Source organism: Euprymna scolopes, chromosome 44, assembly GCF_053919585.1.
Source record: "Euprymna scolopes isolate OS-2025 chromosome 44, ASM5391958v1, whole genome shotgun sequence".
Classification (NCBI taxonomy): Eukaryota; Metazoa; Mollusca; class Cephalopoda; order Sepiida; family Sepiolidae; genus Euprymna; species Euprymna scolopes.
The window spans coordinates 51,687,703-51,830,857 of NC_136525.1; the positions used below are offsets into that span (position 1 = coordinate 51,687,703).

Genomic DNA, 143,155 nt, shown 5'->3' on the forward strand with positions numbered 1-143,155 from the left:
GGTGCCCACAAAGTCTGACTACATAATCTAAAGGGTGCCCACAAAGTCTGACTGCATAATCTAAAGGGTGCCCACAAAGTCTGACTGCATAATCTAAAGGGTGCCCACAAAGTCTGACTGCATAATCTAAAGGGTGCCCACAAAGTCTGACTGCATAATCTAAAGGGTGCCCACAAAGTCTGACTGCATAATCTAAAGGGTGCCCACAAAGTCTGACTGCATAATCTAAAGGGTGCCCACAAAGTCTGACTGCATAATCTAAAGGGTGCCCACAAAGTCTGACTGCATAATCTAAAGGGTGCCCACAAAGTCTGGATACATAATCTACAGGGTGTCCACAAAGTCTGGCTACATTAAGTAGGCAGACTTTGTGGACATCCTGTATATATAAACTTCAGTTCCTTCAGCTATAATCAAAACCGAAACCAAAACTTATGAAGAATTCTTGATAAAATTACTTATAAAAAAATAGATTACTAAGGTGCCATCAGCTAAAATTGAAACCAAAACCAAGACTAATAAAGAATTCTTGATAAAATTATTTTTAAAAAATAGATTATTTAAGTGTCATTAATTGAAATCAAAACTTATGAAGAATTCTTAGTAAAATTATTTATTACAAGAAATGGAAGTACATAACAATTAAACGAGCCAGATGTAAGCGTGACACAGAAAATAACACGCACACTATCGTATTAATATATAGATACTAGATAAATAGTCTATATCTGGAGGGTGTACTTTTAATAACAATTAATTTCTTTTATTTTTAGCATGACAATTAAATAAAAAAAAAAATTTAATACGTAAATAAAATAAATAAATTAGCAACACCATGGACTGTCAGAGACCCGCAGAATAAGAGGAAATGGTTCACAAGAGGAAAAGTTATCAAAAGTATAAATGCCATGACCAGCTTTATAAACAAACGATTCCATTGTTGACGTGTCTAAGAACGATCACCAAAGACATGGGTGTAAAAGTTTATTCTGATATGTCATCTGCGAAAACTAAAACATGGAAAAAATTTTCTCTCCAATATGCACTTTTTTTTTTCTTTAATAAACTAATGCAAATAAAAAAAAGTTACCTGTGAATCCCATGTTCCAAAGAATTTCTGCTTGTAGAGCATACGCGATCTAAAGAAAAAAAAAAAAAAAAAAAAAAAAATTAGAAATTTTTTTTTTTTTTTTTCATAGAATGAAACTAATATTACAATTTATTAAAAACTAATATTAAATAGCCAGGCTTGCAGAGTCTAAGGTTTTGAAATCAGTTAGAATCAGACTTATAACATATATAGAGTTAGCTTGCAACAATTTTCAGTTTGCAGCTCGGGCAAAGCTTTAGCAGATGAGATGAACTGATCAACTGACCAATAACAGAAAGCGTTCAACGGGGGAGGGGGGGGGGTCTTTATCACATGCACGCACAGCACAACTGATCTAAACACATCTTTCCCGTGATCATTCTCATTCTCTTTTTTTTTTTTTTTTTTCCAACTAACGTCATTTCGCATACGTTTGTATGCGAAATGACGTTAGTGGGGAAGAAAAAAAAGAGAGTGATCATGGGAGAGATGTGGATAACGTTTGCAATCATGTGTGAGACGTGAATGATGTTTGAGAAGACGATCACGTGAAAATGAAAAAATGAGGAAATAAATATCGTCGTACAAAACAAAATGCGAGTTGAAAACATTCCAGACCGACGAGTCAAATGCTTTGAGATTTAATTTTCTTTCAACAGGTGCCAGATGATAGTTAAGGGGCTAGAAGTGTCAGCTATCATCTAAACCAGGGTCCACATGGACACTAGGGGTCCATAGGCAAAACATAAAATCATCATTATAGTTGTTGTAGAATACTTTATTTGCATTAAATTAGTTTTCATTTAAAAATAAAGCTTAATTATATGATATTCCTTTGATTATTAAAACCTCAAAATTTTTTTTTTTTTTTTTTTTCCGATTTTTTAAATTTTAATATTGAAGCAGGGTTATTTAAGCCATTTTTCACGTAACGTTCGTTTTTCTGTTTCGCGTTTGCCTTACGTTAGTTTTTTTTACTTCGCTTATTCTTAGGTTTTCATTAATACCCCCCACCGACCACACACACCCAAAAACACCTGGGTACCCCCCCCCCCCCGCTTTTTCGAGTTTTTAAATGTTAATATTGAAACAAGGTTATTTAAGCCATTTTTCACGTTTTTTTTTTTTTTGGGGGGGGGGGTATTTTGCAGATTTTTAAAAGAAGTTTTAACGTTCGTTTTTCTGTTTTCTTTTTCCGATTTTTACATTTAACATCGTTCGTTTGCCTTACGTTAGTTTTTTTGGGGGTTTTTTTTTCGATTTTTTTTTAAGTTTTAACTTTTTTTTTTAAATAATATTTAATTTTTATTTAATATTTTAAAATATTTACTTTGCTTATTCTTAGGTTTTCACAAGATCTGTATGGTTTTGTAGCTCAACCCTTCGGATGACAAATATTGAAAAATTGGCTATAAACATTAATTCCTTCACCCTCAACTGGGACACTTTTTTACAGGGAGGGGTCGCTTTTTTCGACGATATTTTCATAGCGTCATCCCCTTTTTTCGATTGACTAGCCTTAATTTAAACCTTCGTCACTTCCGGTTCGGCGATGGACGCAACGGCAAAGACATCACATTTTTTTTTTTTTCCCCCCCCACTTCTTTTCCTCCTTCGCAGTACAAGTTTAGATTCTGGTTCAAGCCAATTGTTTGTCTAGCCGCACTGAAGAACTGCGGTACAGAAAATAACAGTCAGCCTGTGAATGGCATACATGTATACATACAAAACACATTCCACCTCCTCAAACCTCCGAAGTTTCCGTTTATTACCTGTTTCGGAGCCGCTCTCATAAGTCGCCTCGTTTTCAAATTGTGCTTCGAATACCACATGGCGGCACCCTGCAAAAACAAAATAAATAAATAAATGAAAATAAAAACAAAGACAATCTTTCAGAAACGGGTGCTTCTGCAGTTTACAGACCACGCTATTTTTTTAAATAGGATTACATGTTAAATTCAATTTTTACAGTATTTTCTGTTTATTAAACCGTGACTTTTTTAAATTATCAAGGCCCAAAGACCACTCAAGGATAAGGATTAAGTGTCAGCTAGGTGGTGAGACGAGATCTGTCACAACGGAACTTGGCTACAGCTAGATTATCTAAATGGATGACGTCAATAGGAATTTATTTACATTAGACTTGAATACGACCGTGTTATAGTCGGTCGGGAACCAGACAAACGGTATTGCATTACATAAACGTAACACTATTGACAGATCTTATATTTTCAGAGATTTTTTTTAAGGAAATTAATTCAACTCATATATTTAAAAATGCATACAATAACTGACACATTCGTGAGAATAAGATAGTGTGTTAAAAACTAAATAAATAAAAATATGTAGTTGTATTATTTTTTTGTACTTGGGAGTCAATACTTATCAAGGCACTAAGGCAACTCGAGGATAAGGGATAATGAATGTAAGGTGGTAGTGTTGTAATCTTTAATAGTGTAAATGGGATAGAATTTAATTATTTATGGGGACAGCTTAAGATTATGTTTACTTTGGATTTGAAGGCTACCATGTTGCATTCAATCAGGAAGCAGGCCAGAAGAACAGTGTTCCACAGGCAAACAGTTCTGGGAAAGAAGCTTTGTTCATGGAATCTGCGTTTAGATTTAGGTAGATAGAGAGTGGGGGAAATCGTATATAGTGGTTGTAGCTAGTCGAATATTTTTTGTGAATGTTTGGCAAGGAGGAGGACCATTATGAAAACTGATAAGAAATAAATTAAGATGTCTGGTAAAATATATATACTATTATATAAAAGAAACTTTGTGTGTGTGAGAGTTTGTTCCCTATGGACTCCTAAACAGCTGGACAATTTTTTATGAAATTTCATACAAATGTATTTTATGTACCTGGCAGTGTTCTTAGATAGATCTTGTATCGGAATGTCTTTGATAAGTATCAATAATTGAAACATTCCGATGAAGGTGATCCTGACTATAGTTAACGCCTTATGCAGCCTGATGTCACATGTGGATTTGAGAAGTTTTATTACTGCACAAATAGAAAGGCCCAGCATCTAAAATCAACAGTAGGTTCTTTGATATAATAAGGGCACATTCAAAATGAATGTTTCTGTGTAGAGCACAATAGAATCATGATACTTGACTTTTGCATCTTAAACGTTAATTCATATAACATTATCAAAATAAGTATTAAACAAAACAAAAAAGATAATTAAGCTGTCTGGTAATACATATATACAGCTTTTGAGACGCCACAGTCGATTGAAAATTTCTTGGGGCAACTAAAAGTCGTAAATCACTCGCCCGCCAGTCGATAAAATTTCTTTATTTAAAGAAACGGGGGGGGGGGGGAATTCATTTATTTTACGACCCTCAAATATGAAGTGACTTAGAATGACCTATGTCTCATCATTTGTGAATTCTTTCATCTCTAGCTCAGAGACCGTTGGAATATCGTATTGAAAAAAGAGTGGTAATGCTAAAGGTCAACAAGAGGTCAAATTTACATATTCGGTGTGTAGTCAAAATATCGCCTTCATTTAGCTCTCTGATTTTGAAATTTATTTAGAAAAAAAATTCTTCGACGCTACAACTACATACACTTCATGCTTACAAAAGTAAAGACGAACATTTGAAAAAGGAAAAAAACGCATCATTCCGTCAAGCATCCGGAGAAATGATTCTTATTTCTATGGAACAATAATATGAATGATGCTATATAAAGAAACTAGTGTTATATTTTAACGTTTTGTTGAATATTTACTGAAATGTTTGTAGTAATAAAATAGTTGATTTACAAGAGTTAAACAAATATTTTCTTGTTAGATTATACACACAGTAATTTTTGAATTGTTGTAAAATTATTTACTATTATTGACTGAAACAAAGAGAAAGTCTGTCAAGCAAAAATATTTGGGGGGGGGAGTAAATTTTCCCTCACACTCGACCAGCGGTCGAGTGATTTTTTTTTTTTTCAAATCTCAAAGGCTGTATATATATATATATTATATATATATATATATATATATATATACACTAGCAGTTTAGCCCGGCTTTGCTTGGGCCCTATGTACTGTTCATAACTTTTATGCATATGTATATATATATATATATATTAAAAAGTTTGACTCGTGTCCAGGTAACTTACATCTAAAATTAAAATGTTTAGACCCAAAATTGACGGAGGAGTTTGGTAGAGTCTGTAAAAGGTCAACTCTTTCAACTTTGACCTCTTGGCAGCCAAATTTTTGCCTAAAAATGATTAAAAAGCTTGCCCGTCAGTTCGATACATTCACAATTTTGTAAAGTTTGTTTTTATATATATAGCCGCATCACATATCCACCCAACAACTGATTAGAGTTACAAAAAAAAAAAAATAAAAAATAGTAATAATTTGGATAGAAAAAAGAAAAGTAAAAATTATGCAAAAAAACAAAAAAAATTAAAAAAAAAAAAAGAATAGCAATAATTTGGATAGAAATAAGAAAAGTAAAATTATGCAAAAAAAAAAACATAACTGTTAAAATAAGGATAAATAATTGCTTAGCAAAAATTACAATCTACAAACCACAACATATTGACATTAAAACCTTAACGAAATATATTGCACAGGAATTACTATAGCAGACTGAAAGAAATTCTATCGACATGAAAACCTAAACTTAATGCATTTGAATTCCCACATACGTAAAGGAGTCAAGGACGAAAAGAAAGGGAAAGCGAATGTGTTCACTGAAACTGGATATTGTTCATACATTTAAGGAGTGTTAGCTTTTGCGCCCCTTGTTTAAGGAAAGGAAGACGAAGAGAAAACAGCGGGGGATGAAGAAAGAAAAACAAAAAAAAGAGACAATGATTTCTGAAACCGTGACAATTACTATGCTACTGTCCCTGCTGAAAGAAATTATACATACATAGATTTGTCCACAGCTAATAGAAAAGAAATAAGACCATCTCACTTACCGATAATCCTCGCTGATTGAGCGTGCGAGACGAATGATAACTGGGTGACCAAAAAGGACCTGCCGTCGTGAAGTTGCATCGTTTTGTCTTTGCTAAAAACAAAAACATAAAACTGAATCAAAGAGAAAAATACAAAAACAAAAGATTCAGTTTTTTTTGTTTTTTTTGACATAGGCATCACCACATTATCAAGGCCAAGAGGCCACTCAAGGATAAGGGTTAAAGAGTGTACAGTAGAAATTGGACAATATAGTAATCATTAATAATGAAAATTTGGTAAATTTGATAACTTATATGGAACGGCTCATCAAGAACTTATTTACGTTAGACTTGAACACAACCATATTGTAGTCAGCCGGAAAGCAGGAAAATGGAAGACAATTCCACAGGCGTGCAGTTCTAAGAAAGAAGCTTTGTTCATGGAATCTACGTTTAGGTTTAGGCACAGATAAAGAGTGGGGGGAATTATTGATAGTGTTTACAGCTAGACGAGTGTTTCTTGTGAAAGTTTGGCGAGGGGGGACCATAGATTGAAGCTCAGTCAAACACTTTCCATGAAAATAACGATACATCAGAGACAAACTCGCAACATCTCTTCTGTGAGATAGAGGTTGCAAGGAAGAGAAAAGGACATCTCCTACGAGGCTACGAAGTCTATTTTAGTTTACGTTTGAAATGCTACTTACAGAAAAGTTCCAAATGGCATTTAAGTCCTGGTGTTGGGTTAGGGTTAGGGTTAGGTTGCAAGGAAGAGAAAAGGACATCTCCTACGAGGCTATGAAGTCTATTTTAGTTTACGTTTGAAATGCTACTTACAGAAAAGTTCCAAATGGCATTTAAGTCCTGGTGTTGGGTTAGGATTAGCAAGAGACACACAAGTATTTACTCATTTTCAGGAAGGTTGTCTTTTTATTGTTAACACTTTTGCGTACTATTGTTTCAGCCTTTGGTGTTAACATATATGAATATAACCGTTCATCAAGTTATTATTTACACAAACATGGGCTTCATCAGCACGTAGTAAAAAGGCAAAATTATAAAAGTTTACAGACCACGAACATGATTTCTCCATTTAATGTAGCCGGTATTTATTTTTTTTATTGACAGCATATATATATAGTTTCAAGACGGTTTTATTTGCATATTAAGATTAAATACACTTGCCTTGCCATGCAATAATCCTTGTAGTAGTTAATAGCGTGTTTGTTTTGGCATTTAAGTCCTGGTGTTGCTCCTTGCTAATCTTTCAGAAATCCATTGAAAAATTGAGCTGATCTAAAAGTTGTTCCATTGTGTATTGGGATACGAAATGGCTACTTTACAAGGAGGAACGAGAAAACTGTTGTCCTAGAAAAGGCGACATGATTCTATTTCTACCACTGAAACCACTGTCAATAATTTTCCCCACTCTTTATCTGTGCCTAAATCAAAACGTAGATTCCATGAACAAACCTTCTTTCTTAGAATTGCACACTTGTGGAACTCTCTTCCGTTTGCATGTTTCCCACCTGACTACAACTTGGATGTCTTCAAGTCCAACATAAACAAATTCCCGATGAACCGCCCTCTTAAGTAAGACACTTCATCAAATCTCCAATACTAATGATTACTACAATACTATCTCATTGATTACTGTACACACAATAACCCTTATCCCCGAGTGACTTCCGGGTGACCACCATGTACAAAAAAAAAAAAAAAAAAAAATTTCTACTAGTTGGCCCGTTGTGTATCAATCCCAAGAGCGATCATGTTTGAAAGGGACACAAGGTCCAATGAGCGAGATTGAAGATACGCTACTTTACAACTCTTTACCTTTCCAAGTTACGACAACAGGACCATTACCAGCACCCTCAAAATGCATTGCTGGATTGCCACGAATAACAGGGACGTTCCCAGAGTGATGAAAACAAAGTTTCCGGCCATGTTCATGGTCTTTGATGTGGTTTCAAGTGAGGGCCACATCTTCGAAGTCGGCTTGTGTACCTGGATTTGATGAGGAGTGTAGTGATCCCCGGGTGCAATCAAGTGGCCACTGGCAGACCCCTGGGTGTGGCAGTAGGACTCAGTATTGACCCACAAGTCCAAAGAGGCTCCGGCTTGGCTTCAGAAGGAGTGCTACGTGTCGCCTGGGATTGAAGGAGATTGATGGAAATATGTATTAACAAAATTTCTGCCTTTGCTCGGGATTGAATGAGATAGGGGCAAATATATACTAGCAGAATAATCAGCGTCGCTCTGGATTAAATGAGGGTGGCAGATATAATATACCCCCTAGATCATAATATATACGATTTGCCAAGGGACGCTGTGTCTGTGTCTAGATTTATTTTTATTGATTTTGATAAAATCCACGCTATTTCGCAGTGTCACATGTTTGTTTGGCTTTTTAGTATAAATAAAGTGAAACTAAATTGAAACGGTATGTGTTCTCGGCAAATCAGCTTTGATCAATGCGGTGAAAACCGTCATATCAGACAGTTGCTTTCATTTGGACACCCTCATTTTTATGGGGAGCTGCCCCCCCCCAACCCCCAACCCCCAACCCAACACAAAACCAAAACAACTGCCTCGCAGCCAGACTTAACTGCGGAATTGATGTTTGACCTCATTAAATCTGTCAATTCACTTTTTAGTTAAGTCATCACGCTTTTTTTTCCCCTTTTGCCTCAAGGATTCGTGTTCGAGCCTACCTCCCTCCCCCAATTTTTTTTTTTTTTTTTTTCAAACACCCGGGCAATGCCGAATCATTCATATTGCATCACGTTCGTTTCTTTTAATTGTTTCTTTTTTTCATCATGTTTGCTGTTTTTTTTTAATTGTTTTTCTTTTTCATTTTGCCATTTTTTTAAGAAATTTTAACATTGTGTTTTTTTTTATAATATTTAAACAGGATTATTACTTCGCTCTGTTTTGATTTTAACCCCCCCCCACACACACACACACCTCTAAACACCCAGGCAATGCTGGGTACCCCCACAAGTAAATAAATAAAATTACTCATCTGAAAGGGATTCCAATAATAAAAATAATACGTGCAGAAATATATGTTCTCTGCAAATGTTGCTAGTCTCAGTCTTTTTTTTATAATGGTATATGTTCTTCAGAATAGCCTGATCTATTTCCTGCTTCCTTTCTTCCAGCTTATTTGACTCGTTGCTCTAGTGGTCTCCATCAATTCACTGCTTTAATACCCCATTGTAATTCAGGTTACAATTCCAGTAGCTTCCTTCCAAGAACCACTATAAGTAGGCAAAAATTAAAATTGCCTCAGCATACATAGTTTTCCCTCCATTAACCGAGGACAAATTAAGTTTAGTTCAGCATTAGAACAGTTACTACACTACTTGGATCAATCATCAGAGCATCTGTGGACGAAGTAGGAACTTAACCACCACATCAGACAACAGGCAGCCAGCCAACGTATTAAAGGTATTGCCACATAGACTTAGGGTCATGCACGTTTTGTGTGCTCTGAGCATCAGAGCTATAATTTCAAGTAACCAGTGAGTAATGAAGTAAAATTGTAAGCAATGGGACTTAGGGTTAATACATATCTTGCCCGTGTGCCTATATGCGACCTGCCCACAGAGGGATTGCATTTATGGTTATGTGACGCAGGATCTTGCATAACTCCCCCTCTCCATCTCTTCATTACACTTCCAAATGCCCACGATAGACCTTCGGAACCTCCAAATGCCCACGATAGACCTTCGGAACCTCCAAATGCCCACGATAGACCTTCGGAACCTCCAAATGCCCACGATAGACCTTCGGAACTTCCAAATGCCCACAATTTACCTTCGGAACTTTCAATAGACCTTCTGAACTTCTAAATGCTCACGATAGATCTTTGGGATCTCCAAATGGTCAAGTGTGACAATGTAGGAGAATGAAATCTGGCCAGTGAGGGTTGAAGACATGCGTTGCAAGTGATAAATGTATATACATATGTGATAGAAGAGTTGAAGTAATAGCAGGTTCAATTCACAGGAGAAGGCCAAGGAAAACATGGAAGGAACTGATAAAAATGGACTTGAGAGAACGAGGGATAAATAAGGACCTGGCCAGAGATAGGTTAGTGAGAGATGTAATAAAGTTTCCCTGATGAAAAGCGTTGGATTCCAAAGGATGATTTACTTACTTTTAATGAATTTTAACGAACGAGTCACCATTTTGTGCGGCGTGACCCGCTTCACAACAGGGTGATTTTCGAGAGCTTCAATACCGTTTCGATTCTTGTCGTTGATCTACAAAGAAATAAAAAAAAAAGATGTAAAACAAAAAGTTACAGCAATAAAATGATGTTGAAGTTCAATGTCAAAAATCGTATAATCTCAATTTATTTTAGGTTGCAAATTAAGTACTGTTCAACGGAACAACAAACAAGACCCACAAAAAGCTAAAGTTCTAGGAAAATCTTGACGAAAGGAAGCAACATCGCTTAACAGGAACCTTTTACTGACTATTCAGTACTTACGCAAGAAAGAACATGTTATAAACGAAAAATTTGTTACCTGCTATTATGATAGTCAAATAATTGCATGAAAGAAATAGGCTATAGTCAACTGTTAACTGAGAGCATAGTCATAGCTGCTGCGAAGAAAGTGGGCTCTCTCTACCATGCTAGAAAGCTACTTATGCCTCAAAGTATCCTGTACCTCTATAAAGCCACCATTCGCCCATGTATGAAGTACTGTTGTCAGATTTGGATTGGTGTATCTGCTACTAGTCTCTCACTTCTAGACAGGGTTCAAAAGAGAGTCGCCAACCTGATAGGTCCTGAACTGTCATCTAAGCCCCATCGACAAAATATTGTATCCCTCTGCCTGTTCTACAAGTATTTTAATGGTGATATATATATATATATATATAATATATATATACATACAGAGAGAGAGAGAGAGAGAGAGAATAAAAAACAAAAAGTTAACTTCCAAAATTCATGATGTTGACCTTCTTATAATTTATTCCTTTAATTCAGTTGACTTATACAATTCTTGACAGTATCTGTTTCGTAGCGCAAGATCAAACACTTAATTATTATATCAATCAGTGAATCTATTATGCCCCTAACTCATCAGAAGAAATAGCAACAATCAACCCGTCAAAAGGAATTGAAGTGTGATTTGACGTGATTAAAATCCGAAAATTTTTAGAGAAGCTGCAAATACCTTTTTATTTTTCCATTACACCATATTGAATAAAAGGAATAAATTATAAGATGGTCAACATCATGAATTTTGGAATATAACTTTTTGTCATTTATTCTCTATATTGCTCTGTAATTACATTGAGCTTCTTAAATAAGGATTGGTATATATATTATAAGAATATATATATTATTTATTTTATTTTATATGAACTGAAATACATAAGGTCCAGGGTTCGAGTCCTAATAACAGTCAAGCTACGCTGAAGAGGGGTAGCGCCCCGAAATATGCAAGTACGTAGATTACTGTTTTAAAAATAAATAAATATTTGTTTACATCCAAAATAAAAAAAATGGGCAATTTCTAAAAAAAAAAAAATATATATATATATATATATATATATATATATATACACACACATACACACGCACACACACACACACTAGCAGGCCTATGTCGATTGAAATGTGTCTCGATTGAGTCTCTCGGTTTCCAAGGTTCATATTCCATATTTCATTCAAATTGTTGAAGGTCATTCTACAGGTTAATTATTTCATATTTCGTATTATTTGGAACTCTACAATTTGCACAGAATTTCGAACAAAACCGTTTTTTTGTTTTTAATCAACAGGGGTAGCATGCTTTCTTTTCATCAGCCATGACTGGATAGAAGTTCTACCCTCTTCTAGAGGTTGAAGCATCAATCCTCAATGCAGGTAATTCTCGAAAACACAATTGCAAATTAATTAAGACTTCTATCCAGTTGCGGCTGACAGAACAAAAACATGCTACTCCCATGGATGAAATAAAAATTCCATGCAGAGTACAGAGCTCAACAGAAAGATTTTTTTTTTTTAAATGAGATCAAATTTTATGACCAGCGAGACCGTAAAGCCATCATGTTTTTTTTTTAAATTTAAGGGTGAACAACTTAATTCGACTACCGAGATTGACGAACCATGCTATATTTATCAAAAAATTATTTATTGTTAAAAATAGTAAAATTTGATTTTCTTAAAAAGAAAAAAAAAAATTAAGAAAACAAGTGAAGCATGTATGGTCCCCCGTGAGTGCACAATGAACGAGGCATAAAAAAATGACTAAGTTCAGCATTTGCCCCCCTCCCCACCTCCATTTAGCCCCATAAGTCCCAGGGGACATCAAATCCTAGTGAAAATGAACACTGCAATTTTAGGCCTTAAAATATGTAAATTTGAGTTCTGCACCATGCAAAAAAAGAAATGACTAAGTCTATCATTCCCCCCCCCCCATTTAGCTCAAAAAGTCCCCAAGGCCTTAACATAATTAAATTTGAGTTCCGCACCATGCAAAACTGCTAAATAGACACACACAGAAAATTTTGGACAAATATGGTAAAATAGTCCCAAAAATGGAGTGTTTTTAGTAGCCCTAAAATAACCCCTGGGGCACACCCAAGAGTTATCGCGAAGTATAGACAAACAAAATTATATAGAAATCAGTTAGTTACAACTTTTCAGAAAGTTTTATAAAAATCCAAGGCATCAATTTTTTTTTTAAGAAGCACAAAAGTGTCAATTTTAGTCATTTTAACCCGAAAGGCAACCCCCAGCGGGAGGGGCAACCGGAGTTTTCCCAGAAAATCCGTTCTCTTATTTTTTTTTTTTACTCATATCATGTTTAATGTTTGTGCAAAATTTAAAAATGTTCCAAGCTGTAGTTAGCGAGAAAAGTACGGATGGACGAACAGACAAGGGTGAATTTACAGTTCCACCTTCCTTTTGTCGGGAGGGGGGGGGCAAAAATTGCTTGATTAATTGATGTGAGTTTTGGAATATGACATTTTCGTTCCATGACAAGTACGAACATCAGAAAGCTTGTTTAAATGTAATTCTTGATAAACAGCAAAGCTTTTACTTATAATGAAAAAAAAAAAAAAAAAAAAAAAATTATATAAACAAATCGTCTCACTGGCCGTCACGACGTAATGTTGTTTCTATTGAATCTGCTTTTAATAGAAGTTGTTCTTATAACCTTTGTTCGATTTCTCTTTTGTTGTTCACTTCATTCTTAACGACAGATGTTACCAACGCGCAGCCGAGCAAATGGACCTCACACTTGTTCTCGTCTTCATCCTCGCATAAGGATTCACGCCGAACGCTAACATTTTACACCAAGGCACACCTGTAGTTTCAGATCACAAACATGCAGTGCCACACAAAAGTATTTGTTTTAAATGTGTATCGATGCCTCTGTTCAGTCTCGAAAGACAAAGGATAGTGGGGGTACCCGGCGTTGCCCAGATGTTTGGAGGTGTGTGTGTGTGTGTGTGTGAGGGGAAAGGGGGATAACTCAAAACAAAACGGAAAATAAAGAATAAGCAAAGTAATAACGCTGTTTAAATATTATTAAAAAAAAAAAAAATGTTAAAACTTTTAAAAAATTGGAAAAACAAAAAAAAACAAAAAAAAAAAGTGAACGTGATGGAAAAAAAAACGAAAAAAAACAACGAACGTGATGCAAAACAAACGAGGTTAAAACTTCTTTAAAAAAAAAAAAAAAAAAAATTAACATGGAGGGGGAAAAAAAGAAAAAATGGCATAAGCCTGTTTCAATATTAAAACTTCAAAAAAAAAAAAATAAATAAATAAATAAATCTTACATCTTAGTTCAAACGTGCAATCTTAAGATAACGACGCTGCTCCTTAACCGACTGAGCTATGAGCGTGCCAGCTGCACGTGTTATTGTGAGGCAAGGGTTGTGCAATCCCCAACCACACCTCTCCTAAACTGGCATTGCTTGAGTCTAGTGGCAAAGAGAAGTTCAAGACGACTGAAAACAATGCCAAGATAAGCGGAGAACACATACAACACTTGGAAGTCCCAAATGATCACTCATTTAGTACTGACCAGGTACAACATTACTTAACTTCGGTGATTCAGCAGGAACCAGTGTGTCAATGTGATTATGCTGTCATATATATATATATATATATATATATATACACACACATACATACATACATACATACACACCATAAAAGACAAGGCCGCTTTTTACTGTTTTTGACAAACATTACTTTTTTTTAACTTTTACAGCATGATCCAATATTACTCCCTAAAAAAAATATTACTCCTTGGCATTGGTCATTTTATTTCAGTCAAAGTTCTCAGAAATCAAGGGGCCCCCGTACCTGGGGCTAACACTTGAACTCTATATGAGATACATAGATATTCGAATGTTCTATTAAATTTCTTTATTTCTCAAACACTGAGTTAGTAAAGAAATTGAGAACATAATTTTCCGCCCTAATGAAACAACAAGTGAAAGATCTTACTTGATAACAAAAAGTGGAGCAGAGGGAATATGGTGAAGGAAAAGGTGATTACACGTGAATGTATAGTCTGGTGAAAGGTAAATAATCCAATGACGGTAAAATCCAAAAATATAACTTGGAAACTCAATTAACTTTCTGGGAGTTATATTTTTGGATTATACCGTCACTGGATTATTTATCTTCCACCAGACTATCCATTCACGTGTAATCACCTTTTTCTTCACCATATACCCTCTGCTCCACTTTTTGTTATCAAGTAAGACCTTTGACTTGTTGTTTCAGCAAATACTTTTATATGCAAAATCCGATCCCGCATTTTGCTAATTCCTACCCTCTGATGAGAAGGAAAGTATTTCTTCGAAACTCTGCGGATTAAGGACTATCCACTTATCAAGTGTTTCCTTTTCAGATTAAATATGTTTTTAACTCTTTTTCAAAGTGTTTTTTTAACATGTTTTATTAACTGTTTGCTCCTATATATATATATATATATATATATATATATATATATATATAAAGTTTCAGCTCTTTTCTTGCTCTGACATTTATATTAAAAACCTACGTTCTCTATTAATATTTATTTGCTATTAATCGTTGCCAAATCCACAACGTGTTTTCAGTATTTTGTCCAACGCCTGTACATGTTGCACGCGAGACGTGACGCAAAAGGAAGAAACACTCACCTTAACCACATCGAAGTCACTGGGATATTCATGGGCTGGGTTGTCATGAGGGAAGATCTTCCAAGAGATGACTCCAGAATCACGTAAGGCTGCACCGATGAAACGTTTCCGAGCCAAAGCTTTGTAATATCCATTGAAAGAAACTATGAATTCTGTGGGGAAAAAAACAAAAAAAAAAAACATTTCATTAAAATTTATTGATTACAATTTGTAACATAATATGTAATGTAGCCAAGAGATGTCCGAGGAGGCTACGATTGACAGAGTTGGGACATTCGTTGGTCGGTTGTTTTTGTTTTACCACATATCAACATTTTTCAGGTTAGGGTTAGGTTATTTAATGCCGAATCCAGTTATTTTAAAGAAAAATTTTTTTTAATAGAATATACTTGTTTTTTTCAAGTCGGTTTCTATTTAACTCATAGTTGAGACCCTAACAGGTACTACCACTCCGGGTCAGAGTGGACCTTGGAGCAATAGCAATTAAAGGGTGGCTCCACACTCCCCACAAGCTGGGGCCTCACCATCGGATATAGTTTAAGGTCATATCCAGGACCAACATTTGTTAGAGAAATGGGGGTTTTATGTAGATGTTAAATATTGAAGCTATATATATTTATATTAGTTTTTTAATTTTATTTTCATATTATTTTGCATTCCTGCACGTCACCAACAGAAAACGAATAAAGAAAAGTTATAAGATTTTATACTTTTCATATATATATATATATATATATATATATATATATATACAGTATAACTCCTATAATTTGAACATCCGCTTCGTTCAAATTAGAGGATGCTGTTCAAGTTTCATGATAAAACCTTTGCTGCAGTTAACTTTAATTTATCCAAGAATTAAGAAATAGGAAATGAAATTCATTGCTATATTGATACTTCAAGTATATATTAAGTTGAGTTTACGATATATTGCAAGTAAGAATTGTTAAATATTATTACCAGGAACAAAAAACATTGAAAATAAATTAAATCTACTCTTACTTGTTAGATATTCATTACCTAAGTTATCATCTACAGAAATCATACATTTATGTAAAATAGTTTTTTTTTATTTATTCATTGAATGAGTCTCATTGCAGTTCCTATTTTCATCGATTGAGCTCTTGGGCGCTGCCATTGTATTCCGTAAGCGATCACGAAATGTATTAGTGTTGGGGCGATTAATCGGAATAGAAATCGGGAATCAAAAAAAATTGGAGCTTTTGTGGGTATAGGAATCGGTATCGGAAAATTTGCGCCTATTTCTCGATGCCAAGACCGATTCCTTTAATTATCCTTTTTATTCGATTTTGGTTTAAAAACATCTTCCACTGCTTATAGTAATAATAAAATAGTTCAAATTAAAGGAGTTTTACTGTGTGTGTATATATATACATATATATATATATATATATATATATAGTAGAAATGGTAATTAATAAAAACTGAAGTGCTCAATACTGTTGTAGAGCAAATATGCGTTTTATTTTTTATTACCGTATCTTTCTGTTAAGTTACATTATTGTTTCAGCTACTCGGCCGTTTGTTTGGCCATCTGTAGCTTCCTCAGACTTTTACAGAAAATATATATATATATATAAGCAAAGTGTTAATAAAACATGTTAAAAAAACATTTTAAGAAGAGTTAAAAGCATATTCAATTTCCAAAAAGGAGACACAAAAGAAGTGGATTGTCTTTAATATTTATAATATATTTTAAGTTTACAATTTTGGATTATCTTTGTAAACTTGATTGTAATTCTTTTTTCATTATTTATATATATCTTTGTGTAAACAAATTGAGCTTAGGTACTTTGGACAATGTCAAAACATTGTTAATTCACTGCCTGCATAGCACCAGCCATATAGCGCGATGGTTAGAAGCTCCGACTGTCGTTTGGGCGATCGGGTTTCGATCCTGGCTTGAGGTACTTGCGTGCCTAGCCGCACTGATGAGCTGTGAAACAGCAAAACTGTACTGCATGTGGATAACATACATACATACATATATATATATATATATGTATAATCGAGCCAGACATGTCTCGTGTTGCGGGGTTCGAATCGTTCGGCTGGTGTTAATCGTGACACCCTGCACTGAAGAATCCCGAAAGGATGAAACACTAGTGTCTGTAGGTATTTAATTATTATAGTAAAACATAATTATGACAGCCCCTTTAAGAAATTCATTTCTTATCGTTGAGCACTTTCAGTTGAATTAAAGTCGGTTAATTTAGCTATCATGCATAGATCATCGTATAACGATTAGATCACTGTCTGACTGACGTAAATGAACGTTTAAAATTAAAATGTTTAAATTCAACGCTATTTCACGCGGTTAATGGTAGCCGAATGGATATGGTCTCCGCTAATCGAGCCAGAGATGTCTCGTGTTGCGGGTTCGAATCGTTCGGCTGGTGTTAATCGTGACACCCTGCACTGAAGAATCCCAAAAGGATGAAACACTAGTGTCTGTAGATATTTAATTATTATAGTAAAAAATTTTATATATATATATATATATATATATATATATATATATATATATATATAGAGAGAGAGAGAGAGAGAGAGAGAGAGAGAGAGAAAAATGATTCATAATTTTTTAATTGAAAAATCAGTTTCAAAAGATAGTATCAATCAAGATAAAAATGAAATGTAATAAGTCCCCAGACGTACCTCTTCATCGTACAGTATATCGATACACTAAGGCTGACTGGGATAGCTTCCGTACATTTATATCTGATCTACCTCTGCATTCCATGTTTAAAAAGGATGTGTCCTCTATAGTATTAGACCTAACTGAATGGTTAATTGTGGGTCTTGACCATTTCATACCCTCTAAAAAGTTTCAGCAAAAACCTAACAGCCAGCCATGGTTCTCTCCAGAATGTGCTGCTGCCATTGCACACAGAAATCACTTTTTCCACTGCTTCAAACGTAATAGATGTATGGAAACTAAAGCCGCTTTCAGGACTGCCAGCAACCATTGTAAGAAAGTAATAAGGAACGCAAGAGTGTTGTATGCTCAATCTGTTAAGTCCAAAGTAGCTGAGCAGCGGCTTGGTTCCCACCAGTTTTGGCAAATAGCAAACAGAATCCTGAACAGAAGCGTGTGCTCCATCCCAACTATTATCAATGGACCTGAGGTAATGTCGTCAGCATCAGACAAAGCCAAACTCTTTGTCAAGAACTTTGCAGCTAATTCTACCCTTTGCGACCAAGACCGCCAACCCCCAATATTTTCCTCCTGTATCAGAAAACACGCTATGTGATATACGTATATCTGTATGTGATGTTGCGAAGCTAATCAAAAACCCTGATTCGAGTAAAGCAACTGGCCCTGACGGTATTCCAATTATAGTACTCAAAAAACTTCAACCTGAATTAGCGCCCATACTTACAAAACTGTTTAAACGTTGTCTTAAGGAGAATAGTTTCCCATCTCCCTGGAAAATCTCATCAGTATGCCCTGTATTTTAGAATTCAGGTGATCGCTCATCCCCCTCTCAGTACAGGCCAATAAGTCTCCTGTGCGTCATGAGTAAGTTGTTAGAATCTGTGTTAAATACAGAAGTAATCAAACATCTCAACAAAAATAACCTTCTTAGTGACACTCAATATGGTTTCCGTTCTGCTAGATCTACAGCAGATGTCCTTACAGTTATATCGCATAGGATTAGCAAATCTCTCGACGGTGGCAATCTTTCTAGGGCAATTGCTCTTGACATATCTAAAGCCTTTGATAGGGTATGGCATAAAGGTTTACTTCATAAGATCGCTAGCTATGGTATAGCTGGAAAAGTCTTCTCAATTATTAAATCATTTCTTTCTGATAGGTTCATAAGAGTAGTAGTTGAGGGGCAAAAATCAGAAGCTCACAGTATTAATGCCGGTGTCCCTCAGGGATCCATCCTGGGCCCAACTCTTTTCCTGATCTACATTAATGATCTTCCAAATCATATCCTTACATCATTTGTAGACATTTATGCTGACGACACTACCATTTATGGTACCACATCTAAGACAGTAAACGACCAAGTTCTCTCCAATTCTCTCTCCTCTGATCTTGAGCACGTAGTACAATGGGGAAAGGAGTGGCTGGTTACTTTTAATGCATCTAAAACCAAGCTTCTCTCTTTACATCATCAACATTCTAATTCACATTTGTCATCAATTGAAATGAATGGCTCTCGTCTTCAGGAGGCCTCAAGTTTTGACAAGCTTCTGGGCTTGACCATTACTCCTGATCTTAAATGGAACACGTATATAAAATCTGTTGCCAAGGCCGCTGGAAAAATGGTGGGATCTTTCTATCGATCCAGTAGATATCTCACTGCTGATGCTATTCTCTACCTATATAAGAGCCAGGTACGTCCAAGGATGGAATACTGTTGCCACATCTGGGCAGGAGCTGCTAGAAAGGACTTGTCCTGCCTTGATAGAGTTCAAAATAGACTTCGTAGCCTCGTAGGAGATGTCCTTTTCTCCTCCTTGCAACCTCTATCTCACAGAAGAGATGTTGCGAGTTTGTCTCTGATGTATCGTTATTTTCATGGAAAGTGTTCAACTGAGCTTCAATCTATGGTCCCCCCTCGCCAAACTTTCACAAGAAACACTCGTCTAGCTGTAAACACTATCAATAATTTCCCCCACTCTTTATCTGTGCCTAAACCTAAACGTAGATTCCATGAACAAAGCTTCTTTCTTAGAACTGCACGCCTGTGGAATTGTCTTCCGTTTTCCTGCTTTCCGGCTGACTACAATATGGTTGTGTTCAAGTCTAAAGTAAATAAGTTCTTGATGAGCCGTTCCATATAAGTTATTAAATTTACCAAATTTTCATTACTAATGATTACTATATTGACCAATTTCTACTGTACACTCTTTAACCCTTATCCTTGAGTGGCCTCTGGGCCTTGATAATGTGGTGACACCTTTGTAAAAAAAAAAACAAAAAAAAAAAACAAACAAGCCATAAGAAATTTCCAGGTTGTTATATGGAGGTGCACTAATTCACTGGGAGAGATGTACCCCTAGTCATAGTTAAGATATGCACCTTGGTTGGTTGGTTGTTTTACGGCATATCAACCTTTTTCAGGTTATTTAATGGCGAATCTGGTTATTTTGAAAAACAAACAAAATCCTTTTGAAACTGATTTTCAATTCAAAAATTATGAATCGTTTTACTCAATATTAAAATGGCTCTAGGATATCTATACCTATTGAGCTTATTATATATCTACATTACAACGAGCACTGTTTTTTCTTTTAATAGTATTAGTACATTAAACTAGTACATTAAAATACACTCTGCTCTTTAGACTTTAGGTCTAATTCCCCCAAAATTATGAGATATTGTTGCATGGCCTTCTTCCAGTTGAGTGGTAGGATCAGGTTGGTTGGTTGTTTTTGTTTTACGGCATATCAACCTTTTTCAGGTTATTCAATGCCGAATCTAGTTATTTTGAGGAACGATTTTTAATGGAGTATATTTTTTTTTAAGTCAGATTCTATTTAACCCATAGTTGGGACTAACAGGTACTACCACTCTGGGTCAGAGTGGACCTGGGAGCAATGACAATTAAAGAGTGGCTCTACACTTCCCAAGGCTCGCAAGGTGGGGCCTCACCATCGGATATAGTTTTAGGTCATATCCAGGACCGGGAGGATCAGGTGAAGTGTTTCAGTCGCAACATAGTAAATAAAACTGACAGTTTGAGCACTGTGTGACGGGCAAATGCTAATTTAATAGGTATTTGAGGAGAAATATTTACAGGCACTGATTCTTGGTCCAACGGTTAAAGCTGCCGACTGCCAACACGAATGACCTTGTAACAATGTATGTAACCCACTTTCCGGTTTACGACATCCGGTTGCACATGCACGCATGATCTGCGCACTGAAATATTAACGTTATTATTTCAAAATTATTATTTAACATGGGAAGAGTGGGGTTTAAAATAACTTAAACGTAATACAGAAATGAACGATGTAAAAAAAAAAAAAAAGCAAAAAAAAAAAAAAAAAAAGCAGATATATCAAAATTTGAATTTAACTATAATAAGTATTATGTTCAGTGCACATTTACCTATAAGTATGGCCAACCACTTATAATTCAGTAACTGTAAATTTTTTTTTTCCAAAATAATCAATTATAATAAACAGAACGACTCATAGAAATCTATCTATATTCTTTTTTCATTTTAATATACTTTGATAGAAATGTTTCTGTTATGTCAAAAAAAAACTATTTTCTTTACGTTACAAGTGTCATGCTCATACATGAATTCCATAGCTAATATAACATACTGACCCAATGGGTCACAGGTAGCCTAGTATATATATATATATATATATATATATATATATATATTAGTGATTAGTTTTTTTTGGAAAAAGAATTCCAGCAGAGTGCTCAATTAAAAGGAAAATCCAAATTGTAAGAGCGTATTTATATTTTGTGTACAGAAAGTTGTTAGTTGAGACAGATCATTGGTACCGTCGGTTTCAAGCCCGATAATAAGGCCCGTTTAAGGTATCCTTATCAAGCTCTCGTCAGCCAATATTCATCTATATATATATATTAGTGTTCGGACAATTAATCGGAAAAATCAGAACTTTTTGGAGTATCAAAATCAGTATCAGAAAAATTTGTGCTTATTTTCCAATGCCAAATCTTCCTCTGGGGTAAGTCTTTCTTTTTAAGACTCATATCACACATCCACTGTATCATTCTCGTATCATTTCTCTCGGGCATTAAATCAATGATGATAACAATGACAACAATGACTACTCCTAAATAAAAAAAAAATTAACAAAGAATGTTATACTGAGAGTTAAAATGCTTAAAAAGGTTATTTAAAAGGAAATAAAAAACTTTAAAAAAGATATATATATATATATATGAGACTTTTTTTCTAATGGATTTTTAAAGATTTTTTTTTCCAGGGATTGTTTTGTGTAGCAAATAAATTTCTACTTTTTGACATTCGACAACAGCAACGGTCACAGCTGTTGAAAAAATCCCGAAAGAGAAAGGCCGCCAAAACAAGTGACGCCAAATATTGGTGACATATGTCCAAAAAATAAAAATAAATAAAAACAAGTATGATGTTATCCGAGGTTCCGTCTGACCTACTTGTTTTTGGTTCTGAATAAACCGGAAAACAGTGGGTAATCTATTATTTAGAAAAGCATTTGGAGGACCTTAATAACTCCACTCCTCCTCTACCAATGAATTTGTATATAAATATATTGAATACTAGCGGTGGAGGGGGTGCCCGGCTTTGCCCTGTTGCAAAATGTCATTTATGCAGAATTTTGTATTTGTTATTACAGAGCCAATGCTCTTTTGAATATATATCAGGACTCTATGGACAAACTTATGTTTAGTTGACCTTTGACAACTAAATATTTTCATTTACTAGCCAAATAGAAAAGTTACTAGCCAAACCCACATGATTTTTGGAATATGACATCTTAGTTCTGTGACGAGTATGTACATTATAAAGATTTTCCTGTATTTTTTTTTTTAATAGGTGTAATTCTAAATATGCAACAAATTTTATGTTGATACTTGAAGGTATAAACATTCTAATTTCTGTAGATATTCTTTTTTAAACAGCCTTAGTAAAAAAAAAAAAATATAGTATATTGTTCTATTAAACTTTTATTGTTTAAATAATTTAACTTTCTTTGTTATATATATATATATATATATATATATATATATATATATATATATATAAAAAGTTGAAAAGATATTTTTCACTTAGTAGTGAGTTTTGGAAAGATTGTCAGTGAAAGAAATACAATCACCAAAAGATAAGCGTCTCATTATTTCTAGTCGCCACTTTGGAAAAAAAAAAAAATTTACTCGCAAATGCGACCGTTTCACTCATATATGTATGTGTGTGAGGTGGCCGACCTGTAACAATGTGGGGATGGAATTTCTTTTCCCAAACAAAAGCATCAGGTTTATCATGTACAAAATTAACTTTTTGTTGGTAACATCGAATGGAAATCACATCTGACGAATTGGTGAGAAAGGAGATTTTTATGAACACATAAAATCATAAAATTGCCATCCCATTAACGAAACGGCTGTAATGGAGAGATCCAAGATGAAATAAACAAGAGTTATGAAAAAAAAAAAAAAAAATGTAAGTTTTTGAATTTCAACAAAGTTTTGTATATATATATATATATATATATATATATATATATACGAGGGTAAATCAAAAGGTTTTAAGACAAGTGATATAAATTCAATCGAAATGAAAATAGAGCAACAAAACAAGGTTTAATTGCACTACTGATTACTTAACAAATTTGACAAGTTACAGCATTCTATATCTTTTATTCTTTTTTTTTCAGATAATATTTTATAATATTAACTTTTTGACAGTCCAAAATGAGCCAATTTGAAGTTCGTGCAAACATTAAATTTCTAACAAAACTAGAATGGAAACCGACGGAAATCATTAAAGCTCTACACAATGTTTATGGAGACTCGTCACCTTCTAGAGCTGTTGTTTATCGTTGGATCAGACGATTCAAGGATGGTAGGAATGATCTTCAAGATGACCAAAGAGAAGGTAGGCCTTCAACATAAAAAAAATGCTCAAACATCGAGCTTGTCAGGAATCTTGTTGAAGAAGATCGGAGAATAACAGTGAATGAGATTGCTAAGGAGCTTGACATTTCATTTGGGTCAACCTTTTCAATTCTAAAAGAAGATCTTGGTCTGAGTAAGCTTTCTGCTCGTTGGGTGCCTAAAGCGTTGCAGCAGAATCAGTTGAATCTGAGATCAGATCTTTCATTGACCCTTCTGACTAGAATTGAAGCAAATGAGGCAAACTTTTTTGAACGGGTCATAACCGGTGATGAAACATGGATTTACCTGTACGATCCTGAAAGCAAAGTTCAGTCTAAACAATGGTTACCAAGAGGATCAGCAGGCCATATCAAGTTCAAAGCAGAAAGGTCAGCTCAAAAAATAATGGCAACTGTTTTTTTGGGATAAAGATGGAATCGTTTTATTAGGTTTTCTTGAAGGACAGAAAACTATCACCGCAAGCTATTACGAAGGAGTTTTGAGAAAGCTGAAGACTTCATTGGCTAAGAAACGACGAGGAAAGCTCCATCGTCAAATTCTGTTCCATCATGACAATGCTCCAGCGCACACGGCCAAGACTGTAAGAACAATTTTACGCGAGTTTCGCTGGGAAATCCTTTCACACCCTCCCTATATTCCTGATTTAGCGCCTAGTGATTTCTTCCTATTTTCAAAACTGAAGGAACATTTGAAAGGAATAAGATTTCAATACATAAATGAAGCAAAGAAAGAGGTTGTGACCTGGTTCACTAGACAAGTTCCAGAATTTTATGAAGAAGGAATTTATCGATGGAAACATCGCTTACAGAAGTGTATTGAGTTAGGCGGATCGTACGTAGAAAAATAAAGTTTTCAACTTCCAGAAATAAAGTTTTTCTTACATTTGTCTCAGAACTTTTTGATTTACCCTCGTATATATATATATATATATAAGCTTTGCGCCTATACAATAGATACATTAAGTTTTACTCAAAATTAACGGTGATTCAGTTTTTATCATAACAGTCTCAACTCGTTAAACGAAAACGGTATACATTGAAATTAACAATATTTCTAAATTAAACATTTATAAAAAAAAAAAATATATATATATATATATATATAGGGTTTAACGATAAAATTTTTGTCCTAGAAAAGATGACATGATTCCATTTTCCTTTGATGAAAAGCCGGTTTTCTTTTTTTAGTTGCAGCCCATCTTCTAGTTGGTGAATTGTATACAAATCAAAAGAACAATAGGAGCCTTCTATCATGTCTGAAATTTACACAATGTTTAACGAGCGAGATTAGAGATGTGCCGCTGTACAACTCCTGCTCTCTACCAATCCAAGTTATGACAACAGGACCATTGCCAGCATCCTCAAAATGCATCGCTGGATTGCCATGAATAACAGTGACATGCCCAGAGAGATGAAAACAAAGTTTCTGGCCACGGTTTTGGTCTTTGGTGTGGTTTCAAGTGAGGACCACATCATGCCACCTCACATCTTCAAAGTCAGCTTGAAAGTCAACACCAAAGTCTACCTGGATATGCTGAAGAGTGTGGTGATCCCCTGGTCAATCAGGTGGCTGCTGGCAGACCCTGGGTATGGCAGCAGAACTCGGCACCAGCCCACAAGTCTTAGCTTCAGAAGGCGTGCTATGACTTTGTACCCTTCTCTCACTGGCCTTCTCCCCCCCCCCTCTACATGACTTGCTGAACTATTTTGTTTAGTCATGCGTCAACAACATCACCAACATGACCTCCCACAACACCAAACCCAATCTGATCGCCACCATCAGCCGAGCATTTGCTGAGCTCCCGTCGGCGCTTGTGGAAAAGGCATGCTCCCAGTTCCAGACCCGTATCAAGGTTGTGATTGAGGCTGAAAGCGGCTTTTTTTCACCGATTTTTTTCGAAAATCATCCCCTCTTTTCAATTGACTAGCCTTAATTTAAACCTACGTCACTTCTGGTTTGGCGATGGGCACAACAGCTAATGTGTCACTTTTTTTTTCACTTTCTTTTCCTCCTTCGCGGTACGGGTTCGAGCCTGCCTACCTACTACCACTTTATTTTTCTTTTGCGCTCAACCAACATCTTTACAGACACCTCCACTTTCTTTTCCGCCTTCGTGTCACAGGTTTGAGCCTGCCTGCCTACTACAACTTTTTTTGTTGTTGTTGCTCAACACAAACCTGCAACGCCGGGCACCGAGGCTAGTCTTACTTTCCTTGATCCATCTTCCTTGGCCTTTTGGTCAAGATCAAAGTGTAGTATCTGATCTTCAGATGCTGCACTTCTATTTCTTGTTCTCTTTCAGTGGAGGAGAAATCCTTCACGACTGAGACAATTTTTATACCTTTTCTCCACGTTAAAAAAACGACCCTGGTGTCTAACTCTGTCCCGTGGGGAGGCATAGTAAATAGGTACTTTCCTTGATCCAAAATTCAAATTTAAATTTCCAAAGAACGTCATGGAAAACACTATTAAGAATTGGATTCTACATCTACTTTCTACTGATGATTAGGAATCACAATCAGCAGGACAGACTTCTTCAAGCTCTGTTGAGGGTCAAGAAAATCAAAGTGAAAGTAAAACTGTATCTCTTTAAAGCCTGTTTGATGAATTAGCTTCGAATAAGCCTACAGTAACAAGTAAAAACTTAGCATATGAAGAGACCAAGTTAAACCTGAAGACTGCAACTACAACAGAAATACAAGAATCACAACCTAAACTCCAAAGGAGTAAATCCCTTTTGCTTACGTGCACAAAAGAACTTGAACATTATGTAGCTTTACCACTGCTCGCAAGAAGTGATGATCCATTTCAGTGGTGGAAGAAGACACCGGAGACTTTACCACCGCTGAGTAAACTTGCTTCAAAATATTTAATCGCACTACTTTCATCTGTGGAGAGTGAGAGGCCCTTTAGTACAGGTAGTAATGTGTATGAACCTACGAGGAACAAGCTGTGTCCTGAGAATCGAGAAACTCTAATGTTTTTATACTACAATTTAAAAGTATTCAACTTTAAATAGTGAGGAAACTATGAGAGAAGAGGAAGTAGAGCAGCAGCAGGTGCAGAACTTTAAGTGAATAACTTTATAGTTATTCACTTAAAGAATTACAATTTGTACTTTGTAGTTGGTTTGTAATTTTTCTTTTTTCTTATCTAATTGTTTAATGATATTCATTTAAGAATTGAAAATTGTATTTTGTAATTTTAGTTACTGAAGACAAAAAGCTATACCAGTGGCCAGACACTTAATTAAATGTTAAATTAGCAGTTACAATGTTAATGTGCCAAAGCTATGTGATGAGTCACTTTGCAGTGATGAAAGGATTTAAATTTAATAGGAAAGAGAAAAGTAATTTTTTTTTTTTTTTTTACATAGGCATCATCACTTATCAAGGTCAAAGGTCCACTCGAGAATAAGGGTTAAAGAGTGTACAACTGGACAATATAGTAATCATTAGTCATGGAAATTCAGTAAATTTGTTAACTTAAGTGAAACGGCTAATCAAGAATTTGTTTACGCTGGACTTGAAGACAACCATATTGTAGTCAGCTGGAAAGCAGGAAAACGGAAGACAGTTCCACAGATGTGCAGTTCTAAGAAAGAAACTTTGTTCATGGAATCTACGTTTAGGTTTAGGCACAGATAAAGAGTGGGGGGAATTATTGATAGTGTTTTCAGCTAGACGAGTGTTTCTTGTGAAAGTTTGGCGAGGGAGGACCATAGATTGAAGCTCAGTCGAAGACTTTCCATGAAAATAACGATAAAGCAAAGACAAACTCACAACATCTCTTCTGTGAGAAAGAGGTTGCAGGGAAGAGAAAAGGTCATCTCCTACTAGGCTACAAAGTCTATTTTGAACTCTATCAAGGCAGGATGTCTTTTCTAACAGCTCCTGCCCAGATGTGGCAACAGTACTCTTCCTTGGACGTACTTGGCTCTTGTATAGGTAGAGAATTGCATCAGCAGTGAGATATCTACTGGATCGATAGAAGGACCCCACCATTTTCCCAGCAGCCTTGGCAACAGATTTAATGTACGTGTTCCATTTCAGATCAGGAGTAAAGGTCAAATTACTGATTAATTGGCAAAGTTATCAATTAGGCCGATTACCTGCCAATTAATAGGTACACCCCTATTGACAATGTAATGCTGGGACGTGTTTGGCAAGAATTGAACTATCGGCTTTAGGTGTGTCACGTGAGCAATGCTGCTCACATTGAACATTTCATGAAAAACTTGAGAAGTTCACGAGATATTCAATGTCAAAATGTGCCCAAGACTTTTGGAACAACATATATATATATATATATATATATATAAAATTCTAGTCATTCAATAAATTTAAAATTTATGACGTGAAATGGTTTAATTTCAAATCAAAATATTTTTATTATTCAATGTAAGACAAAGAATACATTTGAAATATTATAACTTCTCATCCTATAGGATTTCGATGTCTACCATCTCTTCAGAGGAGAAAATATTAGAAAATAGTTATAATGGTTTACACCTTATTTGCTAAAGTCAGTGAGACATGGAAAATCACAATTAAAAGTTGTTTAAGTATTTAAATGTCATAGAGTAAAGGAAGTTAATGAAAAGGATATAAAAATCCAATTCCAAATTGCATGGTAAAATCCGAAGTGATTTATTTGCTCAATCTTGTATATTGAGCAATTTTTATTTAGATGGGATTGTCCTTATATAATATTACTGCCAATAATATTTTGTAAGACCTATAATCACAGGTTTCCATATCAGTTGATTTGTTGGATAACTTTATTCTGAGATTATATATATACTAGCAAACGTACTCGTCATTGACTGGGTTCAAAAACAGCCTACAGAAAATGGACTCTGATTTATGAAAGTATGATAGGTTATGAAAAGGAAGGGTTGTAAAGAGATAGCTTCGAATTTTGGGGTATCAAAACCAGAGCAAAATATGATGAAAGTAAAAATAAAATAGATAAACGCCATAATTTATTATACCATACCTGTTCACACTGAAACACTTATCACAATATTCTGTGGATCTATATAAAAAAAAAACCTTGTTAAACTTTGACATATTTCCATTCTATGGAGGTCAGGTGCGAACGAACACCCCATAATTTTATTATACCATATTTCTTCAAACTGAAACATAATTATCAAAGTATACTTACGTAGATAGATATGGAAAGTCTTTATTAAAGTTTGTGCCTATTTCCATTCTATGGAGGCCAGGCGCAAACGCAGACCCCACAATTTTATTATACCATCCCTATTTAAGTTAAAACATACTTATCAAAGTATTCTTACGTACATCTATATCAAAAACACTTGTAAACGTTTTTATTTAATTTTTAAATTTTTTGTTTCCATACTTTGTGGACCAGGCGCGAACGCAGACCCCACAATTTTAATGAACCACCGTTCTGCCAGATCAAAAATACCCATTCCTGTGTCTCGATACATCTATTATTATATGTAATCAGTTTTTTAAAATAGTCAACCATATAGGAGCCTATTCGTGATCAGACACACACAGAAATTCAGCTTTATATTATAAGATTTTATTTATATATATATATATATATATATATTTTGTGTACAGAAAGTTGTTAGTTGAGACAGGTCATTGGTACCGTCGGTTTCAAGCCCGATAATAAGGCCCGTTTAAGGTATCCTTATCAAGCTCTCTTCAGCCAATACTGTACGCATATAATCTTTCTCTATCGCATTTCTAAACTATTGTCCTCACACCAGGTCTTTTGTCGATTGATAAACCTGGTTCTTTCTCCTCTGTATGATGAGAAGCATTTGACTTTGAAATGCCATGGCCTAAAGAGGTTCTTTTTCCTCATTTCTTATTGATCTGATGATTTAATAAAGTTTTATTTAACTTTGGATTCTCATCTTTTATATATATATACTAGCAGTTCAGCCCAGCTTTACTCGGGCCCTATGTACTGTTCATAACTTTATGTGTGTGTGTATATATATATATATATATATATATATATATATTAAAAAGTTTGACCCATGTCCAGGTAACCTACATCTAAAATTCCAAGTGTTAGGAGTTTGGTAGAGTCTGCAAAGGTCAATTCTTTCAACTTTGATCTCTTGCCAGCCAAATTTTCGCCCAAAAACTGATTAAAAGGCTTGCTGCATGTCTGAATACCCTTTATATAAAATTTCAAATGCTTAGACCCAAAATTCGTTGAATAGTTTGCTAGAGACTGCAACGGTCAAATCTTTTGAACTTTGACCCCTTGGTAGCCAAATTTTCAACCAAAAACTGATTAAAAGGCTTGCCCTATGTCTGAATACATTTTATGTAAAATTTGAGATGTTTAGACCAAAAGTTGGCTAAAAGGTCAAGTTTTTTGTAAATTGACCCCAATTTTGACCCCTTAATATTTGTGTTGGGCTCAAATAAAGCTAAAATTTCAAGTGTTTAGACCAAAAATTGGCGAAAGAGTTTGGTAGAGTTTTCAAAGGTCAAATCATGAACTTTGACCACATGACAGCCAAATTTCTGTCCGAAAACCGATTAAAAAGATTTTCCCAAATCTTAATACTCCTTATGTCAAATTCCAAGTCTGTATACCGAAAATTGACAGAGTAGTTTGGTAAGGAAATGTACAAACACAGACAGAGACAATTTCACTTTTATAGATACATAGATATTACTTGCTCCACAGAGACATGTAGAGCTTTCACCCCTTTTCTCTCTATATATCTATAAAAGTGAGAATGTGTGTGTGAGAAGACAACTCTCAACCTATATACAAATTTTTTATCTACATTCATGAAACAGTTGACAAACAGATAAAAATCTGATAACCCCCCACCACCACATTCCAATTTTTGCAATTTTGACCCCCTTAGCAGCCATTTTTTCCAGATGAAAACCAATTAAAAGTGTTCTCCATGTGTGAATACCCTACATACCGTATTTCAAGTCTTGTAGATCAAAAATTTGTTGAGTATTTAGGTTGAGAAATGTCCTCACACACACATTCTCCCTTTTATGGATACACTAGCAGTCCGTTACCCAGTTGTAAAATACGTATAAATATTATATTTTAATTAATGCAGAACTCTTATTTATTAGACACAAAAATACCGCAGATATTAAATGTAATGTTAAATTCTTTTAATCTATATATATATAAAAGGCAAAATGTGTGTGACCATTTTGTGTATGTCTCAAAAAGGCTTCTTTCGCACACGCTCCCGGGTTCGTTACGATCGCTTACAACTGTTTATATAGGTCCTAGATAATAATATTTAGGGTTTAGGAAAACGCGTAGCGTATAGATTTATTTACATGGACTTTTACAAAATTATTGCTATTTTGGCTTCTCACGTGTTGATTGGGCTTTTTCGTATAAAAAGCGAAACTAATTCAAAGTTAACCACGAACAACGTTCTCAGCATCGTGTCGGGAAACGTCCAGAAGCAATCAGCTTTGATCAATGTGGGGACAAAGTTCTCTTATATAAGACAGTTGCTAATCAGTCTGAAAAATGGGGAGCTGGTTTCCCCCTCCCCAACATCTGTTGGGGAAAAAACCAGTCAAAATTGGGTAAACAAACCCAAGTTAAATGTTCTATTTGACTTCAATAATTAGGTCAAATAGAAGCAGTAGAGTTAACTTTTATTGCTGCCACCTGTCAATAGTTAAATAAATAAATTCGAACGTGTTCGTTTGTATGTCGCGGTGGCCTAGTGGTTAGCGTCGCACGTTTTTTATTTTTAACACTTTAATTTCCAACTTTGCCTCAAGGGTTCGATCCTCATACTCACCTACCAAAACTTTTTTTTTATTTTAACCCCCCCCCCCCCCGGGGGAGGTTTGGATTTACCCAAAACCATACACACCTCAAAACACCCGGGCATCGCTACCCCCCCTCCCCGCTAGTAATGAAGAAAAAAAAAATGGAATGCTTTCACGACAAACACATAAAATTAATTTTTGTACGAAATTCCCTGTTTCTACACAAGCATATCCTCCGTACCGTATCAGTACAGTTGAACGCTCTCAGGATAGTCAAACAGAAAATAACAATGAGCTGACATACAAAACAGCTCTAATATACGAAAACGTACTCACCATTTTGCAATGTAAAAAAAAAAAAGAATAAATAAAAGAGGAGTCGGAGGGAGTCATAGAAATAATTAGAGAACATAATAATATGAACACCGACGAATCGCTGGGAAACGAGCCGGTACGGCTAGTATTACATATTCTAGCCCCATGGGGATTGGCTGGAATTTCACAAAATAGATCTCTCCTGGTTGACAGATAAGAACGAAGAGAAAGATCAGACAAGCTTACTTGCCATATCTCACTTGAGATTTCCTGTAATGTTACTTCTTTTAAATACATTTGTTTTAATTTCTTGTAAAAATTTCTTCTTTCTACATCACTAGTAAGTACACCCCACACCATATCAATACACTCAAATACGTCTAAAGACAGTTAAACAGATAATAACAATTAACTTTTTTTATTTTTATTTGTGAGTTACCACATATCAAAGCCCAAAGGCCACTCAAGGATAAGGGTTAATGAATGTAAAGTGGTGGTGTAGTAATCGTTAATGGTGTAAATTAGCCCAACAAGAACTGGGTTAACTGGATTTGAAGGCTACCCTGTTGTATTCAACCGGGAAGCAAGCCAGTAGAACAGTGTTTCACAGGCGGACACTTCTGGAAAAGTAGCTTTGTTCATAGAATCTGCGTTTAGATTAAGGTACAGAAAGAGAGTGGAGGAAATCGTATACAGTGATTGTAACTAGTTGAGTGTTTTTTGTGAAAGTTTTGCAGGGGGGGGGCGATACACTGGAGTTTAGTTGAGAATTTGCCATGAAAATAATGATAAAGCAGAGACAGGCTCGCAATGTATTTTCTGAGGGAAAGAGATTGCAGGGAAGAGAAAAGGACATAACCTACTAGATTTCAAAGTCGGTTTTGAACTCTATCAAGCCTGGATAGGGCACTCCTTTATCTGTACCTAAACCTAAACGTAGATTCCATGAGCAAAGCTTCTTTATTAGAACTGCACGCCTATGGAATTGTCTTCCGTTTTCCTGCTTTCCAGCTGACTACAATATGGTTGTCTTCAAGTCTAACGTAAACAAGTTTTTGATGAGCCGTTTCATATAAGTTAACAAATTCACCAAATTTCCATTACTAATGATTACTATATTGTCCAATTTCTACTGTACACTCTTTAACCCTTATCCTCGCGTGGCCTTAAGGCCTTGAAAAGTAGTGATGCCCATGTATATATATATATATATATATATATATATAAAAAAAAAAAATGTGGCAACAGTACTCCACTTTAGGACGTACCTGGCTTTTATACATGTAGAGGATTGCATTGGCAGTGAGATACTTACTAGAACAGTAGAGTAATCCAACCATTTTTCCAGCGATCTTATCTACAGATTTTTTTTTTTTTTTTTTTTTTTTTTTTTACGAAGGAGTTACCACTTATCAAGGCCCGAGGGTCACTCGAGGATAAAGGTTAATGAGTAGACAGTGGTCAAGGGGAACATGTCAGTCATTGATAGTAGTGGAAATTTGATAAATTGGAGTATTTAAGGGGATGGCTCATCAAGAATTTGTTTACGTTGGACTTGAAGACAACCATATTGTAGTCAATTGGAAAGCAGGAAAACGGAAGAGAGTTCCACAGGCGTGCAGTTCTAAGAACAAAACTTTGTTCATGGAATCTACGTTTAGGTTTAAGCACAGATAAAGAGTGGGGAAAATTATTGATGGTGGTTTCAGCTAGCCAAGTGTTTTTCATGAAAGTCAGGCCAGAGGGACCATAGATTGGAGCTCAGACAAGCACTTGCCATGAAAATAACGATAAAGCAGAGACAGGCTTGCGACATCTCTTCAGTGGGAAAGTGGTTCCAGGGAAGAGAAAAGGCCATCCCTCACTAGGCTACGAAGTCTATTTTGAACTCGGTCAAGGCAGGATAAGTTGCTCCTATCAGCTCCTGCCCAGATGTTATAACATTACTCCGTCCTTGGACGCACCTGGCTCTTATTCATGTAGAGAATTGGTAAAAATAAAATAAAAATACCAGCGGTGGTTGACGTTATGTTGTTTGAGAAAGAAAAACCGAAGAATTTATAAAATGGTGATCAAAATTTCGCCCCTATTGCAGGGGACATCATCAGGATTTCAAAAGGAAAAATGCAGAAGAAAAAAAAAACAAAAAAAAAAACATCATATGTGAGTGAAAAGGAAACAGTATTAAAATCCTACCCATTCTGGGAAGAAACTATAAATGTGCGTGTGGGAAGGTGGAATTATTCAATAAATATATACTTTTAAAAATGTTATTTAAATACATATGTACAAGCACTTTTTTTTTCTCCCTTATCTTATTCATTTTGTTTAAATTATTTAAGGAGAGATGGTTTACAGGTAGAGAATTGCATCAGTAGTGAGATATTTACTGGAACAGTAGAACAATCCCACCATTTTTCCAGCAGCCTTGACAAAAGATTTGATGTACGTGTTCCATCTCAGATCAAGAGTAAAGGTCAAGCCCAGAGTTTGTGTTTCGCTGCCACATCTGGGCAGGAGCTGCTAAAAACAGCCTATCCTACCTTGACAGAGTACAAAATAGACTTCGTGGTTTAGTGGGTGATGCCTTTTTCTCTTCCCTGCAACCTCTCTCCCACAGAAGAGACATTGCGAGCCTGTCTCTGTTTTATCGTTATTTCCATGGCAGGTGCTCGTCTGAGCTCTAATCCCTCGTCTCCCCTCGCCAATCTTTCACGAGAAACACCCGTCTGGCTGAAACTACTGTCAAGAATTTTCCCCACTCTTTATCTGTGCCTAAATCCAAACGTAGATTCCATGAGAAAAGCTTCTTTCTTAGAACTGCACGCCAGTGGAACTCTCTGCCGCTTGCCTGTTTCCAACCTGACTACAACTTGGACGTCTTCAAGCCCAACATAAACAAACTCCTGACAAACCGCCCCCTTAAGTAAGACACTCTATCAAAACCCCCAATACTAATGATTAGTACAATACTATCTCATTGATTACTGTACACGCAATAACCCTTATCCCTGAGTGGCTTTCGGGCCTTGATAAGCGGTGACCCGCATGTAAAAAAAAAAAAAGATTAAGAGTAAAGGTCAAGCCCAGAAGTTTGTGTTTCATTTCAGATCAGGAGTGAAGGTCAGCCTCAGAAGCTTGTCATGAAATGGATCTTCCTAAAGATGAGAGTCATTTATTTCAATTGGGGCATGATGGAGGTCAAAGGTTGGTTGGTTGGTTTACAACATATCAACCCTTTTTGGGTTATTTAATGCCGAATCCAAAGATTTTTAAGAAAAATTTTTTAATAGAATATATTTGTTGTTTTCAAGTCAGTTTCTATTTAACCCATAGTTGGGACCCGAACAGGTACTACAACTCCGGGTCAGAGTGGACCTGGGAGCAATGGTAATTAAAGGGTGGCTCCACACTCCCCAAAGCCCACAAGCTGGGACCTCACCACTCGATTAGTTTAAGGTCATATCCAGGACCCCCATTGAGGGACTTTTACCCTCTGCAGGGGGGGGGGAGCAGTCGGCGTATTCTAATGCCCCACCGACAGGGCCTATGATGAAAGGAGAGAAATTTGGTTAAAAACCCAAATTTAATACATGAAAATTTACTCACCATTTTCCAACGTCGATGTACTAAAGTCCATTTTGAGCCGATGGTGGTTGGAGTTATCTGACATATTACAGTGGATGTGAGGGAATGCTTTATCTTTGACGTCTTCAGCAGGTTCGCCAGACGAGGGTTGCAATGTCTGGTACACTAAGAGAACGAGAAATGATACAAGTATCTGGAAGGAGAGACGCTTCCGTTGGGCAGAGAAAGGTATCAGCTGCGATGTAATCAGCCATCGTCCTGTTGCCATGGTGAGCGACTACGAGAACGATGAAGATAAACACGTACACCTGTACAAAGATAGGGGAGATGATTAGGGGTTTGATATCGGAAGTGGTAACGAAGGGTGAAAAAGCACCTGATTTTATGAACGTTGCAAGATTGGACGAGTAGAGTTTCGTATTAAATAGACGTAGTTGTTTGCGATGAGAAGTCGTTGATGATAGGCTAGGATGATTGTGTATGGGGAAGGGTTTTGATGGTGATGATATTAAAAGACGAATAATTAAGGGTTGGTTTTTGGAGCAGGTCTGGAAGGGAGGCGATGAATCGCAATCGGCAATGAACAGTGGGTGAGTAGATGCGCTAAAAGAAGGGTCCCAAAAGACAATTTGGAAACAGAACCCCATTCAGTGTCCGGGGGGGTAGTCACCAACAACGTGCAGGGGAACCAGCCTTGCGCACACTGTTTAAAAAAGGGTCTTTGCATTTATCCATTTCGAAAACTTCCAATCGTATGTCCCTCCTGTCACCTAACCCGCATCGAATACTTCCATCCTGAAAAAAAAAAAAAAAAAAAAAAAAAGATTTTAAACATTAAAAAAATAAAACTGGAAAGAGCCGAGATATATTCATCTGAATTTAAAAGTTAAAAACTGCAATAACTTTCTTGTCCGTTAGTACAGATTTTCAATTGCAATTTTTCAAGGAATTTTCAAAGTTTTTCAAGGCCTTCTACAGACAAATTTCAAGTTTTTAAAACAAAGTTTGGGGTTTGTTTTACAATTGACAGCGATTCGAAAAAGTGGTAAAAAAGAGGAATTTGTCATTGGAAAGTCCCATCCACAGAAGGAAAGCTTTTTTCTTTTTAGGTGGGAGGGGGTCATTCTTATTTATGGCAGCCACCACTATCCCTACCCCATTCAAAAAAATTAAATTATAAATGAAAGCAAAACAATAGAGGGAGATTTAAACATTCCCCTCTCCCAAAAAAAAAACGTGAAAAAAAAAAAAATTTGTGATGATTTAAAACTGAGTCAACCAGATTGAAAAAATGAAGTTACATCCCATTATCACAAAACTACCTGAGATAGTTTTGTGATAAAAGGGACATAAATCTTGTATCCACAATACCATGCCATTTCAGAATAATGCATTTCGATTTTATTTTCAATGTCTTAAAAAAATATTTTAACAAGTAAAAAGTATGTTTATTAATACTTAAAATAAATAATTTAATAGCATTTATTTCAATTTTATTTTTAATATTTTGACAAATTTTTACTGGACATAAAGAATACGATTTTCAAGACCTTTTCATAGTTTCAAGAATTTTTCACGTTAATAGAAATAAGGCCTTTTTAAGGCAAAAGTCAAAATTCTAGGACTTTTCAAGTCTGTGCGAACCCTGTAACATTACGTGGTGTTAGACTTTACTTTAGTAATTCATAAAAATAAAACTGAAAATAAATAAAAATCCGGGTTGGCGTTTTTTGGGTTTTTTTTTAAAGTGGTGCAAAAGGCTTTTATTATCGTTACTTTCCAAACAATGCCTGCTTCTTGTTTTTCTAACTGTTCATTTCGTCTGCCGTGAGATTAACAAAACTGCCATCTCAACACCAGCTTAAAAGTCTCTCTCTCTCTCTCTCTCTCTGCAGGGCCACATGTCCACCTCACCTGTGCCGTGTTTTTCTTTCTACTCCAACACACACCGGCCATAAACAGTCATTTCTCACTTTCGACTTTATACGTCCATCTTTTTCGATCACACCCACGTGGTGCCGTTTTCTCTTTTACTTGTCGCACACTCTTCCTAATTTGCATATGTACTTTTTTTCTGCTACTGCTGCTAATACCATCGCAAGCCAGCTATCATAAGCTTCTGCTGATATTTTCACACACATTCATACGCACGCTGCTATATCAATAGGAACAATAAACTTTTGAAAAATAAGTAAATTTATGTGTCGATCAACATAATCCCCAAAATACACACAATACAATGAATTTTACAATTTTTAAACACGTATAAAAATTGAAAAACAATACCAAAATTTTGGTTTCATTTTTTTTTAACGTTAATTTATTGATGAAATTTATTTATTTTTTTTTTTTTTATTTCAGACAGTGCATATTTGTAAGAAAAATTAAAATGACAAATCTATCAGATTTGTAAAGAAGGCAGATTTCTGGTGCCCGGACGACAGGTGCTTTTGCAACGAAAGAAGCTGTGATGGTGGCCATATCAAGAAACTCTTTCAAAGGTCATCATAGCCGATGAAAAGGAAAGGAAAACATCCTTTTCTAAACAAAATTGTGTAAGAAAGCCGACGTTGTCTGAAAGAGATCGTAGAAGCCTTGTATTCAATGAAACGTGCAGGATATACTACATAAGCATTTGAATAAAATGCTATGAAAGCGAAATAAATGTATCTTCTGGTTTAGGAACAGGCACCAACAAGGCATATATATTTACATACATACACATTATATATATATATATATATATGTGTGTGTGTGTGTGTGAGCAAACAGTTACTGAAATATGTTAAAAAACACTTTGAAAGGAGTTAAAAACATATTTAATCTGAAAAGGAAACACTAGATAAGTGGATAGTCCTTAATCCGCGGAGTTTCAAAGAAATACTTTCCTTCTCATCAGAGGGTAGGAATTAGCAAAATGCGGGGATCGGATTTTGCATGCAAAAGTATTTGATGAAACAACAAGTAAGTCAAAGATCTTACTTGAAAACAAAATAAGTTCAGCAGAGGGAATATGGTAAAGAAAAAGGTGATTACACATGAATGGATAGTCTGGTGGAAGATAAAAAATCCAGTGACAGTAAAATCCAAATGTAAAACTTCAAGAAAGTTAAAAGAATTTATATATGTAATATATAGTAATGATTAAAAAAGTATTTTTAAAAAAACTTATGTGCCACCACCGAGAATTGAAATCAAAACGTTGACTTTATGATTTACTTTTTCCTTTGACGTTAATGCCTGAGCTATGAAGACATGCTTGCTGCAAGGCTAAAAATTAAAACATGAACTAATAGCTATTACATTACCCATGCATATTCGTAATGCCGTCATTCGACCTTCACCTGGCAAATTACATTTTTTAAGTTTCACACTTTTGCACAGATTTTCCCTCGGTTAAAACCCAAATATAAAGTTTTGCATGGGTTAGAATATCCTATATATTAAGTTTCATGTTGGTAGACAAAATCTGTTAAACATATATATATGTATATATATATATATATATATATATATAGAAAGAGGTTTGTGTTTACTATAAGCTTTTTACGCAAATATTACACAAGTATAATCTGTGTAGAATATCTGCATGAATATAATTACACGTAATAGTTAACTAAAGATGATCATACCATGAGAAAACCCGAAAAAACTAATAGTGAATTAATCAAAATGAATGTTTAAAAGAATATGCAAATTAGCTAGATCTTTTGCCGATGAATGCAATTCCACGAGACCCATATATAACAAAGTTGTATTTTCTGTTTAAATAAATAGAAAAAAGGGCTATCAATACACAAAAAAAAACAACACATTTATAGGAGTATCGATACGACATAATCATGTTGATACATCGGTTCCCACTAGATCACTGAAGTTAAGCAACGTTGAGTCTAGTCAGTACTAAAATGGGTGACCATTTGGGAATACCAGGCGCTGTATGTGCTCTCCACTTATGAACCGAATAAAAAGATGAATGTACAAAATGTATAACGATTTTTTTTCACTTTTGACCCCTTTTTGACCCCTTAAAAACTATGTTACCTGGTTACAGACCCAAGAACAGTCCATAAAAGTCCAATCATTTGAGGCCATTAACGCCACTCTACAACTTTTAGTTTCGAAAGAGGTAGAGTTTGAAAATGTTAAGGCAGACAGACAGAGTGAGTTTTATAAATCAGATTTTTAAGGTTTTCTCTTCTTTTTATTAACACCGTCTTTTTTTCTGCAAGGATGACAATTTAAAATTTAATGCAAACCAGCAAGAAAACTATGCATTGCCTAATCGGCTTGCTTGTTGAACGGTGTTCAAATTGGTCAGGTTGGGTAAGGGACAAACAAGGCAATGCTGCATTGTATCGTACTCTTTTCCACATTCGCAGATGGATAGGTCAGTTTTGTTGCCCTATTTAGTCAAAGAAACTTCTGATCGCCCCTACCTCATTCTCAAATGGTCGAGCACTTTCCACTGGATTCAGGGTACTTAGTGTAACAGAGTCGCTAATGCATGTTAACAGCAGCAGCCATATGACACGTATGCAAATGACCAAGCCGGAGTGGGACGTGATGTAACAATGGTGGCATCAAAGGGAAAGAAAAAGTGGAGAGAAAAAAGACACAAAACAGTGAGAGTGCCAGCACGAGATGGACGTGTGGTCACGTGGTGACATGAAAGATTTAAGCACGTGTCAACACTGTAGTGCTTTGTGAACAACATGGTGAACTAAGAGACTTTTACAACGTTTCAGCTGATGTAACCTCCAACTTTATCCAGGTGTATTTTGTTGAACTTGAGATTGTTTCTGTCGAACTTGGGAATTCGGACATAATTTCGAACAGAACCCTTTATCTACTTCTCAAGAGTAGCGTCCTCTTGTTTCACCAATCATGACTAGATAGAAGTCCTAAGTAATTCGTAATCGTATTTTTCGATCGCCCACACCGAGAATTGAACTTTCAGGAGAATATCACTTTTACAATTAATTTTTCCAAAGACAAATGTATATGCACAATCGCGCGCGCACCCACACACACAGATATTTCCCCAAACATTCTGGTCTTGATGGAGGAGACTAAAACTTACTGTTATGGCTTGAAATGATCTACAATAACAGCAAAGGGAGACGTGATTCCAAATATTTCTCATATGTTATATCTCTCCTCTTTTGGAAATAGAGTACGATTATGAATATCTCCAGTATCAAATAAGCCTTATACACCGTGTGGAGCCACCCTTTAACTGCCATTGCTCCCAGGTCCACTCTGACCCGGAGTGGTAGTACCTGTAAGGGTCCCAACTATGGGTTAAATAGAATCCGACTTAAACAACAAATATACTCCATTAAAAATCGTTCCTCAAAATAACTAGATTCGGCATTAAATAACCCGAAAAAGGTTGATATGCCGTAAAACAAAAACCGACCAACCAAACATCTATGCGACGAAACTACATGAAAATTTGCAGGCTCTTTGGAGATTATAATACTATTCTAGGGTTAAAATTTTATGAGAATTGGTAAAAAAAGAACCCACATTTTCGAACTAATAAAATATGCCCAAATTTGCTTACACTTGTATATATATAGTGTCCTGGCAGGCTAGCTTCAGTTTTGCTACTTTGGGATGAATTTTGCTTAAGATTTTTTTGCTTGGTAGTTTCTTCTGTGGTCTTACCAGACCACTAATACATACTTTTTTTAAAAAGGATTTATGAAAAAAGTCTTGGATATGAAAATTTAATCGTCCAATGGATATATGTGCAATGAATAGTAAATGATGTGGTGTGCGAGGGCCCAAAAAACAAAAAAAAAAGATAAAACAAAGAACCAAACAAAATACTTATTCAAAAATATGCACATGCTTGTGCATACACAAATGGCCACCACTGATAACATAAGGAATTACATTGCTTAATATCCGGAAAACTACTTGTTTGTGGCAAATATAAATGCATTATTCGTTTTCAGCATACTTGAAAACCTATGAAAGTCGTCATTGTATAAAAGTGATTATTAAGGTGGAAAAATCGTTTAATATCCAGAAAACTACTTGTTTGCAGCAAATATAAATGCGATATTCGTTTTCAGCATACCCGAAACCCTGTAAAAGTCGTCATTTTTAAAAAGATGATTGTTAAGGTGGAAATCAAGTAAAAATTTACGAAAAAAAAAAAAAAAAAAAACTTTCAGGTCGACCAAACACCAAAAAAACAAAAAAAATTATCACTAGGTGGCCAGAAAGTGGGTGCTCATTTTATATTAAATTTATATAGAAAAGTGATCCTCACTTTTTGAGAAAGTAACTTCTTCATATCGTGGAAACTATTTCTCTGCACCACATTTGAATGTTATATTCAGGCGGACCTGAACGAGCTTTCCCCCTGCCGTAAAATTGTTAACGATAACAGATTTAACTTTCATATTAGCAGAAAAAAAATTTGGTGCTAGTGCACTTATTGATCTGCGCTATTTTTTTAAATTGTATTTTCAAGTTTAATTAAAATTTCATGGGTGAAAGTGCACTGGGGGACTAGCAGCGTCAGAATCTTTGGGAAAAAAAAAAAAAAAAAATCACCATTGCAAATTTGACACCCCTAAGACAAAACTGTGAATAAAATATAAAAAACTTGTAATTTCTGTTTTTAAAATGGGTTGTTTATTTTCTTTATGGAATATACTTCCAAAATAAACTATTTAATTTGTTTCAAACATAATAAAAATATTATTTCTTATTTGTTAAAAAAACCGTGTTGACAAAATATCCGCTCGCGGTGATTGAATACGCGGACATTTTGTCTACACGGTCTTTTAACAAATAAAAAATAATATTTTTATTATGTTTGAAACAAATTAAATAGTTTATTTTGGAAGTATATTCCATAAAGAAAATAAACAACCCACTTTAAAAATAGAAATTACGAGTTTTTTATATTTTATTCGCAGTTTTTTTGTTGGGGGGGGTGGAAAATTCCGCCAAAATTCTGACACTGCTACTGGGGGACCAATCGAAGACGGTCAATGTCCACTGGTTGTCTAACCTGCAAAAGTTTTGGCACTTCTGCATGGCAGTGACAAGAGGCGAATGTATGTATTTTAGTTTCAAGAACGCCCGACAGCGGGCGTGTGTCAGTCGAACAAGGGTTGATAACTCATACTTTTGTAAAAGTTTGTGCAAAGACAATTTGCTTTGAGATGTTTCAAACAAATAAGGGAATTCTATCCCCTGTAACTGTGCAAAAAGAGGGGCTTTTTTACAACCTGTCCCAGTGTAGTATAAACACCCCCAACCACCCCATGTTAAGAACGGCTTTCGGAATAAACACCCTCCCAACCTCCACATGTTAAGAACAGCTTTCGAGGTTGGGGGTGTTTATTCTGAAAGCGGTTCTTAATATGGAGAGGTTGGGGTGTTTATAATATGCTGGGGCATGTCATAAAAATTTACCCAAAAACACTATATTCCAAAAAGGTTTCAATAAAAATCACTCATACTAAAAAAATTTGGTAAATTTTTACGACAGACCCTAGCGTATTATAAATATTCCAACCTCTCCATGTTAAGAACGGCTTTCGGAATAAACACCCCCACACACAACCTCAAAAGCCGTTCTTAATATGGGGGGGGATATTCTGAAAGCCGTTCTTAACATGGGGTGGTTGGGGGCAGGTCGTAAAAAAATATCAAAAATTTCTATAAATTTTTATAAGTAAAAACTTCAATATTAAAATTATATTTTGCTACATTGACAAACAAAAATTATATTTTTATATGTTTATACAATCTAACTGTAAACAAAAAAATAATTCATAAACCTCTATAAACGTTTCAGGTTTTTAAAATTCTATTTTGCTACATCGACAAACAAAATTATATTCTGATACATTAAAAAAAAATCTATAGTACATTAAAATAAAATTTTGATACATTTTTTTTATTCAATAAATGTTTCTATTTTCATATTTTTTTGTATTATTTATTTGGTTATATAATTTTTGCGTTAAACACTTGTTTATATTTGAGGTTCACATAATAGATAGTAGATGTCATTTCCCTTTCTCTGTTGCTAATATGTCACTGTCATGCAGAAGTGCCGGCATTTTCTTATTTTCAACCTACCCGTAATTAACTTCTTAGAGTCATCGGGTGGTCCCCCACTCCCCCAGTGCACTTTCACCGTTTTATGATGTTTTTATTATTTAAAATAAGGTTAAAGTACAGAATAGTTACAAAACAACCTCCCCCTCATGTTGAGAATGGCTTTCTAAATATTATTTCAGCATGGATCGATAAGTGCACTTGTACCAAAAAAAAATTTTTTTTTCAAGTTTATTTAATGACTTTTAACGTGGGGGGGGGTCACTTAAATCATAATGTTGGGTTTGTATTAAACCCTTTTTTTTATTATTTTATTCAAGGTTTATATCTTTGGTACTCGTAACGTGCTGAAATAACTTTATTATTTAGAAAGCCATTCTTAACATGGGGAGGGTGTTTTGTACTTTTTTCTGTGGCTTATAAATTTAATGGTGCTAATGCACTTACTGATCCGCGCTATTTTTTTTTTAATAGTCTTTTTAAGTTTAATTAAAGTTTTATGATACCTGTTCTTATTCAATTGTTAGGTGAAAGTACAGAATAGGTACATAACACCCTCCCGTCCCCATGTTAAGAACGGCTTTCTAAATAATAACATTATTTCAGAAAAAGAGATATCATAAAACTTTAATTAAACTTGAAAATACTATTTTGAAAAAATAGCGCGGATCAATAAGTGCATTAGCGCCATATCTTTTTTATTATTATTAAATAGTTAGGTGAAAGTACAGAATAGTTAACAAAAACACCCTCTCTGCCTATGTTAAGAATGGCTTTCCTAATAATAGCCTTCTTATTTTATCACGGTACAATAAGTGCAGAAGTGTCGTTTTGGGGGAGGGATAATAAAGTTTCTTAATAAATAAATCAGTTTTTCTTATTTATTTGGGGAGCAAAAAAATAAATAAATAAATAAAATAATATAAAAACCGATCCCTCACTTTGGGATCAACCAAAAAAATAAATCTCCATGGTCTTAGTTGATTTTTGGGGGGTGTTGGGTTTTGTTTGTTTGTTTGTTTTGTTTTTTTAAAATAACCACGTTAAGATCTTACAAGCAGAATGAAACCAAAGTTAAAAGAAATTAAACAGAAAAATAATAATTTTCGGTCAAAATACCCGAGAGAATGAGGCAAAATATCAAAATGTTATGATTTGCTGGGTTCGCCTTTTAAAACAAAAACACATTCGCTTCGTAAACAGAACGAGGGTGAAAAGAAATAGTTATGAACGATTTGAAGGGGAAATAATGTCGCCTGCTTGAAAAGGGATGATCCGTGCAGTTGGTTCGTTAATAAAACGGGGAGTTAAACTCATCAAATATAAGTAAAATGACTTACATATTTGGGTTTTAAGGAGAAACGTTCGGTTAGGAGACATTACAGTCGCCATGAGCGGCTTTACAGAGGAACGATTACATTCCGCGATTTTGATTGGACGATTCTTCAGTTCGAAGAAAGCTTCGTTCTGATTGGTCAATAATTTGTCTCTCTGTCTATCTCTATCTATCTATAGCTTTATCTAGCTATCTAGCTAGCTAGCTAGCTAGCAGCTAGCTATTTATCTATCTCAGTTTCTTTCTATCTATCTATCTATCTATCTATCTATCTATCTAGATAGATAGATAGATAGATAGATAGATAGATAGAGACTAGGCGCAGAGGGTGTTTTTGGCCTGCGGGCCAGGAGCGGAAAAGGAAGTAATCAGTTCTGGTCAATGTGGGGGCAACCCTTCATATCGGACAATTGCTAACTTTGGACCCTGCCAGAGTGCCCCCTTGGCGGAGCTGGTTTTTCCTCCCCACACTAAAAAACGGCCTTGTGCCTAATTTGCTCAGTGGGGAAGCAAATAACTAAATAGCTAGCTATTATCTCTTCTATTTATTTCTATCTCTATCTTCTTTTATTTTATTTTTTTTATTATTTATTGTCATTTTCACCCCAAACGAGGCACAGAGCCACTTAGTCGTGAGGAGCTACTATTTGGGACCAGATTTGCAGAGATACTATTTAGGGAGTTGGGCAGTGAGATGTCTGTTCATATTACACTTGAATTTCTGCATGTCAGTACAGTCAGAGAATCAGGGGCCAGGGAGGGAATTTCAAATTGCAGCAGTCCAAGGGAAAAAGCTATTTGAATGAAGCTTTACGGCATCTATAAGGCCACCATTCGCCCATGTATGGAGTATTGTTGTCATATTTGGGCCGGTGCATCTACTACTAGTCTCTCACTCATAGACAAGGTTCAAAAGAGAGTCGCCAATCTGATAGGTCCTGAACTGTCATCTAAGCTTCAGCCTCTGTCCCATCGACGAAATGTAGCATCCCTCTGCCTGTTCTACAAGTACTTTAACGGTGAATGCTTCGACGAACTGCAAGCACTTGTACCCCCCTCGACGTAAATACCCCCGACAAACCCGACAAGCAGCAAAATCCCACCTCTTCATAGTTGAGATTCCTAGATGTAAGAGAGCCTTCTACTCCAGTAGTTTCTCCACCAGAACCGCTGGATTTTGAAATTCCTTTCCGAGTTCCTGCTTCCTCAACTGTACTGACATGCAGAAGTTCAAGTGTAACGTGCACCGACATCTTGCTGCCCAACTCCCCACATAGTACCCCTGTAGCTTATGTCCCTGATAGTAGCCCCCTACATCAAAGTGGCAATGTGCCTTGTTTGGGGTGAAATTGTGATAAAAAAAATAAAAAAATCTAGGGATCTCTACAGTGTAAGGGTGGGATTTTGCTGCCTGCCGAGTTTGTCGAGGGTATTGTCTTCAAGGGGGTGCTAGTGATAGAGGGTATTGTCTTCAAGGGGGTGCTAGTGATAGAGGGTATTGTCTTCAAGGGGGTGCTAGTGATAGAGGGTATTTTCTTCAAGGGGATGCTAGTGATAGAGGGTATTGTCTTCAAGGGGGTGCTAGTGATAGAGGGTATTGTCTTCAAGGGGGTGCTAGTGATAGAGGGTATTGTCTTCAAGGGGGTGCTAGTGATAGAGGGTATTGTCTTCAAGGGGATGCTAGTGATAGAGGGTATTGTCTTCAAGGGGGTGCTAGTGATAGAGGGTATTGTCTTCAAGGGGATGCTAGTGATAGAGGGTATTGTCTTCAAGGGGATGCTAGTGATAGAGGGTATTGTCTTCAAGGGGGTGCTAGTGATAGAGGGTATTGTCTTCAAGGGGGTGCTAGTGATAGAGGGTATTGTCTTCAAGGGGGTGCTAGTGATAGAGGGTATTGTCTTCAAGGGGGTGCTAGTGCTTGAAGTCAGTCAGAGCACTTGCCATTGAAATACTTGTAAAACAGTCACAAGGATACCACGTTTTGGTGATGGGACAGAGGTTGGAGTTTAGTCGATAGTTCAGCACCTATGACGTTAGCGATTTTTTTTTAACCCTGTCTAGGAGCGAGAGGTTAGTGGTAGATGCACCAGCGCAGATGTGGCGACAATACACCATGCATGGGCGAACCATGCCCTTGTAGAGATACAGGATACTCTCAGGTGTGAGTTGGCAACTGGCTCAATGTATTTGTTCCAATTCATGTTGTCTATGAATGTTAACCCTGTGAGTATTTTAAGGCATTAGCCATATCAGTCAGTGGTTGAGAAGTTTTCTTGTAATTATTAAAGAAAATAAGGGGTTTGTTTTACTATACACATGAATTCGAAAAAGTTGTCAAAAAAACAAATATATAACAAATAAATGTTATCAAAGGCAAGATAAGTTACTTTGCTACCTAACTGGATAAGTTTTTAGTGTTTTTATTTAATGTAAAATGTTTATTCGGTTCAAAAATCATTCAGTGTTTACCGATATATTTGAAAAAGACAAATGGTGGCGTTTGGTAAAATGAGTTAAAACTAAAAAAAATTATACAAAATACTGCCAGAAATTCACCCAATATATGTTACTGTGACCTAGGCTGATATATATTGAGTGAATTTCTAACATTATTTTGTATAATTTTTTAGTTTGAACTCATTTTCCCAAACTTAACATAGTCAACATGTATATGTGTGTGTACGTATGCATAGGCATATGTATGTATGTGCATATTTGTGTGCCTCTACGTGATTATGGTTGCATGTGTGTGCACATGCAAGCATATGTTGGCGTACATCTGTATGTACGCATGTGTTTATTGTCATGTGTATGTGGGGTGAAGAGGGCTCCCGTAAGCCGCGGTGAAGGCAACCCCTCTAGAAGAAGCAAATCTTAGATTTAAAAAAAAACAAAAACAAAGATAAAGCGGGAGACTAGTACCAGCATTAAGCTGGTCTGCAGTTTGACTTGTTGCTTGCTATCTTGCTCTTGCTTATTGCTGGATCTCAACATTTTGAACCGAGAGAGAGATTTAGCTGTCGTACAAAGCTAAAACTCTTTAACATCATCTGTGTATAGATACTTCCTCAGCCATGGAAAAGTTGTGACGTGTGTAGGCCTGAAATGCTGGAAGCATGTAATAATTGATCTGCCATCATTATACGTATATATGTATGTATAGGTGTATGTATGTTCAGTTACAGGTGTATGTATATGTGTGTATATCTATATGTATATGTATATATGTATGTATATATGTATGTGTGTGTATGTATATATGTATATATATTGTTTGTATGTATGTGTATATATGCATGTGTGTGTATGTGCATATATGCATGTGTGTGTGTATATGTATATATGCATGTGCGTATGTATGTATATGTATGCATGCATATGTGTCTGTACGTATGTGCATGTTTGTATATGAGTGCATATTCATGTACGTGTATGTGTATGTAGGTAAGTGTATGTATATATATAAATGTGCATAAGTGTACATATGTGTATATGTATGTATATGTGTGTATGTATTTGTATATGTGTGTGTGTATTTATATGTATGTACATGTGTATGTATGCGGGTGTATGTATATGTATGTATGTGTATTATGCATTGTGCATGTATATGTGGGCATGTTTACAGATATGTATGTGTGTATGTGTATATATGTATATTTGCATTTATATATATATATATATATATATATGTATGTATGTATGTATGTATGTATGCCATTGACCGTCTTGTGTATGTTTATGTATGTATATGTATGTGTATTATGTATTGTGTATGTATGTATGCATATATGTGTGTTATATGTATGTGTGTATGTGTATGTATGTGTATATATGTATGTATGTGTGCATGTATATATATGTATGTATACTAATGACCGTCTTCAGTGTCATGTCTGTTTGAGCGTGTGAATTTTGATGGCAGGCCTAAAGTCATTTTCGGCTCATGGACTTTCAGTGCGTGAGGGAGTGGGATTCGTCTGACAAGATGTTGCAATCATCAATCATCATCATATATATATAAATGTAGTTGTTAAATTTAAATTCTGAAAATCAAAATATAGACACATATATTCGAGTTAAGAATTTATTGTTTGATAAAAGAAATATATAGAAGGGGTTATTTTAATTTCCTTAATCCATGGATTTTCAATATACCAAAACGCATTCAACACACCAACGAATATGGCCGCCCCGTATACCTTTCAGAATATCAATAAGGAGTAACCACGCATTTTGTTATATGGGATTACTGCCTTTTCCCTTGGACCAATATTCTGCCTACTTGGAAATTACCCCGGAGGACATTATACTCCTTCTGATAATGGACTGCCCAGGTTGTATGAAATTACCTTTTCCAATAATTATTTTCATATAACTATCATTCACCACCCAAAAAACTATTTTCAATATTTGCGCTGAAAAGCAAAATAAGTGCCTTTTCACAGCTGAACATTTTGCTAACCGCATTTCATTTCCTCTGATGATATGAGCCATTATTGAAAATCCATGGATTAAAGAAAATTAACATAACCCCTTCTATATATTCCTTTTGTCAAATAATAAATTCTTAACTCGAATATATGTGTCTATATTTTGATTTTCAGAATTTAAATTTAACAACTAAATTTATATATTGTTCTATTCTTAAACATTGAGCTTTTTCTTTTTGGCTAGGATCACCCTGAAAGTGTTACCTCTAGTAATATCTATAAGGATTTTCCTCGGATTTTAATCTGTGTCTTCTCACTTTTATATATATATATATATATATATATATATATATATATATATATATATATATATATATATATATATATATATGTATATATATATATATAAGAAATAAAAATTACAATAAGTTTATCAAGGTAATCAAAATGGTAAACTTAAACTTTTTTATTTACTTATTCACTTTTTTTACTCTTCTTAATATAATAGACGCTCCATTTCATAAACTTAGCCATTTACCTGTTTCACTGACTCGTGTTTCTTAATTTCATTCTGGAACTTTCACGTGCGTAAATACGTTGACCTAATTATTAACGCTAAATTTCACGCTTTTTGTCTGGGTCATTTGGCCTTGCTTTTTCAAATTTAAACTTTCACCGTTTTTCCGGTTTTCTTTTGTTTTTTTTTTTAAACCTTAATTTACTTGATTCTTCCGGCCTTGGCAGACGTGTTTTAAATATTCTCTCCAGTGCTTTTTCTGTGCACATTTGAACTTTTCTTTTAATGATTTTGAACTCATTCCATTTGTGATTTTTTTCCAAGGAATTCTGCCTTTTGGATCATTTTGGACCATCTTCCAGTTATGCGATTCCTTTGGAACTTATCTGTTGGATTTGAAGTTTTTAATTCGACCGTGTTCGGATTTTACCATTCTTGAATTTTTTAGCCTTCACCGGACTATCCATTCATGTGAAATCTTTTTATCATTTTTTCTTTTACATTTTATTCCCCTTACCTCACCCTTTTTTTAACCAAGTAAGATCTGTGACTTACTTGTGGTTTCATTAAATACTTTTACATGCAAAATCCGATCCAGCATTTTGCTAATTCCTGCCCTCTGATGAGAAGGAGAGTATTTCTTCGAAACTCCGCGGATTAAGGACTATCCGCTTATCTTGTGCTTCCTTTTTAAAATTAAATATGTTTTTAACTCTTTTTCAAGATGTTTTTTTAACATGTTTTATCAATCATTTGTTCATATATATATATATATATATATATATATATATATATATATATATATATATATATATATATCCGATTTTAATGATATAAGTATATGACAACATTTCATTTCCATCTGATTACATTAGGATGCCAAATGAGAAGAGGGATGCAGAAACAACAAAAAAAGTAATACAGTGTTATGAGCATATTGAAAAAGTAAATAGCAATGATCTTCATTCAATCCGAGCAACGTCGGGTTAACCTGCTAGTTGCATAAAGTAACAATTCAATTTTATATTTATGAAATTGATGATGATGGCGACCCTCTGTCTAATGAGACAATTGCGTTCTGTATCTAGTTTGGTGCACTGCAATGGCTGCTATGGCTATAAAGTCGAAGCTGGAGTTGCCTCTCTAGATGCAGTCATGGGCGGGTAGTAAGGAGACCTAAGTTTGCCCAGTTACCAAGGTCTCCTTCTCAAAGTCCAACAGACAGTCAAGCCAATATGGCCAGAGCCAGCGCAGCTACAGAAGTTGTCGGAAAGGTGTTGAAGTGTTTTATCATCCGCTTGGTATATCTACACCTACATATTAGTGACCTGGGAAGGCAACAGAGCAGACAACCAAGCAAAAAAAAAAAAATGAAGGGAGACTTGATTCCAAATATTTCTCATATGTTATATCTCCCCTCTTTGGTTTTAATGCATAAAGTTCATTCCACAGTGTATAAGGCTTCTTTTTTTTATATGAGTGTAGATATATCCATATATATATTACATAGATAGAAAAATGCAAGCATGAAAAGTAATATGGTTAAGATTAAGCTTAGAAAAGTAAAAGGCCGTTTATAAGTTCCAAATCTCAGCGACTATTGATCAGAATTTAACAAATGAAGGCTTGTTAGAAAGGTAATGACTTGAATTGTGTAGTGGTCTATGTGACATTTGCTCTAAAGCTTGCACATTAAGAGGATCATCCATCGTCCAGAGCCTTTTTGGTGCACTTTTTTACAGCCATAAAATGTTTCAATCATAGTCATTTGTTTTTGTAAATCCAAATGAATTGTTTTGGACTAAATAGAGAAAGATAATTTGCTTGAAGCATTGCTGGTAAATCGATATTGAAAAGTATAAGAAGGCTATAGCAATGATGGGAACTGGATATTATATTGACGTGACGTATGAACAAAAATGGACAAACGAAAGAAGGTCTTATAGAATAAGAGACAACGTAATGGAGTTTCATTTTGAGAGCTGGCTTGTGATTGGACAAGCCAGGGAAAAAATGGATTTCAAATCTTGAGCCATGAGAATTAGCTCCTGCCTGTGATTGTAGCAAGTTTCGGCTGCTACAGTCTTATGTTTTGTTATTTTCTATATCCATTTATTTTTTTTAAGATAATCACAATACAAATTAGTAAATATGAACTTACTGTTTGATATAATCGGGATGGGATGGATATTTCAATGTTTTTCTTTTCTTAAGGACATTCTTTGGTCCCTTTTCTTTTGATAAAGAGATGATATTCTTCGAATATTAAGACCTCTACCAGTAAAATTGCTCTAAATATTATATACATCTGCCGTGTTCCTTCTCAAAAAAGCTGTCACCATATTTTAGGGTCATAACTTATCCATAGAATCATCACTGCATTCTCACATGTGAGAATTGAACATTTTTTTCAGGGTAAAATTAGTTCCAAAGACCCATCACAGAACAAAGATGGCATATTCCAGAATCATGTAAAATTAGTCAAATTTTTGTTTTTTAACAAAGAAAATCAAATTTTATGACAAAGGTAGACGGTATGTGTTGATCCTCCACGTTTTATAAATAAGGGGAAGACAACTCAATTCGAATTATCAAGATCAAAATCATTCTTATAATAGCTAAAATTTCCTATTAAAAGCGCTAAAAATCGTAAAAAGTGATTTTCGATATTAAAAAAAAAAGGTAAATTTTTACTTGGTTTCCACCTTAATATTTTCCTTTAAAATGACGACTCATAATAATTTTCGGGTATGCTGAAAACGAATATCGTATTTAAAAATTTCCATAAATAAGAAGCTTTCTGGATATTAAGCAATGTTATTCCTTGTGTTATAAGTGGTGGCCATTGTTGTACGCACAATGCCAATAATATGTGCACGCTTGTAAAAATTTGTCTAAAAAAAAAATACAATCAATTCATGTGAGTTTTGGAATGTGGCATTTTTGTTCCATGATGTGTACGTACATCAGAAAGATATTTCTGAGATTCAATTTCTAATTAAAGCACGTAAATAATTTACGCGACTGAAGTAGGAACCATCCCTGCAATTGTTAAAGAATTATGATGATTAAAGAAAATTGTTCTCTGTCTTTAACTGGAAAATTATGAACCTGAGTTATCTTCCCTTGTTTTTAGCGAAGCTTCGTTTTGATTGGTCGATACATTAACCGAGCGAGGAATTCTGGGAACGATTCAAAATGGCGGAAAGTTGAACTTTTTCTCCCTTTGCGGACAAAATTATAGAAATTATGGCCGTGTTTTTGGTTTGATTACCAGACAAATCCGGAAAATTTATACGTCCAAAAGAAAGGTAAGGAACTCATTTTTCGTTCTACCCCCTTCTTGGTTGAATAAGGTAAATATTTCGATTATTTATGACCATTCAACCGGAAGCAAAGCGAAAACTATAGTTTCATGATTTCCACCGTAAAAGATAATAAATTAAAAAAATATTATTTTTTTTTTAAATAACAATTAATAAAACAATTATATTTATTGAATTCGACTTATAAATATTTCTCGTTGTGTATTTTTTTTTTTAAAATGTATTGTCACTTTGAAAAAAAAAAGAAGCCCTTTCTATTATTCGGTTCTAGTTTATTTCTCCGACTACTAGTGTTTTCATTAATAATAATATCCCATAACGTTTCGGCCGATGTAACCTCCGACTTTCTTCAGCTACATTTTTAAGAACAATGCTGGAACCTTCTTCTCGAATTTCGCAACTCCCATCCGGAGTTGGACCTAAAAGATCTAGTACTTGTGCAGTTTACGGACCAAGCTGAAATATTTAGAAAGCCATTCTTAACATGGAGAAGAAGGCTTCGTATTTTTCAATAGAGACGACAAAACGAAAAAGTGATTAAAAACAAATATATATAAAAGATGTTACCAAAGAGAAGTTAATAGCACGATAACAATTATTGGGTGGCTACTCGTATTTGGTTAATTTTTAAGCGATTATCGAGACTCCTCAGATGACCATCTCATGTCAGCCATTTTTTCTTGTTCTAAGTTACAATTCGACACTTGTGCTTCAAATTTAGTAAACGCTTTTAAATAAATTTAAAAAACAAACAAAAACTTACCCAGGTAAAAGACTTTTGCCTTTGGTAACATTTTTTGGTATTATTATACAAACACCGTGACAGCGTTAGGGTTAGGATTAGGGTTAGGGTTTAGGGTTAGGGTTGGGGTTAGTGTTAATTCGCTGTCACGGTGTTTGTATAGTTTTACCCATTTTTTTTTGTTTGTTTGTTTGTTGTTTTTTTTAACACTTTTTCTTTTGTTACCGTTACTGCAAAATGCTCAGGAGACCTTTTCCCCCCTGTAACCATAGTGTACTTTCACCGAACAATTTAATAAACAAAATAATACTTATGCACTTATGATACCGTGCTATATATTTAAAAAAAAAAATAGTATTTTCAAGTTAAATTGAAGTTTTACGATATCTTTTTTTTTAATTGTTAGATGAAAGTACAGAATAAGTACAAAACACGCTCCCCCATGTTAAGAACGGCTTTCTAAATAACGTTATTTCAACACGGTAACATAAGTGCATATAAGTACCAACAAAAATGATGAAAAACTGATGCTTATTATTTAGAAGGCCATTCTTAATATGGGGAGGATGTCTTGTAATTATCCTGTATTTTCACCTAATAATTTAATAAAAAGATAGGTAAATTTTCAGATTAGAAGGTCCGTCCACCTCCACAATTTTCTTTTAAATGACAACTTTGTAGGTTTTCGACTATGCTGAATACGAAAATCGCATGGAAATTTTGCAAAAATAAGTAGTTATCGAGATATAAAAAGTTGTGTTATGCATTGTATTCTTTGGCGGCCATCTTTTTTACTCGCGTGCAGTAGTGTCGGTCATAGATGAGTAGATTTGTTTATGGCACGCGCGTAAATAAGATGTCCGCCAAAGAATACAATGCATAATACAACTTTTTATATCTCGATAACTACTTATTTCTGCAAAATTTCAATGCGATTTTCGTATTCAGCATAGTCGAAAACCTTTAAAAGAAAATTGTGGAGGTTGACCTAATCTGAAAAAAAAAAAAAAAAAAAAGATATTGTAAAACTTAAATTAATCTCTAAAAAATACGTTAAAAAAAGCACGATGACACAAGTGCATAAGCACCTTTTCTTTTCTTTTTTTGATTATTAAATTTATACTGTTAAAGACAGAGAGTGCACCTTAAGTGCCACTGAAAAACTTTCCTTAACAGATTTTTGGCCTTGGAGACACATCACCGATGTAGAAAGTCGATGGGAAATGCTGAAGAATCGCATCAAGGAAGTGATAGAAGAGAACCTCCCTCTAAAACTTAAGAAAAGGCACAAGAAATGGACAACAAAAGAAATGGCACAAGAAATGGATAACAAAAGAAATGGCACAAGAAATGGACAACAAAAGAAATGGCACAAGAAATGGACAACAAAAGAAATGGCACAAGAAATGGATAACAAAAGAAATGGCACAAGAAATGGATAACAAAAGAAATGGCACAAGAAATGGACAACAAAAGAAATGGCACAAGAAATGGACAACAAAAGAAATGGCACAAGAAATGGATAACAAAAGAAATGGCACAAGAAATGGATAACAAAAGAAATGGCACAAGAAATGGACAACAAAAGAAATGGCACAAGAAATGGACAACAAAAGAAATGGCACAAGAAATGGACAACAAAAGAAATGGCACAAGAAATGGATAACAAAAGAAACCCTGGGTTTGTTTTACTGTACACACAGACTCGAAAAAGTTGTCAAAAAACAAATATATAACAAATAAATGTTATCAAAGGCAAGATAAGTTACTTTTCCACCCAACTGAATATGTTTTTAGTGCTTTTATTTAATGTAACATGTTTATTCAGCTCGAAAAACATACAGTGTTTACCGATGTATTGGAAAATTCAAACTGGCAGCCGACTCTCTCTCGGAGATGGTAAGTTTGGGAAAAGGAGTTATAAATAAAAAAACAGCCCAAATAATGTTAAAAATACGCCGATTATATATCAACCCATGTCACGGTAACATTGAGTGAGTTTCTAACAGTATTGTCTGTTTTTTTTTTTTTTTTAACTCATTTTCCCAAACTTACCGCCTCAAAGAGAGAGTCGGCTGCCATTTTGAATTTTCCAATACATCGGTAAACACTGTATGTCTTAAATAAAATAGGCAGAAGTTTCTCGAGCTCTTTCGGCTGTCATCTCATCAGGAGAAAATCGCTAGCATAAAAAATATTATGTTGAAATTTTAAAGAGTTCTAATGGGGAACTATTGAAGGTGCCAAAAGTCCGGGGACAACTAAAATTAAGTTTATTAACGTTTAAAAACGATTAAAATATTGGCACGAGGGGGGGGAGAAAAGATTCAAAGTTCCCCAAAGAGAAACAATGCGTTTACTGTTTCCTTTTGCCGGCACGCGGAAGGTTTACGCACCGCAATAAAGACAGACTCCAAAATCTTTAAATGGTTTCTGGAGTTCGCTCTATGTACCACCTCTAAGGTAAACGCATATTTCAATGGGGAGTCCGTTGTCCCCCAACTTTAGCGGATATTTTTGTCGGATACTATGAATCCGTTCTGTTCAACTCTATAACAAAACCCACTACATATTTCAGATATGTTGACGATACTTTTGCTATTTTTCCATCGCAAGGAGAAGTGTCGATATTTTTTGATAGGTTGAATTCTTTGCATGAGGCTTTAAACTTCACTATGGAAAGTGAGAAGGACAATTCGCTTCCCTTCTTGGATGTTCTTGTTGAACGTTCAGGGAGGGGGGGGCTTTTTCACTACAATTTATAGAAAGCCGACATTTACTGGCCTATATGTGAACTGGTTGTCCTTTGTACCAAAATCACGTACGGTCGGCTTAATTAATACTTTGGTACATAGAGCCCTCATGATTTGTTCACCTAACAGATTAGACACCGAACTCAATAAGATCAGAGAAATATTCTTCAATAATGGTTATCCTGTTGACCTTATTGATGACTGCATTTTCAAAAAGGTTTCGGATTTTAAATCCCCTAAAAGTTTGAACCTTTGAAATGCCCGGTTTATTTAAAATTACCGTGGATTGGGGAAAAGAGTAACAGACTTTCCAAACAGATTCGCAGAAGTATTTATGACTGCTTTTATTCTGTGTCCTTGCGTTTGGTATATACTACGAGACCTGCTTTTCCTTCTTTTCGCAAGGATAGTTTGCCTTACATCCAAAATAGTAATATTGTGTATCAATTCAAATGCCAGTGTGATGCTGGTTATGTTGGGCAACATCCTTTGACTCGTATAAACCAGCATGTTCCATCAAAGATCAGACAAGGGAGGATGGGGTCTGGTAGTCTCTCTCCTTCTGCAGCCTTGGACTCTGCTATTGGTCAGCATTTGGTTGACAACCCGTGCTGTGCCGATAGATATAAAATAGAATGGTCCGAGGTGCTACATAGAGCAGACTCCAGAAACCATTTAAAGATTTTGGAGTCTGTCTCTATTGTTGTGCGTAAACCTTCCGCGTGCCGGCAAAAGGAAACAGTAAACGCATTGTTTCTATTTGGGGAACTTTGAATCTTTTCTCCCGTTTTTTTTTTTCTCCCTCATTGTGCCAATATTTTAATCGCTTTTAAACGTTAATACACTTAATTTTAGTTGTCCCCGTACTTTTGGCACATTCAATAGTTCCCCATTTGAACTCTTTAAAGTTTTGACATATTATTTTTTACGCTATCAATTTTCTCCTGATGAGATGATAGCCGAAAGAGCTCTTGAGAAACTTCCGCCTATTTTATTTAAAATTCACTCAACACTTCTAACGGATATACACAAAAAATAACCACCCAGATTTTCAAAATACGCGACCACGCGTCACCTATCCGGCTTCACAAAAACCCCGCAGTTAACAACATCACGTGGACTCTTCATCGAACTATCTCCCACTACATCATGTCGTGGAAGAAGAGAAAAAAAAAAAAAAAAGATTGATAAAGGAGTCTTACTCCGAAATATATTTCTTTAAAAATAAACATCCGTTTATTTTATAAAAAGAAAAAAAATTTGTGTTGCAGTTTTGGCTTCAAATGTATTTATACATGTTTTATTCTTCAAATTTCACTCAACACTTCTAACGGATATACACAAAAATAACCACCCAGATTTTCAAATATATATATATATATATATATGTACATATTCAAACATAGTTAGGGTTATGGTTGTAGCAGTTTTAATCATATATATATATATATATATATAATCTTTTATTTGGTGACACCTAATTCAGAATACTCTGAACATATGTATGGTCTGTTCAATTATACGGTTGTGAGTGTTGATCAATCACCAACAGTACAAGGAAGAGACTAGAGTTAACTGGAACTTGGTTCATGAGAAGAATTTTAAAGATATCCTGAACAGAAAAGAAAACAAACCAAGATGTATTAAAAATGGCAAACAGAAAGGTTTCTAATAAGAACATTATGAAAAAGACAAATGAGATTTATGGGCCATGTCTACAGAAAAAGCAGAAAAGAACAGATTAGTTTGACGGGGAAGATAATGGGTAGAATAAGCAGAGGACGACAGCGAGAAACATACGTTGGAGGAAACATGAATTGGAATAGATACATCGTGATCATTGCCAAGGCCGCTGCAAAGAGAGTGGGCTCCCTGTACCATGCTAGAAAGTTACTTATGCCTGAAAGTATCCTGTACCTCTACAAAGCCGCCATTTGCCCATGTATGGGGTACTACTGTAGGTGTATCAGAATTTTAGGGGAATTTTTGGCACCCCTAACACGAAACTGTGAATAAAATATAAAAAAAACTCGTAATTTCTGTTTTAAAAGTGGGTTGTTTATTTTCTTTATGGATTATACTTGCAAAATAAACTATTAAAGTTGTTTTAAAAGTAATAGAAATATTATTTTTTATTTTTTAAAAAACATTTTTTTAATGTAATGAAATCAATTGAATTTTATGAGTTAAATATTTTTCAATTTTTAAACTTAAAAAAATCTATCAAAATTTTTCTATTGATTCAATTTTTACGATATTTTCAGGGTCAATGTGAAATTTTTTGCTCTTTCCAATAAACCGAATATAATATTGTAGAAAAACGTTTTTTTTTTTTAATTCACGCCCCCCCCCCATTTTTAAATGTCTATTAAAAAGTAAATAATTAATTTATTCACCAAAGTTTTATATATCACAAATTGAAGATAAAAGATCAATAAATAATATATTCAAATTTAAAACAAAAAAAAAAGTGTTTTTTTAGAAATTTACCTGTAAAGTCCGAAGTTTAAAACTTTTTTTTTTTTTTTAATGAAACCTTGGTCCTTGCTCCTTTAATTGAAAGAAAATTAGGGTTTGAATTACATTTTTCGAGTAGTTATAAGCTTGGAAAGACTGGGGGTCGAATTATTCAATATTTTTTCACGCCTTCGTTAAGGTCAGTTTCTGACACACCTAGTACTGCTGTCACATTTGGGCTGATGCATCTGCTAATCGTCTCTCATTCCTGGACAGAGTCCAAAATAGTCGCCAAACTGTCATCTCAGCTTCAGCTCCTGTCCAATCGACGAAATGTTGCATCCCTCTGTCTGTTTTACAAGTATTTTAATGGTGGATGCTCTGACGAACTATAAGCCCTTGTACCCACTCGACGAAAATACCCCTGACAAACTAGACAAGCAGCGAAGTCCCACCCCTACACAGTAGAGATCCCTAGATATAGGAATGCTTTTTACTCTTCTTCCTCAGAACTGCTAGACTTTGGAATTCTCTCCCAGTTTCCTGCTTCCTCAACTGTACAATATGAACAAATATCGCAGTTAAATTTGTCGCCAGCAATTTTTATGATATCACAACCTTCATTTTATGTTTTACCTAATAATTTTAAGTGTCCGCCATTTTATTTTTTATTTTTTTGTTACATACAGGGCTCTACATTGCGAGTTAAACAGTCGCATTTGCGAGTGATTTTTCAAAGTGACGACTAGAAATAATGAAACGATGATTTTTTTGGCGATTGCATTTCTCTCACTGACAATCTTCCAAAACTCACTACTGATGGAAAAATATCTTTTCAACTTTTTTTTTTAAATAAAACAAAGTAAAATTATTTTAAACAAAAGTTTAATAGAGCAATATTTGGAGAAATTAAAATGTTTATACGTTCAAGTATCAACATAAAATTTGTATTAATTTATTGTACACTTTTCTTCTCATCTTTATTAGTTGTTTCGCAACGTTTCGGCCAACTATTCCTCTGGCCTTCGTCAGATGGTAACCACGACGGATAGGAACTTCGAATCTCTTAACTGCCTTCTCAGCAATCGCTGCCATCTATAATTGTTATTGTCTCACCGCGTTTTTGAGACGACAATGACTACGTGGTGAGACGACAACAACTACGGATGGCAGTGATTGCTGAGAATGCAGTTAGGAGATTCGAAGTTCTTGTCCGTCACGGTTACGACCTGACGAAGGCCAGAGGAATAGTTGGCTGAAACGTTGTGAAACAACAACAAATAAAGATGAGAATAATAGTCCGCAATAAATAAAAATAATATAAATAATACTCATCTCAAAAATGAATTCCAATTAAAATAATATTAAAATAATATATATAAAATTTGTTGTATATTTAGAATTACTTATTTTAAAAAAAAAAACACACAGAAAAATGTTTATGAGGTACATACTCATCACGGAACGAAGATGTCATATTCTAAAAATCATGTGGGTTTAGCTAGTAACTTTTCTATTTGGCTAGTAAATGAAAATATTTAGATGTCAAAAGTCAACTAAAGATAAATTTGTCCATAGAGCCCTGTACACAAGCAATACAAAAAAAAACAAAAAAACCTTCCTCTTCATGTTAAGAATGGTGACCAGTGAAAACAATACATTGACCACCAAACTTATATATATATACATATAAGTTTCGTGGTTAAATTTTAAATTCTGAAAAAAAAAACATATAGAGACATATATTCGATTTAAGAATTTGTTTGACAAAAGGAATATAAAGAAGGCGTTATTTTAATTTCCTTAATCCATGGATTTTCAACAATGGCTCATTTCATCAGAGGAAATGAAATGCGGTTAGCAAAATGTTCAGCTGCGAATGGACGCTATTTTGCTTTTCAGCACAATTATTGAAAATAGTTTTTTGAGTGGTTGTGGATAATTATATGGAGAAAATTATACGAAAAGAGAAGTTGATACAACCTGGGTAATCCATTATCGGAAAGAGTCCAATGTCATTCGGGGTTATAAATCTAGGTGGGCAGAAAATAGGCCCATGGGAGAAAGTGATATTCCATATAGCGAAAGCGTACTGCTCCTTATTGATTTTTCGAAAAGTATACCGGGCAGCCTTATTCGTTGTTGCGTTGATTGTGTGTTGGTTGCTGTAGTCCAAATGCTTTCTCGATGTTGACAAAGTATATCCGAAATTGGGTGGATATACCATCCATTGTAATTATCCCCGTGGGTAATAGAAATTGAGCATTGTGTTAAGTGTGCAATGGACCTCGAAATCAATAGTATAATTATCAAAATAGCAAAGATAGCAAAATAATCCTGGAGATGATATTCAGAAAGGTGCATTGGAACGGCTTGCTTGAGGTGTGAGCCCTGTAGAAAGATAGTTCGTTTTATTGTTTATAGTGGGTGAGGGAAGCCTTTTAGATGGAGGAAAGAGGAGAGTGGGGTGAAGTAGAGAGGGTAAAGAGAGAGGGGGAGGGTTAAAGTCGGCGAGCATACAGGTTCTTAATGGAATTTTTTCAGTGTCTCTGTTTTTTTTTTTTTTTTTTTTTTTTTTTTCAGAATTTAAAATTTAACTACGAAACTTATATATTGCTCAATTCTTAAATATTGAGGTTTTCCTTTTTGGCTAGGGTCTCCTTGAAAGTATTACTTCAAGTAATATCTATCAGGATTTTTCATCTGAATTTTATCAGTGTCTTATCTCGCTTATATATATATATATATATATATTAAGGTTAATATCTCCGCCTCGGAGATCCGGTGTTTTTCTTAGAAAGTCACCCACTTTTATTTGGACGTATTTTTAATTTATTAATTTTCAAAAACAGTAATCTGTGGACATGCGTGTTTCGAAGCCCTGCCCCTCTTTAGCGTAGCTTGACTGTTGTTGGGATTCCACTTTCTATGAAAAACACCGGATCTCAGTGGCGGAAACGTTAACCTTAATATCGTTTAAAAAATGAACAACAAAAACTATGTAAACAGATAAACGTTAAAAAACTAAACAGTAAATTGTCTATGGCATCATAGCGTAATGGGTTAGAGTGCTGGACTGAAATACATTAGGTCCGAGGTTCGAATCCCCACAACAGTCAAGAAGCTATGCTGAAGAGGAGTAGGGCTCTGAAACACGCGTGTCTGTAGATTACTGTTTTTCAAAATAATAAATATATAATGTATATATTATACAAATATTATTGGTTATATGTGCATACATGCTTCAGTGGAATCTCAATTTAGAGAGACCCACTCAAAGAAAGTAAGAACACTTTTTTTTTTTTTTTTTTTCAGTCTGATGAGATGGGTTTTTTACACAGTGGTCACCACTTATCAAGGCCCGGAAGCCACTCAGGGATAAGGGTTATTGCAAGTACATTACGTTAGTCTGGAGATTTGATGAAGCGTTTACTTAAGGGGGCGGTTCATTAGGAATTTGTTAACGTTGGACTTGAACACATCCAAGTTGTAGTCAGGTGGGAAGCAGGCATACGGAACAGAGTTCCACAGGCGTGCAGTTCTAAGAAAGAAGCTCTGTTCATGGAATCCATGCTTTGATTTAGGCACAGATAAAGTGTTGGGGGAAAATTTTTCACAGTGGATTCAGCTAGATGGGTGTTTTTTGTGAAAGATTGGCGAGGGGGGACCAGAGATTGGAGTTCAGGCGAGCACCTGCCATGGAAATAACGATAAAACAAGGATAGGCTCGCAACGTCTCTTCTGTTAGAGAGAGGTTGCAGAGTAGAGAAAAGGGCATCCCCCACTAAGCCACGAAGTCTATTTTGTACTCTGTCAAGGCAGGATAGGCTGTTTTTAGCAGCTCCTGCCCAGATATGGCAGCAGTATTCCATCCTCTAAATTGAGATTCCACTGAAACATGTATGCACATGTTAAGAATGGCTATTGGAATAGACACTCCATTTTGTTTTGGGGCGGGGAAGGGAATGTCCAAATATTTGCCCCAAATTTAACCTTGATAATCGTCGGCAGGATACCCACTAAAATACTAAATACTATAAAGCAACAAAAAAAATTGGGGGTGGCAATGTAAGTTGGATAGAATTAGATTCGTTACTTTGTGCATGCGTACAAATCTAGCAGCCACTGATTTAAAGTGTATAATACCGCTCTTTATATCTTGAAAACTACTTGTAGCTGCTAAAGATAAATGAGATTTTCGGAATCGGCATAGTCGAAACCTTTAAAAGTCATCTATAAATAGAAAAGCGAAAATGTATGTTTTTGTTTTTTTTTTCTTCCTTTGAAGATTGTAATGCCGGGTATGGGGCAGTCAAACCAGCTGCCAACATTGCCCCGCTTTTTTATTGAAACCAACCGAGAGCTCTTTTTAGTATCCTCGCTGTTCCCTTAAGTGCAATTGTCTGAATCTCTTTTGCACTTGGTTCACCAGGAATATGTATGTATATGTGTGTGTTCGCTTTTTCTGTGTGTCTACAAAAGGCTTCTTTCAGAGAAGCGGTCGCTCAGTTCACAACTTTTTAAAACTTTTTATATCACATACAAATCGTAATATCTCACAGTTAACAACGAAGCTCGCCTGTCTATTTAATTTGCTTGATTTCGGGAAGATAAATATTCAATATTTGTCGCTCGCCGCATGTGGGTTAGTCTTTTTCCTATAACATCTTGGGGATGCGGGAAAAAAAAGCGTTCAGCAGTAAATGAATACTATTCCGCAGTCAAACTTGACCTCATTAACTCATTAAAACGGGCACCTGCTAAATCCAACTAATTAAATAAATTCAAATGTGTTTCCGTAAGCATGTTGCGGTGGGGCAATGGTTAACATCGCACATTTTTTTTTTTTTTTTTCACACTTTAATTTACAACTTTGCCTCAAGGGTTTGGGTTCGATCCTCATACTTACTTTTTTTTTTTAACCCCCCCCCCCAACCCCCGGGCAACGCCGGGTACCCCTCGCTAGTTTTAATGAAAGTGTGGAGGTGGAGCTACGGTAAAAATTTACCTATTAAAAAATAATGTAAACAAAGGTAATATATGTGCAGTGTTGGGCCCAACTCTCTTCCTGATTTACATTAATGATCGTCCAAATCACATCCTTACATCATTCGTTGACATTTATGCTGATGATACTATCATCTATGGAAGCACATCTAAGACCGTAAACGATTTTCTCTTTGATCTTGAGCACGTGGTACAATGGGGAAAGGAGTAGCTGGTTACTTTTAATGCATTTAAAACCAAGCTTCTATATTTTACATCATCAACGCTCTGAACCCCATCTGGCATCAATTGAAATGAATGGCTCTCATCTTGGGAAGGCCTCATGTTTTGACAAGCTTCTGGGCTTGACCTTTACTCCTGATCTGAAATGGAACAAGTACATCAAATCTGTTGCTAAAGCCGCTGAAAAATGGTGGGATCCTTCGATCGATCCAGTAGATATCTCACTGCTGATGTAATTCTCTATCTATATAAGAGCCAAGTTTGTCCAAGGATGGAGTACTGTTGCCACATCTGGACAAGAGCTGCTAGAAAGGACTTATCCTGCCTTGATAGAGTTCAAAATAGATTTTTCGTAGCCTCGTAGGAGATGTCCATTTTTCTTCCCTGCAACCGCTTTCTCACAGAAGAGATGTAGTGAGTTTGTCTTTACTTTATCGTTATTTTTATGGCAAATGCTCGACTGAGCTTCAATCTATGGTCCCCCCTCGCCAAACTTTCACAAGAAACACTTGACTAGCTGCAAACACTATAAATAATTCCCCCCACTCTTTATCTGTGCCTAAACCAAAACGTAGATTCCATGAACAAAGCTTCATTCTTAGAATTGCACACCCGTGGAACTGTCTTCCTGTTTCCTGCTTTCCAGCTGACTACAATATGGTTGACTTCAAGTTCAATGTAAACAAGTTCTTGATAAGCCGTTCCCCTTAAGTTAACAAATTTACTGAATTTCCATTACTGACAATTACTATATTGTATAATTGACTACTGTACACTCTTTAACCCTTATCTTCGAGTGGCCCCTGGGCCTTGATAAGTGGTGATGCCTATAAAAAAAAAAAAAAGTGTCGATAATGAGTCTGGAAAAGAGAAGTAAACAAAATATTGCACAGGAAGTCTAAAATCAAACATATAACAAAAAAAGTGGTTTCGTAGGCAAAGTAATTTAGTTTATAATCTACCTGAATAAAATATTGGGGCATCGACTTAATTTTAAGCAGTTATTGAGTTATAAAAACAAAATGCGGACAAGATAAGTAACATAATTGAAATCTAATTACAGGAGAAGAATTAAATAATTTGAATCGGCCACATTAAAAGTAAATGTTAAAAAAAGATAATAAAAAAAATGCCCCATTTATAAAACAAGGTAAAAGAAAGCAAAAAAAAAATAGCATCATATAAGGTTTGCTAAGCTGCTCCAAAATCGAAGAATAAACGATGGTACCAGTACATATTTTTTTTTGGGGGGGGGTATAGTGGCGTGTCATGTTACTGTGTGCATAGGTATGTGTAAGGTTATCAGAATTTAATTTTCTGTTCATGAGCGGTTATTATGTTTCTATTTGTTTTTTTTTTTGTTTGTTTGCTTTTAAACGATTGCCTCTTGTAGAGAGTGCTGCTACATTTGAAAAGTTCTGGAGTGTTCGTTTATGTATGAGGATGTAGATTCCGGAATAATCAGCCAATGAGAATGGGCGGAATTTGAGAAGGGTGAATTTATGATTTTTGAATCCGGGAAATGGGAAGATTATGTTATGTCTATGAGTTTATGATCCAGTTACGAAGGGTGCAAGGGTGTAGAATGTGTATATTTCCTCCCAGTCTTGACTAGAAGCGGTAGGAGGACTTAATATTTAGGGGGAAAAATAGGAACTACTTCCTCTAAATATGGTCCAATTGTGATAGTGTTGCTTTTAGAATGAAATGTAGGGATTTATTATAATGACTAAATGTGTCTATAGTGTCGTTCTAAAGTTACATAAGATATTTTTATGTGGCATATGTGGTTGCAAACCTACGGTACTTTGGTCCAGAGGGAAATTTCTGCAATCATTTTACTATATATGAAAATAAAAGTGAGAATGTGTGTGTGTGTGAAGACACTTCTCAACCTATATACTTAACGAATTTTTGATCTACAGACTTGAAATTTCGTATATAGGGTATTTAGGCATGTGGAGTACTTTTTAATCAGTTTTCATCCGGAAAAAGAGCTGCTAGGCGGTCAAAATTGAAAAATTGGTATGGGGTGGGGTGGGGGGTCATCAAATTATGTTTGTCAACTGTTTCATGAATGCGCATGCATGAATTTTTCATTTGACAACTTCCTTATGTTATGAATAAGTACGTTTGAAAACACTATTTAAAGATTGTGGCAAGCTGGCCTAATGGTTATTGTACTTGACTCGCTGTCTTTAGGCTTTTGTTTCGATCTCAGCTCGAGTACTTTTTTTTTTTTTTTTTTTTTTACTTAGAAGTGAACTGTTTAGAAAAAAACAAGGCTCACATGCACGTCTCAGTTTCTGTATGAATTAAAATGTAGTATTTATGCATATTTTGTGACCAGGCAACGCTGGGTGACTTGAGCAGAAAGAGATAGCGACTGACTACAGCGAGGTCAACGGCTCCCTGGACAAACCAAATAAAGCAATAAAAATTCAACATACCAATGTATAATAAACAAACTTCAAACTAACTACGAAAATCGCCATTTTTACACATTTGAAAATAATTTCTGACGAGGACGGATCACAGACCGTCTGAAACGCGCGTAAACGATTTCAATGACTTAAAAACATTATTACAATGATCCAAACATAATTCTCAATGAAAGACCAAGACACGGAATAATAAAATAATGTTAAAAAATACACATTGTTGGTGACTACCCTCTTATATATATATATATATATATATATATATATATATATATATATATATATATATATGATTACTTAATTTAATCATAATTAATATACGAAGATATAAATTTATGCGTAAATTTTCAGTAGGCACCGCCAAAACTGGGGGGGCAGGTCAGTACTTTTTGACGGACCGTCTTTTTAAAAATCTACCAAAAATCAGATAATTATCCAATCAATACGAAATTTTCAGCGATTATTAGGAGAAGAATGAACTTTATAACAGTGTACTTATTTTTCATAAACGATATTTATATATATTTTTTTTTTTGCTTACAAAACCCCCCCTTGTTTTGAAGTGGGAACAAATATGCTTAAAATAATCATCTGAAACTGAACAAAACATATTGTGTTGTTGTAAGGGACAGAATTATAGATTAAAAAAAAAAAAAAAAAACAAATTGTTTGCATACCTTATTTTGACGTCTGAATATCAGAACTTCGATTGTGTTTAATTATCCCGCTTTTGAGTTTTGAAATGTGAAATTCGGTGAATATGTTAAGTAAAATAATTAATTTAAGTTAAGCAAAACAAAAAAAAATTTTTTTTTATATTTATACGAAAAAAGCCATTTTAAAATTTTTGATAAATAAATTAACAATTTTTTTTTAGCGAGCCGAATAATGCATGACCATTATTAAACAGAGCATGCTTTGAATAATCGATACAAAAAAAAAAAATTCGATAAATATTGTGCCCTTTGTGTTAAAAATAGCATCATTTTTTTCGATCTCGTTTGAAAACGTTTGCCGCCTTTAGACTACGGTGGACCAAACGCGCTGAAATAATTTTTTTTTATTCTGCTTTAAATTGCCCCCTCCCCCCATTTTGGGGAGCCTGGCCCCCACACACATACACATTAAAAACCAAACTCATACAAATGGTCACCCATCTGGTACTGGCCAGCCTCAGCTTAATAATACATTGAAATTTTCGTCACTGAAAAATAATTTTTTTTGGCCTGTTTAGTCTTCCATAGTTTTCGTCTCATCGAAAGAAAACGTAAACAGAGTCGATCTGAACTCTTCGGCGACGCGAAATATCTGGTTACATATATGAATAAGTGGAATTATTTGAAATTCAGGTACTTATATTATAATATTTTTGCATATTCTCTTAGAAAATCATCCTAAATCTTAGTTAGACAATAAATGAATAAATAAATTATTTCAAAAACCCTTTTTTTTAAATATTTAAGTACGTTTTTTGTGCAAGACAAAAAATAACAATTGTTAACTTTTTGGGAAAATTTAACATTTAAAATTGAATTAAAAATAGAAGAAAAAGTTTTACATTATTCTGTTTTCTATATGATAAAATTCAGGGTTTTATCTTTCTGGAAAAAAAAAAGTTACTCAGAAATAATGGATTTTAATAAATGTAATTTAGTTTTAAAAAACAACAACAACTTGATTTTGCGGCCATTTTTGGCGGTGCCTAATTTTCAGTATTTACTTCAACAGTGCTCAATACATAGGTAGAACTAGGTAGTAAGTTATGAAAATATATATGGCAATTAAGCTACATAGGATATTCCGCGTTTTATTCTTGTGAGAATTCGTCAGGATAAGCCTGACGAATCCTCACGAGAATGAAACGCGGAATATTTTGTGTAGCTTAATTGCTATATATATTTTAATAACTTACCATATATATATATATACACACACACGAAAAAAATTACTATTTGATCTACGCGTTTAACAATGTTTTTTTGTTTGTTTTTCATAAATAATGTTTATAATAAAAAAAAAAAAATACGGTTCTTTGGTGTGATAGAGACGCCGTAGAAAATTCGTATTTCAAAAGATGTCTTTCTATTCAACAATTTACAGGTTTCAAAATTGCCTTCGCATTTTTTTTTTTTTTTTTTTAAATTCTTTCGAAGCGTCACCCTTTCCTCCGCTGTGAAGACAAAATTAAGTTAGGGTTATTACTAAACCCACCCACCCCCGAAAATAGGGGATATGTAATCTTTTGGAAACAAAGATTAAAATTTTCGTCCTCTCTCTTTAGAACAAAACAGATACTACACCCCATCAATCGTCGATTATTTTAATCTAATTTTAAGATATAGAAAAAAAATGGCTAACACCTGTTCTAAACTGTGATTTCCCGAAATACTGAAATTGATTTGGAGGCATTTAAACTGTCGATTGGAAAAGTCATTTTAGAGTCCTTATGCAGAATATGAACTGGACTTTTTTATTTATTAAAAAATTTTTAATAAGATTTTCGAATTCAATTTTTACAGTATTTTTGTTGATTGAATTGTTAGGTGAAAGTCCAGAATTGTAACAATACGCCTTTCCCATCCCACGTTAAGAATAGATTTCTAAATAATAACGTTATTTCAGCACGGTCCGTATTCTACATAAGTGTCAATTTTGGTTCTTTTTTAGAATAGTGACTCCGGAGATATATACTGGTTTTCTTTTACTCCAATAACCAAATCAAGGCACCAAAATATCGCCATAATTCTATCCAGAAAAAATATTTTCGAAATGACATGTTGAAGGCGTCAAAATCGCTTTCGGTAACTTTATAAATTCACTCTTCCTGTCTTCAATCGGGTTAGGGTTTTTTCGAACCGGTTGGAAGACGAGTGATTATTCTATTCTATAAAAAGTAATCCGCTTTTCTTATATATATATATATATATATATATATATATATATATATATATATATATATATATATATATATATATATATATATATATATATATATAGCGCTATTACACTATTACGACGACATTTTGTAATCGATAAATAGTTTTCAGATAAAAAAAAGAATAGTTTCTACTGATTTTTTTTTTGTCAATTCTAATAAATTACAATGGTAGCTTCCAAATTATGCAGTCGAAATTACCTGAATATTACTGAATTATTTTAAAAAAAAAAAAAAAAAAAAAAACTTTCATCGTGTTAGCAAGTGAAAAATTGCAGCCATCTTGTTTAAATCAAAACGGAAAATTACCTCCCTTTTGAATTCTCCTGTGCCTTATACGATCGTTTTCAACAAATTCCAACGGAAAGAAATTGTAATAATTCAAGCTGAAATAATTTATAAAAGAAAACTTTATAAGGAACAACAACGACCGCAAAGTGAGGTATCAATTTAACAGAGCGTTATAATTGAAAAGTGATCCCCCACGGTAAAAAAAAAAAAGCCTTTCAATAAACTTAATTTTTTTCCCCCTGCTATTATAAAAGTTAAGTCTGTTATCGACCATAACCCGAAAAAAAAAATTAAATAAGAAAACGTGAAAAGGAATTAATTTTACGGCATGCGGAGGAGGGAGCTCGTTCAGGTCCGCTAAACTTTCAAAGATAAGTATCGCAATTTATTTATTTATGCTTCTAAACGAAAGGAAAATAATCGTAGAAATGTTGGGCAGCGCCCCTATTGTGCGAAAGAGCTGAAATTTTAATTGTAATTTTCTTTTTTCAATCACCTGACGACACAAGCAATAAAATAATCAGGAACGATAACTCTGGCAAAGCTAAACTAAAGCAGTTCAATCGTACTATAGGCACCATTTGAATATCTCACTTATTTCGATACATTTTTTAAAAAATTTTGCCCACATCTCTGTTTATGAAATTTAATTGCCTCCCCACAAGGATCAAGTTAGGCATGAGGTGTTTTTTTTTTGGGGGGGGGGGTATCAACGGGTTTTAAGTGTTTCTCCAGATGAGACGGAATCATGAAAAAAAAAAAAAAAAAAAAACTGACACTGGACAGAACAGATACTACATTGGGGATGTTTATGCGCAAATAAAAATCTATTTCATTTACAAATTAGGTGCTAGGCCATCAAAAAGAATCGTGTATTGGGAAGGGTTTTGGCCACCGTGTGTCTATCCTGCTCTTAACTAGACTTAACTTTCACCAAACACTTCTTTTGAATTATCTTTTGTTCACCATGTTTGTTTCTGCAATCGCCAAAATACCACATTTACTCTGTGGACTATCTCGCTTAAAATAACCACAACGTACCATTTTTATATTTCTATTAAGCTGCCTACATTTCTATATTAATCTTTACTTTATTTTTTTTACTTGAGTCATCACTTATCAAGGCCCGAAGGCCACTCGAGGATAAGGGTTAATGTAAGGTGGTAGTGTAGTAATGGTTAATTGTGTAAATTGGGTAGAATTTGATTATTTATGGGGACGGCTCAACAAGAACTTGTTTACGTTGTTGTATTCAACCAGGAAGCAGACAAGTGGAACAGTGTTCCACAGATGGGCAGTTCTAGGAAAGAAGCTGTGTTCATGGAATCTGCATTTAGATTTAGGCTTATATATAAAAGGCACTTTGTGTGTGTGTAAGACTATCACTTAGAATTGATTATCACTTAGCACTTTTATCCGTTGTGCAGCAAATTATACATCCTCATTTTGTTGCACAGGGTGATCGCTAATCTCTATGTAACCCTCAGCTCAGCTATTGTAATTGAATCCTGATCATTGTCACGGGCATCTCTATCTTTACTTGTATATAAAAGGTACTTTATCTTGTGCGTGTGTGTATGTTTGTTCCCTATGGACTCTGAAACGGCTGGGCAGATTTTTTTTTTTCCTTTTTTTCTTTTCCTTTTTTTCTTTTCCTTTTTTTCTTTTCCTTTTTTTCTTTTCCTTTTTTTCTTTTCCTTTTTTTCTTTTCCTTTTTTTCTTTTCCTTTTTTTCTTTTCCTTTTTTTCTTTTCCTTTTTTTCTTTTCCTTTTTTCTTTTCCTTTTTTCTTTTCCTTTTTTCTTTTCTTTTTTTTTCTTTTCCTTTTTTTTCTTTTCCTTTTTTTTCTTTTCCTTTTTTTTCTTTTCCTTTTTTTTCTTTTCCTTTTTTTTCTTTTCCTTTTTTTTCTTTTCCTTTTTTTTCTTTTCCTTTTTTTCTTTTCCTTTTTTTTCTTTTCCTTTTTTTCTTTTCCTTTTTTTCTTTTCCTTTTTTTCTTTTCCTTTTTTTTTCCTTTCCTTTTCTTTTCTTTTCTTTTCTTTTCCTTTTCTTTTCCTTTTTTTTTTTTCCTTTTTTTTTCCTTTTTTTTCTTTTTTTTCCTTTTCTTTCTTTTCCTTTTCTTTCTTTCCTTTTCTTTTCTTTTCCTTTTCTTTTCTTTTCCTTTTTTTTCTTTTCCTTTTCTTTTCCTTTTCTTTTCCTTTTTTTTCTTTTCCTTTTTTTTCTTTTCCTTTTTTTTCTTTTCCTTTTTTTTCTTTTCCTTTTTTTTCTTTTCCTTTTTTTTCTTTTCCTTTTTTTTCTTTTCCTTTTTTTTCTTTTCCTTTTTTTTCTTTAAATTTCACACAGATGAGTCCGTCAGTTGTCTTAAGTTTTGTATTAGAATGCCTCTGGTAAGTATCAGAAACCAATAACTGAAAAAAAAAATACGATCAAAGGCAGAACAGTCTGATTTTGACCAAAGTTAACACTTTTACACAACCTAACATCACAAATGCATTTGAGAAGATTTATTACCACATCAGCTGAAAGCCCCGACATATAAAATCAACAGTAGGTTCTTTGATATGACAGGGGCGTGTTCGAAATGAATGTTTCTGTTTAAAGCACAATTTCACAATGATACTTGACTTTTTCATTTTAAACTTAAATTTAATCCGTTATATATATAAAAAAAAATTATATAATCAATAGTAGATTCTCTACAGTGCAATATCGACTACAATGTATTGTGGACTGAATCACGGCAAATGAGGGTCCTCAACTAGAGCAAGCAAGCAATCGATTTGATTGAAAAATGGTCCGTTTACTTGCTTTCCAGCTGATGACAATATGGTTATCTTCTAGTCCAACGAAAACAAGTTCTTGATGAGCCGTTCCCCTTAATCCAATTTACCAAATTTACACTACTAGCGATTCCTATGATATTGTTCCATTGACTACTGTGCACATTTTAACCCTTATCCTTGAGTGACCTCTGTACCTTGATAAGTGGTGACCCCTTGTGGGGGGGGGGACCTTGTCAGTAGGAGAAAAGCAGAATTGTTTATCGTGCATGTACAAACCTGACAGCCAGTGAATTGCAATACATAATACAGGTCTTTATATCTCTAAGTACTTGTCTCCGCAAAATTTGAATGAGATTTTCGTAATCAGCATAGTCGAAAACCTATAGAAATCGTCATTCTAAAGAAAATTGTGACGGTAGACCTAATTGAGCTCTATAAAATAATCACTTTTATCGCAGAAGGAGGAAGTGCTTTTAATAGAATATCTACAAGGGGTATTCTAAAAGTAACGCCTCCTATTTTTTCATTCTGCCCGAATGGATCAGAGGAGATTTCAAATTGTATTGTTATAATGATTGAACTTATGCATTCATGACCTGAAAGTTTCATCTCTCTGTTGCAGATATTGACAGTGTGAGACTCTAAGAAAGTAGCCCCTTCATGGACATGCGTCAGAAGTAAAGAAGCATTATTGATTTTCTGGCAAAAGTGCATTGACAATGGTGAAGACTATGTAAAAAAAATATTAGTTTTTTTTTTTTTTTTTTTTACAAGGAGGTCACCACTTATCAAGGCCCGGAAGCCACTCAGGGATAAGAGTTATTGCATGTACAGTACGTTGTACGTTAGTGTTGAGAAGGGGGCAGTTCATCAGGAATTTGTTTATGTTGGATTTGAAGACATCCAAGTTGTAGTAAGGTGGGAAACAGGCAGACGGAACAGAGTTCCACTGGCGTGCTGTTCTAAGAAAGAAGCTGTGTTCATGGAATCTACATTTTGATTTAGGCACAGATAGAGAGTGGGGAAAATTTTTGACAGTGGCTTCAGCTAGACGGGTGTTTTTCGTAATAAAAATACTTGAGCTGAGATCGAAACCAAAACCTAAAGACAGTAAGTCAAGTATGATAACCATTAGGCCAGCTTGCCATGATCTTTAAAAAGGGTTTTCAAACCTACTCATTCTTAAGATAACATGGCATAATTGCGTTGACACACCAGTTCTTGCCAGATCAACAAAGTTAAGCAACGTTGAGCCTGGTTAGTACCAGATGGGTGACCATTTGGGAATTCTAGGTGCTGTATGTGCTCTCCGCTTATCTCGGCATTTGTTTCCAGTCGTCTTGTACATACACTTCACTTAGCACTGGTATTTAACAATGTCGATTCAGGAGAGGTGTGGTTGGAGACTGTGCACCTCCTACCACAAAAATTTCACATGCAGGCACCCCTTTGTGGGTATCCATAGTCTGTTAAAGACTGAAGGAGCCCTTATTCTTAACATAAGTAATTTGTCATGTAAACGATTCGCGCATGCGCAGTCGTGAAACAGTTGACAAACAGATAAAATCCGATGCACCCCAAACTGGTGCAAAAATGTTTTTATCAAATATATATATACACGTCAAAAAGTGACAATTTTGCACCAACCTAATAAATTTTGGAGCACAAAAGGTTGCTCGTTTTAATGGTAGGATTCTAGTCTTCATAGCGCTTGAACCTTTTGATAAAAACATAAAAATAAGAAGCTTTACTTTTGGAACGACTCTAGTAAGTTGGCCTCTTTTCCGAAGCACCACCATCTATCCTGACCTCAACCCCAAGCCCAGTACTTGTAGTGAATCTCCTATTCGGACACACCCGTCTCACTTGTTTCTTCTCTGATTTCTTCATCTCTTGCAGCAGAAGGAAAATAGATTTGCCAGCAATAAGAAGAATTGGTTTTAATCCGTCTGAAATATTCTTTAACCAGACATTAATTATTTATAGACGCAAATATAAGGCCACGCCCGGAATAATGTAAATGTATGGCGACAGCCTACCCCTCTCACATACACACACAAAAGCTTCTTTTTTTTTTTCCTTTTTTGCCTTTGTTGTTTTCCTTTTGTCTTTTTTCTTTTTTTTTTTTTCCTTAGATTTATTTTCTCTTCTAACCCAATGATTCTTTTCTATCTTGTGACATCTGCTATATATATGTACTAGCATGGCTACCCAGAGTTGCCAGGGTCGACATAATGTTTGGTTTGGCCACACCTGCTATACTAAGGATATTGAGTAGTTTTTCATTATCATATGTCAACTCCATCGTTACCCCAACAAAAATTTAAAAAATAAAAGAACTAATAAAAACACAAAAATGTACCCCCCCCCCACAAAAAAAAAGAAAGAAGTATGTGACAAACTCTCCACCAGATATTTCGGCAGGAGGGATATATAAAGAGAAGCTATTCTCCGGATATTGAGCACCTTTTTATGACTACATACCAGTTTAAGTGAATTTCTTTAGTGCTGCCTCAGTCTAGAATGATTTGTTATTACGGTCTATTGCAACGAAAACAGATTAAATAATTCAGTTTCAAAAATACCAAAGTAGAATTTGTGTTAACCGAAATACACGTTTTTATGTTATAAAAATGACGAGTTTTGACTTATTGTTATTAAAAGAAAAAAAATTAGCCGTTACGATGTCAAAAAAATGTGAAGAAAAAAAACGGGTAAAAAAATGTAATTGAAAGTTTTTTGTTTTTGTTTTAAATAAAAAAATCGTAGTTGAATTGTTTGTTTTTTAAAATAAAAATTCACTGAACCACAGCGTTAATTGCAAAATCACGGAAATTATTTTATTTAAACTAATTCCAAAAATAATGCTTGAAACTTGTGTGAATTATTTTTAGTTTGATTATCTGCCGAAAAAGAAAACGAAACCAAAAAAAAAAATAAATAAAACAAAGTTGGTGCCCAGGGGAAATAACTCAAATCAGTTTATAAAGAATCGATGTCAGTAAAAATAAATAAAATTAAATATGTTATCAATATAAATCAAATTTAAATAACAAACTTAAATAGAACACTTCAAACAATTCTCTCACTATAAACAACTAGCATTTCAGCCCTGTGTTGCCTGGGTGTTTAGAGGTGTATGTTGAGCAAAAAATGAAAAAAAAGCAATCAATTTTTTTCATTTTTACCCCTACTATGACTCCTTAACATTTATTGTTTTGGGCTCAAATCATATTATTAAGTTAGATCCATGTCCAAGAAACTTATATCTAAAAGTTCAAGTGTTTAGACCCAAAATTGGCAGAGGAGTTTGATAGAGTTCTCAAAGGTTAAATTGTTGAACTTTGACCCCTTAACAGCCAAATTTCTGTCCGAAAACTGATCAAAGATTTTCCCAAATCTCAGTACCTTGTATATCAAATTTCGAGTCTGTAGACTTAAAATTGACAGAATTATTGCTTAGGAAAATGTACACAGACACGTTCGCTTTTATAGATGTATAGATAACTAATATACCGCTATTTAATAAAATCGATTTTCCTTAATGTGATATGCATATATTTTGCAAGAATCCTACTATATATAGGAATGAATGAAATAAAGTGATTGGCCTTTTTTATTTTTTAATCAAATTGTGAACAAACAAACAAACAGATAGGGATACAAATTTATATATATAGATATATATATATATATATATATATATATATATATATAAATTAAATCCCAAGAATGTAATGTTTACCAGATATACGCAATGGTAAACTTCAATCTAATATAAATACCAGTATTTATATATAGATAATTTAATTCCAACCGAATAAAAAAAGCTGAATTTTTTGCATATCCAACATTTTTTCACTTGTTTTATTTGGCAATTTATGACTACAATAAATTGCGGTTTCACTTAATACCATAACCAGCAAATTCTAGCATTGCTACAAATATAATTTGCTGAGTTCTTTATGTCTTCTAATGAGAAGGATAGCAAGAATAGCATTCTTTGAAATTCTGCGGAATAAGGAATTTGTAAATTAGTTTTTTTTTTGTTTTTTTTTTGTTTTTTGAGTATTCAAGTCGAACAATAAATTTTGATTGTAAATTTCATCTTACAGTTTTAATTTTCTTTCTCTTATATATATATATATATATATATATATATATATATATATATATATACCAGTTGTATCAATTGGTTTCTAAGATGTAAATCCAATGAAACTCGTGTGATTATTAAAGAGTGCTCAATGTAGGACAGAGCTGGTATATAGTTTGTTCATTATACAAACATTATTGGCTACATATGTGCATACATGTTTCAGTGGAATCCCAATTCATCAGATCAAAAAAAAGGATTGATATTCTGTCTATATATTGAATATCAATTCTTTTTGGTCTGATGAAGTGTTGTCCCTGAATTGGAACTTCACTGAAACATGTATGCACATGTGTAACCAATAATGTTTGTACAACTTGAACAACTATATACCAGCTCTGTCCTGCATTGAGCACTCTTTAATGTTTGTATAATAAGCAGATTATATATATATGCATGCAGGCGCACATGTGTGCATATATTTACATGCCAGGGCGGTGATGTATGTGTACATGTGACCGTTTCTTTGAAGTATATATGTGTGTATGTGCACATGTGTGTACCCGCGACCGCTAACTAACCCCCTCCAAACAATTAATAACAAAATAAAAACTAAAACTAAATAAACCGAATCATAGCCCCCCCCCCCCCCCCGCCAACAGGTCAAGACATACTTACCAAGAAATCATCTCACCAACGAGACGCCAAAAACTTTAACATTAAGGCTCGAATTTTAAAGTAACCCCCCTCCTCCCACCCCCACATATTCCCCTTCCCCTCCATGTATCCCTTGCCCTCAGCCACACCAGAAATAAACTTCCCAGCCCCTCCCCCACAAGTTCCTTAAACCCCAAAACTAAAACATTGACATACCAAGCGCCCCCCACCTTACCCCCTTGTTCCCTTCCTCTATTTCTTCCGCCCTCCTCGCACCCCCCCCCACCCCCGACCTCATTCACTCTTTCACTCTCTCATCCCAAAATAGCAAACATTTCTGTAAAAGTCTGAGGATGGCCAAAAAAACAGTCAAGTAGCTGAAACAATAATGTAACTTAACAGAAAGATACGGTAATCTATATATATATATATATATAAAAGGCAAAATGTGTCCATGTGACCATTTCGTGTATGTCTCGCAAAGGCTTCTTTTACACACGCTCCCGGGGGGGGGGGGGTTACTATTGCTTAGAACTGTTTATATACCACCTAGATAATAATATCTACGATTTGGGAAAGTGCGTTGCGTCTAGATTTATTTACATCGATTTTTACAAAATTATTGCTATTTTGGCTTCTCACGTGTTGATTCGGCTTTTTCGTATAAGAAGCGAAACTAATTCAAAGCTAAGCGAGTGTTCTCGGCATCGCGCTGGGAAACGTCCAGAAGCAATCAGCTTTGATCAATCTTGTATATCAGACAGTTGCTATTGAATCTGGACAATTGGGAGCTGCTTTCACCCTCCCCAACATCTGTTGGGGGGAAAAAACAGTCAAATTTGGGTAAACAAACTCAAACGCTGCGTGACTTCTATTTGACCTTCGTAATTAGGTAAAATGGAAGCAGCGGAGTTAACTTTTATTGCGCACGCCTGTTTTTATAGTTAAATAAATAAATTCAAACACGTCTACGCTGTATGTCGCGGTGGCCCAATGGTTAACGTCCCACGTTTTTTTTGTTTTCTTTTTCACACATTAATTTCCAACTCGGGGGTACGGGTTCGATCCTCATACTCACCTACCAAAACATTTTTTTTATTATTTTACCCCCCCCCCACCATTTCCACTATATATATATATAGAGAGAGAGAGAATCTTTATTTGATGTTTCTGAATTTTTGAGATGAGGATTGTTTATTTGTATTATTATTCATCAGACCCCTGTTCTTATCTTGAGCATGATTTTTCACAACGTTTCAGTCAATGTAACCTCTGACCTTCTCCAGGTGTATCTTTTCGAACTTTGGAATTTGAACGGAATTTCAAACAGAACCCTTTATTTACTTCACGAGGGTAGCGTGCTCTTGTTCCGTCAGCCATGACTGGATAGAGGTTCTAAGTAATTCGCAAATGTATTTTTTATTTGGTCGCTCACAACCACTGCACCACAGGTCCTGGGTTCCGTGGCGCAAGGGTTAGAGGACTGGGTAAAAATCAATTGTAAAAGTGACCTTCTCCTGAAGGTTGAAGGTTCAATCCTCAGTGTAGGCAATCTATATATATAAAAGCGAAAATGTATGTTCGCTTTATGTGTATGTCTAAGAAAGGCTTTTTTCAGAGAAGCAGTCGGTCGCCTAACAGCTTTTTAAAACTTTTTATATCACATGTAAATCGTAATATCTCAGATTTAACAACGGAGCTCGCCTGTCTATTTAATTTGCTCGACTTCGGGAAGATAAATATTCCATAGTTTTCGCTTGCCGCATGTAGGTTAGGCCTTTTCCTATAATGTTTCCCCCTACCTCCAACGTCTTGGGGGGGGGACATTCCCGCACTAAATGAAATGCTACCCTGCAATCAAAAGTTGACCTCATTAAGTCATTAAAACGTGCACCTGCCAAATCCAAGTAATTAAATATATTCAAACGTCTTTCCGTTAGCATCTCGCGGTGGCCCAATGGTTAAAACCATCGCACTCTTTTTTTTTTTTTTCACACTTTAATTTACAACTTTGCCTCAACGGTTCGGGGTCGATCCTCATACTTACCTACCAAAACATTTTTTTTTTTAACCCCCCCCCTCTCCGGAGTTTTGATTTACCCAAAACCACACACACCTCCAAACAAACTATTTAGTCATGGCTAACAGAACAAGAGTACGCTACCCCTGTAAAGTAAATAAAGAGTTTTGTTTGAAATTCCATCCAAATTCCTACTTTACGATGATCATATATATATATATATATATATATAAACGGCAAAAGTGGCGTGCGCGTTTTTGTATGTTCAAGAAAGGCTTTTTTTGGGAGCGGATAGGGGAGGGTCTCGAAAGAGTTACTCTTTTTTTTTTTTTCTTTTTTTTTTAGAACTTTTTATATGCTCCCTAGATCATAATATTTACGAACGGACGTCATATCTACATTTATTTTTAATTTAAAAAAAAAAAAAAAATACGAGGCTTTACTTTTGGAAGGACGCTCGTATATTAGTTCATTTTTAAAATTTGATTTTGATTTTGTGAAAAAGATAATCTGTTTTGAAACTAAAATAACTCCTTTTTTCTTTTTTTCTCTCCAGATTAGCCACTTGATGGTTTGATGTGATGTACACGACCAGCTTTTACAAGGATGGACAACGGTGTGCCGTGTGGCTCCCCAACCGACGCGGGCATAAGAATAGGCAGCAGTAGCAGCAGTGGCGATAGTTGTCTGGGTGAAACAGAGGCTCCGAGCAGTAATGACGACACTGGTGGCCAGGAGCGCTTCTGCTCTCGTCTTTGGAATAAACAAGAAAAACAACTTTCAGACGACTGCCTTGTCAATCCAGATGCCGACCAATGCTGCGAGTCACGGCAAAACAACAACACTGCTATGTTGATCGCTAAGGAGAAAATAGGGGGCAATGGTTGTTGGTTAGTAAGAGAGAATTCTCTTTCTGTACCGGAGAATTTCCTGGTTCCTCAAGCAAGTTCTTTAGGCGTCCAAAGTGCCGATGGCAGTTGCTGCAACAGTGGATCTAATAGTTCTACAAACAGAACATCATCAACAGAGTTCTCTCCCCTTGCGAGTGGTAGTAGATTCGACGATGCCGAGATCGACAGTGTCGGTTGTGCCGGGGATAGCAAATCGTCATCCCCAAAGATCATGCATGCATGCAGTCTGCAGCCGACAAACTCTCAGGTCAATTTCATCGGCGCTGCGTTAACAAAGAACGGCAGCTGTCGAAATTGCCGCACGACGGGTAAAGGGGAGAAAAACAATTTACTAGTGGCTCGGCCGAAAGAAAAATCCAGGGATGATCTGGTTTCCAACAACATTAGCCATCAGCATCCGCAGCATTGTGACCAGTGGCGCCACCGTCATCACTACAGTCAACCCCATCAAGTAAACATACCGATCGAGGGTCATCACTCGGTGCTGGGTGATAGCAACCAGAATGCCGCTAAGCGTCAACCAAGGTACCAGGCCTCAACGTCAGAGAATGAGAATGTGACTCCGTGCCACTCGCTGAAATCTGTAGCGGCAACAGATCCCCAGTCCCAATCGTCAGACCCAAGATCAACAGCGATGCCTTATAACAACAACTGTTTACCGTTCAAGCAAGGTCAACTGGTTCATGGCTACTGGCCGCTGAATGGTAGCACAGTTTGCACACCCAAGTGTTGCATGGTCCGTAGCCCTAACGGACTTGTGATAGCGCCTGATTTTAAATCGATAGATGTTAACAAAATGACGCAGCAGGCGAGCAGCCACCTCCACCACCACCACCACCATAACAATAACAACCACCTCCACCATAAGAAGAAGCATGCGTCAGTTGCGGAGTTGGTCAATTATAAGAACGGTCATGAAGCTGCGGCAACTCTTTCAGGAGCTTCCGCTAGCACCACGAAAACGGTCCTCCTGTTACAGTCGAACCTGAACAGCCCCCAGTCACTGCCACAGCAGCGTCACCATGCATGTAAATGCGAGCAGATCGCGACTAACTCTCAAGCAAACAGTTCTGTGCCGATATCCTCGTCTTCTCAGCTGCCGATTGGCAACCCTCCTACGATCTGCGCCAATTGTAACGCAGCTGTTAACGGTATAAATAATGGGAATATGGGTCGTGGATCATCGGGGCCTAATGCGACTAACGGTAATCTCGTTAGCAAAAAGTGCAAAGCGCTGCATAATTTGCAATGCAAGTTCCAAAAAAACCGGTTCATCTCTTCTTTTCAGGATTGTTGCCGAGCGTGCAACAGTTATGACGGCTGTCGGGGCTCCACTGAGTCCCTGGAGCTAGAAGCCGGACTCTTGTGTCCGAGCTACTCCTACTGTGATTCCGAGAATGTGACATCTATGCATAACAGCAACGATAACCATAATTACAAAAACCAGTTGGCGTCGTTGGTCAACGAGGGTAGTGGTGGCTCAACCCCAGCCCTTCCCCTAAGAAAAAGCAACAATTGTTTATCCACTTCGGCCTGCCAGGCTTTCCCATACAATCTTCAGACAAATAATTTTGGTTCCGAATCTCCAAGTTACCCAGGTGGCGCCATAGCAGCCGGCCACTACGTTCGCGAAGAGGATATCGGTGATTTTATTGATGCAGATTTCCCTCCTGCTCCCAATTCAGGGCGTCTTATGTCCAGTTCGACAGATTCAACAGAGTCTGGGTCTTCTTTGGCCAGCAGTGACATGCATGATGCAAGCAGCCCTAACCAACAGGCCACTGTCACCCCCATGAATAATATTGCAACTCCTATTTCCGAGCGGACGCCTAGCCATGGAGGGGTCGTCTCTTTATGTAGTACTTTCTTTAAGAATTGTGATTTTAAGAAAAATAACGAAACCTCTTCCGCGATGCGGACCACTCAGTCGGCAGCTTCTTATTCCTCTCCCTCTGTAACTGGTGCTAACCCTTCTCTAAAAAAATGCTCTAAAGCAACTTCATCCTCTTCCTCTCGCTCTCCTCTTCCGGCTGCCTGCTCCGCCAAACTTGTTGAGGGTAATAGCGGGAAGCTGGAACAAGCTAGCTCTGTGATAAAATGTTCTGAGGTATCCAAACTCTCTTCATTGTTGTCGTCATCGTCCCTTTCCGCGAAGTCGCCCATCTCATCTCCTTCTTCCTCGTCATCTTCCCCGTCGTCCGCTTCTTTTCCGACCTGCTCATTTTTGTGTTCCGGTGATCGGCATTCCCATGCCAAACATAAAGTTGACAAAACGACTTCCAGTGATAGCGGTTCGCGCCCGACGGCTGATACGAGCAGCAACTCACGAAGTAGTGGCAATTCTTGCCTGAAAAAGACGCCATCTCCTTTACCCCTTGCAAGTGTCTCTGCTGCTGCTGGTGCCCAAGTTGGGCCAACAAACTCCTCCGCACCTTCCCTTGTGTCCCCAGAAGTAGATTTTCTAGATTTTGATCTTATGGAGTGCGAACCAAATGTTAACAGCGCGGGCAGCTCCAATGGTACAGCAGCGTTTGATTTCTCTCTTTACGAAATACCATATGCCGATGATGTAGATTCAGCCTGCCAGAGTCCGATTGAGGAACTCTCCCCTAGCATGGTGATCGGGGCTGCCGGCGGTTCCCTGACCTCGCACCCAGTGCTGGCCAACTGCGCTACGAATGACCTGAGTGCTTCTAGCAGCAATTCAAACTTATCCAGCCGAAGCACTTTAGAAGACGCCACGCTCCCACTCGGTCATTCCAATTTTGAAACGGTGCGAACTCGCGTACAGAACGCTTTCTCTAACCTGTATCTTGACTATCGCGACGACATATCGGTTGATTCTGAAGACACTGGTTCGCATGATAGCAACGAAATCAGCGAGGGAGACGATCAGTTAGCCAATCATCACAGACGACACCATTGCAGTTTGACGCTGGCCACGCCGAACAGCTCCTTCAATAACAACCTACTGGTCTCAACTGACTCCATGATGGCAACTCGAGATATTGATCTGCGGTAAGATATAAAAATATTGTATTTAATCTTTTGAGGATGTTGTGGTTTGCATGAAGCATTATCTGTAGTGTGAAAGAAGTTGCGTTTAAAGGCTCTGTCAATGCAGTTCATAGGAAATACTGTGGACTCAAGTTAGTATGTAAACAGTAAGATAAAAAAAATATTGATAGTAATATAAATATAAACCCATTTCTTTGGTCCATTTTCTTTTGAAAAAGAGATTTTATCTCGAAATATTAAGATGTTTGATAACTTGTGTGAAGCTCCTTGAGAGCAATAATAGTTGTAATAATAATAAAAAATCGACAAATAATTAAAAAAATAAATTAAACAAATGAATGGAATCCACAATAAATAGAGAAGTAGTCAACCACCTCAGCAGAAATAATATTCTTAGCGACACGCAATATGGTTTCCGTTCTGCTAGATCTACAGCAGATGTGCTAACGGTTATATCTCATAGGATTAGCGAATCTCTCGACAAAGGCTTCATTTCTAGGGCAATTGCTCTTGACATATCAAAGGCCTTTGATAACGTTTGGCATAAAGGCCTACTACACAAGATTTCCAGCTACGGTATAACTGGAAATGTTTTCTCGATCATTAAATCATTTCTCTCAGATAGGCTCATAAGAGTAGTGGTTGATGGGCAGAAATCAGAGGCCCACAGTATTAATGCTGGAGTCCCTCAGGGGTCCATCCTGGGCCCAACTCTCTTCCTGATCTACATCAATGATCTCCCAAAACACATACTAAAATCTTTCGTTGACATCTATGCTGATGACACGACCATCTAATGGCTGTAAATGATTCTCTCTCCTCTGATCTTGAGCGCGTGGTACAGTAGGGAAAGAGGTGACTGGTTACCTTTTAATGCATCTAAGACCAAGCTCCTATCTCTACATCATAAACGCTCTGATCCCCATCTGGCATCAATTGAAATGGATGGCTCTCGTCTAGGGGAGGCCCCATGTTTTGATAAGCTTCTGGGTTTGATCTTTACTTCTGATCTTAAATGGAACACATACATCAAGTCTGTGGCCAGGTCGCTGGGAAAATGGTGGGATCCTTCTACCGCTCCAGAAGATATCTCACTGCTGATGCAATTCTCTATCTATATAAGAGCCAAGTACATCCAAAGATGGAGTACTGCTGCCACATCTGGGTGGGAGCTGCTAAAAATAGCCTGTCCTGCCTTGACAAAATAGACTTTGTGGCTTAGTGGGGGATGCCCTTTTCTCTACCCTGCAACCTCTTTCCCACAAAAGAGACGAAGCGAGCCTGTCGTTGTTCTATCGTTATTTCCATGGCAAGTGCTCGTCTGAGCTCCATTCTCTGGTCTCCCCTCGCCAATTTTTTTCAAAAAACACCCGACTAGCTGAAACCACCGTCAATAATTTTCCCCGCTCCTTATCTGTGCCTAAATCAAAACGTAGATTCCATGAACAAAGCTTCTTTCCTAGAACTGCACGCCTGTGGAACTCTGTTCCGCTTGCCTGTTTCCCTCCAGACTTCAACCTGGATGTCTTCAAGTCCAACACAAACAAATTCCTGATGAACCGCCCCCCCCCCCAAGTAATGACACCTTATCAGTTCTCCAATACTATTGCTACACTATCCCATTGATTACTGCACACACAATAACCCTTATCCCCGAGTGGCCATTGGGCCTTGATAAGTGGTGAACTCCATGTAAAAAAAAAAAAAAATAAAAAAATAAGTAAATAAAAAATGAAAGTGTTTATCGTAAATATATATATAACCCTTTTCTGCTTTACAGTTGTCCCGTTTTCACATCCATTTCTGCCTTACGATATTTCAATGTTTTTCCTCTTTTAGGGACATTCTTTGGTCCTTTTTCTTTTGAAAAAGAGATTTTATCTCGAAATATTAAGACCTCCACCATCCCAGTTACATCAAACAGTTGATATTTACTGATTTATATTGTGATTATTTTTAAAAATGAATGGATATACAAAGTTAAATAAAATCACAAAACGAATATGACCGTCTTTCGTTTGTCCATTTTAGTTCATCCGTCACGTCAATACAACAGCCGGTTGTCTGCATTCCTATAGCCTTCTTATACTCTTCCATATCTATTTACCAGCAATGCTTCAAGCAAACTACCTTTCTCTGTTAAAAAAAATTGTATTAAATCCTTTGAGAAGGATGCTGTAGTTAGTTGGGTCAATTAAAATGTAATGACACTTTAAAAAAAAAAAGGGTGTACAACATTGCAATTCTAAGTCAACAGAAATATTGTATGGACTTTTTCTGTAAGGTGTAGTGAATTAAGTATTATGGTATCTATTCTATGCAGAGGTCCTGGATATGACCTTAAACTATATCCAGTGGTGAAGCCCCAGCCTGCGGGCTTTGGGGAGTGTGAAGCCACCCTTTAATTGCTATTGCTCCCAGGTCCACTCTGACCCGGAGTGGTAGTACCTGTTAGGGTCCCAACTATGAGTTAAATAGAAACCGACTTGAAAACAACAAATATATTCTATTAAAAAAATTTTTTCTTAAAAATAACTGGATTTGGCATTAAATAACCTGACCCTAACCTAAAAAGTGTTGATATGTGGTAAAACAACCGACCAACTATTCCATGCAGAGTTAGAATTTTATTATAAATACTCCTAAGTCAACAGGCTTTAACTTTTGCCCGTTTTAAACAAGCTAAAAAGTTTAGTGTACATGTTCAATACAAAGTTAGGGATTAATAAGGTTGAAGGTTCAATTCTCAGTGAGGGCGGCCGAAAAATACAATTGCAAATTATTTAGCACCTCTATTCAGCCATGGCTGATGAAACGAGAGCATGCTCGGAAATTTGGACGGAAGTTCGAACGGAGCCCTTTATTTACTTCAGGTGGGTAGCATGCTCTTGTTCAGTCGGCCAAACTGAGAATTGAACCGCTAACCTTCAGAAGAATATTATTTTTACAAATGATTTTTTTCAAGTACCCTAACCATTGCACAATGGGCCTTTGTGTGAAGTAAATAAACGGCTCCGTTTGAAATGGCTTGTATTAAGGTTTAAAATGCAAAAGTCAAGTATCGTGATTCAGTTGTGCTCTAAACAGAAACATTAATTTCAAATGAACCCCCATCAAAAAACCTAATGTTGATTTCATACACCGGGCTCTTTTGCTTCTGCAGTAATAAAAAAATCTATTTTTGCATTCATTTATGATTTGAGAGGGGGGGGGGGGGGGTTAGTGGCTGTTGCCATAAATAAAAAATGGCCCCTCTCCTAAAAAAAAAAAAAACTTTCCTTGTGCAGACAGGATTCTGCAATGGTGAATTCTCCCCCCCCCCCACCAGTTATTTTGATTATCAATACTTATCAAAGGCATTTTGACACAAACCCTATCTAAGAACACTACCAGGCACATAAAGTACTTTTGTGTGAAATTTTGTAAAAAATCAACTCGACCGTTTGTGTGTATCTGTGTTTGTATGTCCGCTAAAAACTTTTGTCATCCATATCATACAGGCATAAATGCGGTATCGTTAGAAAGAGCAATCTCTCAAACCCATATTAAAAAATTAGGAAATAAAATCATCAATTATTTTGTGTAGAAATATCGTTTTGTTTGAATAGGGAGGAGATCAGATAAAAAAAACTTGCTTTCAACGTGGTTTGCAAACCACGCATGCGCAAACTGGCGTTACTTCCGTTAATAATGCATTCACTTACTAACTACAACTAACTGGATGTCTTCAAGTCCAACGCAAACAAATTCCTGAGGAACCGCCCCCTTAAGTAAGACACTTTATCAAATCTCCAATACTAACGATTACTACGATACTATCCCATTGATTACTGTACACACAATAACCCTTATCCTCGAGTGGCTTCCGGGCCTTGATAAGTGATGATCTCCATGTAAAAAAAGTCCTGGATATGGCCTTAAACTATATCCGATGGTGAGGCCCCAGCTTGCGGGTTTTGGGGAGTGTGGAGCCACCCTTTAATTGCCATTGCTCCCAGGTCCACTCTGATCCAGAGTGGTAGTACCTGTTAGGGTCCCAACTATGGGTTAAATAGAATCCGACTTAAAAAACAAATATACTCCATTAAAAATCGTTCCTCAAAATAACTAGATTCGGCATTAAATAACCTGAAAAAGGTTGATATGCCGTAAAACAAAAACAACCAACCAACCTGATCCTACCACTCAACTTTAAGAAGGCCATGCAACAATATCTCATAATTTTGGGGGAATTAGACCTAAAGTCTAAAGAGCAGAGTGTATTTTAATGTACTAGTTAATGTACTAATACTATTAAAAGAAAAAACAGTGCTCGTTGTAATGTAGATATATAATAAGCTCAATAGCTATAGATATCCTAGAGCTATTTTAATATTGAGTAAAATAATTCATAATTTTGAATTAAAAATCGGTTTCAAAAGAATTTTGATTTTGTTTGTTTTTCAAAATAACCAGATTCGCCATTAAATAACCTGAAAAAGGTTGATATGCCGTAAAACAACCAACCAACCAACCTAGATGCATATCTTAACTATGACTAGGGGTGCATCTCTCCCAGTGAATTAGTGCACCTCCATATAACAACCTGGAAATTTCTTATAACTTGGCACAGTACATACAGCACCTAGTCTTCCCAAATGGTCACTCGTCTGGTACTGGCCAGGCTCATCGTTGCTTAACATATCCATCTGGGTTAATCGTGCTTTACTGGATTCTCAAAAAAGCTTCAAATGAAGATTCATACAATCAGAAGTCTTGGTGGTATTTACAGCAGCTTTATTTCAGATGTTTCCTCCACTTGAAAGCTGCAATGCTGCTCCTACACTTTTCCTATCAACATTGTCTCATTACATCATTTTGTCTAAGTTCTAACATTCTTTTATGAAAACTAACATTCCTTTCTATTAAAACATTTTAGCATAAATAATTTTTTCTGTAAATATTAATAACAATCATAATAATCGTCGACCAGCACATCTTTCGGTGTTACCTGGCCAATATTTAACAATTGCCTGGAAAACCAAGATGGAGGTTTCGATAAACGGACACATGTCTACAGTTGGAGTCGTGTGAAAAGTAAAGTAATATTGGTAACATTTAATCATTTATATCTCGACTATTATATGAAAAGACCTTTGTGTGTGAGGGTTTGTTTCCTATGCACTCCGAAATGGCAGGGCCTATTTTTATAAAATTTCACACAACTGCACTTTATGTATCTGGCAGTGTTCTTGGGTTTTGTATCAGAATGTCTTTGATAAATATCGATAATCGAAAAAATTTGATGAAAGGAGAAACAGGCGATTTTGACTAAAGTTAACACCTTATATAGCCTAACATCACAAATGCATTTGAGAAGTTTTATTACTGCACAAGCAGAAAGGTTTGACATATAAAACCAATAGTAGGTTCTTTGATATGACAGGGGCGTGTTAGAAATGTTTCTGTTCAAAGCACAACTACACCATGATACTTGACTTTTGCATTTTTAATTTAAATTCTAGCCATAAGCAGAAAGGCCCGGCATATGAAATCAACAGTAGGTTCTTTGATATAACAGGGGTGTGTTTGAATTGAACCACTATACTTGACTTTTGCACTTTCAAATAATTTTATAAAATCAACAGCAGGTTCTCTATAATGTAATGTAGACTATAATGTATTGTGGACTAAGTCACTGCGGAAAGGCATGCGAGGCTTCCTCTCAGTACACTGTGGTGGGTCCCCAACTAGAGCAGGCAATCAATCGATTTCATCGATAATAAAAAAATATGGGAGTGTGAAACATTCATTGATCATCATTCAATCCCGGGCAACGTCAGGTTTCTTTGATAGTATGTGTGTGCGTGTATATATATATATATATATATATATATATATATACATATATATATATATATATATATATATATATATATATATATACATATATATATATATATATATATATATATATATAAGCTTTGAGAAGGAGTTTACTAATCAAGGCAAAAGCAAACTCAAAAACAAATATAAATATTGCTATTTATGTAGTAATCCGAACCAAATGAAAAAACTTTATATACGGTTGGTTGTTTTTGTCTTGTTAAATTTTGAATCAAATATATACCTATGAATCTATGTACATGTGTGCTCTTATATATATATATATAACCTATACAAATTTTCTTATTAATTTTCTTATAAATTTTATATCCAAACCTTTTACTTCAATTTTTCAGATTCATCTGCCTTACTTTTAATGCTAGGTTTATTTTTGGTGTCTTTTCAATTCAATAGAAATCCTCCTAAATTTGCTGATGAGGAGACCGTGCTTACCAAAAAAACTATGTATAATTGTTCTACGTGACTTCATGTATACCACAAATAAAAAGCACGGATTTCCGAAACGATCGTACAGATAATTGACTTTGTTGTTGTTCCTTCTTATGAAACTGATTTTTAATTTAATTAAATTTTGATTGTTAAATTTAAAAAATTTTAAAACTTTTAAATTATAAATCACATTACTTAATATATATATATATATATATGTATGTGTGTGTGTACCATTTGACTGTATAACTATATGCATCTAACTGGCTCTTTCCTCACAAAATATTTTCGCATGAATTGTTTCCCTATTTATATTCTTATATTTTTAAAATTTTATGACTAAAACTCATAAAATTTTTATTTTCATCTTATGCGGAACCAGCAAATGCATAGAAATGCTAATATTTAGCGTTCCTATCTGATTATTTTGATAAGTTTTCCTCTGATGAGAAGAATAAGCATAACACCCGTCTAGCTGAATCCACTGTCAAAAACTTTCCCCACTCTTTATCTGTGCCTAAATCAAAACGTAGATTCCATGAACAAAGCTTCTTTCTTAGAACTGCACGCCTGTGGAACTCTGTTCCGTCTGCCTGCTTCCCTCCTGACTACAACTTGGATGTCTTCAAGTCCAACGTAAACAAATTCCTGATGAACCGCCCCCTCCCCCTTAAGTAGACACTCTAAAATATCCACACTAACGTACTGTACTTACAATAACCCTTATCCATGAGTGGCTTCCGGGCCTTGATAAGTGGTGACCACCTTGTAAAAAAAATCTAACTAAAAAAATAAGCATTCTTTGAAACTCCGCGGATTAAGGATTACCTCACGCAACAGTTTTGGAGTATTCTGCCGAATAATAGAAACTAATTATAAACTTCTATTTTACAGCTTTGTTCTTACTATTATTTATTTATATATAAATGTATGAAAATTTGTTAAATATAAGAAGTTAATTGTTAAGATGTCTCCCTTCGTATTCAGATAAAGGGTTCTGCTTGTTTGTGTTAAGTTTTTCGTGATCTCCCTTGCTTGTTGTTGTGGATTGTCGCTTGGAAAACGAAGAGTGAGGTTTCAATAAATGGCGTGTGTCTGTGGCTGGTATTATGTGAAAAATAAACTAATATTGGTAACATTTATTAATATATATATATATATATATATATATATATATATATATATATATAAAATAAAAATTTCCTTAGATTTTACTTGTGCAAATGGAAATTCAATCAACTTTCTTGAAGTTATATATTTGGATTTTACCGTCCCTGGATTATTTATCTTCCACCAGACTATCCATTAATATGTAATCACCTTTTTCTTCACCATGTTCCCTCTGCTTCACTTTTTTGTTATCAAGTAAGATCTTTGACTGACTTGTTTTTTCATCAAATACTTTTGCATGCAAAATCCGATCCCGCATTTTGCTAATTCCTACCCTCTGATGAGAAGGAAAGTATTTCTTCGAAACTCCGCGGATTAAGGACTATCCACTTATCTAGTGTTTCCTTTTCAGATTGAATATGTTTTTAACTCATTTCAAAGTGTTTTTTAACATGTTTTATTAACTGTTTGCTCGTATATATATATATAATTTTTGTTCAATTTTTTTTTTTTTTTGCTTATCCTTCTAGCGAGAACCCTGGCGTCTCTGAGCCGATCTATGAGGATATCGATGGTGTTAACCTGGACAAATGCACCGCTGATAGTCCCGGTGACAAGTGTTGCTGCGTCGCACCTGATGTGTCGGCTTGTGGTCCAATTGCTGTCCTCAATGTGCTGGTAAGCTGACTTCTTGCCTCCCATGAACAAGGATTAAGGGTTCACTTATAAAATTTAAATCTAATATATAAAAGGCTGTATGTCTGTCTCTTTCAAAAAACACCCGACTAGCTGAAACCACCGTCAATAATTTTCCCCGCTCCTTATCTGTGCCTAAATCAAAACGTAGATTCCATGAACAAAGCTTCTTTCTTAGAACTGCACGCCTGTGGAACTCTGTTCCGCTTGCCTGTTTCCCCCCCGACTTCAACCTGGATGTCTTCAAGTCCAACACAAACAAATTCCTGATGAATCGCCCCCCCCCCTAAGTAATAACACCTTATCAATTCTCCAATACTATAACTGCACTATCCCATTGATTACTGTACACACAATAACCCTTATCCACGAGTGGCCATTGGGCCTTGATAAGTGATGAACTCCATGTAAAAAAAAAACTAAGTCACAGAGCGGCGCTAGGGGTCTCAAATGATTGGATTTTTTATGGAATGTTCTTTATGGGTCTTTAGCCGATTAAAATAGTTTTTAAAGGTCAAAAATGAGTCAAAATTGAAAAATCGTCATATATTTTGTACATTCATCTTTATTTTTAATCAGTTCATATGTGTGTCACGTTGGTACAGTGGTAACATCATCGGATTTGAATGCTACAGTTTCGGTTTCGATTCTAGCTGATGGCACCAAAATACTTTTTTTTTTTCACTTTTGAAATCACAACTCTATAATAATATACACGAAATCTGAACAAATTAAAATATCATATTTAAGCATATTTTATACCTGGGCAAAGCCCCCACCCCCACCCATGTATAAAATTTTCTGGAGAAGACAATGGAAGTGGTTTGGAATTTCTAGATGCCAAATATCTACATGTCTTAGTTTTAACTGACCCATGGGAACAGAACCCGTTTATATATATTAATGAAAACAGGGATGTAGTGTTTACCTGATATAAGCAATGATAAACTTCAAACCAATATAAATACCAGTATTTATATATAGAAAATTTAATCCCAACCAAATTAAAAAAGCTCAATACACAATAGAGAGTAGTGTGTATATATGCATGCCCATTGGCTGATAGGAATGGCGCGGTGGATACTAGAAAGCTGATTGGCTAACTAAAATCTCAATAGAAGGTGCGTGTATAAAAAGGGCAGACAGCCACAAAATTTGCGCATAAGCCTGAAGAATCCTAGAGTGGATGAAACGCGGAATATTTAGTGTAGCTTAATCGCCATATATATTTTATAACTAACTAACTAGCTCTACCTACGTATTGAGCACTTTTGAAGTAAATACTTAAAGTTTACGCATAAATTTATACTTTCGTATATTAATTTTATGGGAGTAAATTAAGTACTTATATATTCTTTATTCACTCCCAGATATTTTGCACAGCAAAACTGGAGGGAATGATGATCTTTGGTTTGTGGTATTTCTGCATCCAATAGGAAACCATCGACCCCCCCCCCCTTATAGGGAGACCTTTTTATCCCATCTTGTCTCTTTGGCGTCTCAAAAGCCAACCCACTAAAATTAACCCGGCTTATTCAAACCGGAGCCCTTGACACATCAAATCCGGTCCCCCGTTTGCATACCTTCCAGTGCAACTTGATCGGTCACCCAGTTTGATACCTGTCACAACATTACCCTTTGACCTTTTCTGCAGTTTGTTTTTTTTTCCAGTACTTTGCTTACTTTATATCTGTAAGTATATCAAAAAGCTTCATTAGCTGTATAATATGTATGCTAAATATCCTTATGTGGCATCTGGTTTTTATAAGTGGTGACTCCTTTTTAGTTTTGTTTTTTTTTCTCTTGTGTCTAAAATGTTAAAATAGTAAAGCAAGATTTTTTTTTTTTTTTTTTTTTTTTTTTTTTTTTCAGAATGCATTCGAGTATCCTATTGAGAAATCCAAAGTTTTGGAAAAGGCCCCTGTCAACCTGAGAGACACGTCAACAGCAATTGCCCCTTATTTATTTTCAAGAGCAAAAGCAGGTAAGTGAACAAGACACACAAGTTTGCAGTTTTGATAAATACTAGACACACCCGTTAGAAACTGAAATGAACTCTGGTGGAAAAATAATTAGTTTTCAATAGGTACTTAAATGAAATCCACCAGAATGCATTTAAGTTTCTAACAGGTGTCTAGATCCCTAGATGTAAAAAAAAAACCTTCTACTCTAATAGCTTCTTTCCCAAAACTGCTAGACTTTGGAATTCCCTTGAGAGTTCGAATTGAATTGTCTCCCTCTTATTTATAAATCATGACTGATCAAGACACTTACAGCAAAGACGTTATGTTTTTTTTTTTTTGTTTTTTTTTCATGTTCTTTTCCTTCTTCGCAGTACAGAGTCGAGTCTGCCTATCTGCCACAAGTTTTTTGCTCAACACATGCCTCTGAACACCCGGGCAATGCCGGGCACTCAGACTAGTCATATAGAAAGTAAAGAGATTTATTATTTTGAATTAACAAAAAAAAATTTTTTTTTTTTCCTGTAGGTACGACAGCTGAAGTGCTGATAAAATGCGTGGAATCCGTGACGAACGGTGCGATTCGAGGAAGATTCTTTGCTTTCCATCCACAACGGGATGTTCACCTTTTGAAGTGGTTGGGAGAATGGATGAAAAAAGGTAAACGAGATCTTGAGTTGTATCCCTTTTAGTCTGTCATTTTTCTTTTTTTCAAGGTCTGAAGGCCACTCAAGGATAACGTTTAATAAATGTAAGATGGAAGTGTGGTAATCGCTAATGGTGTAGATTGGGTAAAATTTGATTATTTATGGGGACGGCTCAACAAGAACTTGTTTACATTGGATTTGAAGGCTACCATGTTGTATTCAATCGGAAAGCAAGCCAGCAGAACAGTGTTCCACAGGCGGATAGTTCTGGGAAAGAAGCTTTGCTCATTGAATCTACATTTGGATTTAGTCACAAATACAGATTGGAGGAAATTGTACATAGTAGTTGAATTTTTTTTTGGGGTGGGGGGGTTGAAGGAAATTGTACATAGTAGTTGAATGGTTTTTTTTGTGGGGGAGTTGAAGGAAATTGTACATAGTAATTGAATGGGTTTTTTTTTTGGGGGGGGGGGGGTTGAAGGAAATTGTACATAGTAATTGAATGGGTTTTTTTTTTGGGGGGGGGGGGTTGAAGGAAATTGTACATAGTAATTGAATGTTTTTTTTGTGGGGGAGTTGAAGGAAATTGTACATAGTAATTGAATGGGTTTTTTTGTGGGGGAGTTGAAGGAAATTGTACATAGTAATTGAATGGTTTTTTTTGTGGGGGAGTTGAAGGAAATTGTACATAGTAATTGAATGGGTTTTTTTGTGGGGGAGTTGAAGGAAATTGTACATAGTAATTGAATGGGTTTTTTTGTGGGGGAGTTGAAAGGAAATTGTACATAGTAATTGAATGGTTTTTTTTGTGGGGGAGTTGAAGGAAATTGTACATAGTAATTGAATGGGTTTTTGGGGGGGGGTTGAAGGAAATTGTACATAGTAATTGAATGGGTTTTTTTTGTGGGGGAGTTGAAGGAAATTGTACATAGTAATTGAATGGTTTTTTTTGTGGGGGAGTTGAAGGAAATTGTACATAGTAATTGAATGGTTTTTTTTGTGGGGGAGTTGAAGGAAATTGTACATAGTAATTGAATGGGTTTTTTTGTGGGGGAGTTGAAGGAAATTGTACATAGTAATTGAATGGGTTTTTTTGTGGGGGAGTTGAAGGAAATTGTACATAGTAATTGAATGGTTTTTTTTGTGGGGGAGTTGAAGGAAATTGTACATAGTAATTGAATGGGTTTTTTTTGGGGGGGGGTTGAAGGAAATTGTACATAGTAATTGAATGGGTTTTTTTTGTGGGGGGGGTGAAGGAAATTGTACATATTAGTTGAATGGGTTTTTTTGTGGGGGGGTTGAAGGAAATTGTACATAGTAGTTGAATGGTTTTTTTTTTGTGGGGGGGGGGATGAAGGAAATTGTACATAGTTGAATGTTTTTTTTTTGTGGGGGGGGGTTGAAGGAAATTGTACATAGTAGTTGAATGGTTTTTTGGGGGGGGGTTGAAGGAAATTGTACATAGTAGTTGAATGGTTTTTTTTTGTGGGGGGGGGGGGCATAGATTGCAGTTCAATCGAGCACTTGCCATAAACATAATGATAGAGCAGAGACAGGCTCGCAAGGGCTCTTCTGTGGGAAAGAAGTTGCAGGGAAGAGAAAAGAGCATGACCTACTAGGTTTTGAAACCGGTTTTAAACTCCATCAAGGTTAAATAAGGCACGATATCAACAGTACTCTATTTTAGGGCATACCTAGCTCTTATATGGTCGTCTTCAAGTCTAATGTGAACAAGTTCTTGTTGAGCCGTCCTCTTAAGTAATCCAATTTACCAAGTTTCCACTACTAATGATTATTGTGAATATTTCCGCATTGCCTGCTGTACACTCATTAACCCTTATCCTTGAATGGCCTCTAGTCCTTGATGAGTGGTGACTCCTTTGTTAAAAAAAAACAGTTTATATATTGACGGGTTTTCTCATCCAGTATTTAACGCAATGCAATCGTTAAAACAAGTGAAATTATCTAATTTTCTTTTTTTTTTTTTTTTTTTTTTTTTTTACTGTTAGTAACAAATAGATTCTTGTAGCTTTGGCCATCTTGGAAAGTGCAACATTACGTCTTTTGAGATCCTCAGAGAGTTCTTACGAAATCCTAAAATTGGCAGAGAAGTTGCAATTATCTTTTTTTTCATTTTGTTGACCATCTTACTATTTATTTCCTTTACTCTCCAACACCTGCAGCACTCGTGCAGCCCCAGACTATGACATTCCTACCACCATGCTTGACACACTTACCTTTATACTCCTTACCTGGTTACCGCCACCACACATGCTTGAAGCCATCGGAATCAATCTAATCTTCATCTCCTCAAACCATAGGACATGATTCCAGTAATCTATGTGTTTTGTTGAAATTTCTTGAGCAAACTGTTTACAGGCTTTCTTGTGTATCATCTTCAGAAGAGATTTCCTTCTGGGGTGACAGCTATGCACGCCAATTTAATATAGAGTGCGGCATATGGTCTGAGCACTAACAGACTGACTCGCTTTCTCTTCAATCTCTGCACCTATGCTGACGGTACTCTTATGCCAATTTTTCAAAGAAAGCGTTTGGATTTGATGCTCAGTGCATGCACTCAGCGAAAACCAAATAAGTACATGGACATAAAAGTTTAAATTGCAAACTCGTGGAAAGTAAGAATATTTTCATATTTTTTTCTTCTCTTTGCTTGGCACTGTCACGACATCTTGGCATATGGTCTGAGCACTAACAGGCGGACTCCCTTTCTCTTCAATCTCTGCACCTACGCTGACGGTACTCTTATGCCGATTTTTCAAAGAAAGCATTTGGAGTTGATGCTCAGCATGCACACTCAGCTTCTCTGGATGACCTACCTGAATCGATCCTGCTCTTTTTAAACGCTGGTTGATCTTTGTTGCAGCTCAGTTTCATGATGTTGACAATCTTCTCGTAGCTTTGGCCATCTTCATGTAGCGCAACAGTACGTCTTTTAAGATCCTTACAGGGTTCTTTGCCATGTGGTGCCATGTTGTGTTGTATAATAAGGGGACAGGCTGTGAAGAAATCGGAGAGGCAAGCCAAGAACGTGATGTGAGGGTCACGTTTTAAACATAGCAACATGGAATGTTGGACATGAGCGTCACCTGAGCTAGTGACACACATAATTGGAATGCGGTGATGTTTCAAGGCCAAACAAACAAAAGGAAATTGGCCTACAATCGAAAACAACGGTTGTGGATTATTGGGACAATTATGCTTTGAATTAATCAAAAATAATAACATCAACAAATATTTTATGACCAGATCGGAATGCGGCTGACATTCGCAGCTGGGGCTAGAGAAATGTGACCGATACCAATATAAACAAAGATGTTTTGGTTTTACAAAAAGAGTAGCCGGCCGACGCGGTGAGAACAAGTCTGTCATCTGTCAACGCCCTCGCCACGCCTCTCTCCTCGCTAGTGGAGTCAGTGACAACCGACACCAAAGTGTAAAGAAAGATTGTTTAAAATAAACTCGAATTCTTTTGTAAACAGTCAAGTCTTAGTTGTCATTCCAAATATACACTCGTCGGTAAACTTGTCCGGCGACTATTTGTCCACGCAGTTATATATACTGAGTGCACACAACGCAACAGTTGGAACTTTCAGTGACCAATATGAGAGGGTGAGAACTGCACCACAAATTTGAACACACCTGCTCCCTATGCAGCTGAGTAACACTAATGAGTCACGTGACATTTTGGAGGGAAAATGATCAGCAGTACTCGATGTGGACATTTAGGGGTGTAATTTCTTGGGGGTGCACTTAGTTTTGTTGGCAGATGTTTAGCTTTTAATGGTTATATTTTGAGGGGAAAATAAATTAACTAAATAAATTAATAAATTATAATAATAATAATAATAATAATAATAAATAAATATAAGTTACATTTCATTGTGTCAGTGTGGTTTTGTTAGTGTTGCCCCATCAAGAGATCTGCTTGAATATCTGCAGAAATGTGAAGCCTTCCACAAGTTGTTGGAATGATGCATTGTAGCTAGATAAGATTTTTTTTTTTTACATGGTGGTTACCACTTATCAAGAGATCTGCTTGAATATCTGCAGAAATGTGAAGCCTTCCACAAGTTGTTGGAATGATGCATTGTAGCTAGATAAGATTTTTTTTTTTTTTACATGGTGGTTATCACTTATCAAGGCCCGGAAGCCACTCAGTGATAAGGGTTATTGCGTGTACAGTAATCAATGGGATAGTATCATAGTAATCGTTAGTATTGGAGATTTGATAAAGTGTCTTACTAGAGGATGGGGGGGGGGCGATTCATCGGGAATTTGTTTATGCCGGAGTTGAAGACATCCAAGTTGTAGTCAGGTGGGAAACAGGTAAACGGAAGAGAGTTCCACGAACGGAAGACGGAGAGTTCCGCAAACGGAAGAGATTACTTCGAAGGGGACTAGAGTTTTATGTGTGTACTAGTAATAAAAGTGCCTATCCGTAAAAAAAATGTGGAAGGGACCTCATATGTACATACACTCCTGATCAAAAAATTAAGACCACTTGAAAATCTTTAAAAAGAAACTTTTTTTTTTTTTTAAGATAGATTAAGGTTACCAAAACTACATCTTAAAAAGTTATGGGAAAAAAAAAGCTACTTTTCAAACATTTAATTCAGAAATATATACATTTTAAAAAAAAAAAATGAGGTATTTTATACTTGATCAAAATGTACTTGTACAGTTTAATCAACGCATTAAAAAATGAAAATATTGAAATAAAGTTATATTGTATGTATCCATTATGGACTGGAGTTTTCCAAAAAAATTTCACTTAATTTGGTTGAGTAGTTTTTTTGTTTTTTTTACAGCGGCAAAACACGTTTTTATGACAGTGCGCTGAAGGTAGCCATGTTTGGATCTTTAGAACATGCCAAGGGGAGATAACTAAGTCTAAAGCGCCGACCCCCCCCCCTCCCCTTCGTAAATCATAGCTTTTTTTTTTCTTAAAAAATTGAAACATAGCTACCTTTTGATCGCTATCATAAATTGTTTTTTCGCTGTAAAAAAAAACAAAACTACTTGATCAAATTAAGTAAAAAAAAAAATTTTTTTTTTTTTAGAGAACTTCATTCCATAATCGATACAATCAATATAACTTTTTTTTCAATATTTTCATTTTTTAATGTCTTGATTAAACTATACAAGTACTGATCAAAATTATAGACTTTATGAAGTTTCAGAAAACCCGAACTCTGTCTTCAATTGTTTTTTGTTCATACCTTCTTTCACCATTCCAGGTTTTCTGCATTGCAATCAGCATTCATAAATGCTCAAATATTTACCAGCAATGCTTCACGCAAACTACCTTCCTTAATTTAGAAAAAAAAAATTTCCTTTTTGTTTCCACAGATGCTGTTCCCCTCGCTACCTTAAACATCCAGAAATCCGTTCCTGATCCTTGGCACCACCAAATGATCCATGGTGTCAGCTGCGAGGGTAATTCTTTAATTTTATATTACAACCTGATATTGCGTAACTAATCATGAAAAAGGCTGTCTGAAGATATTGGTTCCTAAGACGAAATACACCTAACATTGATGCTTTTAGTTTTTCTTTCTTTTGCAAAACTAAATTATGTTCTGCAAAAACAAAAACAATAAGCCACCTTTCCCCCTTTTTTCTTCTTCCCATTTCCCTTTCTCTTTCACTCTCAATTTTCACGATTTTTTTTAACATAATATCTGCATTCTATGACGAGTATGACAAACTGATTTATCTCCCTTGACATAAATCAAGAGGCCACCATTTTTAAGCACAGAATTTCAGAATATAATTGTGGATGATTTTTGTTTTTTAAAAATACATCTACCACATCTTCTGGTCCTGGATATGATCTTAAACTATATCCGATGGTGAGGCCCCGCTTGCGGGAGTGTGGAGCCACCCTTTAATTGGCCCGGAGTGGTAGTACCTGTTAGGGTCCTAACTATGAATTAAATGGAAACCGACTTGAAAAAAACAAATATATTCTATTAAAAAAAAAATTGTTCTTCAAAATCACTGGATTTGGCATTAAATGACCTGAAAAGGGTTGATATGCCGTAAAACAAAAACAACTAACCAACATCTTCTACTTTACATAATTTTTGGAATTTATACTTTATTCGACATGACACTGGCGCTACCAGATCAGGCTGTCCGAAGATATTGGTTTCCTGAGACAAAATGCACCTAACATTGATGCTAGAAACGTATTATTTGAATTCGTTGGATTACTGTTCTCCAATCCAACCATAGACGGAATGCATCCTGTTGCATCTAAGATTGGTATGAAAGGAAAAATGCTATGAAAACAAGAATGCTCTCCACCGGATTCCTACCCTCCAAGAAGAGCAAATACCTGAGCCCAATGTTTGTCGCCACGAGTCATCGACATCCAAGTCAACACTCGTCTGACCTCCCCCTCCATCTTTCTCTGCGTCTTCTCTTTTTCTCTACATCCAACTCTCTCTTTTTGTCTTTCCATCTCTCCCATATTCCACTTATCTTGAACAACTTTAAATCTAAACCTTAAATCTTTTTTCTTTTTTTGTTTCTCTCTCTCCTGACTTCCGTTTCCACGGTGGATCACACAGGTGTGTATTTGACAAATTCTTTGAAATTGGTAAGTGAAGAATGCTTGATGCATCAACTGACCAGTGACAGCATCCTCCTCATTCCCCGTTTTGATGTCATCAGTCGTTATACCGAAGAGACGAACCTTTCTCAACTGATGAGCCCGAAGAATTCCAACAAATGGCGTACAATGAATGTCTTGGGTGAGAAATTTTTCTAAAACTTTTATTTTTTCATTTTTTTTTTATCTCAAACAACGCGTGGTTCGACGAGGATGTGAAGGGTTACCATTTGGTATCATGTCCACAGGAGACTGTAGATTTGAGCAGCGGTATGTCTGTTCGCATTACATTTAAACTTCTACAGGTAAAAAAAAAAACAATGAGGGAAGCAGGAAACATGGAGGGAATTCTGAAGTCTAGTAGTCAGAGAGAAGAAACATTAAGAGTAGGCAGCTTTTTAGAATCTAGGGACCTCAACAGTGATGGGGTGGGATTTTGCTGTTGGTTAGTTGGAGGTATACAGCATAATCGCATTGACACACCAGTTCTTGTCACTGAAGTTAAGCAACATTGAACCTGGTTAGTACTAGATGGGTGACCATTTGGGAATTCTAGGCGCTGTATATGCTCTCCGCTTATCTCGGTGGTTGGAGATGGCGCACCTTCTGCCCCAAAATATTTCATGCGCAAGCACCCCTAGATGCATCATCCCTAATGTGGCAACAATACTCTATGCATGGGAAAATAGTGGCTTTTTATATATATATATATATATATATATATATATATATATATATATATATATATACTAGAAAATGTACCTGGCATTGCCTGATATTAAACGTAACCTTGAATTCCTTTAAAAGAAGGGAAGCATGCATGGTCGCCCATGAGTGCACAGTGAATGAGGTATAAAAAAATTGACTAAGTTCAGCATTTGCCCCCCTGCCTCATTTAGCCCCCAAAATCCTCAGGTTCATGGGTGCTGCGACTAAGTGTGGATTGACACTGAATGAAAACAAGTGTCACTACTTTCTCATCTTTGTAGACGTGCTTCGATATATTGCCCTCCATGGTGCTTATCCTTTTCCTTGCATCTGGGCAGGAGCTGCTAAAAATAGCCTATCCTGCCTTGACAGAGTACAAAATAGACTTTGTGGCTTAGTGGGAGATGCCCTTTTCTCTTCCCTGCAACCTCTCTCCCACAGAAGAGACGTTGCGAGCCTGTCTTTGTTTTACCGTTATTTTCATGGCAAGTGCTCGTCTGAGCTCCAATCTCTGGTCCCCCCCTCGCCAGTCTTTCACGAGAAACACCCGTCTAGCCGAAGCCACTGTCCAAAATTTTCCCCACTCTCTATCCGTGCCTAAATCAAAACGTAGATTCCATGAAAAAAAGCTTCTTTCTTAGAACAGCACGCCAGTGGAACTCTGTTCCGTCTGCCTGTTTCCCACCTGACTACAACTTGGATGTCTTCAAATCCAATGTAAACAAATTCCTGATGAACCGCCCCCTTAAGTAGACACTTTATGAAATCTCAACACTAACGTACAATGTACTGTACATGCAATAACCCTTATCCCTGAGTGGCTTCCGGGCCTTGTAAAAACAAAAAAGCAAAAATAGAAGACATGGACACGGTAAATAAAATTGCCATAATCTCCGCACTCTTGATCTAACCAATGCTAATCCAGAAGAACACAAAATATCAAAGCTTCTGTATCAGTTTCATTGAATTCCATTTTGAACAAAAAAATCTGACATCTTTTCTATCCGTGGGGGCGCAAACTAATGCCAATAAGTACAAACCGGATTTCCTGTACCATCATGAGCAGTGAGAGCGATTCTTTTCAACCATATTTATTTTCTTCCTTTGTTTATTTGGGTGGGTTTTTCTTTTTTTATTTTATTTTATTTTTTTTTAATCAATTTGGTTAGCGTAGCAACTTCACAAACATTTAAACGGTAGCGTGTTTGCCGCATTCTGATGCGGTTTGAGGCGAAATGTTTAATAGGTGAATTTCACCTTTTCCGAAAACTGGCATATTAGGTCGCATTTTAATATGAAAAATGAAAAAAAATAAATAAATAAATGTAATTCAATGAAATTTACTAAATAATGAAAAACAGAAAGGAACTAATCCACACATTTTTATCTGTAGGTAAAATTTAAAATTTGAATAGTTCAGAATAAAACGTGAACAACACACAAACATGTCTTATCACGAATTGTTCAAAGTTTTCAATTACTAAAGAAAAACGAGAAAATGAGATTAGAATAAGATGTCTGCTGCGATGATATTATTTTGAACAAATGAAGCATGCATGTTCCCCTGTGAGTGCATAGTGAATGAGCCATAAAAAAAATGACCAAGTCCCCCCCCCATTTAGCTCAAAAAGTCTCCAAGGCCTTAACATATTTAAATTTGAGTTCAACACCATGCAAAACTGCTAAATAGACATGCACAGAAACTTTTGGACAAATATGGTAAAATAGTCCCAAAAATGGAGTGTTTTTATTAGCCCTAAAAGAGCCCCTGGGGCACACCCAAGAGTCATCGCGAAGTATAGAAAAACAAAATTATATAGAAATCAGTTAGTTCGAACTTTTCAGAAAGTTTTATAAAAATCCAACGCATCAGTTTTTTTTTTTTTTTTTTAATAAGCACAAAAGTGTCAATTTTAGCCATTTTAACCGAAAAGGCACCCCTAGGGGGGCAACCTTGAGCGTTTTCCCGCAAAATCTGTTTGGCTACTTGTTTACTCATATCACAGCGACAGGAGAGATAACCGAAGTAGTTAAACTGAAGCTGGCCTGCGGGATATTGAATATACAAATTTGGGCATATTTCATGGGTTTGAAAATATAGGTTCCGTTTTACCAATTGTCATAAAATTTTAACCATAGAATACTATTTTAATCTTCAAAAAGCCTGGAAATTTTCATGTAGTTTCGTTCCATAGAACCAAAGATATGAGCATTTCGATATTCAATTTGGCCACAAGTATGTGTGTATATATATATATATATATATATATATATATATATATATACATACACACACACACCACTTATTTGGAAATTTTATAAGTTCCAAATCATATCGACTATCGATCAGAATTTAACAAGTGAAGGCTCGTTAGAAAGGTGATGACCTGAATTGTGTCGTGCGCTATGTGACATTTGCCATTAAGGTCGCACATGACTGTTTCAAGAAGTGGGGGAGCACTTTTCTATATCAATTTAACATAAAATGAGCACCTACTTTATGGCCACCTTTTACGTTTAAAATGTCACATAGCGCACGACACAATTCAGGTCATCACCTTTCCAACGAGCCTTCATTTGTTAAATTCTTTATAATGTCTTCATATTTTTGAAACTACTCATTTCCTGGGAATTTTACTGTTTTCGCTTTCAGCACATTTGAAAACCTGTAATTGTGGTAATTTTAAAGAATTCCCAATATTTCAATCAAAGTCATTTGTTTTCCTAGTTTTGCATATAAATTACAAAATATCTGATATCTCCCCAAAACCTCTGGCCTTGATGGAGGGGAGACTAAAACTTGCTGCTATGGTTTCACATGGCCTGAAATAAAAGCAAGGGGGAGACTTGATTCCAAATATTTCTCATGTGTTATATCTCCCCTCTTCGGTTTTCATACATAAAGTAAAAATAAAGTGAATTTCACAGTGTATAAGGTTTATTCGATACTGGAGATATTCATAGTCATACCCTATTTCCAAAAAAGGGGAGATATAACATATGAGAAATATTTGGCATCAAGTCTCCCGTCATTTTTTTTTTTTTTTTTTTTAATTCACATTTAGCAAGTTTAAGACATCCCTCCATCAAGGCCAGAGGTTTGAGATTTTTTATTTTTATTTATATATATATATATATTGAACACCAAAAGATGGAGGAAGTGAGGAAACAGGGCTTTGGAAATTCTTTTACCCGAATACGATGTCTAGCATGTTAAAAATATACCTTTTGTTGTAAAAATCTAATGAATAAACATCTAAAGAAGTTGGTGGGGACAGAATATTTTTATGGAAACATAAATCGTAAAATTGCCTACTCATCATTGAAACAGCTGTAATGGAAAAAATCCAGAAAATAAACGAAGGTTATAAAAAGAAAACGTGAGTCTTTGAATTTTCAACAAAATTTTGCACTATATATATATATATATATACACACACACACATTTCTCCCAAAATCAGCCCAGCCTTGACAGTCGTTTTAAATTCTTTTTTCTACACACATCTTATCTTTCTTTTAATAAAATTATTTTAACTCATTCCCTTTTCCTTGCACCCATTTGTGAATTATTCCACAAATTTTTGCCTTTTGGATTACTTTGGACCATCTTCCAATCACGCGATTCCCTTGAATTTTACTTGTGGAAGTGGAAATTTAACCAACTTTTTTGGATTTTTGAATTTTACCGTTATTGGATATTTTACCCTTCACCAGACTATCCATTCACGTGGAATCACCTTTTTCTTCACCATATTCCCTCTGCTTCACTTTTTGTTATCAATTAAGATCTTTGACTTACTTGTAGTTTCATCAAATACTTTTGCAAGCAAAATCCGATCCCGCATTTTGCTAAATCCTACCTTCTGATGAGAAGGAAAGTATTTCTTCGAAACTCCTCGGATTAAGGACTATCCACTTATTTTGTGCTTCCTTTTTTTCTTTTTTTTTTTTTTTTTTTTTTTTTTTCACTCTTTTTCAAAGTGTTTTTTAACATGTTTTATTAACTACTTGTTCTTATATATATATATATATATATATATATATATATATATATATATATATATATACACACATATATATATATAAAACAAGATTAGATTTTAGTTTTCTAAAATTTATATCAGAATTGATTGTAAAGATTCGTGGCTCAATGGATAAAAGTGCTGTTTAACTCGCTGAATAAATAAGGATTAATTATTCAGATTACTGGACTCATCTTGGATGTTATTCTCACAACTTGACTGGCGTGTCACTCCCCCCCCCCCCCCTACGTCTTGACTGGCGTGTCACTTCCCCCCCCACCCACGTCTTGACTGGCGTGTCACCCCCCCCCTCCTACATCTTGACTGGAGTGTTATCCACCCTCACATCTTATGCACAAAAAAATTCACCTGAAGAAATTATGTCATCGAAAATGTTTTGAAATTATCATGAAAATAGAAACTTAAATAAACTTTTTTTTTTTTTACCATGTCAATTTAAAAATGTTTTTTTTCTTTCCTTTTTATGTCTCCGACTCCTTCGTTGATGCTGTGAACAACTAACCGCACTCAACAGGCCAAGTTGTAAACGTTCTCCGAGAGGCTAACATGCCTCGGCCGCCTGGCTACCAACCGCAACTCACCCAACACATCCGCATTCCTGCAGCTTACCGTGCGGGCATAACACTGTTTATCCGATCAGAGGCAGAGGCGTTCCATGAACTAATGAATGCCGCGGACCTACCTTTAAAAGTGGACTCCCCATCAGCAGACATTTCTTTACCTAGCCCCAGCAAAGAAGTAGACGGTGACGACGATGAAGCATCGGGCGGCTGTTGCATCTCTCATCCGGACCATTGCGCAGAACGTTGCAGCCGAACATATAACTCCTACGAGTACGCGGACAATAATTATGATGGTGGTTCTTCAGCTAGGATTGCACCCTCGGTCAATTTTGGCTCCGGTCCTTCGAGCTTGGACATGGATGATGCTGGAGCTGCGGCAGCCGCTCTACCTGACTCTAGCAATTCAATAGAGTCTCTGCACTCCCATCTCGACCTGCATGAATATAGCAGGGGGTCCAGGTATATTGTAAACCACGGCTATCCACGCAGAAACAATATGTACATACATTATTTTAAGAGCTAGAACAAAGTTGAGGGTGGGGTTTGCACCTGTCTGTGCGTCTGGTCTTTTTTTTTTTTTTTTTCCGCGGACGACTCCTTCTTACAAAGGTTGACGTCATTTTACAGTGGTCAAATTATGACAAATGTATTTTTTTCTCCTCGCATGAGTGTGTGATTCTGTTTCCTGAATATTAAGTGATGTTGATGACTGCCTGTCGCCTGCCCCTTACCCTGCCGAAAACCCTAACCCTGTTGAACCTTTAAAATTTGAAAGAAACTTACTTGCAACCTCCTTCTGCCCTTCAAATATATCTCTTCTTCTCTCCATCCCTCTCTCTTTCTTTTCTCCATCCCTCTCTTTCTTTTTCCTAAATATTAAGTGATGTTGATAACTGGCCTGTCACCCTTCACCTGCCGAAAACCGTCTTTGTTGAACCTTTAAGACTTAAAATAAACTTCCTTGCAACCTCTTTCTCCCCCTCCTCCTCCCCCTCTCACGCCTCTCTTTTTTTTCTTTCCTTCTCTTCTCACTTTATCTCTCTCTCTCCTTCTCTCTCCCCTTTTCTTGCCTCTATCCTTGATGAAAACTTTCTCTTTCTCTCTATCCTTTTCTCTCTCTCTCTCCACCTCTCTTCTCTCTGTTTCCTCTTCCCTCTTCTCTCTGTTTCCTCTCCCCTCTTCTCTCTGTTTTCTCTCCCCTCTTCTCTCTGTTTCCTCTCCCCTCTTCTCTCTGTTTCCTCTCCCCTCTTCTCTCTGTTTCCTCTCCCCTCTTCTCTCTGTTTCCTCTCCCCTCTGTTTCCTCTCCCCTCTGTTTCCTCTCCCCTCTGTTTCCTCTCCCCTCTGTTTCCTCTCCCCTCTGTTTCCTCTCCCCTCTGTTTCCTCTCCCCTCTGTTTCCTCTCCCCTCTGTTTCCTCTCCCCTCTGTTTCCTCTCCCCTCTGTTTCCTCTCCCCTCTCCTTCCTCTTCTCTCTCCTTCCTCTTCTCTCTCCTTCCTCTTCTCTCTCCTTCCTCTCCTCTCTCCTTCCTCTCCTCTCTCCTTCCTCCTTTCTTTCCTCTCCTCTCCTCCTCCCTCTTTCCCCACCTTTCACCTCTATTTCTCCAACTTCTACCTGTATCTCTTATATTTTTAATGCATCTTGTTTTTATATCTTATAAATAATTCATTGCCCACCTATCCCCTCTATCCTCATGCTTCCCTTATTCCCCCATCCCAGATCTTAGGGACATCTACACTCTGCCTTTACTCCCACCCAACCCTAACTCAGCTTCATAGGAAAGTTGATCATGAATTGTCTCTTTTTTTGAAAAACATGTAATGGCCTTACAGACCTTCCAAATCCCCCCCCCCCACTCCTGAGCAACCCCACAATCCTCATCTTGAAAATAGCAGTGGCTGGCTTATTTATGAAATCAGGGTTTTTTGTTTTTTTTTTTAATTATTTTATTTTATTTTTTGTTTTTTTATTTATTTTTTAAATTATTTATTTTTAAATTTTTTATTATTATAAATATTTTTGTTATTTTATTTACTTTTCTTTTTATTATTTTTTTTTTTTTCCTATTTTTTTGTTTTCATCACTTTTTCATTATTTTTTTAATGAAAAAAGTTTTTTATCATAATTTTTTTTTTTTTTTTTTTTTCGTTATTGTTTTCCTGAATCCACCATGGAAAAGGAGATAGAATGAATGCTCCCATGACAATTGGACAGAAAATGTGTGTGGGATGAATCGAAGTCAAAGATTAAAAAGTCTTGGTTGTTTACGAACAGTTTCGTCATTGGAAATTAAATTTGAAATTATCAGTTTTTTCTTTTCTTTGTGTTTGTTTTTCTTTTTTGTGCCTGTGCAAATATGCTAGAAAAACACTGTAAAGCCGGGTTTGTTTTACAATCCACAGAGGTACGAAAAAATAGTCAAAAGTTCAAATAAATGTTACTAAAGCCAAGATAAGTTACTCTTCTACCTATCTGGAAAAGTTTTTGTGATTTTATTCACTTTTAAACGTTTGTTCAGTTTGAAAAACATAGTGTCGAGCGTTAGGTAAGAAGAAAAATGGCTGCGAGTTGGCACCTAAATATTTAAAGCTTGATAATGACTTAAAAATTAGTATGAAACAGAATACTGTTAGAAACCCATCTAATGTATTAGGTTGGTGCAAAAATGTTTTTTACGTTCAACTTCAAAAGCTTATAACTTCTTGGGTTTGTATTACTGTACACATAGATTCGAAAAAGTTGTCAAAAAACAAATATATAACAAATAAATGTTATCAAAGGCCAGATAAGTTACTTTTCTACCAAACTGGATATAATTTTCGTGTTTATATTCAATGTAACATGTTTATTCAGCTCGAAAAGCATAGTGTTTACCGATGTATTGGAAAATTCAAAATGGCGCCCGAATCTCTCTTTAACACGGTAAGTTCGGGAAAAAGTGTTATAAATAATAAACTAGACAAAATACTAATTTTATTTTTATTTCGGACTATTAGTCTCATCTTTATTAGTTGTTTTGTTTTTTTTTATCTTTTTATTGGTTCACAACGTTTCGGCTAACTTCCTCTGGCCTTCGTTGGCCGAAACGTTGTGAACCAATAAAAAGAAGTTGGCCGAAACGTTGTGAACCAATAAAAAGATAAAAAAAAAACAAAACAACTACTAATAAAGATGAGACTAATAGTCCGAAATAAAAATAAAATTAACATAAAATGCTCATCTCAAAATAAAAAAATTCCAATTAAGGAATAATATATATATAGACAAAATACTGTTAGAAATTTGCTCAGTATATGTTACCGTGACACAAGTTGACATATATTCGGTGTTTTTTTTTTTGTTTTTTTTATAGTATTTTGTCTAGTTTATTATTTATAACACCTTTTCCCAAACTTACTGTGTTAAAGAGAGAGTCGGGCGCCATTTTTAATTGTCCAATACATCGGTAAACGCAATATGTTTTTCGAGCTGAATAAACATGTTACATTGAATAAAAATACAAAAAATATATCCAGTTTGATAGAAAAGTAAATTATCTTGCCTTTGATAACATTTATTTGTTATATATTTGTTTTTTGACAACTTTTTCAAATCTATGTGTACAGTAATACAAACCCGAAACTTTATTAATCGAAATAAGAACCATTAGAATCGACGCATTTTCACTAACGAGAAACAAGTTTATTTATCCCATTAGCATAGAAATCCAGAGTTCTGGAAGTCACTGAAGGCTGATTTGGCACCATCTCGGCTTTTGAAGCAGTTTTTACAGAGGAAGTTGTCAAGATGTTTAAAAAAGGTGATAATCGGTGGGCGAGAAGTCCGGTGAATATGGCGGATGAGGCAGTCTCATAAACCAATTCGTTCACCTTCTGCAAGGTCAGTTGAGCAACATGCGGGCGAGTGTTGTCATGGAGGAGAATTGGTCCCTCCAGATTGACCAATCTCTGGCACATACGTTGGAGCTTCTGGTGCATTTCGTCAATTTGTCGGCACTAATTCTTAAAACTTTTTATACACTTCTTAGATTATAATATCTCCGATTTACAAAACGAGGTTGAGTCTTACAACTTTTTATATGCTCCATAGATGATAATATCTCCGATTTACGAAACACGGTCATCTCTATCTTTTATTTGAGCGACTTTTCTGTTAAAAAATTTGCGCTCTGATTTCATTTCTCCATGGCGTGATGCTTGACCTAGAGAAGCAGACGTTGACGTTCGTTTAAGCACCTGCTTTTTTTAACCGTTTAATTTACACCATTTTCACTTCTCTGCCCGCTTAGCGTCGCGGTAATGTGTCACACTTTCTTGTCCGCTTTCGCCTCAAGGCTTTGGGTTCGAACCTACCTGCCTACCAATTTTTTTTTTTTTTTTTTTTTTTTTTTTTTTACACCTCCAAACATCCAGGCAACGCCGGGCACCTCCGCTAGTCAACGATAAAAGTAACACTTTCCATATTCATCTGCATCGACATTCTGGAAAGTAAAATAAGGATAATATAAAGTACAATCAGTGTTTTTGGAGTGAATGCATATTCGTCCAAACAGGTTCCAGCTTCGCCTCTCGAAGAACAAGATGAATTCCAGATGGACCAAAATCAAACGAGAACGGTTGGGTTTAATGGTTGTCTCTCCCCCTTAGGAGGGAGATGACGTGCCTCAAAAATGGAGACACGGCAAAAAGAAATTCACTTTCCATATTCATCTGCGTCGACATTCTGGAAAGTGAAATAGAGATAATATAAAGTACAATCAGTGTTTTTGGAGTGAATAACACTAGACGAAGCGCACTTGGGTCTAAGGGGGAGAGACAACCATTAAGCCTAACCGTTCTGTTCCAATTCTAAGTTCCAACTCCAATTACTCTTCTTGGCTAACTAGAACCACGTAACATACACGTACTTCCATCAGCTGATCAGATGCTTCAGGTAAACTTGTCTATGATATGGTTTTATCATATTTTGACAGTTTTTTTTTATCAACATTCTTCTCTTGCTTATCTCTCCAGTTAGATAGATAGATAGATAAATAGATAGATAGATCGAGGTGCATAGATATAGAAATAGATAGCTAATTAGATCGAGAGATTTATCGATAATACACTTAGATAAATAGATAGATCGACAGATAAATAACTAATAAATATTTTCTTGTGTTCGACCCACTACATAACACTAGAGGAAGCGCACTTGGGTCTAAAAGATATACCTGACTAGCCCCCGTCTCCAGTGCCTTAGTCGATTAACAAAAAATTAATTACTTCTCCAAGACACCCATTAAGCAACACAAGAAGAGGTGGCAGAAGTATTTTAGTTTACAACGTTTATATTCAAATAAAAATTGAAATAAGCTTTGAAATCAACATTCTTCATATTCATCTCCTGTCCATCTGTCCAGTTAGATAGATAGATAGATCAAGATACAGAAATAGATTAATAACTAGATCGAGAGGTGTGTTGTGGGGCCGGTCGATGTATCGATAATACAAATAGATAAATAGATAGATTGACAGACAGATAAATAACGAACAAATACTTTCTTGCGTTTGACCCACTACATAACACTAGTTGAGAGACAGCGTTTCTGCAGAGTACGTTATGGTCGTTTTCAAATCCAATGTATACAAATACATGTTATCAATTGTCTCTGTAAATAACTGCTGTGATATCCACCTTATGGATAACAATGAACACGTTTGCTTACTTCAAAGAGCGGAAGAATATGCCTCTCGGAGTTACGTGTAAGTCATGCATCTTGGCAGTCGGATAACTAACAAAAACTTTCTTGCGTTCGACCTACTACGTAACAGAATTGAGCACAACAAAGAGACTATACTATTCGATGCTGCGCATGTAATTGTGAGGCAAGAGTTGCACATTCTACAACCACACCTCTCTTCTGAATCAGCACTGTTTGGGTCCAGTAGCAAAGAGAAGTCTAGGACGACTGAAAACAATGCCGAGATAAGCGGAGAGCACATACAGCACCTGGAAGTCCCAAATGGTCACTCATTTAGTACTGACCAGGTCCAACATTGCTTAACTTCGATGATCCTGCAGGAACCGGTGTGTCAACGTGATTATGACGTACTGAATTGAATATAAATTACAGATCTCCCATATACAAAAATTAACTATTTCTGGTTAAATAAAATTTATTATTTTAAAAGTTTTAGAATTTGTTCCTGAGTTGCTGCTATTTATTGATGTTTTTGTTATTGTCATGAAGTCTCGGAGGCAGGTCAATGTCCTTTCTCTCTGCAACTCTATTGCCTTATTTTCATTCAGAAAAGTGGCGGAAGTATTTTTTTTTTTCCAGAATTCTTATTTTGGTAAAAAAAAATTTTTCTTTTTTTTTTTTTTTTTAACAAGGCAATCACAACTTATCAAGGCCCAGAGGCCACTCGAGGATATGGGTTAAAGAGTGTACAGTGTTCAAAAGGACAATATCATAGTAATCGTTAGAAGTGTAAATTTGGTAAATTGGATTACCTAAGAGGAACGGTTCATCCAGAACTTGTTTACATTGGACTTGAAGACAATCAAATTGTAGTCAGCTGGAAAGCAAGCAAACGGAAGACAGTTCCACAGGTAACGCATCCACAATGCATTGTCTACTCTCCATTTACAAAAAAAAAAAATAATATTAGGTAATAATCGTCTGTAATTTTGAGATGCAATTTGGACACCTCTAATAGAGAGAGCAATCTTTGAATAACAACATAGGTTTAACATTAACAAAAACCAACTAAGAATTGTCCTAGTGAGATATGGCCGAGTGGTCCTAGACGTTGTATCAAAGTTTACAGTTGCTGAGTTCAATTCTGAACGAAGGCAGTGAAAAGTAACATTCAAAGGAGAGAATCAGCAACTATGTCCCAGAGCCTAGCTGGAGTCCGAACACGGTACCCCCGTAATAATAATAAAGGGTTGGGTTCGAGACTCCTAACAAAACACCTGATGAAGGCCGGAGGGCAAAACGGCCGAAACGTTGTGACTACAACAACGAAGATGAGGAAGTCAGTCCGACAATCTCAATAATATTAGGTAAGTCCAATTTACATGGAAAAGGTGATAGGTTCCCCTCCTGCTCATCTCTATATAAATAAAATGAACTCATTTTTTCCCGTCTGATTTTGACATTAATAGGATTAAAAATCAAGATATTTCATGCAAATATAATATGCACAAACGGCAGAACAATATCTGAGGTGTGTTATAGGCTTATTATTTCTCAAATTCCTCGATAATCTTAGATTTCTATACTTTTTCTGCTGAGAAGTCACGGCCAAAATCGGTTAAGATCAATGGAAGTGGTAAAATATGTTCTCTCTAATAAATTCCTCCTCCCCCTGCCACCACTTAACACCGTTTGGGGATCGTTCACAAGGAACAGTTGAGAAGAGAACACCGGTTTGGCTTCGTAGTTCTTTCATGTGAAGTTATTTAAAATCACTAAACTAAGCTGCAGTGCTCTGTGGCGTAGTGGTAAGCGTGCTGGACAATTCACATTATATTTTCACGTTCGTGCCGACCTACCATAGTCGGTTTTTTTTTTTTTTTTTTTTTTTTTTTTTTTCCTAAACAACTGGAATGGACTTTTCTTGGTGGCCGAACTGTTAACGTTGCAGATGTTTTGGTTTTTTTTGTTTTTTTTTTCACACTTTATTTTCCTACTTTTACTCATGACTCCGGGTTTGATCCTTCCTACTTACCTACCATAACATTTTTTAAAACTCCCCCCCCCCGTCCCGGAAACAAACACTCGGGCAACGCCAGGTACCCCCGCTAGTTGAAAATAAATAGAATTTTCAAATCTATTTATGCTATATTTCAAGGAAGACATGCACGGACGACAAAAATCCGTTACTAAATAAAACAAGCAAAATAATAAATACGAGCGGAAAACAACTTTTTCTTTTTTTTTTTTTACATAGGCATCACCACATATCAAGGCCAAGCAGCCACTCGAGGATAAGGGTTAAAGAGTGTACAGTAGACTATTGGACAACATAGTAATCGTTAGTAATGGAAATTCGGTAAATTTGTTAACTTATATGGAACGGCTCATCAAGAACTTGTTTACATTGGACTTGAAGACAATCAAATTGTAGTCAGCTGAAAAGCAGGAAAACGGAAGACAATTCCACAGGCGTGCAGTTCTAAGAAAGAAGCTTTGTTCATGGAATCTACGTTTAGGTTTAGGCACAGATAACGGGGGGGGGGGGAATTATTGATAGTGTTTTCATCTAGACGAGTGTTTCTTGTTAAAGTTTGGCGAGGTGGGGACCATAGACTGTAGCTCAGTCGAACACTTTCCATGAAAATAAAGATACAGTAGAGACAAACTTGCAACATCTCTTCTGTGAGATAGAGGTTGCAGAGAAGAGAAAAGGACATCTCCTACGAGGCTACAAAGTCTATTTTAACTCTATCAAGGCAGTACTCCATCTTGGACGTACTTGGCTCTTATATAGATAGAGAATTGCATCAGCAGTGAGATATCTACTGGATCGACAGAAGGATCCCACCATTTTTCCAGCAACAGATTTGATGTACCTGTTCCATTTAAGATCAGGAGTAAAGGTCAAGCCCAGAAGCTTGTCAAAACTTGAGGCCTCCTCAAGACGAGAGCCATTCATTTCCACTGATGCCAGATGTGGATCAGAACGTTGATGATGTAAAGAGAGACATTTTGTTTTTAGTAAATTCTTTTTTGACCTTTTATAGCTAAAAAGAACTTTTAAAAATTTACATTTTTTTTTAAATTTACATTTTTTTAAAATTTACATTTTTTTAAAATTTACATTTTTTTTTAAATTTACATTTTTTTTAAATTTTCATTTTTTTTAAATTTACTTTTTTTTTAAATTTTCATTTTTTTTAAATTTACATTTTTTTTTAAATTTTCATTTTTTTTAAATTTACATTTTTTTAAATTTACATTTTTTTTAAATTTACATTTTTTTTAAATTTACATTTTTTTTTAAATTTACATTTTTTTTAAATTTACATTTTTTAAATTTACATTTTTTTAAAATTTACATTTTTTTTAAATTTACATTTTTTTTTAAATTTTCATTTTTTTTAAATTTACATTTTTTTTAAATTTACATTTTTTTAAATTTACATTTTTTTAAATTTACATTTTCTTTAAATTTACATTTTTTTTTAAATTTACATTTTTTTAAATTTACATTTTTTAAATTTACATTTTTTTTAAATTTACATTTTTTTTAAATTTACATTTTTTAAATTTACATTTTTTTAAAATTTACATTTTCTTTAAATTTACATTTTTTTTTAAATTTACATTTTTTTTTAAATTTACATTTTTTTTTAAATCTACATTTTTTTTAAATTTACATTTTTTTTAAATTTTCATTTTTTTTAAATTTACATTTTTTTAAATTTACATTTTTTTTAAATTTACATTTTCTTTAAATTTACATTTTTTTTAAATTTACATTTTTTTAAATTTACATTTTTTAAATTTACATTTTTTTTAAATTTACATTTTTTTAAAATTTACATTTTCTTTAAATTTACATTTTTTTTTAAATTTACATTTTTTTAAATTTACATTTTTTTTTAAATCTACATTTTTTTTAATTTACATTTTTTTTTTTAAATTTACTTTTTATTTAAATTTACATATTTTTTTTAAATTTACATTTTTTTTTAAATTTACATTCTTTTTAAATTTACATTTTTTTTAAATTTACATTTTTTTTTAAATTTACATTTTTTTTTAAATTTACATTTTTTTAAATTTACATTTTTTTTAAATTTACATTTTTTTTAAATTTACATTTTTTTTAAATTTACATTTTTTTTAAATTTACAGTTTTTTTTAAATGTACATTTTTTTTTAAATTTACATTTTTTTTAAATTTACATTTATTTTTAAATTTACATTTTTTTTTAAATCAACATTTTTTTTAAAAATTTACATTTTTTTTTTTAAATTACTTTTTATTTAAATTTACATATTTTTTTAAAATTTACATTTTTTTTAAATTTACATTTTTTTTAAATTTACATTTTTTTTTTAAATTTACATTTTTTTTTAATTTACATTTTTTTTAATAAAAATTCAACACACAACACATGGTTTTATTTCTTTTTTTCTGAATAATGTTTAATATAAATTATAAAAGAACAGATGTCAATTCACTTTCACATTTTTTTTTAATTAAAAAAAAATCTATAGTAAAAAACAAAACTCTGAACTTTTTATTTTTAATTATAAAATAAAATAATGAATTTGAAACCATAAACAGACAGCCATGTTTTTGTTTTGAAAAATGTTTGGAGAGGAAATAGTTTTGATATTTTTTACTTATAAAAAGGGAGATAATTCGTTTCTGATTAAATGATGTTTTTTTTTTTTTTTTTTTTTGTGACACCGGATGTTGAACAAGTAAAGTAATATTTAGATATCAATTTGAGGGCTGCAATAAATAAAAATAATATTTGCCTAGAATAAAAACTTACTTACTTTCCTCCCTAATAATCACCTTTTAAAAAAAATATGCGCGTGCCATAAAAAATACACCGGTGATAAAGAACTTTTGGCGCTTCTACAGAATTGGGACAAGATTTTAGAATCAATAAATAGAGTTTTCAGATAAAAAAAAAATGGCTTCAACTAATTTTATTTTTTGTCAATTCTAATCAGTTACAATGGTGGCTTCCAAATCATGCAGTCGAAGTTACCTCAATATTACTGAATTGTTAAACAAATCAATTTTAATCGTGTTAGCAGGTGAAAAATTGCTGCCCTCTTGTTTAAATCAAAACGGAAAATTACCTCCCTTTTGAACTCTCCTGTGTCTTATACGACCGTTTTCTTCAAATTCTATTTTCTCTTTTCTTTAATAAATAATTTTCTACCTTTTCGATTTTCGTGATTTTTGGATATAATCGTCTTAAAAATATGAGGAATACGTAGATACCATTGTTTTCAGAAATTTTGTCCCAATAGTGTAGAAGCGCAAACTATTTTCTCTAGTGAATCGAAGCCCCCCCCCTCCTCTGAGTTCTTCAGCCACAGGCTGACCTATCCACTAACAGGACGCATTGATTTATCTGCTCCCAAAAGGACTTTAGAGAAAGTCAGGCAGTCATCACCGGATCTCCAGCCAAGAAACACCTTCCTGTTCTCTTCCGCTGGACTCTATATAGCATTGACGGTCTCCACCTGGCAACAACTGCTATCTGTCAGGACTTTGATGAGAAACGCTAATTGTCTCAACAGACCCCAAAGAGAACTTTCATTCTTCCTTCTTCATCTATCACAGTCCTTTTTTTTTTTTTTTTTTTTTTTTTTTTTACAAAGGCATCACCACATTATCAAGGCCCAGAGGCCACTCAAGGATAAGGGTTAAAGAGTGTACAGTAGAAGTTGGTCAATATAGTAATCATTAGTAATGAAAATTTGGTAAATTTAATAACTTATATGGAACGGCTCATCAAGAACTTATTTACTTTAGACTTGAACAAAACCATATTGTAGTCAGCCGGAAAGCAGGAAAACGGAAGACAATTCCACAGGCGTGCAGTTCTAAGAAAGAAGCTTTGTTCATGGAATCTACGTTTAGGTTTAGGCACAGATAAAGAGTGGGGGAAATTATTGATAGTGTTTACAGCTAGACGAGTGTTTCTTGTGAAAGTTTGGCGAGGGGGGACCATAGATTGAAGCTCAGTTGAACACTTTCCATGAAAATAACGATACATCAGAGACAAACTCGCAACATCTCTTCTGTGAGATAGAGGTTGCAAGGAGGAGAAAAGGACATCTCCTACGAGGCTACGAAGTCTATTTTGAACTCTATCAAGGCAGGACAAGTTCTTTCTAGCAGCTCCTGCCAAGATGTGGCAACAGTATTCCATCCTTGGACGTACCTGGCTCTTATATAGATAGAGAATAGCATCAGCAGTGAGATATCTACTGGATCGATAGAAAGATCCCACCATTTTTCCAGCGGCCTTGGCAACAGATTTGATATACGTGTTCCATTTAAGATCAGGAGTAATGGTCAAGCCCAGAAGCTTGTCAAAACTTGAGGCCTCCTGAAGACGAGAGCCATTCATTTCAATTGATGACAAATGTGGATTAGAATGTTGATGATGTAAAGAGAGAAGCTTGGTTTTAGATGCATTAAAAGTAACCAGCCACTCCTTTCCCCATTGTACTACGTGCTCAAGATCAGAGGAGAGAGAATTGGAGAGAACTTGCTCGTTTACTGTCTTAGATGTGGTACCATAAATGGTAGTGTCGTCAGCATAAATGTCTACAAATGATGTAAGGATATGATTTGGAAGATCATTAATGTAGATCAGGAAAAGAGTTGGGCCCAGGATGGATCCCTGAGGGACACCGGCATTAATATTGTGAGCTTCTGATTTTTGCCCCTCAACTACTACTCTTATGAACCTATCAGAAAGAAATGATTTAATAATTGAGAAGACTTTTCCAGCTATACCATAGCTAGCGATCTTATGAAGTAAACCTTTATGCCATACCCTATCAAAGGCTTTAGATATGTCAAGAGCAATTGCCCTAGAAAGATTGCCACCGTCGAGAGATTTGCTAATCCTATGCGATATAACTGTAAGGACATCTGCTGTAGATCTAGCAGAACGGAAACCATATTGAGTGTCACTAAGAAGGTTATTTTTGTTGAGATGTTTGATTACTTCTGTATTTAATACAGATTCTAGCAACTTACTCATGACGCACAGGAGACTTATTGGCCTGTACTGAGAGGGGGATGAGCGATCACCTGAATTCTTAAATACAGGGCATACTGATGAGATTTTCCAGGGAGATGGGAAACTATTCTCCTTAAGACAACGTTTAAACAGTTTTGTAAGTATGGGCGCTAGTTCAGGTTGAAGTTTTTTGAGTACTATAATTGGAATACCATCAGGGCCAGTTGCTTTACTGGAATCAAGGTTTTTGATTAGCTTGGCAACATCACGTACAGATATACGTATATCACATAGCGTGTTTTCTGATACAAGAGGAAATATTGGGGGTTGGCGGTCTTGGTCGCAAAGGGTAGAATTAGCTGCAAAGTTCTTGACAAAGAGTTTGGCTTTGTCTGATGCTGACGAGATTACCTCAGATCCATTGATAATAGTTGGGATGGAGCACACGCTTCTGTTCAGAATTCTGTTTGCTATTTGCCAAAACTGGTGGGAACCAAGCCGCTGCTCAGCTACTTTGGACTTAACAGATTGAGCATACAACTCTCTTGCGTTCCTTATTACTTTCTTACAATGGTTGCTGGCAGTCCTGAAAACGGCTTTAGTTTCCATACATCTATTACGTTTGAAGCAGTGGAAAAAGTGATTTCTGTGCGCAATGGCAGCAGCACATTCTGGAGAGAACCAAGGCTGGCTGTTAGGTTTTTGCTGAAACTTTTTAGAGGGTATGAAATGGTCAATACCTACAATTAACCATTCAGTTAGGTCTAATACTATAGAGGACACATCCTTTTTAAACATGGAATGCAGAGGTAGATCAGATATAAATGTACGGAAGCTATCCCAGTCAGCCTTAGTGTATCGATATACTGTACGATGAAGAGGTACGTCTGGGGACTTATTACATTTCATTTTTATCTTAATTGATACAACAGAGTGGTCGGAAGATCCAAGAGGCGACAGAACAGAAACTGAACATAGTTCAGGGCAAGTTGTGAGAAAAAGGTCTAGTAGGCTCGCATACTGGCCGTCATTATCGGGCACACGGGTAGGTTCCTGAACAATCTGAGTGAGGTCATAGGCAATGGAGAAATCATGACAGAACCTCCCCTCATCATCGGTCTTGTTTGAGTGGGTCAACCATTCGACGTTGTGAACATTGAAGTCTCCACATACATGAATGTTAGCTGAAGGATAAGTAGAAAGGACTTGGTCAATTTTCTCAGATATGCTTTGAAAGATAGTAACTCCGCTGTTGTGGGGGCGATAGAGAGTAAATATAAATGCAGTAGTGTGAGCTAAAGCAACCCGGAAGCACATATAAGGTAAGTTAGGATCTTCCCTGGAGATGTCCCTCCCACATGGAAAGCTATCTTTAATATAGGCACATATTCCATGCCCATGGCGATCTTGGGGGTCAGATTTAGAAGTTAAGTTAGAGTATCCTGTAATTGCAAACTCATCAAGGGAAATAGCCTGTCCAATGCCAGTTTCACTTAAAAATAAAAGGTCTGGTTTAGTCTCCTGTAATTGGGTTTCAACCTCTGGAAGGTTAGAACGTAGACCCCTGATGTTGGAGAAGGAGACATGGTAGTAGGGGTCTACGTTGGAAGTTGGAGAACCGGGTTTAATCGAGTATTTTTTCTTGAAACTTGTCATGATGAAATTTTGGAATTTGTGGACTAGGTCGACAGATTTACTTAGAGCAGGACAGAGAGGGGTTCAACTTCCTGTTTTCAACTTCCTGTTTTCAACTTCCTGCTGCAAATAAATTCTATTCATTTGTTATTGTTAAAATAATTTTGTCATTCTTTTTTGTGTTCTTAAATATATGCAAACCAGCAAATTACTAAAATAGCATACAGGAATTGCATTGCTTAATATATGGAAAACTACTTGTTTGCCGAAATTTTAAATGCGATATTCGTTTACAGCATACCCGAAAAGCTATCAAAGTTGTCATTTTAAAGGTGATTGGTAAAATGGAAGGTAAGTAAAAAGTTACCCCCCCCTTTTTTTTTTCATTATTGGCAGGGTCTCCTAAGAAAGATCTAAGTAAGTCAATGTGAGTGCGACTGGTTTTAAGGTTATTTCAAATGATTAAAAAAAATTTCGATTGAAGACGATTTCATTCACATAGATATAACTTATAAAAAAAAAGTGGCGCTTCTACACTATTAGGACGAAATTTCGGCAATCCTAATACTGAATTTCATATGAAAACAATGAAATCTACGTATTCCTTGTATTTTTTAAATTATTATATCCAAAAATTACAAAAACCGATAAGGCAGAAAATTATTTATTAAAGAAAAAAAAAAAAGAATTTGCTGAAAACGATCGTAAGACACGGGGGAGTTGAAAAGGGAGGTAATTTTCCGTTTCGATTTAAATACGATGGCGGCAATTCTTTTACCTGCTAACACGATTAAAGTTATATATATATAATTCAGTAATATTCGGGTAATTCCGATGGCATAATTTGGAGACTACCATTGTAACTTATTAGAATTGACAAAAAAAATCAGTTGAAACCATTTTCTTTTTTTTTTTTTTTTTTTTTTCTGAAAACTCAATTTATCGACTACAAAGTCTCGTTCTAATAGTGTAGAAGCGCCCCAAAAGTTAATAAACATGGTAATTTAAATTAAAATCGTATTAACAAAAAAAATCCTCTGCGCCGTCCGGGACTCGAACCCGGGTCGCAAGAATGGGAATCTTGCATGATACCCCTACACCAACGGCGCTGACTGACAAAAATAGGCAAATATTAGTCTATTTATAAATAATGTCGATTTGGGTGATAAAATGTTTTTAATTAAATATAAGAAAGATATACACATCTACCTTTTATTATGAATATATTTTATTATCGTTGCAAATTAATTTTCTTTTCATTTATAAATTTAATTTAATCATATTTAATTTTTCGACCAAAAACAAACATTTTTATAAGTTGCAAACGAGGAAAAATGTGCTCCTGTTTATTTTCGTAAAACTTCATCTTCTAAAAATAAAATTCAGCTTTTTCAAAAACAATTGTGAAAAATAATTTTTAAATAGAAAATTATAATTTTTATTTCATCTAATTTATACAAATTTATACAAAATAGAATTTAATTTTACATTGTTTTCCAGAATTTTTAGTTTCGTAGTAATTTCTTTTGTCTTTTATTTTTATTTTTCAAATATATTTATTTATCATCAAATGATTTACATTTATAGCATAATGATTTTAATTTTTGAAAAATGATAAAAATTCAATCAATTAATTTATTTTAATTTTGTAATATCATATCAGAAAATATAATTTAGTTTCGTATAAAATAAAGGTGAATGAATCCTAACACATGGTATATCAATGGTTTTTTTAGAATCTTTTTTGTTATTATTTATATCATCATTAATATAATTTTCCAAAAAATCTCAATTTTATATTGAAGAAAACTGTACATAAAAGTGTAGGTAAAATATAAACAATGCAGAGATAATTGCATTTATTAAAGTTTAGGACCGTTTCGTTTCAACGGTGTGTAAATGTCTGTTCCGTTTGTCACATTCCGAGTTTTTGATTCATTTAGGAAATTTTAGTAATAGTAAAATCACGAATAATAAATTATTTTCCCTTTTGAAATAGATTAAAAGTTTCGTGTTTATTTTACAATCCACAGACGTACGAAAAAATGTCAAAAAACAAATAAATGTTATCAAAGGATAAATAAGTTAGTTTTCTACCAAACTGGATATATATTTCGTGTTTTTATTCAATTTAACCTGTTTATTCAGCTCGAAAAGATTGTTTACCGAATGGAAAATTCAAAATGGCGCCCGACTCTCTCTTTAACATGGTAAGTTTGGAGAAAGGTGTTATAAATAATAAACTAGACAAAATACTTTTAGAAATTCGCTCAATATATGTTACCGTGACATAAATTAACATATATTCGGTGTTTTTTTTAATAGTATTTTGTCTAGTTTATTATTTATAACACCTTTTCCCAAACTTACCGTGTTAAAGAGAGAGTCGGGCGCCATTTTGAATTTTCCAATACATCGGTAAACACTGCATGTTTTTCGAGCTGAATAAACATGTTACATTGAATAAAAACACTAAAAATATATCCAGTTAGGTAGAAAAGTAACTTATCTTGCCTTTGATAATATTTATTTGTTATATATTTGTTTTTTGACAACTTTTTCGAATCTATGTGTACAGTAATACAAACCAAAAAAAAAACAAGTATATAACAAATAAAGGCAAGATAAACTGGATAAGTTTTTAGTGTTTTTATTTAATGTAAAATGTTTATTCGGTTCGAAAAACAGGTGCTCTAGCACTAGAGTGCAATTATTGATCCGCGTTATTTTTTAAATAGTATTTTCAAGTTTAATTTAAGTTTCACGATATCTGTTTTCATTAAATTGTCAAGTGAAAGTGCAGATTAGGTGCGCACTGCACAACACCCTCCCGTCCCCATGTTAAGAATGGCTTTCTAAATAATAATGTTATTATTTCAGCACGGATCAATAAGTGCATGAGTACCGAAAAACAAGTAATGTTGAACGCCACTGGAGAACAAGAAAAAAAAATGGCTGCGACGTCTCTTAACATCTGAAGTCTCGATAATCACTTAAAAATAAGAAATGAAACAAAAATGGTGGTAGAAACACACAAACAACACACCCAATAAATGTTATCGTGACATTTATGTGATGGGTTCAATGTTTCTTGTTTTTCGAACCGAAAAAACATTTTGCATCAAATAAAAATTAAATAAAAACACTTAAATTTATTCAGTTATACAGAGACGTTTTACTAACTTATATTGCCTTTGGTAGCATCTATTTGTTTATATATATATATATATATATATATATATATATATATATATATATATATATATATATACAACCTTTTAGTACCTCTGTGGATTGTAATACAAACCCAAAGGTTCACATGTACGAGCGGTATCCCCCCCCCCATATTCTCATTTCATTTGCATCTTTTTTCATTTGTTTTTCCAGCAGATTATCATTGAATAGACACTAATCTACCAGATTATCCAAAAAAGAAGAAAAAGGCACTTCTGCATGACAGTGACATATTAGCAACAGAGACGAGTTATCGACCCTCGTTTTTCGAAAGAGAAATGACATTTAGCGGCCATTATATGTGTCTCCGAGAACGCAAAAATACATAATAACGAAATAAATAACACAAAAATATATGAAAGTCGAAACATTGAATAAAAAAATTTATCAAAATATAATTTTAATGTATTAATATAAATTCTTTTCAATGAATGGTTTAATGTATCAAAATATAATTTTAATGTATTAATATAAATTCTTTTCAATGAATGGTTTAATGTATCGAAATATAATTTTAATGTATTAATATAAATTCTTTTCAATGAATGGTTTAATGTATCAAAATATAATTTTAATGTATTAATATAAATTCTTTTCAATGAATGGTTTAATGTATCAAAATATAATTTTAATGTATTAATATGAATTCTTTTCAAGTAATGGTTTAATGTATCAAAATATAATTTTAATGTATTAATATAAATTCTTTTCAATGAATGGTTTAATGTATCAAAATATAATTTTAATGTATTAATATGAATTCTTTTCAAGTAATGGTTTAATGTATCAAAATATAATTTTAATGTATTAATATAAATTCTTTTCAATGAATGGTTTAATGTATCAAAATATAATTTTAATGTATTAATATAAATTCTTTTCAATGAATGGTTTAATGTATCGAAATATAATTTTAATGTATTAATATAAATTCTTTTCAATGAATGGTTTAATGTATCGAAATATAATTTTAATGTATTAATATAAATTCTTTTCAATGAATGGTTTAATGTATCAAAATATAATTTTAATGTATTAATATAAATTCTTTTCAATGAATGATTTAATGTATCGAAATATAATTTTAATGTATTAATATAAATTCTTTTCAATGAATGATTTAATGTATCGAAATATAATTTTAGTTTGTCGATTAGCAAAATAGAATTTTAAAAAACATGAAACGTTTATAGAGGTTTAAAATAATTTTTTTTTTTGTACAAAAAGATTGCTTTTTTTTTTCACAGTAAGATTGTTCTTTGGCTGACAAGTGACATCTGTCGGCCGTTCTGAAACTAAAATGCACACATTCGCCTCATGTCACTGTTATACAGAAGTGCCAAAAAAAACTTTTAAGTCAATATTTAAATATTTTATGTGGGTGTGCTCAGTTTCTAATGCAACGTTCTAGTAAATCGATCACCCATTTTAGAACCATTCGACATTTTTAGACCAAATTTTGCGAATTTAGGCTTTTTTACGCAGTACGTGCACCTGATTTATCAGTATTTTTAATTAAGGTTGAATTCTAAATAAGGCCGCACAATTTTCATTATTTTCTGTTTTGGCCGTCAAACTTTACATCTACCACTATGGTGCTAAAAGTGGAGAGGCGACAGAGATTGCTTCATGTGTACGAGCGGTACCCCTCAGCTATGTATTTATATATGTGTTTTTTGGTTTCGTCTTTTTCTCCAGCAGATAATTATCGCGTGGACACTAATCTGTATTTTTTTACAACCTGCCGCAGCGTAGTATACACACCCTCAACCATCCCATATTAAGAACGGCTTTCGGAATAACCCCCCCCAACCTCCCCATGTTAAGAACGGCTTTCAAGGTTGCGGGAGGGGGTGTTTATTCCAAAAGCCGTTCTTAACATGGGGAGGTTGGAGTGTTTATAATACCCTGGGGCACGTTGTAAAAATTTACCCACTAATCTACCAGATTAGAAAAAAGATAGGTAAAAAATCAATATTTAAATATTTTTAGAGGGTGACGAGTTTCTAATCCAACGTTCTATTACATTGGTCACCTTTTTTAGAACCACTTGATGTTTTCAAGCCAAATTGCGAGCAAAAATTGAATGTGCATGCGTGAAAACAAACATGGCGACCAGTGAAAACAATAAGGAATACCGACCCGAATATCCTTAAAAATCAACTTTTTGAATGTAAGCCTTTTGTTGGCACTCTAGTGCACATGCATTGCCCTGATAGTGTAAAAAAAAAAATTTGCCGGGGCAAAACCTTTGTAAATGTCGTGCAACAAAACTTGATGATAACCATAAAATATTTATATGATATGATTAGAGAAAGCAGAATTCAAAAAAAGGCCAAACTGCTTAAATGTCTTTCTTCCTTACAAAACACCAAAAAATATAACCTCCAAAATCGGTTGTGAACTCATCCTTAAAAAAAACTAAATAACCACTCCCCCATGGATATAAAAAAAGGACACCATCCCAGAAGATAAAGAACACAGAAAATTTATCAAATGATCTATACACAAACTAACTAGCTATAAAACATGAAAACAATCCCAAGCTTTGTCCTTTAAAAATGAAATACTTGTTTTAGAAGAAGCAAGAAAAGTTAGAGAATGTCTTTATATGACAGATGGCATTTTAATGAGAAAATGGCGACCAGTGGATGCCAATCTAAATGAGGAGTGGATAGTGATCCCCAAAAGTATACAGACAAGAAATATTAAAAATAGCTCATGATACTCCAATGTCAGGACATTTAGGAATAAATAAAACCTATGAAAAGATATTACAATATTTTTATTGGCCGAAACTAAAACAGGATGTGGCAGACTTCTGTGATCGCCAACCATTTCAGTTGATGAGCATATCCTTGCAGTGGTGGACAGGTTCACGTACTTTGGTATGACCATCTCTAGCAACCCCCCTCTCGAAATTTGACATAAGGGGTATTGAGATTTAGGAAAATCTTTTTAATCGGTTTTCGGCCAGAAATTTGGCTTTTTCAAGGGGTCAAAGTTAAACGATTTTACGTTTGAAAACTCTACCAAACTCCTTCGCCAATTTTGGGTCTAAACACTTGAAATTTTAGATGTAGGTTACTTGGACATGGATCAAACTTTTTAATTTGATTCAAGCCCAAAGCAATAAATGTTAAGAGGTCAAAATAGGGGTCAAAGTTAATAAAACAAAAAATTGACTTCTGCAGTCTCTACCAAATTACTCAGCTGATTTTTAGTCTAAATATTTTAAATTTTACATAAAGTGCTATCAAAGAAGAGAACGATCCCGAACTTTGTCCTTTAAAAAATAAAATACTTCCTTTAGAAGAAGCAAGAAAAGTTAGAGAATGCCTTTATATGACAGATGGCATTTTAATGAGAAAATGGCGACCAGTGGATGCCAATCTAAATGAGGAGAGAAAAGTAATAAACCAGAAAGTATACCGACAAGAAATATTAAAAATAGCTCATGATACTTCCATGTCAGGACATTTAGGAATAAATAAAACCTATAAAAAGATATTACAATATTTTTATTGGCCGAAACTAAAAGAGGATGTGGCAGACTTCTGTAACTGCTGCAATACATGCCAGATGGTTGGGAAAAAAAAAAAAAAAATCAAAAAATTCTGGCCACCCCTCTAAAACCTATTCCAGTATTTAAGGAACCATTTTGTAGAGTGTTACTTGATTCTGTTGGTCCTCTTTCAAAAATATAAACAGGTAACCAATGACTATTAGCAATCATGATACATTAACTCGTTTTACAGAGGCTATTCCTCTAAGAAATATTAAGGACTATCGCTAAGGCCTTAACAAAATTTGGGTTTGTTTTACTATACACATAGATTCGAAAAAGTTATCAAATAACAAATAAATGTAATCAAAAGCAAGATTTTTTTTTTTTTTTTTACATGGGTGTCACCACTTATCAAGGTACTATAACTGATAAGTTACTTTTCTACCAAACTGGATAATTTTTTTTGATGTAAAATGTTCATTCAGCTGGAAAAACATACATTGTTTACTGATGTATTTGAAAATTACAAATGGCACCAGACTCTCTGTTGAACACGGTAAGTTTGGGAAAAGGAATTAAAAATTAAAAAAAAAACTGTTAGAAGCTCACTCAATATATGTTACCGTGACACAAGCTGACATATATTTGGTGGGTTTCGTACATTATTCACACTCCAGATCGGAGAAAAAAAGAAACGAATTTGACACAGTAATATGTAAAAACTTACATTGACAGGAAGGATTTAACTAAGCCAACAAACATGACATTGTCTTCAAGTCTAACGTAAACAAGTTTTTGATGAACCGTTCCATATAAGTTAACAAATTTACCGAATCTCCATTACTAACGATTACTATATTGTCCAATTTCTACTGTACAATCTTTAACCCTTATCCTCTAGTGGTCTCTTGGCCTTGATAAGTGGTGATGCCTATGTAAAAAAAAAAAATACTAAACAAAATAAATATTATCTAAACAATGGCGGAAAAATGTAGTGAATGAGTCCTGGAGTTTGATCTGTATTCTTACACATTCTAATTGAAGGGAAACAGCTTATCCTGCCTTGACAGAGTTCAAAATAGACTTCGTAGCTTAGTGGGGGATGCCTTTTTTCTCTTCCCTGCATCCTGTTTCGCACAGAAAAGACGTTGCGAGCCTGTCTCTGCTTTATTGTTATTTTCATGGTAAGTGCTCGACTGAGCTTCAATCTATGCCCCCCCCCGTCAAAATTTCATGAAAAACACGCATCTAGCCGAAAACACTATCAATAATTTCCCTCACTCTTTATCTGTGCCTAAACCTAAACTTAGATTCCATGAACAAAGCTTCTTTCTTAGATCTGCACGTCTGTGGAACTCTCTTCCGATTGCCTGCTTTCCAGCTGACTACAATTTGATTGTCTTCAAGTCCAATGTAAACAAGTTCTTGATGAACCGTCCCCCTAAGTAATCCAATTTACAAAATTCCCACTACTTATATTTACTATGCTATAATCACATTGACAAATGTATACCCATTAACCCTTATCCTCGAGTGGCCTGTGGGCCTTGATAAGTGGTGACTCCTATGTAAAAAAAAGAAAAGAAAAGGACTATTCGACCAAGATGGGCATCAAGACAATTCCTCACCCTCCCTATTGTCCAGACCTTGCTCCCTGTGACATTTGGTTATTCCCTAAGCTCAAGGAAAACCTTAGAATGCTGTCATTATTAGACAATTGAGAAGATGAAAGAGGCTGTGACAAGGGCCATTGATCACTGAAACGCTCACAAAGAATTTCATGGATAAGGACTGTCGTGTGTCTATTGAGACAATAAGTGCACAGTTTGATGTCAGTGTGGGAACTGTGCACACAATTATTCGTGAGGAACTGAAGATGCAGCGGAGCCTTCCAGAAGTTGCTGGAATGGTACAAGTGCATTGCAGCCGGAGGAGATTACTTTTAAGAGGACTAGTGTTTCATGGGTGTATTATCAGGGTTAGGGTTAGGGATAAAACATATCATATGTTATACATCGTGAGGTGGTAGATATTCAGACAGAGGGTTAGGGTTAGGTTTAGTCTAATAGTCTGATTAATACAACTTCTTGATGAACCATCCCCTTAAGTGATCCAATTTTTGCTACTAACGATTACAGTAGAACCCCGGGATAAGGGATTAAAAATTAGTAACAAAATACAGTACAGTATATAATACGGAACTTAACGTCCACTCGAGGGACTATGTCACCAATGTTGAGGTTATCAAGCAGACGGAAATCACCAGCATCGAGGCCATGCTGCTGAAGTCACAGCTATGCTGGGTCGGGCACATCTCCAGAATGGACAATCATCGCCTGCCCAAGATAGTCCTATATGGCAAACTCTCTACTAGCCATCGTGACAGAGGGGCACCGAAGAAAAGATATAAAGATTCTCTGAAGAAGTCCCTTGGTGACTGCCACATTGACCATCTCCAGTGGTCTGCTCTTGCTGCTGACCGTGTTACCTGGCGACGTACTGTCCACCAGGCTGTCGCCTCCTTTAAGATCTCCCGCACAGAGAATCTGCAGGAGAAGCGCTGCAGGAGAAAGATTCGGGAAGCCTCAGCAGCCACACCTGACGTGACTTTTGACTGCAGCCGCTGTGGCCAAACCTGCTGGTCCCACATCAGGCTCGTCAGCCACAAGCGTGCCTGCAGTCTATGTGGAAAACCCCCTTCATAGAATCTTTGTTTGTGAAGTACTGCCAAGAAAGTAGATATTCAAAGGATGATATTTTCGTATACCATCTGTATTAAGCATATAAATTGTATGTATGTTTGTTTAGCCAGAGTTAGAGATATTGATGCATAACTGATTCATGCTGTATCAGAGTTATCACACGGGTATATATTACAGTTCATATATAAGAATAATAATATATGCTTCATACCTTTTCTTTCTCCAAGAGTTCTTTTATCTTCCTGCTGAGCTCCGTGATGAAACATGAAATGACCAACACCATCCAGTTGAGACATCTGTTCTTCCTTCTTTTGTGAAACCACAGCACAACAAACACTTTATATTTTTTAAATATAAATTTATTTCAGTTGTCTCAAATGGTCTTCACAAAGAGTCTGCTTACGTGTCTACATGCTTGTTCTTACAGCCCACTTCCTGGCTTCAAGTACGTCTATTTACCTGCATGACTAGACTCCAACTCCCCCATCTGTTCACTCTCATGATCAACACCATCCAATTATAGTATCGCCCCATTAGCCTCCTCCCGCTTTTCGCCAAAATATTTGAGTCCTGAGTTAATCAAGCCCTAGTCCAGCACCTAACAGCTGCTAAACTCCTAACTGACAAATAATATGGATTCAGGCAAGCCCGTTCAACAGCAGATATCTTAACTGTAGTTTCTGAACGTATATACCGTTCATTGGATAAAACAGGGGAGGGTAGAGCGGTGGCCCTTGATATATCTAAGGCTTTTGACAGGGTATGGCACGATGGTCTTCTAAGGAAAATTAGATCATATAGAATCACTGGAAGAATTCATAATGTAATTAAATCCTTCTTAAGTAATAGAAAAATCAAAGTTGTCCTCGACGGTCGTACATCTAAACAATATGACATAAATGCGGGAGTACCTCAGAGGTCTATCCTTGGACCTCTATTATTCCTGATATTCATAAATGACCTCCCTGATAAAATTGTTTCGGAGATGGGTATATTTGCCGATGACACCACTCTCTATAACAGATATGAAGGGAAAACAAATGAACACATATCCAAGGAAATGGCAGAAACACTAGAGGATGACCTCCAATCTGTAGTGGAATGGGGACAAAAATGGTTGGTCACATTCAATGCTGCTAAGACTAAGCTTGTTTCCTTCAATAACTACAAGAAACCTTCTCTACCACCAATAGCAATGGCCAAGAACACATTGCCTGAAAGTACTTCTTTTAAACTCCTCGGCCTAACGTTTACAGGGAATATGAACTGGAATAGATACATTGAGAGCATTGCCAAGGCTGCTGCAAGGAAGGTTGACTCCCTCTACCATGCTAGAAAACTACTTACGCCTGACAGTATCCTATACCTTTATAAGTCCACCATTCGCCCATGTATGGAGTACTGTTGTCACATCTGGGCTGGTGCATCTGCTGCTTGTCTCTCGCTCCTGGACAGGGTTCAAAAGAGAGTCGTCAACCTGATAGATCCTAAACTGTCATCTAGGCTTCAGCCTCTGACCCATCGACCAGATGTTGCATCCCTCTGTCTGTTCTACAAATACTTTAATGGTGAATGCTCTGACGAACTGCAAACACTTGTACCTCCCCGACGTAACTACCCCCGACAAACCCGACAAGCTACTAAGTCTCATCCCTTCACAGTAGAGATCCCTAGGTGCAAGAAAGCCTTTTACTCCAATAGTTTCTTCCCCAGAACTGCAGGTCTTTGGAACTCCCTTCCAGGATTCTGCTTTCCCAACTGCACTGATATGCAGAAGTTCAAGTGTAATGTTAACAAACATCTTTCTACTCATCTCCCTTCATAATGACCCCGCTAATTAAGACCCTAATAGTAGCCCCCTGCTTCAAAGTGGCACTGTGCCTTGTTTGGGGTGAAAATTGACTAAAAAAAAAAAAAATTGAGACATCTGTTCTTCCTTCTTTTGTGAAACCACAGAACAACACTTTATATTTTTTAAATATAAATTTATTTCAGTTGTCTCAAATGGTCTTCACAAAGAGTCTGGCTTCAAGTATGTCTATTTACCTGCGTGACTAGACTCCAGCTCCCCCGTCTGTTCACTCTGACTGACTAAAACTCCTCAGTTTAGATGATGTAACCAATTAAAAGACACATCTCTTTACCGTGACCTCCTTGTCACATATGCCTGTCCCAGATTATTTTTTTATATTTAACGTGACCTCCTCTGTTACATACGCCTTCTCAAGGTTATTTTGTTTATATTTAACCTAACTAATTTATGTAAACATCTTCAGCTAAAACCCATTGCTATACTTTATTCTATAAACAATAAATAACTGCCAATATAAACTATTTTAACAATATCACTGGATAGATAGATAAATAGATAGACAGATAATAACTAATAAAATGTTAATTATTCAACAATTTTAATTATTAGAAGTTGGTGAAATGGTAAAAGTGCATTGCAGCCAAAGGAGATTACTTTGAAGGGGACTAGAGTTCCATGTATGTACAATCAATAAAAATGCCCATACGAAAAAAGTCTGGAAACTTATTGAAGACACCTCATAGGTCCCAGCAGTCAATTAAAAAAAAAAAACTCTGAAAATCTAATTTAGACAAAAAGTTTAAATATTTATCAGATTTTCTTTTTCATTTGTGAGAAATGAAACCCATCAAACAACATTTTTATCGGATAAATCCAATCAAGCTTCAGTAGTTGAGGAAGGAAATTAAATAACTTCCCCGGCTTAACATGAACTGGAATAAATACATTGACGACATTGCAAAGGCTGCTGCAAGGAAGGTGGGTTCCCTCTATCATGCTAGAAAACTGCTCACACCGGAGAGTATCCTGTACCTCTATATCTCTATAAGGCAACCAGTCGCCCATGCATAGAGTGGTGCCTCTACCTTTCGTCTCTTCCTCTTGGATAGGGTCCAAAAAAGAGTCTTTAATCTAAGAGGTTTCACTTTGTCAACTAGGCCCCCTGCCCCTGTCCCATCACTGCAATGTCGCAGGTCTATGCCTGTTTTACAAGTATTTTAATGGAATGTGCGCTGATGAACTCGTTGCACTTGTGCCCCCTCGACATACATATCCACAACAAACCCGCTTAGCAACAAAATCACACCCCTTCACTGTTGAGGTTAGAAAGTGTTCTACTCCAATAGCTTCTTCCTTAGAATTCTCTTCCTGCTACCTGCTTCCCTGATTGTACTGATATGCAGAAGTTTAAATGTAATGTAAACCAACATCTTGTTAATCTTTCTGGTAATACCTGTCAGGGTCACAACTATGGGTTAAATAGAAACCGACTTGAAAAAGACATGATTGAACCAAAAAACAGTCAATGAAGTTCTCCCTGTATTTTGGTATCAAAATCTCATCGAACTTATCGATTTGTGACTGTTTTTCCAAAAGTGAATACAATAACCGAAAGTGACTCTTTTCCAATCCCTGTTGTTGGATTTTAGCAGGACAACGCCGAAGTTATTTCTAGTCGGTGATTATTATGATCGTTGTGACATTTGTAATAATAGAATGTTAGAGAAATAAATATGTACAGATAAAATTATTTATGTTAAAATGCTTTAATAGAAAAGAATAATAGAACATAAACAATAATTTAAAAATAGGTTTGATAATGTTGTTTAACCTGTCACTTTATATCAACGCAGGCGCAGAAAAAAATACCAGAGCAGTAGTATATCATTTGACATAGGGTAAGTTTTTTAATCGATTTTTGGCCAAAAATTTGGCTGCCATGGGGTCAAAGTTCAAAAGATTTGACCTATGCGGTCTCTAGCAAACTTTTCAGACAATTTGAGTTCAAAACATTTGAAATTTTATATAAAGGGTATTCAGACATGCAGCAAGCTTTTTAATCAGCCTGTGGGCGAAAATTTGGCTGCCAAGAGGTCAAAGTTGAAAGAGTTGATTTTGCAGACTACCTAACTCCTCTGCCAATTTTGGGTCTAAATACTAGAAATTTTAGATGTAGATTACCTGGACATGAGTCAAACTTTTAATATATATATATATATATATATATATATATATATATATATATATATATATATATATATATATATATATAGGGTGTTCCAAAAGAAGCTGAATTGATCAAATATAAGATTGAACAATAGAAGCATCAAACTAGCGAGAAAAGATTTCAGAGCATCTTGATTAACTCTACAAAAGTCTTCATGAATCGTTACACCATCAAGGAGTCGATATAGAGTTGAATTTAAGTTTCGAATCCGTCAGCTTCTTTTGGAGCACCCTATATATATACAGGGTGTCCCAAAAGTCGTACATCATCTAGGTTTTTATAAAAATAAATATAATATCTATTTTCTTGTTCATTAGCTCAACAGATGGGCAATTCTAGTACACATTTGAGATGTTCCCGAAGGCAAAAATGCCAAGAGGGACAGATCTGGTGAGCGGAGTAGCCACTCCACGAAAATCAGTATATGGTGTGCAACTTCTCGGACACCCTGTATATATATATATATATATATATATATATATATATATATATATATATATATATATATATATATATATATTTAAAGTGATGGTTGTGTAGTTCCAACGAGAGAAAAAATGTATATTTAAAAGAGTGTAGCCATCAACAATTGTGGGTTTTTTTTAAAGGTTTTCATCATATTTTTATTTTAAAATATTTTTATAACGCGTTTCGAGCTTAGGGTGTGCTCTCTTCAGATATTTTCGTAAAAAGTTTTTCTTTAAAATGGGAGTTTGTGGATATGCCTCCGCTGATATTAAATATGTTTTTCATAGTGGTGCGATGCGTGTGTTCAGTGTTTAGACATTCTGTCTCCAACTGTAAGTGTTTCACTGTGACCGGTCAAAGTTAGTTTCAAAGAGTGTTTTTTAGTCCATATGGTGAAGGTTTTTATGGCTTCTTTAGGGTTCTTTTTTAAAGACTTTCTTTCCCCATGTATAGCATACACTCACACACAATCCCATACGCATACATATATATTCATGTACATGTACACATGCACACGCACACAGGCACACACACACACACCACACACACACGTACATACATAGAAATATATGTAGGAGCATACATATATACACATATACATACCCACCTACACACTCACACACGTACTCGCATACATCCACCGCTAACAATTATTTTTATTTTTTTATTTTTTATTTTATATATATATATATATATATATATATATATATATATATATATATATATATATATATATACTTTTTTTTTTTTTTTTTTTTTTTTCCTACCAAAACACGCATGTATATATGCGCTTAATCATTCAGACATACGTACACGCACCCACACACACACACAAGTAAGATGGAGAATAATAGGTAGAAGATGTATATACACACACATACACACACATACACACATATATGTACACACATATATGTATGTGCACATACACTCACAAACATCCACATACTATGTAGGCACATACACATACACACACACATGCACACACACAGACATATGCAGGGGCTCACACATACGCGTATATCCATATTCACACGTACACATTTACCCACTCATACATGTGCATACATATGTATATATACATACATACACACACATACATACGGATGTGTATACACTCATCCACCCATATATATATATATATATATGGGCACATGCACTCACAATCCCACACACACATACATATTCATACATCCCACCTTATGTATATATTGGTTGAAGTTTCCTTTCCAATCCATGCACATATGCATACATGGATTCGGTCACCCAAACATAAGTGCACGTATACATACAAACAAGATGTAGCATAGATAACAGATGATATATAATTATACACACACGCATACACAATCATATGTGTACACCCACGCACATACACATATACACACGCACACACGCGTGCACACACACATACATACGTTTAATTTCTAGTTGTTTGTTTAGTTAAGAGAAATGGTACTGTACTGGGTATGGGCGCGCGCACCCGCAAAAGTGTGCATGTGCCTTATTGTGCTTTTTTGTTGTTTCGTGTGTGAGGGTGCACACCTACCCAAGCATGCATGCGTGTAAGTGTATTTTGTGTTTTGCCTATTTATGTGTATAATTATGGAGAGACGTTTAAGGCGGGGTTAAACTTTGTTATGAAATTTTTTTCTTGAGTTACCAAGTAGAAGTAGTTGTCAGTTTGGAAGATGGGCATTATCTCGAATCTGCCTCCACTGCATGCGTGTATATGTTGTGATACATGTAGGTGTCTATTTTCCGCGATTTTGATGTTGGATCGGTGTAGGGCTACTCTATTACTAAGGTTTTTTGTAGCGCCTATGTAGAATTTATCGCATGCTGGACATTTTATTACATAGATCACGTTTTTTGAGGTGCAATCTAGGTTTTTTTTAATTTTGAATGTTTGTATGGGGTTCGCAAATGTGTATGTGTTTCCCTCTAATATTATGTTGCAGACTCCACATCGTTGTTTGTTGCATTTTGTGACTCCTTTTGTTGCGTCTTGATTGAGTTTGGATGAGGTAAGAATGCGTTTTAGGTTTTTGGGTTGGCGTTTGCTTTTTATTATTTTTGTTGTTTTAAGGAAATTGTTTAGTTTGCTGTTTTGGTTAAGTAGGACGAGGTTTTTCGTTATCTCTGTGAAAAGTTCAGGGTTGTTTGTGTTGTGTGTGGAGACGTATGTTAGGATTTGTTCTTTGTTTCGTTCTTTAGGGGTTCTCAAATCTTCTACTGGTATATTTGTTGCAAGTTGGATCCCTTTGTCTATAAGTTGTGATGGGTATTTTCTTTTTCTTAAATTTATTCGTAGTTCCTTGAGTCGGATTTTTCGAAGGTTATTGTCCGTGATTATGGTGCAGATTCTACGTGCTAGGGTGTAGGGAATTGATTTTATGCAGCTTTTAGGGTGGTGACTTTTAAAGTGTAGGTATTGTTGGGTGTCTGTAGGTTTGCGGTAAATGTCTGTGATAATGTTATTGTCTTTAATCTTTATCAGTATGTCTAGGAAAGGTAATTCTGTAGAGCTTTGTTCTATGGTGAATTTAATTTTTTGGTGTAGGTTCTGGAGTATGGTGTGTAAGTCTGTGATGTCCCCCCATGTGGGTTTCCATAGGATGAAGCAGTCATCTAAGTACCTTTTCCATGATTCTACAAACAGTATTTTAGTGCTGTGGCCAAATTTTTGTTCTATTTTTTTATATAAGGTTTCTTCTAGGGAGGCTAATGTAAGGGTTGCGTAAGTCGGTGCCATTTTCGTTCCCATTGCTGTACCTAGTGTTTGGATGTAGTTGGTATTGTTGAATTCGAAGGAATTATTATTTAGAATTATGTCTATACTATCGATAATGAATTGCTTTGTGAATCTGGGATGTAGTGTTTGTGCGTGTCTGTTGATCCAAAATAGTATTGCTTCTTTTCCTAATTCATGGGGTATATTACTATATAAACTACTAACGTCAAATGTAACTAATAGTGTCCCGTTTTCTACTGTATGTGGTAAGGTAGTGAGAAAATGGATGTCGTCCCTTATGTAGCTCTTAACTTGATCTGTGAAAGGTTGTAATAAGATGTCTATTAAGTTGCTAAGTCTGCTTGTCGGACAGGCTGGTCCTGCTACAATGGGTCTAAATGTAAGGTCGCTAGGGTTTGGAGCGCTAATATATTCTGAGTTTTGTGTATCGATGGCAAGTTTTATTGTGCCAGACTTGTGTATTTTAGGCAGTCCGTAGAAGTTGTTGGTCTTTGTAATGAAATTTGTGAGGAAGTCCTTTTCTTTCTTTTTTAATATTTTGTTGTGTGTTGTACAAAGTTTTGTGATTTTTGAGATGGTGGTGTTATCTATGTTGGTACTAATGGGTTTATAGTAGTGTTTGTCATCTAGTAATTCTATAATTTTTGTTTCATAATACGTTCTGTCCATGATTACTACGGCACTGCCTTTGTCTGCTTCTTTTATTATTATGTCATTATTATTACGGATCTTTTCGAGTGCTTGTTTTTGCTTATGTGTGAGGTTGCTTGTGGTTTTGTGTTTTTTTTGGAGGTTAAGGTTCCAGAGATTTTCGAAGTAGCTGTTTAGTTCTTTTGTGTTGTTCTGTTTATTAGGGAAATATGTTGATTTGTTTTTTACTAAAGAATCATCTTTGTCCCCTTTGTTATCTAGTGTTTCTATTAGTCTAAATTTCCGTTCGAATTCTTTAAGGTCCTTTTTTAGTTCTGCTATATTGCTTTTAGGGGTGGGGCAGAATTTGAGGCCCAGCTTCAGTATTTCCATTTCGTTCTTTGATAAGGAGTATGTGGATAAATTGATGATTTTGGGTCTAATTTTTTCTAATCTGGAATTGTTGTTCCCTGGGGGCTTCCTAAAAAATGCTGGGAGTTGTTTGTTTCCTTGTTTCGAGGAGTGGTGTGTTTTAGGGTGGTGTGATGTCTCCTTGTAAAATGAGTGTCGTGTACAATATTGTGAGGGTTCAGTGATAAATGGTTGAATGGGTTGTCGTTATATGTTTTTTGTGTTGGATAGTTGTGTTTCAGTTGGAATTGGTGTTGCTGTTGAGGATACATGCATTGTTGTATAGGGTTGTGTTGTCGGGGTTTGTTGTAGGGGAGGTCTGTTTGTTGGGATTGGTGTTGCATGGGATATTCTGATTGTTCCCGTTGATGGGGGAGGTGCCTTAGGGGTTTGTTTCTTTGTGTGGGATATGAGGGGTGAGAGTTGTAGGTAGTGTTTTGAATTATGTGATGTCTCAGGTAGTTGTGTTGCATTGTGGGGGTGTTTTGGTAGGGGTTGTTTAGTAAAGGTATTTTTTCGTTGTTTGTGTTAGCGATGTAGTGTCTGTGGGAATGGACTTTTGATTGTGTTCGCTGAATTGGGTGGTAATAGTTAGGTTTGTATTGCTTAGGATTGTATATAAGTGGGTATTTTTGTGGAGATGTATTGTGTGGTATGTTGTCCGGTGTGTTGTGTTTGTTAATGGTGCGGGTTCTTGTGTAATTTTGAGGTGTTATTAGTGTGCGTTTTGGCTGGGCCAGTTGTTGGGAATTTGTGTAAGATGTGAATATATTGTGGTTGCTTCTTTGTGTGTAGTTGTATCTGTTGTGTGGATGTGTTTGTGTATGGTGTATGTTTCGTTTCTTACCTTTGTTATGTGATTTCTGTGTTTGCGGATATCGTGTAAGAGTGTTCTGTTCCTGGTTGTCCTTGTATGTGTTTGTCGATTGTTTGCTTTTTTCTTTTTCCGGCAGGTTTTTTAGCCAGGTTATTTTCCGTCCAATGATTTCCCTGGATTTTTCCTCCTCTTTTTTGCATTCAGAATCCCAGAGTTCCAAGAGGGGTTGGTGTGTTTCCTTGGGGCAGAGTTCCTTGATTTTTTTAAATACTTTATTGTCAATTTCTGTGTACTTCTCCGTAGAGTGTACTTTTTTGTCTTCCCGTATGTCGATTTCGGCCTGAAGTTTTGAAATACTTAGGGCTTTTTTAATTTTCACTTGTTCCTCTGTATCTTGTGGTTTAATTTTTTCGCGGAATTTATATGGAATGAATTGGTCCTCCATCGTTAGAAATGTCTTGTATGTTGCTGCGGTGTCACTGCATTTTACTGCATGGTAAAAAGCCATTTTTCTTTGTTTAAGGAGGATGTTCCAGTTTTGGAGATTCCGTTTCTTGGTTTTTAGTACTTCATTCTGTATGTATGGTCTTCTAAAGTATTCAAGGTATTCTTGTTGTGCTTTGAGTTGGTTAATGATTTCCTCAAATTGTATCTCTTTCTTATCCTGTTGGTTGGAAATGAGCTGGATTATTCTGTCCATTTTCTCATTTAGTTGCTGCAATCCGTCCTCGAGATGTTTGTGTTCTATGGAGAGGTTTGTCTGTGAATCCATCAGGTCCTCCAGAGACTTTTTTCTTGTTGCTGGCATTCTGTCGTTGTAGTTATTTATATTTAAAGTGATGGTTGTGTAGTTCCAACGAGAGAAAAAATGTATATTTAAAAGAGTGTAGCCATCAACAATTGTGGGTTTTTTTTAAAGGTTTTCATCATATTTTTATTTTAAAATATTTTTATAACGCGTTTTGAGCTTAGGGTGTGCTCTCTTCAGATATTTTCGTAAAAAGTTTTTCTTTAAAATGGGAGTTTGTGGATATGCCTCCGCTGATATTAAATATGTTTTTCATAGTGGTGCGATGCGTGTGTTCAGTGTTTAGACATTCTGTCTCCAACTGTAAGTGTTTCACTGTGACCGGTCAAAGTTAGTTTCAAAGAGTGTTTTTTAGTCCATATGGTGAAGGTTTTTATGGCTTCTTTAGGGTTCTTTTTTAAAGACTTTCTTTCCCCATGTATAGCATACACTCACACACAATCCCATACGCATACATATATATTCATGTACATGTACACATGCACACACGCACACAGGCACACACACACACACGTACATACATAGAAATATATGTAGGAGCATACATATATACACATATACATACCCACCTACACACTCACACACATACTCGCATACATCCACCGCTAACAATTATTTTTATTTTTTTATTTTTTATTTTATATATATATATATATATATATATATATATATACACACACACAGAAAGTTATGAACAGTACATAGGGCCCAAGCAAAGCTAGCTGAAATGTTAGTATAGATATAAAACAAACAGTAAAATAAATTGGTAAACGTATATAGAAAGTCGTTTTGTTGTATTAGAAACTAGTGGGGGTACCCGGCGTTGCCCAAGTGTTTGTTTCCGGGACGGGGGGGGGGGGAGTTTTAAAAAATGTTATGGTAGGTAAGTAGGAAGGATCAAACCCGGAGTCATGAGTAAAAGTAGGAAAATAAAGTGTGAAAAAAAAAAAAAAAAAACCATCTGCAACGTTAACAGTTCGGCCACCAAGAAAAGTCCATTCCAGTTGTTTAGGAAAAAAAGACAAAAAAAAAAAACGACTACGGTAGGTCGGCGCGAACGTGAAAATATAATGTGAATTGTCCAGCATGCTAACCACTACGCCACAGAGCACTGCAGCTTAGTTTAGTGATTTTAAATAACTTCACATGAAAGAACTACGAAGCCAAACTGGTGTTCTTTTCTCAACTGTTCCTTGTGAACGATCCCCAAACGGTGTTAAGTGGTGGCAGGGGGAGGAGGAATTTATTAGAGAGAAAATATTTTACCACTTCCATTGATCTTAACCGATTTTGGCCGTGACTTCTCAGCAGAAAAAGTATAGAAATCTAAGATAATCGAGGAATTTGAGAAATAATAAGCCTATAACACACCTCAGATATTGTTCTGCCGTTTGTGCATATTATATTTGCATGAAATATCTTGATTTTTAATCCTATTAATGTCAAAATCAGACGGGAAAAAATGAGTTCATTTTATTTATATAGAGAAGAAGAGATTAAGAGGGCTTTATAATATTTTCTTTAGCATGCAAGATATTTCAGACAGAATAAATTTTGCATTTTGGATTTAACTTCTTCGGGTAGCAGTCAGGGGTTAAATTTGTAAACATTTATATAGTCGGTTCATTTTTTACTATTTCTTATCTGTCTGACGATAGTTCAAATGGTTATGACCAAGGCTGGAGTATTAAATGTCTTGGTTTCGATTCTAGCTGATAGCACCCAAGTCATTTTTCTAACTTTTGGAATCACTATTATAAATTTGGTACAATATAATATGAGTAATAAAGAATTGGCTTTCTAATAATAAATACGAAATCTGCATAAATTATGAAATATCATATGAAAGAGAATTTTATGACCGGGCAACGCCAGGTGGCCTGCTAGTAAAATATAGAATCTTTTGAAAAAATTACTTTTATTTCTGAATTTTTGTGATAATTTGTATGATTTGGATTGTTCAAACTATTATTCTTGTCTTGGATGTTAATCGTTTGACCGGTGTAACCTTCGACCTTCTTAAAGTGCATCATTCAAGCTTGGTTCAGTCTACAAAGCGGTATTTGCACTGAAGAATGTTGACTTAAAAATTTATGCCCGAGAATGATATGACTGCATAGGTCGGCCATTATTGATAGCGTGATATTCTCATACTGACTTTTTTTTTAATTTTTTTTTTTTACATGGAAGTCACCACTTATCAAGGCCCAGAGGCCACTCGGGGATAAGGGTTATTGCGCGTACAGTAAATATAAACAGATGCATCTTATACTTACTTTAATTGAATAAGTTATTCCAAATGAAAACGCTAAACTTTCTTCATATTATTTTAGCTAATTGCAGAAGGAAACAAGTGCAAATAGGATTGTAGAGGTGGAATCGGACCCAAGATGCCCAGTTACAAGACCGGAGTGGTCTTGGCGTCACAACCCCATAGAAGTAGACTCGCCCACTTATAAACAGATGCATCTTATACTTACTTTAATTGAATAAGTTATTCCAAATGAAAACGCTAAACTTTCTTCATATTATTTTAGCTAATTGCAGAAGGAAACAAGTGCAAATAGGATTGTAGAGGTGGAATCGGACCCAAGATGCCCAGTTACAAGACCGGAGTGGTCTTGGCGTCACAACCCCATAGAAGTAGACTCGCCCACTTATAAACAGATGCATCTTATACTTACTTTAATTGAATTATTCCAAATGAAAACGCTAAACTTTCTTCATATTATTTTAGCTAATTGCAGAAGGAAACAAGTGCAAATAGGATTGTAGAGGTGGAATCGGACCCAAGATGCCCAGTTACAAGACCGGAGTGGTCTTGGCGTCACAACCCCATAGAAGTAGACTCGCCCACTTATAAACAGATGCATCTTATACTTACTTTAATTGAATAAGTTATTCCAAATGAAAACGCTAAACTTTCTTCATATTATTTTAGCTAATTGCAGAAGGAAACAAGTGCAAATAGGATTGTAGAGGTGGAATCGGACCCAAGATGCCCAGTTACAAGACCGGAGTGGTCTTGGCGTCACAACCCCATAGAAGTAGACTCGTCCACTTATAAACAGATGCATCTTATACTTACTTTAATTGAATAAGTTATTCCAAATGAAAACGCTAAACTTTCTTCATATTATTTTAGCTAATTGCAGAAGGAAACAAGTGCAAATAGGATTGTAGAGGTGGAATCGGACCCAAGATGCCCAGTTACAAGACCGGAGTGGTCTTGGCGT

The 143,155-nt window shown here is 35.4% G+C and overlaps 2 protein-coding genes and 1 non-coding gene across 3 annotated transcripts in view; 1 reads left to right on the plus strand and 2 right to left on the minus strand.

The window, feature by feature from the left end:
- LOC145268837 (membrane-bound transcription factor site-1 protease-like) overlaps positions 1 to 45,036 on the minus strand; it is a 171,063-nt gene extending 126,027 nt beyond the window's left edge. Inside the window, exons 1-7 of the mRNA XM_080124504.1 lie at positions 44,917 to 45,036; positions 35,504 to 36,277; positions 15,188 to 15,339; positions 10,179 to 10,284; positions 6,035 to 6,126; positions 2,863 to 2,931; positions 1,091 to 1,139 (exon numbers count right to left, since the gene is read on the minus strand). Of these exons, the coding sequence (XP_079980630.1) occupies positions 1,091 to 1,139; positions 2,863 to 2,931; positions 6,035 to 6,126; positions 10,179 to 10,284; positions 15,188 to 15,339; positions 35,504 to 35,750 (715 nt within the window). The 5' untranslated portion in view covers positions 35,751 to 36,277; positions 44,917 to 45,036. The remainder of the gene's footprint in view (positions 1 to 1,090; positions 1,140 to 2,862; positions 2,932 to 6,034; positions 6,127 to 10,178; positions 10,285 to 15,187; positions 15,340 to 35,503; positions 36,278 to 44,916) is intronic.
- A 7,989-nt stretch (positions 45,037 to 53,025) lies between these two features.
- LOC145268838 (uncharacterized) lies at positions 53,026 to 107,103 on the plus strand. Its single transcript, XM_080124505.1, has 8 exons — positions 53,026 to 53,173; positions 80,144 to 83,516; positions 91,472 to 91,619; positions 93,510 to 93,621; positions 94,127 to 94,258; positions 99,616 to 99,702; positions 100,842 to 101,024; positions 106,148 to 107,103. The coding sequence occupies exons 2-8, from the start codon at positions 80,194 to 80,196 to the stop codon at positions 106,717 to 106,719; spliced, it is 4,557 nt and encodes a 1,518-aa protein (XP_079980631.1). The 5' UTR covers positions 53,026 to 53,173; positions 80,144 to 80,193; the 3' UTR covers positions 106,720 to 107,103.
- A 14,481-nt stretch (positions 107,104 to 121,584) lies between these two features.
- On the minus strand, positions 121,585 to 121,655 carry Trnag-ccc (transfer RNA glycine (anticodon CCC)). The gene has a single exon. It is a non-coding gene; the product is annotated as a tRNA-Gly (tRNA).
- Between the last annotated feature and the right edge of the window lie 21,500 nt (positions 121,656 to 143,155).

Excerpts from the sequence above, each read along its gene's own strand:
- LOC145268838 (XM_080124505.1), top strand. The coding sequence starts at position 80,194 with ATGGACAACGGTGTGCCGTGTGGCTCCCCAACCGACGCGGGCATAAGA. Across the intron at positions 94,259-99,615 it reads GGGAGAATGGATGAAAAAAG|ATGCTGTTCCCCTCGCTACC; the intron begins GTAAACGAGATC and ends TTGTTTCCACAG. Across the intron at positions 101,025-106,147 it reads GCGTACAATGAATGTCTTGG|GCCAAGTTGTAAACGTTCTC; the intron begins GTGAGAAATTTT and ends CGCACTCAACAG.